The 117500-nt window shown below is 47.7% G+C and overlaps 6 protein-coding genes and 1 non-coding gene across 13 annotated transcripts in view; 4 read left to right on the forward strand and 3 right to left on the reverse strand.

Moving 5' to 3' along the window:
• Positions 1-1053, reverse strand: part of LOC139348481 (tubulin alpha-1B chain-like) — a 1467-nt gene extending 414 nt beyond the window's left edge. The window contains exons 1-3 of the mRNA XM_070988650.1: positions 926-1053; positions 665-813; positions 1-567 (exon numbers count right to left, since the gene is read on the reverse strand). The exon at positions 1-567 is cut by the window's left edge and continues 414 nt beyond it. Coding sequence (XP_070844751.1) covers positions 1-567; positions 665-700 — 603 coding nt within the window. The 5' untranslated portion in view covers positions 701-813; positions 926-1053. The remainder of the gene's footprint in view (positions 568-664; positions 814-925) is intronic.
• Positions 1054-3098: 2045 nt separating this feature from the next.
• xrcc4 (X-ray repair complementing defective repair in Chinese hamster cells 4) lies at positions 3099-24357 on the forward strand. 2 transcript variants are annotated; one of them, XM_070988763.1, is made up of 8 exons: positions 3099-3219; positions 6120-6263; positions 6737-6927; positions 11787-11953; positions 13212-13343; positions 13689-13816; positions 16306-16438; positions 23452-24357. In XM_070988763.1, the coding sequence occupies exons 2-8, from the start codon at positions 6122-6124 to the stop codon at positions 23552-23554; spliced, it is 996 nt and encodes a 331-aa protein (XP_070844864.1). In that variant the 5' UTR covers positions 3099-3219; positions 6120-6121; the 3' UTR covers positions 23555-24357. The 2 variants fall into 2 exon arrangements, with proteins under 2 accessions (XP_070844864.1, XP_070844863.1); XM_070988762.1 differs by lacking the exon at positions 23452-24357 and having other exon boundaries at positions 3123-3219; positions 16306-16719.
• Positions 24358-25408: 1051 nt separating this feature from the next.
• Positions 25409-48941, forward strand: vcanb (versican b). The gene is made up of 14 exons (XM_070989360.1): positions 25409-25523; positions 26816-26893; positions 27645-28085; positions 30003-30177; positions 30474-30601; positions 30935-31231; positions 36893-36900; positions 41443-41548; positions 41672-41785; positions 44008-44166; positions 45142-45224; positions 46171-46315; positions 46559-46741; positions 46835-48941. The coding sequence occupies exons 2-14, from the start codon at positions 26827-26829 to the stop codon at positions 47059-47061; spliced, it is 2133 nt and encodes a 710-aa protein (XP_070845461.1). The 5' UTR covers positions 25409-25523; positions 26816-26826; the 3' UTR covers positions 47062-48941.
• A 3753-nt stretch (positions 48942-52694) lies between these two features.
• Positions 52695-70278, reverse strand: hapln1b (hyaluronan and proteoglycan link protein 1b). Of its 2 annotated transcripts, none has more exons than XM_070988905.1 (6): positions 57783-57870; positions 57200-57333; positions 56281-56444; positions 55507-55705; positions 54818-55120; positions 52695-53847 (listed from the first exon to the last, which is right to left on the reverse strand). In XM_070988905.1, the coding sequence occupies exons 2-6, from the start codon at positions 57309-57311 to the stop codon at positions 53558-53560; spliced, it is 1068 nt and encodes a 355-aa protein (XP_070845006.1). In that variant the 5' UTR covers positions 57312-57333; positions 57783-57870; the 3' UTR covers positions 52695-53557. The 2 variants fall into 2 exon arrangements, with proteins under 2 accessions (XP_070845006.1, XP_070845007.1); XM_070988906.1 differs by lacking the exon at positions 57783-57870 and adding an exon at positions 70236-70278 and having other exon boundaries at positions 53477-53847.
• A 7591-nt stretch (positions 70279-77869) lies between these two features.
• On the forward strand, positions 77870-80657 carry cetn3 (centrin 3). The gene is made up of 5 exons (XM_070988891.1): positions 77870-77960; positions 78740-78878; positions 79559-79673; positions 79819-80010; positions 80165-80657. The coding sequence occupies exons 1-5, from the start codon at positions 77944-77946 to the stop codon at positions 80206-80208; spliced, it is 507 nt and encodes a 168-aa protein (XP_070844992.1). The 5' UTR covers positions 77870-77943; the 3' UTR covers positions 80209-80657.
• Positions 80658-89184: 8527 nt separating this feature from the next.
• mef2ca (myocyte enhancer factor 2ca) lies at positions 89185-111877 on the forward strand. Of its 5 annotated transcripts, none has more exons than XM_070988755.1 (12): positions 89185-89349; positions 91942-92088; positions 98506-98660; positions 100603-100806; positions 107267-107410; positions 107496-107679; positions 107753-107797; positions 109080-109246; positions 109342-109365; positions 110396-110525; positions 110610-110733; positions 111449-111877. In XM_070988755.1, the coding sequence occupies exons 3-12, from the start codon at positions 98607-98609 to the stop codon at positions 111795-111797; spliced, it is 1425 nt and encodes a 474-aa protein (XP_070844856.1). In that variant the 5' UTR covers positions 89185-89349; positions 91942-92088; positions 98506-98606; the 3' UTR covers positions 111798-111877. The 5 variants fall into 5 exon arrangements, with proteins under 5 accessions (XP_070844856.1, XP_070844855.1, XP_070844857.1 ...); XM_070988754.1 differs by having other exon boundaries at positions 91942-92074; positions 98502-98660; XM_070988756.1 differs by having other exon boundaries at positions 91942-92074; positions 98502-98660; positions 107499-107679.
• trnag-ucc (transfer RNA glycine (anticodon UCC)) lies at positions 94633-94704 on the reverse strand. The gene has a single exon. It is a non-coding gene; the product is annotated as a tRNA-Gly (tRNA).
• Positions 111878-117500: the final 5623 nt, after the last annotated feature.

Consider the following 117500-nt stretch of genomic DNA (forward strand, 5'->3'; position numbering starts at 1 on the left):
AGCCATGTACTTGCCGTGGCGAGGGTCGCATTTCACCATCTGATTGGTTAGCTCGAAGCAGGCACTTGTGATTTGAGCCACAGAGAGCTGCTCGTGGTAAACCTTCTCGGCAGCGATCATAGGGGCGTAGCTGGCCACAGGGAAGTGGATACGGGGATATGGCACCAAGTTGGTCTGGAACTCTGTCAGATCCACATTGAGGGCACCTTCGAAGCGCAGAGAAGCGGTTACAGACGACACAACCTGAGCGACCAGCCTGTTCAGGTTGGTGTAAGTGGGACGCTCGACGTCGAGGTTCTTGCAGCAGATATCATAGATGGCTTCGTTGTCCACCATGAAGGAGCAGTCACAGTGCTCCAGGGTGGTGTGGGTGGTAAGAACGGAGTTATAGGGCTCCACCACTGCGGTGGACACCTGTGGAGCTGGGTAGATGGAGAACTGCAGCTTGGACTTCTTGCCATACTCCGCAGACAAGCGCTCCATCAGCAGGGAGGTGAAACCAGAGCCGGTGCCACCTCCGAAGCTGTGGTAAATCAGGAAGCCCTGAAGGCCAGTGCACTGGTCAGCCTGAGGACAGAGAGGAAGAGACAACGATCACATGTCAGATACAGCTCTGTCTTTTCATCTCATACTCTGGAGCAAAATCTGCTCTGACTGTACGCACCAGTTTGCAGATCCTGTCCATCACCAGGTCGATCATCTCTCTGCCGATGGTGTAGTGTCCACGGGCGTAGTTGTTGGCAGCATCCTCCTTCCCAGTGATCAGCTGGTCAGGGGGGAACAGCTTGCGGTAGGTCCCTGTGCGCACCTCATCTAAGGAAATGACCATAAATTATATGAGGGTTTAAATAACTGAGGGAACAATAAAACATAACAAAAGAGCAACAATGATATTTTTTCTACAATTTATTTCATTTCATTTTACCGATAACAGTGGGCTCCAGGTCCAAAAAAATCGCTCTGGGATTGTGTTTTCCAGTTTCAGTCTCACTGAAGAAGGTGTTGAAAGAAACATCTCCTACTCCGAGAGTCTTGTTACTGGGTATCTGTCCCTCTGGCGTGATCCCGTGTTCCTGACAAAAAAGCTCCCAGCAGGCATTGCCAATCTGGACACCAGCCTGACCTACATGGATGGAGATACACTCACGCTGGAGGAAAACAAAGACAATTTGTAACAGTCAGCATTCATTTTCAACAGACATTTACATACGTTTCAACCATTTCTAATTACATGCTTCAGATTATACATCATATGTTTAAGATAGCTCAAAATCTAAGATCATCATCATGACAAAGTCAGCTGACACATGCTGCACATTTAATCTTATTTTGAGATATAATTAATGAAGATATGTTTAAGGCAGAAAAAAATCTCATGTTGAGAAAATCCTTAAACAAGATCTCTGGAGGAACATAATTTCAATTACACATCAAGTGTACAAACATCTGGTTGCAGTCAGGCGCTTTAAATAGGAGGTAAGACAGAGGAATATGACAAGGCTACTGATGTAACCCAACTGGGTATGTCAGTGTGTGCAGAAAAGCCTACAAGTGTGACTAAAATTTAATTTATGGTCAAACCTTTTCCATTAGAAAGAACACAACAAGAAATTAAATAAATGCCACTTTAACAGCAGAATAAAGCAGAATCAAAGCAGTGTTGTGTCAGCGGACAAAACGAGCAGAGCCGCTTTTTTTATTTTTTGCTGAACTTTCTTTCTGTTCAAGCTGCATGTGATTGGTCAATAACATGACACGTGTGGCTTCTGTTTGTATGTACTGAGGGGGGGCAGGTTTACAGACACAGCACACGCACGCACCTGCACTAAGAAATACCAGATTACATATTTTTTATTTTGTACGAATTTATGTGTTATTTATCAGATCAGACTCCCATCCCCACCCCAACCCCGCCGCCGCCAAAATCTCACTCTGAAATCAGTTCAAAACTTGAGAGGCCTGATTTTAGCGTTTAGAAATGCTTACGCAACCAACAATGCTAACCGTTACACCGGCCGTTGTTCCAACTGCAAGTGAAACGTCTGTGTTGTTGAAGTAAAGTCACCTGCGCAGACTTCACCACTTCTTTATCATAAAACATGAACCTCTGTTAACAGCTCTTCACCATAACACTTGCAGGCGAAGGTTAGCAGAAGCTAGACGTTCAGCTATTAGCTAGCTAATAGCCGAACGTTAGAAAAGCTAAACGTTCAGCTGTTAGCTAGCTAGCTAACACCGAAAAAGACGTTAACTTAAACTGATAACTGACACGGGCTGTTAGCTTGTTCAAACCTGATTAAATCAAAAATAAACTTTGCATTATTCCCTACTCACCATGTTTCCTGACACCTACTCAGGAAACAACTCGAGTTGAAAAGCGAATTGACAAAGACACACTTTCCGCTCTCCGGACTTTCTATGAGAGACTTGACTGAGATATGAGTGTTATATAGTTGGATATTTTTAGTCCCTTGCGCGGAAAACAACAGTGGAATCTGATTGGTTGAAAGTGACTGTCAAGGGGGGGGGGGGGGGTTATAGACACAGAGCGCACGCGCGCGCGCACACACCTACACTAAGACATTGTGAATTAAATTAATATTTTTATTTGTACGAATGTGTAATTTATCAGATCAGACCCCCATCCCCACCCCAACCCCCACCACCGCAGCCAAAATCTCAGTCTGAACTCAGTTCAAAACTTGAGAGCCTGAATTTAAGTAAAAATACAATATTGTAAAAGTACTGGAGTAGCCTAAGTTAAAGTCCTGTTGTACACAAGCGACCCAGCAGTATAAATACACATGAGCTCCACTTTTATCAGCTGCCACATCAAAGTGATGAAAACATTAATGCATCAATAATATAATATTTTACTCATGTACAAAGTAAAGTACACATGCATCATGTGTACTTCAACCTGAGCAAAAATGTGAATGCAGGACTTTTACTTGAAACATAGTATTTCTCAACTACTGAGTACGTCCTCCACAGCTGGTTACAGGTATTGATCTCCTGTGACTTAAGAATTGATCACAGACTGGATGAAGAATTTCATGGAAAACAAATCCTGTGGTATCGTCCAACTTTGATTGGATGAGCTGTGTCGCTTGGTGATGACGTAAGAAGCATCTTTACCGGTTCAGCTCTGAGTTGTTAAACCAAAGAGCAGATTTACTCCATGAAACAAAGCGTCGGACGGACACGGTGAAGCTGTCGGTAAGAGAAACCCAACATGTCATTGACGGAGGAGAAAACGAGTTTTTCTTCGCTGGTTTTATCACGTGTTCAAGCTTCAGTCTGTCTACAAACAGCGTCTCACGGCGTTCAGGCTAACGTTAGCTAGCTAGCTAACTCCCGGCTATCATTCATTCAGTCAGTCTGCACGAGAGGGACACTTCCGTGTTTGTGTTGTCTTCTGGGGTTTAACTGGACTCACCTGTCCGGAAAGAGAGACAGCCAAATATAGTGTCCATCATTACAAAATGTTCCCTCCGTGGACACCAGTGTATCAGATGATTTACTAAAGTAAAAGTACTAATACCACACAGCACAAATACTCTGTACAAGTAAAAGTCCTGCGTACAAAAGGACAGCCATATCAGTGATATGTACTTAAAGTACACAAAGTAAAAGTAGTCAGTGCAGTGAAATGCCCCGTCACTGTTCTGTTATTATAAATGACATCATTAGATTTTTCTGACTCATGTATTCATGTAAAAGCAGGATTTAATGCCAAACTGTCTGGTTGCGTCTCCGCTGTGAGGGTTTTTGTTTTCCTCTGTATCATATAACTCATGTCAGAAAAATGCTCATCACGGTTTCTTAAAGGTCAAAGTGATGTGGTCATGCTGTTTCTTTTCACCAAATCCTCACAAGAGACAGTCTGGACATGGAGACGTTTGCCAGTTTTTAGCATGTTTGAACATGCTGGGATCAGCCCGTTGAATAATCACCACTTGTAGATTTAATTCATAGAGCTGAAGCTCCCACGGGTCGTTTGAGGTCGTCCTGACTGTCTGTGGTGCAGAGACAGAAGAACGGCATCTTTAAATGCTGGAAATGACACTTTCCAGTATCTCCGTCCAAATGAGACCTTCCTCCAGCGGTGCATGTGTTCAGCGCTGAAGCAGGTGTTAAAGGGATGTTGTTAAAGACGAGGCTGCTGTTGTGCTCTGCTGAAACGTGTCTGGCTGATCATTAGCATCCAACTAACTGAGGCGTGAGTTTCCCTGCTTGACTCTGAGCCTGTACTTAGGCCTAATGAGAGGTTGTGTTTGGGTGCATTACAGTTCTTACAGAGCGGTGATGACATGCTTGCATGAAGCTGGACTAATCATTTTCACTTTGGTCATTACACGGCCAAACAGCACCGAGGAAAACCAGTGTTTAACAATTACATAACCCTCGTTCCAGCATGATGTCCGGGCACATTTCATCGAGCAGACACTGAAGACCCAATCTGTTTTCTATTTTTGTTATTTCTTCAAGTTTCATATAATAAACATGAAATGAATCCAGTTAATTATTGGGCAAATAGGAAAAATATAACAAAATCAGCATCAATTTCTTATTAAGATCAAGACATTTGGTTTAAAAGGAATCAAGTGAACTTTCAGGCTGAACATGTTGTATTTGGGATGCTCCGGTCGTCTATGAGCCATATTGGCCAAAACAAAACATGCCCGTACTGATCTTATTTGTCTTGTTTTGTTGGCAGCTGGTGTAGCCGAGTTTTCATCAGTCTGACTGCTTTGTAGTGTCGTGGGATCTCCACCAGGTAGCAGCGTAACCTTGATATAAACGCTGCACGGCGCAGTTTGAAGTTAAGAAACACAAAAAGTCAATCTTCCTGATTTCTTAATCTGTCAACGTGCTTTTACGTAGTCCGTCCAGTCCATCAGTGAGTTTGGCAAAGTCAAAATCCAGATCATTAGAGAGCAGGGGAAACCCATCCGATAGATGCTAATCAGTCGTTAACGAGCCTTGTTCGAACACCTTCTGTTAACCCACAAAATAACCTTGTTAGCTCATTTTGAGCAAACTCTTGACTTTGGAAGTAATGCTTGATTACTACTGTAGTTAACTGGCTTGTTAGCCTACGTCTAGCTAGTCAGTTAGCCAGGCATGCTAAAGTTAGTGGCTACAAGTTACAGGTGCAAAGTTTTATTTGTTTTACTGTTGAGAGGAGGTCAGTTACCTGAATGTGATGCTTAAGTGGCCAAATTGTCAAATCAGAGTCTTTGGAAGGGTTTGATGATAATAATAATAATAATAATAATAATAATAATAATAATAATAATAATAATAATAATAATAATAATGAGTCTGTGTGTGAATCACCTTTCAAGAACAGAAAAAACTAATGTGCGCTAATGCAGGGCTTCCCCGTATTGCTGACCGTCTGTTAGCAGCCATGAAGCAGCTAACAACAAACAGGCCTTGTGTGTTTTCTCCGGTGGGGGCTTCGAGGTTTGTGCTGGCCAAGCCTTATGTGGTCTCTGATGGTTTACAGAACCATTTTCCCTTCGGATCTGAAAATATGTCTTGTGTTTTCTCTGTGAAACAATGGCCCAACCTCCTGCGTGTGATGCAGCGCAGATAAATTCACAGCATGTCGGAGCAGCTGCTGTTAAACCAGACTCACAGTCAGGAGGGTCTTCCTTCTGTTGGAGGCTGTTTTGCTGGATGGTTGGAGTAGGAACAGCTGTGGGAGGTGTGACAGATCTCCACCAGGTCTGACAGACCTCAGCAGTCAGGACTGTTCGCTTCCACTGCCGCTCAGGAGGGTTTCAGCAAAACAGCTCCATCACACTGACTCAACACATGCATTTATATACACACATGATAGCCTGTACACTGGGGACGCGAGCCGCTGGTACGACAGGGAGGCAAAGCACAGAGCCGCGTATTAGCATCATAGACATACCTGTGTGTGTGTGTGTGTGTGTGTGTGTGTGTGTGTGTGTGTGTGTGTGTGTGTGTGTGTGTGTGTGTGTGTGTGTGTGTGGTGACTGATGGTTAGTGTGTTTGTGTCACATGGTGCAGACCCTCAAAGAGACACTGAATTTAGGAGCTTTAAGTTACATCAGCATCATCTCTGCATCTGGTCTCTGCAGGGATGCACACGTCGGTGCGTGAAGTCCACATCTCGTCTGAGCCTGACTCCTCCTACGTCCTGCGGGTGGACTGGAAGGGGCGGGGTTTAGGGTCAGGCTTCCAGTTGCTGCTGACTGATGGACAGGACGCTTGGAGAGGAGACGGTAAAGACCTCACCCAGCGTGACCTCACAACGTGTCTCGCTGTTAACACGTCTGACCTGGCGGGTTTATGCTCACCTGACACCTCACCTGTTTGACCACACACACACACACACACACACACACACACACACACACACACACACACGCACACACACACACACACACACTCCTCTCTCACCTGGGAGCCTTGTAGAATGGGCCGTCGTTGACCTTTTCAGGTGTTTGCAGAGTTACATTCAGATGAAGATTTACTGTTTTCTCTCAGGTCAGGATCCATCAAGGTGCTGAAAACACAACTGTAGATCCTAAACTGTTATTGTGATCAGCAGGTACAGGTGTGTAAGGATTTTATTGAGAGCAGTACTTATTAGTACTATTCAGTGGTGGACTATAACTGAAGTACAGTACTTCAGTACAGACGATGGCTGACACCATAAACCCTCCTCTGATGAAGACTTGTTGTGCCGTTGTAGTGAGTGAGGCCGCCGTGCGTGGTGAGGCGGAGGAGCTGGAGATGCAGCTGGAGAGGTACGTCCAGGACCTCCATCAGGCGCTGACCGGCACAGAAAGCTCCACCACCTACAGCTTCAGCCTGACGCCGTCTCCGCCCGACCACGGCTCCACCGTCACGCTGGCGTACGAGAAGGTTCAGAGGGACATCTCTGTGAGTGAAGCTCCAGTCGTTCGTCCTCGCGGTGTGTGAGTGTGGTGCACGGCTCGCTGATGGAGCTGATGGAGCTGATGGATGGACTCGTGTTTCTGGCGTTAAAAGAAGTGTATTTACTTAAACTCCTCGCCCCGCCCCCCCCACACAGACGAGTCAGGAGGTTAATTTCAGAAAGTGCTGCTGTGTTTTGACATGGCAGCGTTATCAGTGGAGTGAACGTTGACTGTTGACGTTAAAGCCGTTGATGTTTCACATGACGTCGGCGCCCCGTCGATAACGGCGTCACCTGGCGTCCGTTAATCTCCCCTCATGTTTAAAACTCCAGAGAAACGTGCTGAAGGGAGGAAGTGATGGATAGAGTGTGAGACTTTCATGTTATTCCAGAAACTTGAGTACAGCGTTACCTCACCTGTAGTAAAAGTATTTGACCTGATACAATAACAAGAAGAAACCACACGAGGAAGAACACGCTCACGCCTCAGATCGGAGCTCGCCGGCCTTTTAACGCCTCGCTGCTCGTCTCGTTTGTTCTGATGTGATTTTCATGTCACATTCACAGCAAACCGGTCACAGATTTAGGTCTTCATTGATTCATCAAGTAATATATCGATAACACTTTCTACTACGGTCGACAGGAAGTAGTTCCTTATTGATTAGGGACTCAATTAAACAAATAACTGCTCCCAAAGAACAAACTCAAAACAAACAGGTTAAAAATACAACTGTAATGTATCTGTACTGGTGTGGATTAATGCAACTAAGTACATTTACTCAAAGGTACGTGTACTTTGAGTCTTTTCTTTTCAAGATACTTTATACAGTACTCAGAGGCAAGTATTGTACTTTTTCCTCGACTGCATTTATCAAACAGCTTTAGTCACAAGTTACTGTACAGATGAAGATTTTTGTTTACGTAATGCAGGACTTTTACTTGTGGTATTAGTACTTCAGGACAGACTTCCTCCGCCTCTGGACGGAGGGAAATGAGCAGTGACATGCTGACTGAATAATCCCTGTTCATGGGTCAGCCGAGTGAACACATTCGCTCATGGTGTCGACACAAACTCAGTTGCTGTGGTGATTATGACAGAATGGAAACGTTGGAGCGTCTGTTGCAGCAGAGAGGAAATGAATCGATGCGTCTGTTTTTAAAACCGAGAGTTCGAAGCAGCGGATTTACAGAAGTGTGCTCGGTGCGTCATCGGAGGTGTGCGAGGCTCCTCGTGCTCGACGAGAAATAAGAAGCTGCAATTCATCTGTCATAAAGTTATGAGTCATAATGAAAGGCCTCGGTCTAATTCCTGGCCATTCCCTCTAATGTTCAACTGTGAGGTGACTCCCGCACACGCACAGGTGTTACCTGAGGTGGTTAGCATACCAAACGTGTGTGTTCTGTCAGCGTGTTCGGCTGATTTCCAGCAGCGGTACAGACGGAAACACGTGACTTCAACAGATTCAAAGGCTCGCTGTCACCGCTGATGCTGCGTGCTGTCAGATGGTCAGAGTGACGTAGAAACTGTTATTACTCTGCTTTTTCCTTTATTTGAAGAGAACAACTTTATTATCCACGAGAGAGCGAACAACACGACCTGTAGAACAAATCAAAGAGAAACATGAAACTTTACTGAACTGAAACACAAAGTGAAGCCGGGAAAGTGTTAAAATGAAAGAACTGATTGTTTTCACCTTTTAATTCAGTTCAAGTGGACCTTTAGTTTCAGTCTGTGCTGCTGAATGATGAATGGACCCTGAACAGGAAACATAAAGTTAACGCAGGTTATCCTTTCCTAAAAACTTTGTCTGTTACTCAGATTTATGGGAAAGTCGGACTGAAATGGAAAATGAATCAAAACAAAACTCAAGTGCTCATTTTCTGAAAACTGAAAGTGGAAATGTCCTGAAGAAGCATGAAAACTGAAAAATACAATCTGCCTTTAATGTCCGCTGGTCTGTCCCATTCTTCCCGTCCTCTGTGTCTCTGGGCGGGTCGGCGTCCCCCCCGTCTGTCACAGTATCCATTGTACTCTGCAGTCTGTGTTTTTATGCATGAAGTACTTCTGTTCAGCTCACGTTTCCATCAAATCCTGTGCAGACATTCGTGGTTCCAAGACGGTGAATCCTCTGACATTTCAGGGCGTAGTGTTTACTGCTCATTAGCAAATGTGCTCAAGCTCATCCTGTAACAAAGCTAACAAGGTGAACACGGTAAACACAGAGCCGTTCAGTTTATACTGTGCTTTGTTCATAGGTTGTGTGTCCCTGTGTTGTTTCCATGTTTGTTGACGAGCTAGCAGAGTCATGGTATAGAACAGTATTCTGCTCTGCTCAGGTAGATGGATGTGTTGACAGCTCTGGGTGGATACAGTCTGATTGTGATTATACTGCACAGCACAGCGTCAGCCTGATAATGAGCCTTTAAATCTGTTGAAGTCAGTGGATTCAATCATAGAAAACATTTGTTCAACTCAAACCAAATGTCCGTCATCACAGAAGGACAAGTCTCACACATTTCTCAGCCCTCAGCCCCAGCTGGTGTGTTAGCATGCTAAGATGCTAAGCTAAGGTGAGTTAACTCATCTGCGAACAAGAGCTGCCTCTGTGGGCGTTCGCTCCTCACACACCTCACCAAACTCTACTTTATATAGAAAATAAAGTGCTTTCCTAGTCTGACCGACAGCTCAAACCGCTTTACACCAGGAGCCATCATCATCATCATCACCCCCCCTTTACACACAGCTGGCAGCAGCTGCCATGCACAGTGCCACCTGCTCATCAGGTGCTCCACACACCGTCCAGCTGAGCCATCGTCCCTTTTGTCCTTTGTCCTCCTGCTCTGTGGACACCTGAGTTCGACCTGACGAGCTCCTCTGTGTGCTGACAAAGCTCCGTTCTTTACAAACATGCTGTTGTATTAATGACTTTAACATTCACGAGCTTTGGCAGTAAATTCAGAAAAGGTGGGGTTGCACTCGCAGGTCTCTCCCCGTATAAAAGTGTCCTGCGGTTAATAAGTGTGAATCAGGGAGTCAGAAACAGCTTTTGAAACAGTAGCGTCTCTATGACGGCACGAGGAACCTTCGCCCACATCAACAGCGTTCGGGCCAACCCACCGCCGTCCAGACCGGGCAACAACATGGAGCTCTGAGCAGCAGCTCACAGCTCAGGCCCCTAACCAGAGCCGTCAGCTGACAGCTGAACTTCTTCTCTCTGCTGAAGTGCTAACCATCGAGAGCTTAACGCTGCCTGAGTGCGTACGATGAGGCAACAACTGGAAGAGTTTGCCAGAAGAGCTTAGGAGAGGTATTTCCACTGCGAGCCGTATTTTACTCTCATGTTATTTGCTTAACGTTTCTAAGAGGCGCTGAAGTAATAGCTGGCAAATATTAGACACTTGTAAATAACCCAAAACACAGAGGGTGAGGGAACATGGGAGAGCGGGCGGAGGAAAGACGAGCGTAATGAGACGTAGACGGTTCGTTCATCGTGACGCGTCATCAGTGCAGTGATTGGGTTTCTCTGTCGCTGACGTGAACAATGGTGCCATCTGTCTGTCATTCTGTTGTTGGATCGGCACAAAGTTGTGTTCAAACATTCGTGGTCCCCAGATGATGAACCCCTCAGACGTTGCTGATGCTCTGACGTTCCCCTCCAGGTTGACTCTCATGGTTTTGAGTGTCCCAGCAGCTGAAATGTGCTTCGGACGTTCATTGTCCCCTCAGGATGAATTACAGTAACTCTGTTGATCCTTTGACTTTACGTTTAGCGCCATCATCAGGTCAACATTTCACTTTGTTTAACACTCTGCTTTCAAACCAAATTCATAAAAACAGCTAATGACATTCCCATCAGCCTCAGCTGTACTTAGCATCGGATGCTAATTAGCACAAGTTAGCAAAGTACAGCCTCACGAGCAGCTAGCATGAGGCTTGTTTTAAAACACAAAACCACAACCACACACACGTCACTGATGATAAGATATCAACTTTTACATGATTTAAATGAAACCTTTTAAAGAAGTAACAGTCCATTAGCCCAAATTTATCCTCCTGTCACACTGAATGAGCACACACCAGCTATTCTGACCATCACAGTCTGCTGTGTGACCAGTTTAGTCTGTTAGTGTTTAGCTGCCTGTTTGTGTTTCTGTCAATAAACTGAAACAACAGTTTCATCTCCTCATCCAGCCTGTGCAGACACACACTCCTGCAGACACACACTCCTGCAGACACACACTCCTGCAGACACACAGCTGTGTCTCCCCACCTAAAGGTCAGTTATTTAGGGGCTGGTGGTCCGAGGGGTCAGCGTGAGGGTCGCCGCTCTGCCTCTTATCTGTGTGTAAACATGGCAGCGTGTTTGAGGGAAAGCTTTGTTTCCACGGGGACAGCAGACCCTCAGAGGTCAGAGGTCACAAAGATAAAACGCTGGTGGCCTCTGAAAGCTGAATGTACCTTAAAACTGTGCGTATCAATATATTCTATATTTCACATTAATAATGGATCAGATGACTGAGTAACACGAGTCCGCAGCTCCTCTCAGCTCTGTCGTCTCTTTTCATCTATTTTACATCTTTTTCAGTTTGCGGCTCACATCTCTGTTCTGTTTAACCTCATTTCCTGCAGCGTCAGGCAGCTGTTTGCAAGAAAAAAGCTCCAAGTTAACGCTAACGTGACACTGTGTAAACAGGCAAGTTCACCACAGCAGCTTCATGTGGTGACGATTCGGCAGCGTTGTGTTTCCAGCTTGTTCTGCTGCAAGCGGCCCGAAAAAGCAGCTTGAACAAAAAAGCCAGATATTAATTAATGCAGAAACAGAAAGCTGCTCACCTCTGATGTTTCTGTGTTCTGACTTTTCAGTTCAGGTTGGGGTCTGTTTGTCTGGAGGCCGTCGCAGAGCCGGCGGAGGCAGTGAGACAGGTGCTGATCCACAGTCTGCAGACGGGAAATAAACTGGAGATCCACAACCAGAGGCTGGAGGAGGAGAACCAAAGACTGAGACAAGAGCAGCAGCGCATCACTGCAGAGTAAACACACACACACACACACACACACACACACACACACACACACACACACACACACACACACACACACACACACACACACACACACACACACACACACTGTAACATGTCATTGAGAAAAGACTGAACAGGCCACACTGCAAAAAAGTGATTTTACTTTCCATACTCTACAAACGTAATGCCTTTGTACTTTTACTTTTGAGTATTTTTATGTTGTGGTTTTACTGCTTTTACTTAAAAGAAGGAAGTCAGGAAAATCAGGAAGTACGTGATCGTAGAATGAGTCCGTACTCGGTGGGTAAAGTTTGGTTAGCAGTGAAAAGAGCTGCGTGAAGACGTGCACAGCAAGGTTAGAAGATTTAGTTCCCTGAAATCAGTCTCACTGATTTATTGCCTAACTCATGTAACGCGGTGTCGGGGGGGGGGGCGTCTTCCTGCCGCCGTGCGTCACTTTGAGCTATGAACTGATGCCACGGCGGCGTTAATGTGAGTTCATCAGACAGGCCTCTGTGATTCACACAGCTCAACACACACTTCACAGTTCATCATGTGTTTAAACAGAAAGGTTAAGGTGTTGGTGTGGTGCGTTTTCTCAAAAAAGCTCAAGAAAAGACCCGAAATCAACAATGTCTAATACACCATGTTCATCTCTGAGTCAGTGCATGTACTGCGGTGTGTCTGTGGTGCGTTCATGTGTCTCAGTATTGTGGTGTGTCTGTGGTGCGTTCATGTGTCCCTGTACTGTGGTTCATTTGTGTGTCTGTGGTGCAGTCGCGTGTGTGTGTGTGTGTGTGTGTGTGTGTGTGTGTGTGTGTGTGTGTGTGTGTGTGTGTGTGTGTGTGTGTGTGTGTGTGTGTGTGTGTGTGTGTGTGTGTGTGTGTGTGTGTGTGTGTGTGGCGCTGAGTCAGAATAAAGGACAGTGTGTGTGTCCACAGTGATGAAGGGACAGCAGTGAGGCTCATGATGTGTTTTTGTTAACAATAAGAAAAAGTTAAACCAGACGTACATTTAAGTCACCAGAATCAAACGATGATGTGACGATCATGTTTTCGTGTTTTTAAACATCTTTTTATTAAAGACAAGAACTGCTGTGTAGTGTGTGTCTGTGTCTCCTCTGTGTGATTCACCGACCGTCACTGATTAGCAGTCGTGCTGTCGTGTCGTGAGCTTCTCAGGAGGTGATTTAGGTTGAAGAGTCGCTGAAGAAGAACGTGTGACCTCCACATTTCAAGACTTTTTCTTCTTCTGTGTGTTTTAGTCTGGAGCGATACGCAGGTGGCAAAGAGACCCTGGAGGCAGAGCTGTACTCTCGCTTCGTCCTGGTCCTGAATGAGAAGAAAGCCAAAATCCGCAGTCTGCAAGAAACCGTCACACACCTGCAGGAGGCCAGGTACGCCTCACCTGCAGTCCTGACGCCTCAGCTGCTTTCAGTTTCACTCTGAGCTGCGTTCGTCTCCTCCTCTTTAACCGACTGTTCGACTGCTTTCATCTATTACACTTCAGCTTCTTTCAGTGCGTGAATTTAAAACTGACGCTTCAACTTCTCACGTCCTCCAGCTTCAGCTACAACTTGTTTATGTTTCAAAAGCAAATAACAGCATTTAAAAAAGGTTTAGCGTTTTGATAAATGTTTCAGTAAATTTACTGCTGACAACTTTTCTAGCTGCTCATCAAACTGCTGAAGAGATTTCCTTTGACTTCCTTCCTTTCCTTCACATCTCTTCTCTGCATTCAGACAGAAGAAGGAGGATTCGGGGAAATCAGACCAAACAGCAGATCAGGAGGAGGATGAGTATGGAGGAAGCACTGATGAAGAGCCAGAGGAGGAGCGGCCGGCTCCAGCCTCCACGTTGCCGTCTCTTGGTGAGCCGTCACAGCCTCTCGTTGATTCTTCAAGTGTCTCTGCCTCAGAGTGATTTGACTTTTCCAGCACTTGATTTAATTTTCAAGCAGCTCTTCGCTGATTGGTTCGTCCTCTGAAGTGCTGCTAATCAGTAGCATCAGCTGCTCCACAGCATAAACAAAGTACAAACTCCCCAAATTAGCACACAGTTTCCAGCACAGCTTGTCCAGGAAGATGACATTGTCCTTTCAGTGTGTCCACATATGACAGTAACAGTAATGGAACGAGTTGTCAGGAAGGAACTTGAACGCATCGTCGACAGAACGTAGGGAATTCTGGCGTCTGAGCGTTTGAGTCAGCATTAACTCACATGGCAGCAAACGGCTGTTGCAGGTGTTGGAAAACACCTGGAGAGGACAAATATTAGACATGCTTGAAGAGCACAGTGACTTACTTCACAGCACCTTGATAATTAAAGCAACACAGTCGTTCAAAATGCAGAATTTGGGCGTTTTGTAAAATATTTTTGCCTCATGTAAAATGTGACCATGAAGGCGATATTTTTGGGAACTGTTGTCATGTGAGCTGAGTGTGTTTGCAGCCTCTGGGAGACTTTCTGTGTTTCCTCGTGGCCAGAAACTAACCATGACATCACTGAGGAGTTATGTAATGCAGAGTCCTGGGCCTCCCTGGACTGACATCCCAAAACACCTTTAAATGCATGCAGCTTGTAGCGTTGACGTTACACTCCATCAACCTCTGCGCTCGCTCCCAGATGGTCTGGATGTGATTAATGTGCCGGCGGCGGCGGCGGCGGTGTAGATGTATGGCGTGTAGGTGTGTGTTCCACTAAGATGGATTTGGGCAAAACATGAGTTACCTATCATGAGCTGTGAGGGGGTTTTTGGGGGAGTTTTCATCCTCCTCTCAGCTCTTTAGGTCCCTGATTTTTCCACTTTCTCACACATGTTGGACCGTCCAGAGTCAGGTTGGGTTGGTTTGAGACGTCAGGGCTGTCTCTGAGATGTAGGTGTCCCTGTTCTCTGGGCCTTCCCCTCCGTCTAATGAGGACAAGCTTGCAGGATTTGTGTTGTTTCTGTTGCCACGACAGTGACTCAGACGGCAGCGTGTTCCCAGTCATCAGATGGAGGGACGTTTGAGGAAGTGTGTGGTTTGGGTTTGTGCGTGCACGGCTGTGTTTTGTGTGGTACGGACAGACTGCCGCTCCTGAAAGGTCACACAACAAAACAATCTGCTGTTGATGTCAGATGGTCCTCCAGCCCACGCCGGTGAAGTAAGCGTGTGTGTAAAAGCCTTCAAGTGGCCCCGCCCAGTGAAAAGTCATGAAGATTAACATCGTTGTTCCTTTGTGAGCTAACAGCAAAGAATAATTGTTGAGTTTTCACCTAACTTTACTTAATTATGAGGCTCGACTAACATTTAAGACTGACAGCAAACAGTCTGCGCGGATTTGTCTCCATTAAAGTGAAAAATAAGAATTACAGGTGAAATCAAACTGAAACGAATTAATTAAAACAACAAACCCCACAGCAGTGCTGTGTTTGTAGAACCAGGTCAGACTGAGCCCAGTCTTCATTTAGACTGGACCAGCAGCCTCTGCAGAGCTGCAGAGTCCACCATGTTTAATCACCCACACGTATTTCAGCAAGAAGTCACACATTAGAAATGTGCTCGACCAATCAGAGAGAGCCCTGAAAGGGACGAGGCAGAGACGCACCTGACACCTGTCGACGCGGTGCTTTTACTGGCCTCTGCTGCTTTGTGATCACTGGGGTCGTGGAGTTTAACAGGCAGCTTTACAGACTGTTTCACACTCAGTATATTCACAGAGTCACTGAGGAGCACGGGAAAATTTCACCTGCGGGGAAAGTAAGAAAAGACCAACGTGGAACTTTGAGGATGTTTCCGTCATCGTCCTCCGGCCGCCTGTCACGCCGTTACTCCTCACCTCTCTGATCCCTGGAACGCTGCTGATGTGCGAGCGAGGAACCATCTGCCTCGCCTGCTAACATTTAGCATGCTAACATTACGCTGCTAAACATCAGCTTGTTAGCATTTTGATGTTAGCATTTAGCTTAAAGCACAGCTAAAGCCTCACTGAGACTCTTCATCTCATCACCGTTTTGACAGAACATAACAATAAAAATAACAATTATTATTGTTTTCAAATGTATGTTGTTGTTCAAACTTTTCATTTAGATTTTAGCTCCAAATTATTAATTTATTTGTTAACTGTAACTCTGATTGTATTATGAGTACTTTTACTTCATATACTTTAGGCACATTTTGCTGCTAATACTTAATGTAGTACTTAAATTTGAGAAAGAAAATGTACTTTAGGACAGCATGAAGTCTTTCCCGTCTCTGTCCTCAGGGACAGACGGCGGTTCTGTGTTTTGTGACGTGAGCACATGATCTCAGTCACGCTGTATTTAAAATATCTGTCTCACTTTGAGGACACTATCATCCTGACTCATGTCCTCCTCAGAGTCCTCTACCTCGAGCCCATTGGACGACAGCCTGAAGGACACCATGGACGTGGCCCCTTGTCGCAAGCGGCGCTTCCGTCACCTCGAGGCCCCGGGCCCCGCGGTCAACCCTCAGAGCTCGCAGAGAAGAAGGTACGTCAGGGCGCTGCAGCTGAAACACGTGCGATGTGACTTCCAGCTGTCACGTGCGGCGACGGTGCCGCTGAGGTTTGTTTGGACGCTGTGTGAGGAGGAGTCCCTCCTACGTAACCGTCTCCTGCTTTGTGGTTTCACTTAACGTCTCTCTGGAGCAGTTTACTGGCTCTGGTGCTGCTAAACTGTTGACACAGTCGTCAGATCTGTTCATTTAGCCGGGGTGTGACACCTCCAGCTAAAAATAGTTCACAAAAACACTCTTTATCTATTTAAATGGACTTTATTGTCTCAAATTAAAACAGGCCTCCTTTCTTTACTGTAGAGTAAGACGAGACGTAGAGACGGTGTTGACCCTCAGCTGCTTTGTTGATCGTTCTTCTTTTCTGTCAATCAGCTGTTTCGTCTTTCCTGTTGGTTTTCCTTCATTTCGCCCCCCTCTCCTCTGCTCTCACCCCCCGAATGGGAAAATCAAACATCATAAAAGTTCCCTGTCAGGGATCTTCTTTATGTCGGGTAATTACAGCCAGTCTGCAGCGCCTTTCTGCATGTGAACGTCCACACCGGTGGAGTCGTGTCCCCACCCCCACCCCCCCAGCTGAGCGTGGAGCGCACACTAAAGCTGCTTCAAGCAGCAGCAGGTGGCTGTAAACCGCCGACTGACCGAACACAATCAGGGAAGATGTGAAGAGCAAAGTGTGACTTTCAGAGGAAACAACAGAACGCCACGGCCTGATCCTGAGTCCTAACTTCAACCCTGAACCGGTCACCTCCGAGGAGCCAGGCTGTCAGATCGTTTGTCTTCTGACGTTCAGTTTGAGGTTTACCTGTGGAACGGTCCAAACAGGTGTTTTTGGAGCGTTCCACAACTTGAAATTGACTTTGTGCTGCATTCAAGAGAGTTTAAGGTTCACATTCTGCTTTATTTAGGTTTCAGGCTTCGTCCCAGCTCTTTTGAATTATATGTATGTAAGACACATTCTGTCCAGTCATAGACATGATGTCCAGCTGATCCCAGTGCTGCTGAACTGCTCCTTTCTGCTCCTTGTGTTTCATAATGTCGTGCTCTATATTCTAAACCTGGTCAAATATTTGATGAAACATAGGCATGTGGTTGTCACCAGCAGCAGGTTTTGACCCACATGATTAAAAACGTCCTCACACTCGGTGTCTCTGTGTAGTTCAAAGGTAAAATGTCTCTGGAGCGCTTCCTACAGCGGATACAGGACAAATTAAAATGTCCTAATGACCTCTGAGCCCTGATTGGAAACAGTAGGAGGATGCTCGGTGATGCTCAGAGAGGACGCTGCATCTAAAGAGATCAGCAGCAGCGTGACCTCGTTCCAGCGTCCGAGCTCCTGGAGCAGCAGTTTCCGTCCCGTCCCCCTTCAGTTAGGTCCGCAGAGACCGGCCAGCTGTGCACCTTCAGGGCGTGATCACATTTACAGCATTCCTCTGACAGAGAATATCAAATTCAGCTCTCAGCAGTTTATTGGTGCTAAAAGAGCACCGTTGTCCTGCAGGTTTACGACGTCGCTGCTGGTCTTCTCTATCTGTTTTATCTCTTTAAGCACATGAACACATGCTGCGAGGCTTCAGGCGCAGCAGCTGTGATGAGCAGGCTGCTGGAGTCAGCCTCAGGAGGAAGGACCTTTTCCACTGTGGACTTTATGTGAAGACACAGCTCCACTAATGAGTGTGTGGAAAACATCAGGAGGCTGCATCAGCTCCCGACCTCGTGTTGAACATCAACCCATTTGTTCATGTTAGCAGCTTTGTGTTTGACATCAGGGCTTCGATCTGTGACGTTAAAGTGCCGTCGATCAGCACGGGTGTGAGCTGTGTGTCGATTCAGTCCTCTTCATCCCGCCTGGAGAAACCTCGCACACTGAAATCTAACATGTCAGCAGTTAAGTGAGAAAGTGAAGCGGCCCTTTAGTTTGTTGGATTTCGGTGAATGCCGTTATTCTCAGGTCTGAACAGTGCAGCGGGGGGATTTCTAAGGGAGGTCCAGGACATGAACTGGGCAGCCAAAGTCAGCCGCTGGCCTCAAAGACACAATTATGCAACGTTCCTCTTTTCTGCCCTTCTTTCTCCTCCTCACTCCTCCTCTCTGCTGTGTCTGTGGTCTCTGTATCTACACTGGGAGTCGGACCATCGCACGGCTCTGAATCCCGCTGCCGCACATCCAAAACCTCACAATACTGCGGCTCTTGTTTCCCGATCGCCGTGTGCCAGTTCCTCTTTGGATGAAGCCATTTAGAAAATATTCCAAAGACATGTCTCAATCTGACGTCGTTTCTGTAGCCTCCCGACAGAGGCCGAATATACTGCGTCCAAGCCTCTGTGAGTGCCAGCTACTGTAAGCTGTGCGCCGTGCAGATGGCTGTAAGTGCTGCCATCCATCCCCAGCTGCTGTCACTGGTTGGTAGTGGTGCCCATTACGAGCCTTATTACCGTCTCTCGCCGCTCCAACAAGAAGCACCAGTGGGCCGACGAGCAGCTGTGGTTGGCTGGATGTCTGATCGCCGCAGTGGCTCGCTGCTGAAGCCGCCCCCCACCGAGCTGGCAGACGGCGGCCGCAGAAGAGAGGCCTTTGTCCAAGAGGGTGGGGGGTTCAGAGCCGCTGGCAGCCCCACACCCGGCCATTGTTTTTTCCATTTCCATCACGACTCAGCCCATCCACCTCCTCTGTTACCGCCATGTTTTTCTGCATGCAGGTCATCCACAGAGACGATGAAGAGGAGGAGGAGGAGCAGGAAATGAAGGGAGTGAAAGAGCCTGAGGAGAGTTAAACGAAGGCCACGTGAACTGATGACGAGGACGGCTGATCAAGGAATTGTTCAACATTTTGGGAAATTAGTGAGCGACATTAGAAGGTTGTGTGTGAAGCATGGAACTGTTAGCCTAGCTTAGCATAAAGAGTGGAAGCGGGGGGAACAGCTAGCATGCCTGTCTGGACTTCATATCTATCTGTGTGTCCTCAGGAGTCGCATTTCTTTCGAGCACCAGTCGATGGTCTGACTGTGTGCAGCCTCGTCTCGTCATCTCGTCAGCGAGGTTGCCAGGTTTGATGCCATCCTACCTGTTAAGAGACCAAAACTTTCTGTTTTTGCCAATTCTGCATTTCTTTAAAGGTGTTTGGACAGAGCCAGGCTAGCTGTTACCTCCCGTTTCCAGTCTTTGTGCTAAGCTAAGCTAACCGCGTCTTGACCGGTTAATGTCCATATCCATGTTCTGTCCCCAGACGTTGAACCGTTCCTCTAACAGAAGTCTTTGTGTTCCTCCGGGTTTGTTCTAACTTCTGTTCTCTGAGCTCCACAGTCTCATTTCGGACTCACTGTGCTTCCTGTTAACGTCTCCTTGAGATGTAAGTGTTTGTGTACTCAAACGACTGTTTTCCCATGGAAAGACACTGAAGTGAAGCACGCTTGCACGCGCTCTGTAAGCTATCAAACTTCGCTTCTGGCCATCACAGATAATCACTGCAAGACGTGGGACTGCTGCGTCTTACGCTGAGAGGTTTTCTGGTCTCTCGTTTGACCCGTGTCCCTCTGACTTGATCCTAGCTCACATTTAAAGTCTTTAAGGTTCGTTTAAGTTTCTGAGTGTTTCTGTTTGAGTGTGTTGCTGTCAGAGGAAAGAGTCCATTAAAGCAGCGTTTCCCAACCTGAAGACAAGAAAGGTCACCAAATAAATCCAAGAGGCAAATTATGGATTTTATGATGTTTGTCTTTTTTATTGTGAAATCCTGGAGGATTTTGTCTCTTCAGGAGGCAGAAAAACTATGAGCTGATTGAAAGTGAAAAGGCTGATTTAAAGGCTCATAAAGCAGAAATGTCAGGAGCGACTGCATCAAAGCGTCAGTTCACCGAATTACAAAGAACAGAACAAACCGAGCAAACACACTCCCTGACTTCATCACACACACCTATTTATCTGATGGAAAGCAGCAAGAAGTTAAAAGTTAAGAGGAGCTTAAATGAAGCTGCACGGTGACACAGCTAATAACCTCAGCCGGCCTCTCACAGCGAGTGCACAGACGTTAGCTGTAGCTTGATAGCATCGTGTGAACGGACCCGTGTTAGCTTAATGTTTGTGCGTCAACATTTGGCTGATCTCAGCTCACCAGGAGCTCCAGTTTTCGGCTAATTTCTCCCAGTATATTCTTTTCTTTTTTCTCTTGTCTCTGCTTTGATGAAGTGAGGTCATCCCGCCTCAGGTTCAGCACAGATTTTCCATCTTTGCCTCATTTGTGCAGCCTCGGAGAGTTTGCGACCGCTGGTGTCTTTGCTCTGAATTAGCTCTGTGTTCACGTTGAACTCACCTGAACAGGAGCTCTGCAGCTGGAGGTGTTGGTTTTATTCAGGTGAAAGTCTGCTCGGCTCTGCTGTGCTGAGCTGGAGCAGAACCAGATTATCTTCAGAGCTGGTCAGCGCGGCCTGCACTTACATGCCACCGTAGTCAAATGAAAACATGTTTTTCTTTGTTGTCGTTTGGTGCATTGAACCTCGAAGTCACTCGGCTTTGGGTATAATTTCTATCGTTTAGACCAAACTAAAGTGAACCTCTGTTTAGTTTCTTCAGCTACAAACGAGCACATAATTGGTGTGCACGCTGCAGCTCTGGTATGTCCCTGGACATACCGGCTCCGTGTGGGGGCTCCTGTGCGCCCGATGCCTGAGCTTAACCTCACCTCTCAGGGTCGAAACCGCTCTCGTCACGTCCCCCTCCGCCATGTGTTGGAGTCTCCGGTGGTCCTCCGTGGCGGCGTGGAACAGCTCTGCCTCTGCATTGAGCACGGCTCTTGTTTCGTCTTAACTGGTTCCAGCAGCAGAGTCTGTGGTACAGTTGGTAATGATTTAAACAAGCTGAGGGCCTCCTCTCCTCTGCTTCCTCACACCGGCCTTTTCTTCTCCTTCCCATTGGCCAATCATCAGGAAAGACTCGCAGTCTTGTGTTCACGTCTCCTGAATGTCTTTAAGTTCTTCAAAAGCGTCTCCTGGCGTAAAGCGTCTCAGTTGTCGGTGGTCCTCAGCTCACCTGCCCCCATCAGGCGCTCACACCTGCAGTAAGGCTGGAGGTGACGGTGCTCCCTCTCTGGAGAGGTCGTATTTATTCAGCGTATGCAGCCTGCTCATTTTTCATCCGTCCCAGACCTGCTTTTGTCTCTGAACTTAATACAGTAAGGACAAGACAAACACGTCAAACGTCCTGATTGGTGCACGTCGTCCAGTGTGTTCTTTGGCAAATCAAATCTCTGGCTGTAAAGTTACCTCAGGCTTTGTGAGTGTTGCAGCAGTAACTCAATGAAAAGCGTGCGGACGCTTAAACCGGCCTTAAAGCTGCAAACAGTTTTCGGTTTGTTCATCCAGCAGATGGACCAGCGTGATCCCTGATGCAGAGTCTGATGAATACGATCGACTGCAGTGAAATTAATTAGAAGATCTGTTCCTGTAACATACGGACGGTTCACATCCGAGGTCAGAACCCAACGTAGTGTCTAAGTGAGGCGTTCCACCAGGAGCCTCCAGGACTGCTTCACTTCTCCTCGTTGTAGAAGTCTGCTGGAGGGGTGCTGTTCCCAAAGGTGTTCAGCCACCAGAAGGATCCTTACAATCATGAGACCTAGAACCACATCGAGGAACCCTGGATCCTCCTAAATGATTCCAACACCACCAATGTTCTCCCTCTTTTAGCTCTGTTTTGGTCTCCACCAGCTCCTGAGGGAAGTATCTGTGTTTTCAGATGCTAAACGCTCAACTCTGCTCACCAGCTCGTCTCAAACTGCGTCTGTCAGCTGTTTGCTGCCGAGCAGCTCGTCTTCAGAGGCTTCATCAGCTTTTCCTTTGAGAGCAGCCGCCTGCTGCCAGCGAGGTTAACGAGAGCAGTGTGAGTGAAGCGTACAGCGGCGCTCAGGTCATAAAGTCACATTAATGAGTCAAAAGATGGTAAAAGGCTCTTTGGAGCTGCGGGGAGCTGCAGAGTGGGTGATAATTCACCCATGAGGCCTTTCACATCCACGCAGTTTGAGCCGTTAATGCAAAGATCTTCTGCTTTATTGCTGTTGGGTCTAAATGTTCAAATGTTAGCTAAAGTGCAGACTAGCATCAGATGCTAAGCTACAGTGTGAGACGTAGCAGCGGTTTGCTTACATGTTGCTGGAGGACAAAAGCTCAAATTATGCTTTGCAAAGAGGCGCCTGGGAACCAACGCCATACCTAAGGATTGTGGGTAATCGAAGGTTCCAGAGACTCAAAGAAACCACAAGCTCCTCTTATGCTTTCTAAGTAACGTCTTGTTGAATCCGCACGAAACCTGAAGCTAAAATGAAAAATGTCTGTTTTCTGAGTGCTCTGTGTCAGACTATTTCTTGGCCGGGGCTGTTTACTTCCTGGAGCTCATAACGCCTGTAAAATGGTGATTTATTTCCCCAAATCTTCCTTTCGGACTGAAATGGAGCCTTTTAAAGCAGCAGCCTCTGAGGATGAAGCGCTCCTCACCCGTCTGCCTTTATTTGTTTTCCTTCTCCATTTCTCTGCCTTGATCCCGTCTTGCCCTCTTTTCTCTGCTCCCCACTGCGCATCCTTGATCCTTCCTTCATCTCCTTTATGTCTGAGCTTTCTCTCCTGACCCCTGAACGTCACACGGTGTTACATTCAGTGAAGGCAGAATATATGAGCGTCTGTGGAGCTGAGGCAGGAGGAGAAAACGAGCCTCTGCGTGGTAAAACACACAGGTAGCCAAGTCCAGCATTTGATGTAGACCACTTAAGGTGGGGGAGCTGCTGCAATTACACACTCGCACACACACACACACACACACACACACACACACACACACACCTACTTATCTGCACACAGGTATAAAAGCTGCCATGTGTTTCTAGTCTTGCTCCTTATGGGCCACATGATACACTTCCCGTCTCAACAGGAAAACCCTCCTGTAAACCAGCTTCATTAGCCCACTGACCTGTTCTGTCTTTCTGTGTGTGTGTGTGTGTGTGTGTACAGGACCGACCCCCCTGCAGGATCCAGTAAGCAGCAGACCCCCCAGCGCTCTGCAGCTGCTGCAGCAGCAACTTCAGCCGTGGAGGACCTGTTTGATGACTTCTGAGGCTTCGCCTTCAGACGGGCTGAACTGACCTGAAACACTAATTTTTATTGATAAAGGATTTTTATTTTTCTACCAAATTTATGTCTGAAAGTTTGTGGATTGCAGAGAAGTTATTTTTACGAGCTGCTGCTGTGACGTGCAGATGGGTGACAAATGAAGGGAGAACCAACAGAAAGTGTCTCACAGAGACGTTCTTCCACCAGGAGCCTCCAGAACCGCTTCAGCTCTCCGTGCTGTAGGTTCTCTGAGTCGGTAGAACTCTGCTGGAGGGAACAGAGTCATTGGTGGTGTTCCCATAGGATCCTTAAAATCATGAGAGCCACTGAAGGGAACTCCAAACGTCCTTTATGAAAGAACCCCGTTAAGGAACCCTAGGATCTCATAAGTGTCCCCTGAAAGACCTTAAATGATTGTTAGCACCTTAAGGAACACTGGATCCTCCTAAATGATCACTAGAACGCCTTAAAGATCCTCAATGATTGCAACGAGGAACCCTAGAACCTCCTAGAGAAACCAGATCTGAAACGGTCTCTAGAACCAGCTAAAAACTAACTTGAGATCCTGATAAATGATCGCAGAACCACCTAAAGAGCCTAGAACCTGCTGTGGTGTGGCGGCTGTGAAGGCCACAGTGAGCCGTGATGCTCTGTTTGAAGGTTCTCCAGGTGTTCCCCTTCATTGCTCACCTGGCTCGTCCTGCAGAGTGATGCTGTTTTTAAACACTGGGAAGAATTCATGAACTGGTTTTTACACATTTTATCATTTGTCATTTTAATATTCGTACCAATAAACAGTGTGTTGTTATTTTGTTTGTTATTTCTGTGTTTTTGTTATCTTGAAAGGGGAACGGGGGGTTCTGCTGTGGAACGACGGCACAGAACGTCTCCTGTAGCTCCTGAGCAGCTCTGTCAAACATCACCTGAATAATCGGTTTGGTTTGAAGAGTCTGGAAAGAGAAGTGTGAGCGACGTGAATCCTGCTCTGCAGCTGTTCATGGTGGCCAACTGGTCTGTCACTGTGGTTCTACTGGTTCTGTCTGAAGGCAGCGGTGAGCTTGAAGCTAGCTCGGTCATGTGACCTGTCGTCCAGTGACTTCTGCAGGTCAGAGGTGTTCGTCCACACACAGGATCAGTGTTCAGAGTCATGATGTCACTTCCTGTCGGCACTCTGTTCTACAGCTATCGTGTTTAGAAGAGTCACTTTGGAATGAGGAGGGGGCTTCAGGCGCTGTCAGACCACCAGGCTCACTCTACTGCCTTAACTAATGCCCCCCAGGTTCAAGTCCGCTCTCTGCTGCTTTATTCTGGATCAGGGTCCATGATTCTGGACTGGCAGAGTCTTCTATCTAAAGGCTGAGTCTGATGAAAAGATGCTATGGAGTTGCATTATGGGAAATGTAGGAGCCGGTGTTTTTGGAGGATGACTGAGCTCAGGATGAAGAGTCTCAGGAGATTCTGTCTTCATGGAGGAGTCCTGACAAATGTGTGGACTTCCCTTTAATGTCTTTGTCTCCTCTTGTCTCAGTGTCTCAGTCTTTCACTCATTCGCTTCTTTCTCCTTCAGTCTCTCTGCCAATCAGGCTCTCCCCAGTCTCACCTCCTCCTGCACCCCCCCTCCCTCCCTCCCTCTCTCTCTCTCTCTCTCTCTCTCTCTCTCTCTCTCTCTCTCTCTCTCTCTCTCTCCCTCTCCCTCCCTCTCTCAGGGCGGTGTATTGTCGGGGGGTGTGCGGACATGTGCGCCCCTCCTCCTCTTCCTCATGTGGGATAATAGCGGGTGTAAAGTGGATTTGAACTTGCAGCCTGCGCTGGGAGCTGGACGCGGTCGGACCCGCAGACCTCAGCCGCGCCGCGGACGCACGCACGCGCCTTCAGCCGCAGCTTTCCGGGACTTTGTGTTGGAAAAGTTGAAAGTGACAAACTGAAGCAGGACAGCTGGATTTCTGCTCTTCTTCTTTTTTAGGATTTCAGAGGTAAGATGCTGAATTTTAGCGCTTTCTGTTGAGTTTAATGATGGATGCACGTGCGTGAGATTCGCTGTTTCTGCGCAGTTTGATGCTGATTTGAGTCCGTTTGACCACCGGAGCAGCTGGTTTTTATGAGGGGGGGCAGGACTGTTCCCACACTGATAAACTCAGTGATAAGAGCCCGTTGATAGAGAGACACTGGGGACCAATTAGGTCCGTTTACTCCACTGACAGCTTTTAACCTCCTGATAAGCTTTATCAGCTGAGCTGCTCTGATCCGCTGCTGCTCCAGATGTGACCACATCTGTCTCTGAAGCCTTTTTAAACTCACTGACATCTTAGAAATTAGATTAGAGAAATTAGATCATTCAGAAATGATTCTGAACATAGAGCTCCTTCGTGGAAAGACATTAAAAACACGAAATATATTAATTAGAATAAATGATCATTAGCCAGCTTTCAGCTTTACTGTGAGCTGTTTCCAGGCTTACGGAGTGTGTGTGTGTGTGTGTGTGTGTGTGTGTGTGTGTGTGTGTGTGTGTGTGCAGGACCTCTAGCTGTAACTTTCAGCAACAGGAAATTAAGCAGCAGCAGCCAATCGTGAATCATTTCAGTCATTTTCTGCTTCCAGCTCCTCGAACATGAACACTTTCACTGATTCTTCACTGCTCACAGTTTGTTTCCACCTTCATCTGCTGAAGGAGGAAAGTTTCTCTACCTCACCTTAAATCTCAGTTTAACACCTGCGTGTACCTGCAGGGTTTATGACATCACAACTCGCCCGGAGCCAATCAGGATCCGGTATGAAACTCAGACAAGCCTCCAGGTCCCAAACACTGAGATTTACCAATGAGAGAGAAGCACTCAGTTTGAACAGGATAAACTTTCCTGTGGGAACAAAATCTCACAAATTCTTATCAAAAGCAAAGTATTTTTATGTTTTAAGGATTTAAGATTTTAAGGTTGTGACATTATCATATGTTATAAACCTGTATTATTTTCTCTGAGGCGTTCATCTTTAATTTCACTCACTTCATAAGACAGGTAGAGAATCTGAAGCTGTCAGCTGCAGTTTAATGATCTGATCCTCATTTTCTCGACTCTTCGTTGAGTTCTTCTGTAGCTTAATGTCAGATAATGAAAAACGAGTGGTAGAAGTTTCCACATCACATGGAAATACATTAAAACTGCTTGTTTTATTTATTTCTGTTGCAGCTTTAAGTCAGACGAGTGAAGTACCTGAAATCTGTCGTGAAGGACAGGACTCGCAGTGACTTTCTCTTTATCTTCTTCTACAGATTGTGTTGAGATGATTCCACACATCCTCACGCACCTGCTCTGCCTGGTGTGTGTGTGTTCTGCTCGTCCTCAGCCAGGTGAGTGTGACAGGAAATGATGCAATGAGACCGTCACCTTCTCTTCACTTCCTCATTCTTTCTCTCTGAGGAAGACGTAGCAACACACGAGCAGAGTGCAGGTCCAAGGCTGACAAAGTGGAAAATGATTTTCACTCCAACGCACACACACACACACACACACACACGCACACACACACGCACACACAGCTTCCTGCAGGGACGCCAGCCTCTGCTCTGCTGCCAGTCCCTCCTCTGAGGCCTGATTCTGCTCCTGGACGCTTTCAGAAGCGAAAGCTGCTTCGTGCATTACGTCAGCTGCTCGTCGTGTTTTGCAGCAGTTTGGAGAAACTGCTTTTATTCCAGGTGGAAGAAGTCCTGGGTTAAAAAGATCACGGCTCATTCTGCTTCTTCTGTCACATATGTTCATATTTCATCATGAAAACGACGAAATGATCATGAATTAATCTTCAGTTGCAGCTCTTCTCAGATTTTAAGCTGAAGCAAATGAAGCAACAAGTAAAACTCCTGCATTCAGAGCTCACTCAGATCAACAACCATAAATCATCTTTATCTGTTTCCATTCTCCACCATCTGATCTCAGACCAGCTGACCTGCGATCAGCAGGCGAGCCGCTCTTCCTCCTGAGCCACAGCCGCCCCAATGATGAATGATTATGTTATACACTCACTCACTCACTCACTCACTCACTCACTCACTCACTCACTCACTCACTCACTCACTCACTCACTCACTCACTCCTGTCTTCCAGCTTCACCTCCCTCCATGAGGATGGAGCAGAACCCTCCCTCCACCGGCTCGCTGGCAGGCAGGGTGGTGCTGCCGTGCCACTTCTCCATAACGCCGGTTTCTCCCAGCAGCTCCACACACACTCCCTCACACACCACTCCAGCTGCCACACCTGGACTCCTCCTCCCCGGGGACGCCACCGCCACTCCGGACGGCGAGCTGAGGATCAAGTGGACCAAGCTGGAGGGGCAGGGGGAGAAGGTGGTGCTGGTGGCGCAGGGAGGGGTGGTCAAGGTGGGGCAGGAGTACAAGAGCAGGGTGTCGGTGCCCAGCCACCCGCTGTCAGTCGGGGACGCCTCTCTGGTGATGGTGCAGCTCAGGGCGAGTGATGCGGGGCTGTACCGCTGTGAGGTCATGCACGGGATGGAGGACAGCCAGGACACCGTCAGCCTCAACGTCAGCGGTGAGTAAAACAAACGCACCCTGCCAGCTCTGCGTTTTATGGGTCAGATGAACAGTTAAACACGGAGAGTCCTCAGTGACTGAATCCAGATGTGTGAAGCTGGCAGACGGATTATCACATGACCTCACACACTGCGTCCTTTAAAGCCGCACTAATCAATAACTGATCAACAAGTTCATGTTGACTATGGATCAGAAGGTGTAGCGCGGAGAGCTCTGCAGCTCTGCAGGATGTTTTAGCATCTTTCAGCTCTTTGTTTTGGCTTCACAGCCCACAGGAGCAACAAGCTGAGATAAAGCCTCATTCTCCGCCTGCTGAGCAGCAAACAGCAAAGAGAGAGCCAGATGTTCCCCTGAGGAGCAGGTGGAGACCAAAAACAGAGCAAAAAGAGAGAATACTGGAGTCCACAGGTCTGATCATGTCGCTCCGTGTCTGCTGTAGAAACTGAAAACATGGTCGCCTCAAACATCTGTATAAGGTGGTGATACGTCAGTGTTGTGCTGCCCCCTAGTGGCCAAAAAATCAGGTTTAAAGTGAGACTGTAAGTATGAAAGAACTGCGAAGCCCTCTGAGGATGTGAAGTTAAATCCATCAGCAGTAAATCTCGTTTTTCCTGCTGCTGCAGCTTCACTCACTGATGTTTCTGAGCGACGCTGCTGATTTAAACCTGCTGTCGTTTATTTTTTGGTCAGTTTGGGGCGAGTTGCTGTGAACACACTCTGGTGTATTATCACCTTGTAAAGTTTTTATGTTGAACGTGTCAGCAAACATTTTTTTGTCTGCACATCCAGCAGTCACAGAGCATCAGGGTCGTCCATGTGGACAGCTCTGTCTTTGGTCTCCACCCGCTCCTCGTCTGTCTGTCTGTCTGTCTGTCTGCTGTTTGCAGGCGTATAGAGGCTTTTTACAGCCGCCTCAACCAAAACAGTAAAACTGAAACGATGAGCTAAAGATGCTAAAAAGCTCTGTGAAGCTGAGGGACGCTGCACATCTTGAATGATCTTTCACATCACATGCAGTCAAATGAAGCCCAAAACCTTCAGCGTGGTGAACAACCAGCAGCCCTGAAGCCAAAGATCATAGTTTACTGTGAAAAATATTTGTATATATATTCACAGCTGGGAAGCTAAACTCGATCGGCTCGTCGCTAACTGATGGCTTCAGCTCAGGTTTTCAGGTTTTAAAGCATGAAAACTCGAATGTGATTCATCCTGCAGCATAAATAGATGTTTGTATGAAAGTCACAGTTACGTCTTGTGTTAAAGAGTCGTGAATATTAAAGATTTCTGGGCTTCGGCCATCAGAGTTCATCGAGCAGGATCCGCAGAGAGCCATATGGGGCTGGGGGCCAGCGCTCGCTCCCAGCATTTCCACAGATTCCACATTAATACTGAACAGGACTCGTTGTTGAGCAGCTCCACACAAAGACGCTCCCTATGAGTGACACACAACTCTCCATTTAACCGCTCAGTCATCTATTCACGTCGTCCTGCAGCGCTGCCAGGACGTCCTCGCGGAGGAGAAATAATCCTCCCATCCAGCTGAAGATAAAGAGCTAATGACCCACACAACAGCTTCATATAGAGCCCGGATGACAGCTGAAAGGGCCCGGCGGCTTGAGTTTCTGCACGCTGTCCCACAGCGAGCCGGGGTCTTCAGTTTCTCGTAGCGTGTTAATGTAATCCAGGTAGAGCAGGTGAACAGGTGACTTCATTTCCTCGGCGTCCATCGTGTGAAAGCAGCCAAAAGACGTTAGCTTCCTCTTCACTGGAAAATAAGAAGTATTAATACCACTGTGAAAATACTCCATCATCATATTCTAGAAGATCATCACGTGTTCGCGGCGTCCTGTGAGAACCCACGAAGTCATGTGATCGTTCCGTCACCTGTGTGCTTACCTGCTGGATCTCTCTTCAGGTGTGGTGTTCCACTACAGAGCGCCGACCAGCCGCTACACTCTGGATTTTCCTGAAGCTGTGGAGGCGTGTCGCGCTGCCGGCGCCGCCATCGCCACGCCTGAACAGCTGACGGCCGCTTTTGAGGACGGCCTGGACCAATGTGACGCAGGCTGGCTGTCCGACCAGTCGGTCAGGTGTGTCCGAACGCACCTCACACACAGTTTGTGCAGACATCTCTGTCAGCGTCTGAATGTTTACAGCTTGATTTTAAGAAGAAGAAAACCTCGACGTGTTTTCAGTGTAAATCCACTTCAGGTTGAACTTTTCTTGGTTCCTGCAGTGAACACCTGCCTTCTTCAAACAGGTAGATTTTTGTTGGAAGCAGGTGGAAATGTGCAGATTTGATCACTTTTAGGGCTCGAGTATCGACAGAAACGACTGAATTAGCTTGAAAACTTAGTTCTCTGTCCTGCTTTTATTGTTTTTTCAGATATCCAATCACAGTGCCCCGTGCTGGCTGTGCAGGTGATCTGATGAACAGACCAGGTGTGAGGACGTACGGCATCCGCGACCCCACCGAGAGATTCGACGTGTACTGCTATGTAGACAAACTCCACGGTAAATCACAAACACACACGTTTAGAGGAAGGAAGTGTTAGCTTAGCTTAGCATAATGAGTGGAGGCAGGAGGAAACAGCTAGCGTAGCTGTCTAAAAATAGACCTTCCAGCAGCTTAAATATAACAATAATAAACCATTTTCGCTTTGGACAGAAGAGGAATATAATGTAAAGACAGTGAAATGAAATCTGACAAGAGGCCAGCAGTTAAACCATCATGCAGCACTGACAGTCACCTGAGCTGCACCAGGATCTGCTCAGCTCTGCAGCTGACTGGTCGATCAAAGCCTTTAACATGACTTCACCTTGTCCCTCTGTGTCCTCTGTCCACAGGCAAGGTCTTCTATCCGTCCTCTGTCAGCGATAAACTCACCCTGCAGCAGGCGAGGGATGAGTGCGAGAAGCACGACGCCGTCATGGCGTCACCCGGTCAGCTGTTCGCCGCCTGGAGGGCGGGGCTGAACCGCTGCGACTACGGCTGGCTGTCCGACGGCAGCGTCCGCTACCCCATCACCATGCCCAAGCCTCAGTGCGGGGGAGGGCTGCTGGGGGTCCGCACGCTCTACAAGTACGAAAACCAGACCGGCTTCCCCGACCCCGCTGACAGGCACGGAGTGTTCTGCTTCAAGGGTGAGGCTGAAGCACACACACACACACACACACACACACACACACACACACACACACACACACACACACACACACACACACACACACACACACACACACACACTTAAAACTGGCCAGTGTGTCACAACCCCTTCAGGACGTCACAGCAACATCTCAGTGAGGGAAACTATCAGGTAAAATTGTCTCTTCAGTCACTTTATGTGGCTGAGTGTCTTCAGACTCGCCGGTTTCCTCCTTCTCTCTCGGCGTCGGCTCAAATGTCGGTCAGCGCTGCACCTTCAGAGCTTCAGACACGAAGCACGGAGAGCTGCAGCTCGAACACGAACGACCTGCAGCCGTTTGAACGCGTGCGGACGAGAACAAAGAGCATGAAACCCAAACAAGGGAAGGATCAACTCTCGCTGCCCTGGTTGTGGTGGGGCAACACTTTATGAGGGGAAAACCCAGCTCACGCACTCCAACATGGATCCAGCAGAAAGGGGACAGGTCCCTAATGCTTCACAGCTGGACCCTGCCCAAACACAGGGAGGGGAGGGTGGAGGAGAGGGGGAGCAGATCTACGTCAGTGAAAAGGCTTCAGAGAGAGAGAGAGCGGAGGTCAGTGTGCAAAGCGAGGAAGGCAAGCAGCCGATGAAGAGCTCCCAGTCTGCAGCGCTGCAGGTGATCACACTGCAAACAGCCAGATGTTTGGCAGTGCACCTGAGAGCTGTGTAATGTGGTCTGCCAAGCCTTCGGTGAGGTGGCAGAGCAGCAGGAGAGACGGCACGAGGACAGACCCCAGACCAGCCGGACCCCTCGCCAAAAACATGACATCATATCTGGGCAGGGCCGAGCCTGCGGCCGGACTCTGCTCGTGGTGCGAAAGAGCAGAACAGACCGCAGCCAATCCCCCGAGACGGCGGCCAATAAACACCTTCGCTGTGAGCAGAGCTGGAACAAGTACTCACATCCTCGACTGCAGTACACGAGTACTATCAGAAACTGTACTGCAGGTATCAGAAGTACTGCATGAAGAAGCCTCCTGTGACTGATTCACTGCTGCAAACGACTCTTTGGGTTCACTGCAGATCAATCGATAAGGAAAATAATAATCAGCTGCAGTTAAAGAGTTTAGTCCAGTGGTTCCCAACCCGGGGGTCGGGCCCCTCCAAAGGGCCCCAGATAAGTCTGAGGGGTCTGAGATGAATCATGGGAGGAAATATTGCCAGAAGGTTTCTCCTCTTGGCTGAGGCGGAAAACTTGATGTAATGATAAAATAATGGAAGAAAGTGAAAGGAAACAGACTGAGCGATGACGTCCACGAGTCATGTGACCAAACGCTCGTCTCTTCAGCGAAGAGCTGAAAGCATCAGATCTGTGTGGAGGAGGATGAGGAGGCTGTGAGCTTCCTCACGTGAGCACATGAAGCGAACAGAAGTCTGATTTCCATCATGTTTTCCATCATCTGAGCTTGGGCTGCAGCTCTCATAGCGACAACATTATGTTGTTTCTTCTTCTTCTGTGGTGGTTTAATGGCTCGCCTGCAGAATCAGCTCCACCTGCTGTTTGTCTCCATGATAAAAGCTAAAACAGATCAGGCTGGTTTTCTGAAATGCAGTTAAAATTCATGCAGCAGAAGTTTTACTTTTGCTTTTCTTGCTTCACTGATTTCATCTTCAACAACTCAACAAGTATTTTATAAGCTCATCAAAATGTTCTTTTTAAGTAAAATCCTGATCTGAAAAGTAGCTGAAGCTGTCAAATAGATGCAGTGAGTAAAAAAATCCAGTGTTCCCTCTGAAATGTTGTGGAACAGAAGTATAAAGTAGCATCAACTGGAAATACTCCTGTAAAGTACCTCGAACTTGCATTTAATACTTCAGTAAATGTTCTTACAGTTTACTGCTGCATATGTGCATGAGGAAGACCACCCCACCCACCTTTCCCATCCATCCATACGTGGCCCCGACAGCCGGCAGGGAGGGGTGGAGGGTGGAGGGTGGAGGGTGGAGGGTGGAGGGTGGAGGGTGGAGGGTGGAGGGGAGTCCATTACGCAGCGTTTATTAAAACATTATGTCAGTGACGTTCAAAGCCCGCTGCTTACTCCCAAAACGCTCACTCCATGAACTCAGCGCTCGGGCCGACACAAAGGCTGCATTGTGTGTGTTTAGAGTCCGAGTCGTGGCTCATGTGGTATGTATTCCATCATAATGAGATATAAATCTCTGCGAGCATCACGGCCTATTTTGAAGAGCTCTTTACAACAAAAGCTTTACGGTCCGAGTGGAGCCGTAAATACTGCCCGTTTAGAGGGAACGAAGTCTGACTTCAGGCTTCGGCGGGACACGCCGGCTCACATCGCGTCCCTGAAACACGGCTCGGGCGACCGTTACGGCAGCCGCTTTATTTCTGACAGGTGACTTCATGTTTCAAAAATCAAAGCTGCTTCATGTCCTTTTATAGCCGGCTGCGAGCTCACGGCAGTTTGACAGCAGCTGATTAGCTTTTTCCAGATAGTCTGCTTTTATTTTTTCAATGAGTCACGACAATACTGATTCATTCTGTAAACATTTCTCTGGGAAATAACTGATGTTAGTTTGACTTGACTGAACCCAGACTCGTTTTAACCCACCGATGACTAATGGTGTAGCTATATTTGCTTTGCTGTGGAGCATTTTAAAGCTTTTAGGCTGATTTTCTGCCTCTTTAGGCAGCTATTATCCACTATTTTTAACATGATTTATCATGTAGGTTTGTGTAGAGCTCGTTTGAGCTCTTGGACGTGGTTTCAGACACCAGGTCAGACTCTGAGGACTCGACCTGACACCGAATCCAGAGGTCATCTCAGAGAGAAGTCTGACATTTCAGTCATTTATCATCAAATACAGCAGAGATGTCGTTATGTCCGTTAAATCCAGCTGTTCTCACATCAAAGTTTGCTTTTCACGATATCATCCTCCATGTCTTTAGACTGTAGTTTATGTTATGGACATCATATTTTCAGAGGTCCTGTTCTACCATCAGGGTGGCTTTAAACACTACAGTACCCATGAGTCTTAGCTGCTGAAGTCATTCAGATGCACAAATCAGAGCTGCAGCAGTTTTAAGGACCTGCGTCGACTGAAGCGTCAGCTGGTCGATGGATTGTCATCTCGCGCAGACGTTCATGGTCCCCAGCGGATAAAAGATTTTTGTGATCCCACTGACTTTATCTCTAGCGCCACCATGAGGTTTTTTAGTAAAATGTCTCAACATCTGTCATCTGTCTGTAACCGGGCAAACACTCCAGGTTTGGAGTGAAAGCGCTCATCGAGCTCTTCTCTGGCTGACTTCCTGCTGCCTCCCTACAAACATGAATCATGTGACAATGATTCGATGATCCAGATTGTGAGGTCTGGATTAAACCACGTGAAGCGAAGGACTCCCCTCAGCAGCAGACCTGAGGGCGAGCTGACGCCGTACGTTTGTCCGGAAAACAAACCCAGAAGACAAACAGAGAGCGAGCGTCAACATCGCGTCAGAATCTGATGACTTTGATCATTTGTTGCATGAACAAGGATCCTGTGCTGAGGTTTTAAACCCTCTTTCTTCTTCTCTGTTTCCCTCTCTTACAGCCAAACCACCAGAGACCACGAGTCCACCGATGACCCCCGCTGAGTATAAACCTGACAGCCCCACATACGCTCCGCAGACTTCAACACCTGGGCTGCTTTTAGGTCCTGAAAGAGCTGAAATCCAAGCAAGAACCTCAAATCCTGTACAGAGACCACACACAGCCTCACCAGACCAACACGGAGCCCCCCACGCAGACCACACCGCAGCCCCTGTGACCCCCACTCCAATGGTAGAAGACTATGACGTTCAAGACTTTAATGACTCACACAAGGTGGAGTCGGTACCAGTTAGAGGAGACGCGTTGCTCCCCATGCAGCTCCCTCCGCTGCCCACCACCCGGTCGCAGCCCGCCCACCTCGACATCCCCCACGGGGGAGAGGAGGGAGGCCAGGCGGGGTCAGGCCGAGGTGAGAGCAGCGGCAGCGGGGAGGGGGACAGCAGCGATGGCAGCTCGAGCGGGGCGGAGGTGGGAGCAGTGGTGAGCCCGACGCAGGTGTGGGTGGAACCCACATCGAGACCAAGCTGGCTTCTAGAGACCAGGACAGGGTCAGAACAGGGCGTAGAACCCACATCGAGACCATCACAGCTTCTAGAGACCAGGACAGGGTTAGGACAGGGCGTAGAACCCACATCGAGACCATCACAGCTTCTAGAGACCAGGACAGGGTCAGAACAGGGGGTAGAACCCACATCGAGACCATCACAGCTTCTAGAGACCAGGACAGGGTCAGAACAGGGCGTAGAACCCACATCGAGACCATCACAGCTTCTAGAGACCAGGACAGGGTCAGAACAGGGGGTAGAACCCACATCGAGACCATCACAGCTTCTAGAGACCAGGACAGGGTCAGGACAGGGCGTAGAACCCACATCGAGACCGAGCTGGCTTCTAGAGACCAGGACAGGGTCAGGACAGGGGGTAGAACCCACATCGAGACCATCACAGCTTCTACAGATCTCTCCAGAGGTGGTCATCCCTGAAATTCACACCCCAGAACCAGGTGTCCCAGCCAAAACCCCAGAGGCGGGGCAGCAACCCGCAGTCGTGTTTAAAGAGGACGTCACCCCTGGAACTGCGCTGACGTCTGATCTGGACCAATCAGCGACCGTACCTGTAGATGGAGAGTCATCAGCCAAACCCCCTTTCCATCTCATCATCGTCAATGTGCACGACCAGAATCAGTCAGGTGAGTTAAGGCGGGGACGTGCATCAAGACTGTTTCTCTGATAGTGAATCTGATGTGGGTGTGACGACTGGTGGGGCCAGGTGGGCCAGGTGGGCCAGGTGGGCCAGGTGGGACCAGGTGGGACCAGGTGGGACCAGGTCTGTTCCAGTCTGGGTCCGTGAGTGTCGGCTGAAATCAGACAGTGAGTGATATGTAAAGAGTCCTCAGTCCTCACCTGTAAATAAGCTTTAGCTGAAGTTAGCTTCATCTGATATAGTTCCTCTGTAGACTCTTTGTAGAATCTCTGCAGCCTTTTTTGTCCTTTTCAGCAAGCTGCTGGCTGGCGTCCATGTTTGTTTTGGGACATGTAACATTTGGCGTTCTCTGGATCTGCAGGGTTCTCCCTCCAGACGCTTACTGAGCTGTGGTTCAGTGTGCTGTCTGAGTCGTGAGGTTCATCCTCCGTCCTGACTGACAAACACTAAAACGTGTTGGTGGAAACCATCTTCGTGTTGCTTTGTCAGGCTCTGACTGCAGACAGACCAGTATGACCAGCACCTCTGACCAGCCTTCTGTTGAACATCTCAGACCTCGACTGAACTCCAACTCGTATTTCCTCTTTCCTTTGCTCTCATGGATTTCCCTCGGCAGCTTTTCGGAGCCTTTTGTGCTTTGGGACCCGACAGACTCACATTTCACTCGAAACACTTCGTCCTTTCAGCGAGGACATCCGTCTGTCAGAAGGACCTCGTGCTCTTTACGTGGGGAACTTTACCGTAATCTGCTGCGGCTGATTTAGTGCTGTTGGTCGTCTGCGTAGGAAACAGCTAATGGAGTTTTTTACCTTCGTGTTTGCATGCTGACAGATTCCCACACACAGGCGCACACACACTGTTTGCAGATCCAGATGTGGAAAGTTATGAAGTCAGTCGTCTCTGCTCGGCCAGTTTTGTTGCTAAACGCACTGTAAACACATCACAGTGTCTCCGGTGGGAAAGCAGAGCCTCTGAATGCTCATCAGAGCAGCGACTCTTTCCCTTCACCTCTCTTTCTCCTCCACACTCGCAGACTCGCCGGAGGCCCGACCGAGTGATTAACCTCCGTTCCCTTCAGCAGGCGGCTGCGTTCAGCTTCCAGGCTGATTATCTGCTCAAACCACAAATTGTGGACCTTTATAGTCTTTCCTCTGGGGAGGGGCCGGACTGCCGTAACTAACAATCCCCAACAATCTCCTTCTTTCTAGTCAGAGTTAGTCGTGTTTCCACCGTGGATGAATTACTGAACAGGCTCACCGGGCACAGGCCCAGGGGCCCGGGGGGCTCAGGGGGCCCCACAGCCCGAGCCTCAGCTTAAAGTGACAGTGAAACTACTGCAGGGATGTTTTCTCGGTTCCTGATGTTTCAGCAGTTTTCACGGCTCCATCATATCGTTGCTTCAGCTGCATGTAGCTAAACATGCACGACAGGCTTCCTCTACGGTTTGACGGCAGGTCCTGGATCAGTTTTCAACCACGAGCTAAATTTAAGTCGTCACTGACGTGGAAACGTCGGCGAGGACGCGATAAAGCTCACGGTTCATTCAGTCACAGTCTTGGTTTTGCCAAATGTCAAAGACAAACAGAATTTCAATTTAAAAAAGTATTGAAAAGCTTTTGTTTTGGATTATTTCTGTATGAGAGAAGATAATCATTTACTTAAACTAAATTAAACTAAGCTGCCTGGAGCCTCCAGCTGGCACGAAAACCAGTTGGCTTCCTGGAGTCTTTCCATCACTGCGAGGGTAAAAACTCTGTTTATGTGCTCAGTTTCTAACACCATCCTCAGGTTTTAGGCTCTGTTTTAGGTGGGGGGGGGGCAGTTGTCAGTACTTGAGTAAATTTACTTGTGCTGCAGAGCTCATCTGTGGTCGCGTGAAGCCGCTCTGGATCTGTGAGGCCTCACTCACCGTTTCCACGTCTTGAGGAAATCAGGAGAATTGAAGTGTTGAGTGTTTTAATGAAACCTCTTCCTGTTTCATGCGGCTCGTTCTGAGTCACACGCAGGCTTTTTTGACTTTGGGCGACATGTTGCGGTTAACTGGATTTGTCCCGTTCAAAGAGAAGCTTCCAGTCGGTCCCAGCGTGCGTCTCAGGCCGGCGTTCGCGGCACGTTTTGCAGTTTTTACTCCACTTCCTGCGATATGGCTTCCATGTGTACGATGAGGCCTTAATGAAGAGACACAGGCGTGCTGTGTTCGAGAGCAGCCCCCGGCAGCGGCTGACCTTCATCCTGAGCTGACTGTTAACATCCAGAGATGCACTTTGGCTCTTTGTCATAAACATCAGAAATGAGCTGATCTGAGATCCTGAAGTACGACAGCTGAGCCATCGAGTGGTTTCAACACTCGGCTTCAAACCTGAAACCGTCCAACCAAAGCAAACCGCTCATATCTGCCTTTAAGAGTGGCTGAACACTAAATCCACACTCTGACGTCATAAATTACACGTTTACTCACTTTAATACACAAAGTCCAGTATTTCAGACCAGAACACTGGTGCAGTGTCAAGGTTCAAGATGACCTCATTTATCCCTTCTCTGGATATTTTTGGGATATTTAATGATTAAAATCATAGTTTTGGTCGATTGATTTTCAGACTTAACATTCGATAAGTTTAGGCTGCGACTAACGATTATTCTTTGTGCGTTTTTTTGTTTTTTGTGCACATTTATGACTTCGTGCTCAAAGAGCTCTTGTGTTTTCACAGAGCTGTTTCACTGACTGCGTCATGCTGACGGCTGTGTTAAGATCTGTGGACTGAAGAACGTCAAAGTACAGAAAACAATGTAATGAAACAGCTCGTTTTTCACTACAGACACAGAAATACACGGTTTCCACATCAACCCGTCGTCACGGTGCAGCAGTGGAGGAATAACTGTCGTCTTTATTGTCTCTGTTTTACTTTTGAACTCTGCCGTCTTATTTGTCCCTTCTTGTGTGTCTCTAGTCGACCGTATCCTGGACATCTTGAACCAGCCCGGCGTCGTCGGCTCCCATCCGAGCTTCCCTCAGATCACCGACCTTTCACATGTGACCAGTGAGGCTGTGCAGGGCAGCGGAGACGTCGACCCTCTGGAGCCAGTTCCCATCAACCTGCCCGTGACGGTCAGCTTCGTCAACGGAAAGCACGAGGTAGCGTCCATCCGAGGGACGACTGAGACAACAGAGATTAAACTTTGAACTGAGTCCTTCATTTTCTCCTCTTCTGATCTGTTCAGGTGACGTTTAAGCCAGAGCTGCCACAGGAAGCCAGAGGAGATCAGTTTGAGACGGCCACTCCTGTCCAGGAAGGTGAGGTGGAAAAAGAAAAAGAGGAAGAGGAGGAGGAGGAGGAGGAGGAGGAGGAGGAGGAGGAGGAGGAGGAGGAGAGCGTGACTCCCTTTGACTACAGTGCCATACACATCCACACTGAGGAGACGCCCACAGAGGACACCGGTGATGCAGTCTCTCGTCCTACAGACTCGTACCCGGATGCAGTTTCAGCCTCAGAAATGGTCCCTGATGCCTTTATTGACTCAGACGGACTCAAAACTCAAGAACCAGGCGATCACACAGCAACAAGAACCACCACCATGACCCCGTACAGACCCCCCGTCTCATCAGCAGCACCCAGCTCGCCATCAGGCCCAGCCGTCCCTGCTGTCTCCCAGCCTGTCCCCGATGGGGTCTCCACCTACGAGGACATGGAGGGCTCAGCGAGCCGCGGCACTGACGACGAGGCCGGAGCCACGCAGGAGGAGGGCTCAGCAGACGACGCTCTGCCCACGCCGGCCGCCGGCAGCCAGTCCGCCGTGATGACCGACGAGACGGAAATCGGAGGGACGGAGCTTCCTACTCTCGTCCCAGAGACACAGTCACAGGAAACCACCACGCAGGCCCAGACGGAAGACTTGGAAGGGTCTGCGTCTGGAGAGGACGAGGGTTCAGGACAGGACGTGGACCCGCCAGAGACCCCCAGATTAAGCAGTACGCTACCGCCGACGTATTCCACCCGTCACACCCAGCAGCCTCGACCTGCAGCAGGCACCGGAGGCACAGCGGAGCCGGTGGCTCCACCAGACGTTGACCCAGACGCAGGCTCAGGTGCAGAGCAGCTGTCCGGAGAGGGGGAGGTGTCTGGGGAGCAGGGTGGTCTGGTTGACCTTCATCCAGAGGTCACTGTTACTGTTTTCCCAGATGTGGCAGCTGTGACTTTTGGAGACCAAACCTCACTCACCACAGACACTAAGGACATCACCTCACAGCCGAGCTCTCCACAACACTCCACACACTCCTCCCTTTCTGCCACACATGATGAGAAACATCCCTCTGTTACCGCCGAGCCCGAACCCACAACCCCCGAGGACCACACCCAGCACCCCAGCGAGCGTCACGGGCTGCAGACCGAGCAGTCCACCACGACCTCCACGCAGTCGTCAAGCCAGACGATGCTCTCCAGCACTTCACCTCTGTACACGTTCGACCACAGCCCCCACTCCGTCCCCCAGTGGGCTCTGATCCCTGACCCTGCCGCCACCCCTCTATCAGAGGATGATTCTGCGAACTATGACAAAGAGTTAGTCCCACCTCTGCTGGAGTCACGGCCTCAGATGCCAGAAGTGACCACAGAGCGGCCGGAGAGCGGCACCGACTCGGCGTTTTCTGTGGAGGCCAGCACGGTGAACGTCAGAGGTACATGAACGTCACTGCAGTGCTTTGACCTCACAGCGTTAGAAACATCAGCAGCTTATTTACAGCATCGTCTCTCTGGCTGAAAGCGTGCCAGGAAGTGAAATCTGAAGCCTCCTTTAGCTAACGTCGCTACATCCGTCAGGCTAACACTGGACACACGGCTACAAGTGTTAATGTGGCAGATAGTTGTTGTAGTTCTTCTTTCAAAATAATAATAATAATAATAATAATAATAATAATAATAATAAGTAAACAAAAGAAGCTTCTCTTTTCTTTACAGCAGACATTGAGTTTGTTATTAGCAGCTAGCAGCAGCTACGTTTCAGTCCTGAATGAGGCTTTTCTGATGTTACCTGTACCTCTGCTAATGTAGTTGGCTAATGATACGCTCCTTGGCTTTGGAGGAAGTGCCAGGTGTGCAGGTGTTCAGCTAATAGCCTGACATGCTAACGCACACAAACAGTTTAATCCGCTCCTTATTCTTTTCCTCTTTGGTTTTGTGAAGCTGAAACAACAGACAGACTCCTTTTAGTGCTTCTTTCAGTACATGTGCACCACGTCAACCAAAGTAACCAGTGAGCTGCTGTGATTGGCTGCTGTCGCTAAGCGAGCTCTGCTCAGGGTTTAATGAGCGGTCAGCTGTTGGGAACCACCGAGCCGCTCGTACATCAGAGCAGCGCGAATGCAGCAGCCGCTGGTTTGATTTTATGGATCTCCTTTTGCATCTTTTGTGCAGATCTCCAGCCGTGTTCAACCAGTGTGTGTCAGCATGGAGGCTCCTGCTACAAGAAAGGAGCAGAGAACATCTGTGTGTGCACACCTGGATACACTGGACAGCACTGTGAAACAGGTTCACACACACACACACACACACACACACACACACACACTCGAGCACACAGCCCTGTTTTTAACCTCAGGGACCCGCCGACAGACGGACGGACGGTGGAATAATACACGCTTGTGTCCGCAGATGTCGACGAGTGCCAGTCCAACCCATGTCTGAACGGCGCCACCTGCCTGGACGGGGTCAACTCCTTCACCTGCCTCTGCCTGCCCAGCTACGCCGGAGAGCTCTGCGAACAAGGTCAGCCACTCGACGAGCTGTTAGGCGTGAACGTGCAAAATCCAGACAAACACTGAGAGGACGATGACTGTATTAAAGCTTGTAAAAGGTAGCGTTGGTGTCAGAGCACACGCTGGCGCTCAGGTAGATCCAGGCTGCGGCCGTTAGTCGTGACAGCGCTCGCCGCTCAGCTGTCCTCCGGCGCTGGGCGTCGCCTCTGCAGAAGATTAGTTCCAGCTCCTCGTCCAATGTTTCTGCCATTACTCAGCAGCTAATCGAGGCTCTGCAGCCTCCAGGGATTAATACTTTCCATGAAAATCTACCAGCTTTCATAGACTTTGAGATGTCTCTCCGCGTGTTCTTTGAGCAGCAGTACGATGTTTTTAGACTCAAACGTGAGGCGATAAGGCCGTGTGCTCTTTGCAGCCGGCTTTGGTTGTTATTGTAAGTCATAACTCTGGGAGAGTCCTGACCATCACCGTGTTACAGTCGGCCTGTTATTTCTCAAGCAGCAAAAAATGAATTGTTAAAGTTTTGTTGGTGTTTTTTCAGTGAATTTCTCTGCAGCTTTCTGCCTTTAAGACGTTCAGTTAACGTTCAGATGATTCGATGGTGAGAGTTCAGAAATATGAAGCTCGCTGAGGAGAGGACAGTAAATCTGTGATCGTTTACTGCTCATCATCATCAATTACAGCTGCTGGAAGTACTTTTTTCTAATTTCTACTTTACTGAAGTATTAACAGCAAGATTTCATGAAAGTATAAAACTGGAAAACATAATTATTCCAGATGCAATGATTTTAGATTTTAGGTTCTCGTTTGAGGTTTTTAAAATCGTCATCTGCAGACGAGGAGTAAAAAGTATTTACCTTTAACATTTACCTCCTAAATGTACAAAGTAATATAAAAGAGAAATACTCGAGTAGAGTACAAGTACTTCATGTACTTGAAGCTGCGCTGTTGGTCTTTGACATATAAATGAACGTTAAATTCAAGCTCTTCTCGCTGAGTTCACACGATGCGGATTAACGTCACTGGCAGGTAAATATTCGTGTTTTCAGTTTTTTAGTGAAGTCGCTGCAGCGGTGACAAGCGTTTGTGTAATTACACTCACTGCCAGAAGGGGGAGACAAACGTCCTGCGCTGCAGCTTTAAGTGCATCCTGGAGAGTGAAAGGAAACCAGTTTGGACCAGTTTTTCTCATTTCCACAGACGAACATTTAGAAACTCATTATGGATTCTTGGTAGAAGGTGGAGAGAAGAGAAAGTGGAAATCCCCCAAAGCAGATGACTCGTCTGCAGTGTGTGTGTGTGTGTGTGTGTGTGTGTGTGTGTGTGTGTGTGTGTGTGTGTGTGTGTGTGTGTGTGCGCAGTGTGGAGGACATAATGTAGAAACTCAGATGTGATTTACTGTCTGGACTGAGTGTGTTTCCGGGTTTGTGCGGTAGAAGACAGAAGACAGAGGACCTGAGACGCAGCTGTCCTCTCATAACTTTCTGTCAGTGGAAAAAAAAAAAGGGAAAAAACTTTTTCTTTCATTTCCCAGAAAACTTTGCAGCTGTGTTGCATCGAATTAGCGGTAAACAGTGTGAAATTCTGCCTCAGACTGAGTCGAGCTCTCCTCGTCCTGAAGCCGAGTTCAGGCCTTCTGTTCTCACCTGAGCGCTTTGCACCGATGACGCCTCACCTGAGCGTCCAGGTGGCTGCTCTCCGTCACAGCTGCACTGAAGCCTCTGACACAAAACATTCACTGTTGACTGAATCTGACAGAGCAGAGAGCTGATCCTACGGCCGACAGTCGCTCTGTGTGTGTGTGAGTGTGTGTGTGTGTGTGCGTGCGTGCGTGCGTGCGTGCGTGCGTGCGTGCGTGCGTGCGTGCATGCGTGCGTGTGTGTGTGCGTGTGTGCGTGTGTGTGTGTGTGTGTGTTTGACCTGCAGACAGCTGGACAGCTGTAAGGGTTAATGAAGTCAATGAAGTCTGACTGTGTGCTCCTTAGCTCATTGAGTGAGCCCCCCCCGTCCCCCCCATGAACAAACAAACAAACAAACAAACAAACAAACAAACAGACGTGTTGTTGTTGTGCAGCTGCAGCTTGTTGATTGTCAGACAGGCTGTGGGCGACGTGTGTGTGTAATCAAGTTAAAGCTGCGCAGTATGAAGTCTCTGCTAACTGTGAGCCACCAGCCAGCGTCCGTCTTCAGGACGTCCTTTAACTCTTTGTCTCTCCCTCCTTGTCCTTGCAGACACTGAGGTTTGTGGATTTGGTTGGCAGAAGTTTCAGTCTCACTGCTATAAGTACTTCACGCACCGCCGGACCTGGGACGCCGCGGAGAGGGAGTGTCGGCTGCACGGCGCCCACCTGGCCAGCATCCTGTCGCACGAGGAGCAGCTGTTTGTCAATCGTAAGTCCAGGACGTGACTCTGTCTCCGCGTCCTCAGCAGTCGGCTCACAGCTATGAGATGGACTGTTGAGCATCGACCCTCTGAGACCGTATTTTCCACAAAGGTGACACGTTTGGCTTTTAGTGAGATGTCTGGATGACTGTGCCGTTCATTCTCCCCTCAGATGAACCGTAGTCATTAAACAAGATAAAGACGATGTCTGCAAAAGATCGGAATGTTAGCATTGCCATTTTTAGCATGTTAGCATGCTAACGTCATCATACTTTACTGGTTTACTGCACAAACTGAGTTACTGATGTGTCTGCACTGATCAGATCGACCAGTTAAATTTGAGCAGGTGTTGGGGGTACGCAGGTAAACAGTCCATGTGGAGAGAAAGGAAGTGAACCATTGGCTGAACCTCAGAGCCAATCAGCTGTCATCTGATGACCATTAGCTGTTTGTTAGCTTTTTTAAATGTGTTTAAATTCATATGCACACGTCTGTTTACAGAGATCAGCCAGAATGTCGAGCTGTTGTCAAGTTTGAAAGTTCAGTTGCTCATCGGGCTGTAAACAATGACCGATGAAGATGAAGATGAAGGCCCGGCACATTGCCTCAGGCGACAGCTGATGAATTTTGAGAGCACTTCCTTGTTTATCTCTGACTCAGTGTTTATCCTAAAACACACGTCGTGTTCGTTCAGACTGTTCGTGTGTTTTCCACCTTTACAGCCTCTTTGTTTTCGGTGAGTGTTTTAAAGTCGAGCGCTTTCAGAAGGCAGCGCGTTGGCAGGAGGCCAGCCGCTGATGAGTGTTAACAGGACAAACGGAGCCTTTGATCCGAGTTTCACAGACGGTTCACAGCTCTCTGTTTACTGGCCGACGGACTCGAGCCTGAACGCCTCCTCTGCTCCTGCTCTCTCGTTTGTTCACACTCAGCCTCCTCTGCAGACCCGGGTCAGCACTGATCCTGGTCTCTGCTCTGCTCTGCAGGTCTGGGCAGTGACTACCAGTGGCTCGGCCTCAACGACAAGATGTTTGAGAGGGACTTCAGATGGACCGACGGAAAGCCGATGGTGAGACAAACGCGTCTGTGGATGAACCACGAACGTCTCATGAACACGTGTCCTCTGTAAATTGAGTGTTGTGTTCTGCTTGTTTGGTCCACACTGAAATGTCTCAGCAGCAGCTGGACAGCTGCCTGTTGAACCTGAGGACGGGAGCGTCCTCACAGTGGACTCACGTCAACCTTCTGCTGTTCAGTAGAATTAACCCAGAAACACAGAACACTACCTCACTTCCTGTGTGCAGCGGCGGCGCAGCTCCCGCTCTGCAGACCCTCCGCCGCTCTCATCTGTGTTTCATGATGACACTTTCTCACACTCTCTCTCTCTCTCACACACACACACACACACACACACACACACACACACACACACACACACTCGGTCTGCTGGGAACCATCAGCTGTTGAAACATGTGAGCTGAGTTATGCGGTGAAGACCTGAGCACAGCCTGAAATCTGATCCTGGGGTCTCTGCTGTTGTAATGTGTTATCGTTGAGATGGAGGCACACCCTGATCTCTCATGGGGCTGCGCCGTAGCATGTAGCATGTAGCACGTAGCATGTGCACGTAGCACGTCGTCCATGTGTTCGTCGTCTTGCGGTCTTGTTCTCAAACAGGCAGATTGTTTGTGGGTTTCCTCTGGAAGCTGCAGAAAGCTTGAGGCTGGTTTCGGGCTGAGCTGTTGGACGTCCCAGCAGCTCCACTGTCTGCTCCTTCTGTGAATTACAACCAGTCACACATGTCGAATCAGCACCACCTCGTCATGAGGGAGGTGGTGGTTTCACAGCCCTGAGACACACAAACAGCGAGCAGCCTGACAGTGGAGGAAAATACGACGCAGAGCTTTAATCCGGAATCTCCCCCCGCAGGGATGAAGTCATGCGTCCACGTTTATTGGGGCGTTTATTGGGTGTTTCTCAATAAAGTCAAATAATAAAAACGTGTGTTCTGACAGCAATACGACTACTGGAGGCCGAACCAGCCCGACAGCTTCTTCCAGTCCGGAGAGGACTGCGTGGTGATGATCTGGCACGAGGGAGGACAGTGGAACGACGTGCCCTGCAACTATCACCTGACTTTCACCTGCAAAAAGGGGACAGGTACGCACGCACACACACACACACATACACGCACACACACACGCTTCAAAGAGAGTCAACTCAATGATACACATGATCAACCGAGTGTTTTCACCACATCTCAAGGTGCACAGAGGAGGAGAAACGTCTGATCATAAAGGGATAATATGTCAGTGCTGTGTTGAGGCTTGTTCCACTGCCCCCCGGTGGCCAACAAGTGTTACTGCAGCATCAAAGTGAAGCCTGTCTGTGCTCTGTCGTCAGTGTCGTGTGGGCAGCCTCCTGTGGTGAAGGACGCTCGCGTGTTTGGCGCCATGAAGCCTCGTTACGAGATCAATTCCCTGCTCCGCTACCACTGTAAGCAGGGCTTCATCCAGAGACACACCCCCACCATACGCTGCCGGGCCAATGGCCAATGGGACGTCCCGAGGGTCACCTGCACAAGCCGTGAGTCGCCATGTTTGAGCTTTGCTTCAGAGTCACACGGCCGTGTTTTGAAATGTTTGCTCTTCTAACACTCTTTCCCGTCTGCGCCCTCAGCCGCCACCTACCACAGGTCATTTAGTCTGCGGCGCCGCAACAACCAGAACAACGAGCAGCAGGACCGCCACCACAGCCACCACATCCATCACAGCAAGAGCCAGAAACACAAGCAAAACCACGAGCAGCAGCAAAGCTACGACGCGCTGCAGAACATCTGGAAGCCTCTGCTGCTGCAGAGGGAGAAGAGACATCAGATGCACAGCGAGGGACAGATGAGACACTGATCGGGTCCGTGGGTTCGTGAATCAGCGACGCGATGGCAGCCAAACGGTCCGGAGCCATCGACAGACAGAGAGACGCACCGAACTGTCTGTCAGTGGCTCTCAGCAGGACGAGGGACAAGTCTCACCACTACACTGTCCTCACGCAGTCCAGGACCTGAACCGTAACACCAGTGAGAGTCCAGTTTCATTGTAGTTAGCAAGTTAGCGCTCTAAACAGGAAGACTGGAGCCTTCACGGCTTCTTTAAAGCACCCGCCGTGTCCCGTCCTCCACGTCCAACAGAGGACCTGAACACCAACCGTCAATTTAAAGGTCCCCTGTGGAGTTCACGCTCTCTGTGTCTCACCGTGTTTTTCCCTCCAGGCTCAATTAGTTTGTTCAAAGATCATTTCTGCAAGAATTTGAGACTTTGATGTAGGAGTTTGTTTGGTTTGGGGTGTAATTGTAATAGTAATTGTTTTTTCACGTCAGCTGTTATCGGCCATGTTTTCAGGAACATCCGGAAAGACACACACCTGCTTCTTCTTCTTTCTTCTTCTTCTTCTTCGTCTTCGTCGTCTTCTTCTTCTTCTTCTTCTTCGGGTTTTGTAGCACCAGTTATTTGAGTTCACTCCGTCAGAACTTATTCAAACGTGTTTCCGTCTCCCATTTAACGCATTAACACAAAAAAGCGAGCAGAAAAACTGCTGAAAAAACTCTGCAAAATTTAGGATTTTTAAAAAAAAATTGCTGTTTGCATCAAACTTTTTAAGTGCGATATTTTGAAAATGTGCGTAAAAACACCCTGATGGAAAGCAGCTAAAGTTTTTTACATTTTTTACAGTTTTCTGCACTTTTCACGGACAGTTGAGTCATTTTCTTCTTCTCTTCTCGCGTCAGCATCCAGCTGATTGGTCAGTCCGTCGGTCATGTGACCTTCACCTTGCAGGTCGTCGCAGTCCCTCCAGTCGTTTTCGACGTTGCTGATGCTCCACAGCGAGGACGAGCGGCCGTGAACTCCACAGAGCGCCTTTAACACACCAACACATCGTTCACTGAAGGTTTCTGCCTCTTTTTATTTTCGCCCGCTGGTTTTAAGACGATGTCACTCACAGAGCACGACGAGCACGAACTCATCGCTGTAACTTATTTTCAGAGCGTCGGCCCGGTTTGGTTGTTCTGACCCGTTTTCACCGACTTCACATGTAGATTTTTGTACAAATGTTTTAGCGCAGAAAAGGTTTTTAAAGGGAGATTTAAAGAGCGGCACACACACACACGGCTGAAGAGGAGTTTATGATGAATGTGTGTGTGTGTGTGTGTGTGTGCTGGGGATGTTATCATAGGGTTTATAATATAGATACTATATGAAGCCATATGAGTTTAACTTATTGTATACTTTAAACTATGAACGGACTGTGATTTTAATAAAGCTCATTGAACCGCAGTGATTCTGCTGATGAGGACTTCCTCACTGTTTACAGACTCTGATGAAGACGTCGGGTCATGTGATCCACGCTGCCGTCGTACTCGTCCTCTGCGGGGGCTTTTGATCGCGACTCAGCAGAATCGGCCAATCATTGATCACCAGAACGCTCCTGATTGTTCAAAATGATTTTTCCTGCAGATCTGGAATCTGTTTTCAGTCCGATGAACGAGGGAATGTGAAAACTTCTACACACAAGGTTCTTCTTCATGTTCTTCATACAGTTTCTTTCTTATATCTTGTTTGTGGGTGTATATGCATATTTTAATGTTTTTCTACTCCGTGTGGTTGGTGGGGTTCACTGTATCTGAGGCACATGAGCTTTTCTGTATGTAATCATTGTTTCTTCCTCTGTAAAATCGTCCATCATCAGTTTCAGTGTCAGCTGCGTGCAATAATAGGAACTATTATAACACAGCCTGTCGTTTGTGTGCTTTATTTCACCCGTCACTCCGCCTCTCACTTCCTGTCTGCGGCTCTCAGCTCATTGGTTCCTGCTGAGGAGGCACTAATCAATATTTTTATATGAACTATGGATATTTGTAGTGTAAAAGGTGTCACTTACTGTAATGAACCCACAGATAATTATTTCCATTTCTGCTCTTCCCCTCAGCTCCACAGAGTGTTTTAGCGTCTTTCAGCTCATTATTTTGGTTTTTATTTAAAATATTACGCACTGGGAATAGTCTATCATAAGTACAGGAATATTTCAACCTGATGCAGAACAATAAAAGGTAAAATAAGATAAAGTGTTGCAATAAAAAACTTCTTAATGGAGAATTAAACTGCCGCTCATGAAAAGTCACATAAATGTCAGCCATGAAGGGAAATGTGTCACAGAGGACACACGTCACATAAATACTCCATATGTTGGCTAGTTTGACAAACACGTGAATTTCCTGCAGCATTTCTTCATATTATTGAATTGCTTGATTAAAACTGCGGTACAATCAGCAGCAGCTGGTGTGGCTGCTGTTATTCCTGCAAACCACCAGATGTCGCTGTGCTGCTGATGTTAAAAGCCCCGAAGCTTCATTTCTGAAGCACAAAGAAGAACACAGCCCAAAAGCTTCGTAAGGCTTCGTCCAGGTGCTCGTCTGGGTTGTTGGTTGATGATGATGATGATGATGGACACAGAAGAGCCTTCAGCAGCTAAAGAGCCAGAAGTTTCTCTCAGGAGATGATGGCGGAGACCAAAAACAGAGCTGAAAACAAGACGTTCAGAGGGAAATCGAACATTCATCGGGGACTATTTTCAGAGGCGGATGAATCCACAGTTGGTGCTGTGGTGAGTGTTTGTGGCAGCAGGACTGTGTGTGTGTGTGTGTGTGTGTGTGTGTGTGTGTGTGTGTGTGTGTGTGTGTGTGTGTGTGTGTGTGTGTGTGTGTGTGTGTGTGTGTGTGTGTGTGTGTGTGTGTTCGTGGAGAGGGAGGAACGTGTCAGTCAGAGCAGCAGTGAGGCTCATTGTGTCCCTGAACGCAGCACAGACTTTACAGTCATGTTTTACATTCACACCTGTGACCCCGCCTCTCCACGTTCCAACTAACAGCCTCCTGGAAACCAGAGTGAGAACATGAATCAAACATTCACTGCGTCACCAGCATGCCGTCACTCGGTTCCTAAAGCAGCTTGGAAACAAAACAGCATTTCAGCTACAAAATCAACTGAAAGCAGCACCATGAATGGCCTCGGTGTGTGTGCGGGGAAAACATTTGTCCAGGCGGTGCCCCTCCCTTTAGAAACACACTGAGCACATTACTGCATTACCCAGGAACTCCACCTGGCACCAGCAGCCCCCCTAAAGCCAATTACTGCCCGCTGCAGCCGACGTGAGCTCTGCTGACTTTCATTCTCGTTCGCAGAGCGACTGCTCGAAAGTTGTCGTGATGCATTCGGGATGGCAGGTGAACTCGGCGAGGCCTGTGCAAAGAGACGGAGGCAGAGTCGTGGTTCATACTCTTTTATTGTCCTTTTGTCTTCGGGTCCCTAAGGTTTCCTCGTATGCTGCAGTTATTAACAAAGATTATACACAAAATAAAAGGCAACAGATTTGGAGGTTCTTTAAATCTTTAAAGGAATAGTTTGACATGTTGGGAATTACTCTTAATGGCTTTGTGAGTTAGATGAGAAGCTCCACACCTCTCACGTCTGCAGGCTGAATATGAAGCTCGAGTCGGCAGGCGATTAGCTCGGGTTAGCATGGAAACAGTTAGTCTGGCTTCAGTTAAAAAATCAGCCGAGCAGCACCTCGCAAGCTCAAGACTTAATGTCTTCCCGTTTGTTTAATCGGCACCACAACGGATAATTAGTGAGCTTTAAAGCTGCTGATGTGGATTTTAGGCTAGCTGTTTCCATGTTTCCAGTCTGTGCTAAGCTAAGCTAAGCTAAGCTAACTGGCTGCTGGGTGAAGCTTTACATTCAATGGAGTGGTATCAATCTGCACCATCAACACGTCACAAACAGAACAAGCTGTGGTTTGATGAGGGCTTAATGACGACTCTGAACTCCCAAAAATGTCAAACTATTCCTTTTACAAAGTCACACTTGTTTGCAGTTTGTTCACAATAACTGAGAAGGAGAAAGTCTCTTAGTTTTGCAGCACTGCAGAAGACTCTTCAGCCAAGTTCTGTAAAGTCACCACATCTTTTCCCACGTCGTCGATGACTAATCGTTACAGAAAGCTATTTTTACGAGTCTGTCCAGCAGGTCTTCGGTGATAAGTGTAGCAGGAGACTGACTGTTCAGTGGCTTGTCAAAGGTGGAGCCAAGCAAAGCGAACCCCGCAGGCCCAAGTGGATGACTGAAAGCAGAGTCCGGGCCAGCTGGGACTGTGCAGGGTGAGCTTACACTCGATCAATGTGCGCCGTTCGCTCTCTGATACCCTTACATGGAAGAAGCCCTTAGTGCCTCATGCAGGAATTATTGGTGTTTTGAATGTATTGAGTTTCTGTCTCATCCAGCAGGCTGGTGCCGGTTGGCTGCAGGCCCGCCGGGTCCGGCCGGTGCCTCAGAGGCACGGCGGCCGGCGCAGAGCTCAAATAGTGATCAGGAAGCCGGTCGCTGCCAGGAAAACGACGCTCACTCAGGCCTGTTTGTGACCTCAGCGCTCTGCATGTTAAGTGTCCCTGCGGAAACCTTAGCACCTAAATCCGTACCTAACTTTGTATGTGTTCGTCTTTAAAGGCCTTTTCATCATCCCGCAGACGTCAGACTGAGCTCAAAGCCAATTTTAGAGTCGCCACCTTTGACATGCAGCGGTAGCATCATGTCTCACATACACATGCTAACAGACTCAGTCTACGAGTCACTCGCTGGCTAGCTTACAGCTAACGTCCGCACAGTTAGCACAGTTAGCAAACGTTAGCACATTATCCTTTCTGTCTTAACGTACAGTGAGGTCGCCATGTTTGATATGTAGTGGTAGCACTGCAGATTGTTTATAGCACGCATGACGCCAACGGACTCACTATTGGAAAACAGCTTTCATTCTTCAGCTCTGGCTGTTTGAACGGAGGCGCTCATCTCATGTCTTAGACGAGCTGAATACTTTAGTTTTTTGTTGAATTTAAACCAACTTTTAAAACCAAAATTTCCACGTGTTGCGCCGACCACAGTGGCGGATTGTTAGCATAGCCTGCATCAGCTAGCACAGCTAACGGAGTTCAAGAGTCGAGCGGAACGAGGAAGTCTGTGGAAATATTGGAGGGTTACAGTTTATTTGGACCCTGGCTAAGATTTAATCAGCCTGAGGGGTTCGTCACATCTGCGGGATCAATAAAATACCTTTGAAAAGGAGACTTAACGCAAAGGGAAGGCATCACACAGATTTCAGTACACACAGAGCAGCTGAGGCCACGGACGGGCCGAGCGTCGGCTCTGCTCTTTCACAATAAGAAACTACAGTATTTGTATCAAAAATAGCAGTTTGTCAAGGCGCGAGATACATAGAGGGTGTAGATCTACACCGACGGCGGCTTGTAGAAGCGAAGTCATGCTCTGAAGTCTAAGATGAAGCCAAACAGAGAGAACAGCCACGAAGCTTTACTTCACCTCTGCAGCACACGGCTGTTTAATTCATGCCAGGCATTTTCTATCACTGCACAGGACCAACGACCGCCTCCTCCTTTAGGCGTCTTCTACATGTTCAGTGCAAAGTTCATCTTTTTTTTACTTTACTATCGTGGAGGTTTGTATTTTTTCCACTGTTGTCATGTCATGTTTTATGTAAACCAAAGAGACTCGAATAGTTTGGCCTAAAAGACAGAAAATAATAATGTAAATATTTCTACAGTATATCAAAAAATAGCCAAAAACAGAAATATATTTCTAGTTAATAACACTCTACATACTTATAAAACAGAAACAATGCTAACAGTTGGATTATTCAGTTTGGTGATGCGACTGATGTTTGGTCCAACACATTTGTACAAAAACGTAAAATACTGGACGGTATGATGGAGTACAAAGTACCAGTCGTAGCACCTTGTGAAGTGTGGACAGCAAAGATCGGTTTAGTTGTGCGAGGCTTGTGTTCCTACCTGGCGAGTATCGCAGGATTTGAGCTTTCCTTCTCGTGTGGTTTCAGTTTCGTGGCTGCGTTTTCGTTCCAGGTCTAAAACAGAATAAGTGCCCAAAGTGTCCGTCCAGCCACGAGTCGCTTCGCTCCTCTCAGACTTAGCTCTGCTCTCGAATGACAGTATGGCTGTAGCTGTGACATCCTCCGACCCTCACCCCCCCACAACAGCCCACCCGCCCCCTTCAAAGGCATTGATTAAATTATATGAACCTTAAATATGTGTAAACTATCCCTCGGAGAACATCAGGTCCCAGATTACAACATGACTCTTCTCTGACAACAACGTCTTCATGAAAGAAAGCATCACAGTTTGAATGTGTGTGTTCATCCTCTGTCTCTGTTTCACTCTGCTAGTGTGTGTGTGTGTGTGTGTGTGTGCGTGTGTGTGTGTGTGTGTGTGTGTGTGTGTGTGTGTGTGTGTGTGTGTGCGTGTGCATGCTGATGTGTGTTTGCAGCTCAGTTGTGGCCCTTGAAGCAGTACACTCCGTACAGCTTGTGCTTCTTGTCGGGGAAGCCGCTGAACCTCACGGCGGCCTCTGTGGGGCTGCAGCGCCGGCGGGGGCGGGAGATGGGATAACGGACGCTGCCGTCGGCCAACCAGCCGGCATCACAGCGGTCGTAGCCCAGCAGCTTCCAGGCGGCGAACATCTGGCCGACCTTGGCGATTTGGGCGCCGTCTTTTTGACACGCGCTGACCGCCTCGTCGTAGGTTAGCTTGGACGGGTGGATCAGGTAATAGAAGCGACCTGGAAGACAAAAGGAGACGCTCAGATTAATGCAAGGACATAAAGATATGAACATGGATGGATGGACACGTTCCCCTCGAGATGAACTGAAATAACTTTATTGAACCTCTGACTTTCCATCTAGCGCCATCATCAGGCCAACATTTGAACGTGTACGAAGCTTTATGACCAAACACCTGCAGGACGAATGACGTTCCCATCAGCCTCAGCTGGACTTAGCTAATGTTAGCATGCTAACACGATAAGCTAAGAAGGTGAACATGGTAAACATGGAGCCTCCTGCCTCCTCCCTTTCCTTGTGTTGCTCCTCAATCATGGCTCACCTACACCTGCTCCCTGAGCCAATCAGCCTCTGCAGCTGCAGCCAATCCGCCCTCGTCAGTCAGAGGATAAAACCTGGATCTCCTCACCGGCCTTTGGACTCACTGGCCTCGTCACACTTTGCTCTGCTTCTGCTTTGTTTTGAGCTAACTGTAACTGAGTCTCCTCTCCTCAAACCCGCCTCCAGTCCAACACCTGAACGACCTGCTGACTCAGCTCACCTGCCCGGATCAGCACAGAGCATCTCCCAGAGATCATTATCAACATTTATGACAATAAATCAGTTTATTACTCAGATCTTCAGCCCTGAACACACTGAGCTGTTAGCATGACTGCAGACTCTCAGGATTGTCAGTGTACTCTGAAAAAACTACTACATTTACCTGACAGGTATACTTACTTTCATTTTACATACAGAGTTAACGTATAAAACACAGTCAAAAGCCACAGTCTGAAACAGGCCGTCCTGTTTAATGAGTACTGTTACTCAAGAAGTACTTGAGGTGTTGATGTTTCCTTAAGGATCTGACTACTTCCTGCAGCACTGCTGATCAAACACACAGAGATCCTCATGGCCATCAGGTCTGACCCCGCTCTAATCACACACACACACACACACACACACACACACACACACACACACACACACCTTTGTAGTGGGAGGTGAAGCAGAACACGTCGTAGTGGTTCTTGTCCTTGTCTCGCAGGCCGTAGTTGCGGACGCCTGGCACCGTGTTCTTGCCCCCGCAGGGCTCTCTGGGGGTGGTGATGGGATACTGGACCGTGCCGTCGCTCAGCCAGCCGGCGTTGCACCAGTCCAGCTTGTCTCGCCACGCCTCGTACAGCTGGTCAAAGGACGCCACGATGGCATCCTGGTCGCGACACGCCCGCTCTGCGTCGTAGAAGTTGAGGTTGTAGCGACCCAGACGGGGGAAGTAGGGGAAGACAACACCTGCACGGAGAGGTGGAAAACTACAGTTAGCAGACAAAACTGGGATCGGTCCTCTGGGCTTTGAGTGTGGACCTGTTGTTGGACCTGACGAGGGAAAGCGAAAGCGCGTCTCGCTGTGTAAGCACAGCTGTTCCCCCGTCAGCCGGCTGCCAGCGCTCCTGGCTTCAGCCAGTAATGGCTGACATCTCCGGCCACTCTCGGACGTAATGAAGCTGCTCTGACACTGATGCACACTATGCTTACGCTCGCTCCTGACTTTCCCCCGAGCAGTCGCTGCTCATGCTGCTAAATTTAGTCTGACTGCAGCCTGTGACAGCAGGACACCGAGCAGAGCCTTGTCTGCGGACTGAAAGCCTCGTTCTTTCCCGTCCATCCATCTGTCATACCTTCCAGGTTGAGGGACACCACCGCCGTTCCATCTTCCAGCCCGTCAATGACTTCACATTTATATCTCCCATAATCCTCCAGGGTGATCTCTGTGATGACCAGAGAGGCGTCCATGGGGAAGGAGCCCTGCAGGTGGACACGTCCATGGAAACTGCCATAACTCCGTTTGTGATAATCCATGGCGACAAAAACATCCACCTGCAACACGACGAAGAGGAGTCAGTCTGTCATCCAGCACACCGTCCACATTTAAGACTGAAGAACAGATGAACCTTTAGCGGCTAAAGGGGTCGATGTTTTTTGAATAATGACAATTCATCATTTTTAAAATGTGATCTGATCTCAGGATGTTGCAGTGAAAGAGAGTCTAAACCAAACTTCTGGTGGAGAGTCAGAACTTATATCTGTCTGCTGAATATAAAGCTGCAGCTAGTTAGCTTAGCTTAGCTTAGCTTAGCATAGGGACTTCTGCAGCTGGCAGGAGTGTGCATGTGTACATATGGGCTTCGTCATGTGCACACTAATAGAGCACAAACAAGACGGAGACCCACTTATCGAACATTGCTCCTCAGCACCACTAGTGGTCAAAAACTCCACAGCGTACCTTTAAAGAGTGAAAGTGGATCAATGTACAAACCTTCACTGTTTAATGAACGCACAGTTCAAGCCTTCTTCTGTCAGTGTGTGACATTCACATAAAGATTTAAGATTATTCACATGTTGATTATAACAAACATCTAAAACAATCTGTAGAGTAGAAGAGAAAAGTTGACCTCCTTCAGGTAGTCTGAGGTGAGCTTGGTCCATTTGATCCTCATCTTACGATTCGGCGCCAGTGATTGGTCCCTTTGGATCTTGCATGGTAAGGTCGCGTTTCCGCCTCGCCTCGACAAAACCTTTGACTGCTCGGCCACCACCGAGAGCCGGGGGCCGTTCTCTGCAACACAATGACACCGTGAAGAGCGACGAGGTGAACGTGTGAACGACTGCTGTCTGTTGAGATGAAACACTGAACTATAACCAGAATAACCAGAAACTGATTGAAAATGAGAATTTATTTAAATCTATACAATTCAAATAAATGTGCAGAATTTAGTTTTGCAGATAAAAAATGATGCATGTTCTTTGAAACTGTGCCTCAGTGAGCTCACAACAGCCTCGTAACTGACAGGTCACATCAAACATGTCATGAATCTCTGCACCTTCAGGAGGTCAAAGGTCGATGGGTAGAATGTGAATAGCTCACTTTAAGCCTCATAATCAATAAATAATGGGTAACCATCTCTGTACAGCCTCATCAAACAAACGTTAGCGCTCACATGTTGCTTCACAGCCCGGCGTGACGGCTCACTGGGTCAATAAGGACCAGGGCTACCTGGAGGTTAACTGGTAATAAGAACAGATACCTGTCTGCAGCTGCGCTGTGTTTTCCTTACACTGCTTTAAATCCTGACACGTTCAGACAAAGTTTTCATCTGCACACACTGATAAGATAACTGCGTCTGAGCGAGCCGATGATCCCACAGAGCAGTGTTATCACCGAGCCACAGCGGAGGAACACGCTGATAAACGCAGGAAACGGATGACGCTGCACAGTGAGTGTGAACGAAACTCAGGGAAGGACGGCGGAGACGTCTCTGTGCAGAAAACACACACACACACACACACACACACACACACACGGAGACTCACCTGTGACATAGATGGTTCTGGAGTGCTCCAGCTCAGGATACAGAGTGTCCAAGTCGTTGTCTGCTAAGCTCAGTGAGATCAAAGCACAGATCAGCACAGGAATCATCTTCATCACCAAACTGGGGGTCTGATCACTGCAGAGAGACACAGAGGAGGGCGGCGGGGGGGGGGTTAAACATGCACAGTGAGGTGAGGCTGTAGCTGCATCACAGGAGAGCAACACATAGAGGAAAGTTCTTCATGTTCTGCATGCAGCTCAGCTCACTCCACAGTGTGATTCAGGTTTCTTCTGCAGTGCTACCCCCCCCACCCCCAAGGCTCAGCAATCAGTACGGGAGTGCAGAACGGTCTGCATCCTCGCTCTGAGCACATCTGCACACACACACACACACACACACACACACACACACACTCAAAGCCTCACATCCTCATCCAAAGTTGTTCAATGCTGCCAAAACAGAAAAACTCAGCACGATGCAAACGTCCCAAAAGCCGACGAAGCGTCGCACTACAGAGGACAACACGCAACACGGACGCAACACGCCGCCGATCAGACATACGTGTAAGCGTGTGCGGTACATACTGTGCAGCAAAGAGTCCCTGTCATCCAGCAGAGCCAGGCAGCAGCATGTCCCGGTGACACCGACAACTTCAGAGGGAGACTGCCACAGTGCAGCGCTCACACACACACACACACACACACACACACACACACACACACACACACACACACACACACACACACACACACACTCTGCAGCCCATCCTCTACACACTCATCCCAGCCAGAGAGGGATTCACCATTTCACTTCCACTCATGGGCTGTGATTTATGGAAGTCCAGAGCTGCCAAAACTGAAGCTGCTGAATCCTGTTGAAATGTTTGATGAAATCACAGTAAAAATCCTAAAATGACATTTTTCACTTTCTTGCTTTGAGATTCTCAAACTGTGAGACTCGCCTCCACAGACAGAGCGGCTCTACGATGTCCATCGAGAATAAACATCTAAAAATCAGCTTAGAAATCGTTGAAAAATCCTTCTTACTGCAGAACGTGAAAATCATTGTTTTTAAGTTTTCTCACGCGTCAAAGAATCCCCTTATCTGTACATTCAAACAGGAAGTGCTAACAGCTAATTCAGCTTATTTTTAATGGCGCTAAAGTGCTAAAATGTGAACAAATATATGCTAAAAATTAGCTGTCAAGTTGAAGCCGACAGCTAACTTACTGACTGCTTGACAACACTATACTTCCTGTTTACATCCAAATTTATTCAGCTCAACTTACATGGATTCATTTTGATTTTGGCATTCGCGGGCTTCCATAGAGAGTTTCATTTGAGGCTTGTGTGTGAGTTTAGGGTGTGTGTGTGTGTGTGTGTGTGTGTGTGTGTGTGTGTGGATTTGGATTGATCCCTCTCCACCCCCCCCACCCCACCCCCCCGCTTCTTATCTTCATTCACTCCGTCCCAAATTGCTGATGTGCCGGCCCCCTCTGCCAGGTGGAGCTCCTGCAGTCAGCAGAATAACTCTGCAGCACGCGCACACATACACACACACACACACACACACACACGCACACACACACTTATTCCCCCTCCCTGCCTGAGAATAGTCATTACACATAGCGGGACAGGACGGGGGGGTTGCAGCGATAAGTAGGTGGAGTGTGAGGGGAAAGCTGTGACACGTCCTCTTTAAAAAGGGTAAAAAGGAGTCAGACTGTTCTCTGCAGGACACGAGGACAGAGGACAGAGGACAGAGGACAGCAGGTGATGTGTGAAATGAGAATAGAGGAGACGGACGAGATGAAGACAGTGAGATACAGCAGGAAAAAAGCTGAAGCAGGCGGAGGGAGGTGGAGGAGGCTGAGAGGACTCTGCAGCAGCAGAAATGATGCAGGAGGCTGCAGCTTCAAGCTCCATTAGCTCCACTGCTGGAGTTTAACTAAAGCCGTTTACTCAGCTGCTGTACTTAAATACACACTACAAGTATCAGTACTTCACTTGAGTCGTCCCACTACACGACACGGATACTTCTACTCCACTTCTCCAAATCTGAGCTTTGGACCAAACAAACATGATGAAGGCGTCACTTTGGGCTCATCATGAACACATTTCTCACTGTTTTCACAAAGTTTCCAAAGCAGATCAATCGATCGATCGATGGAGAAACTGATCAGCTGATTGATCCAGAATGAAAAGAATCATTAGTTTCAGTTAAAATGAGCTCAACCTCAACCAACTCCAACAGGAACGTCCTGACATAAACGAGGAGACATCATGATCTACAGAGACCAGAGACAAGAGGACAACAGACACAGGAGACACAATGATCTAAAGAGACCAGAGACAAGAGGACAACAGACACAGGAGACAAAATGATCTAAAGAGACCAGAGACAAGAGGACAACAGACACAGGAGACAAAATGATCTAAAGAGACCAGAGACAAGAGGACAACAGACACAGGAGACAAAATGATCTAAAGAGACCAGAGACAAGAGGACAACAGACACAGGAGACACAGTATTATCAGATCTGACACCAGCAGGCGTCATCTGCAGACTCACTCAGCTGTTTATGACGGGAATTCACACATGGCTACGACATCATCAGACACACACACACACACACACACACACACACACACACACACACACACACACACACACACACACACATGTCCTCGGCACTGAAAACATTCCTCAGCATCCATCTGTGTGGAGGGTAAACAAGGCCCCGTCTCTACAGACCAGGTGTGAGCGTGCGTCACCTGTTTGCGCTCGCACGGCGTGCTGATGGCGTGCTGATGGCGTGCTGATGGCGTGCTGATGGCGTGCTGATGGTTCCTCTCAGCGTGCAGCGAGCGGAACGTGAGCGAGCTTTAATTCTGGGTTTCCTCTCTGAGTGTTGGCGCTCGGCCGCTCATGACCACAGAAATGAGTTATAAAGCTCCCGTCTTGTTTTATTTTCAGGTCAGTTCAGTGATGGAAGACGCTCCCACACCTTTACTGGAGCAAACACAACAATACCACAGCGTAAAAATACTCTGTCATCCTGCATTAGATGTCCTATCAAAGTAAAAGCACATCGGTATTATCAGGAAAATGCTTGAAAACACTGAAAACAGTTTGCATGAACGCTGCAGGTTAACTGCAGTTCGTCACTTTCAGCCTCACTCGCTTCAAAAAGGAAAACAGATGAAAAACTAAAAGAAAACATGGAGATGAGATCAGAGCCAGTGATCGGTTCACACAGATTTCTTGCAGTTGGAGCTGAAGTGGTCTCTGGTCTCAGAGGGACTCCTCCCAGTCCCTGATTGTTCCTGCAGGACGCCAACAAAAACACATGCAGTCACTCACACACACACACACACACACACACACACACACACACACACACACACACACAGAGCGATACTGTGCTTTACTCTGAAAGGTCGCCAGTGTGTGTGAGTGTGTGTGTGTGTGTGTGTGTGTACCTGTGTACCGTGTGTGTGGTAATTGTACTGCAAACTCTACTTTTACTTTCGAGTCGACTCGCTGGTTCAACGTCAGTCGCTCGTTCGCTCAAATGTCTCAACAGCTATCGGACGGTTCAGCGTGAAACCTGGTCCAGACATTCGTGGTCCCCAGAGGATGAAACTTACTCACCGTAACCAAACTCCTGCAGCACTAACGCCATTCCCATCAGCTGTTCATATTAGCCACTGTTAGCATGCTAACACACTAAACATGCTAAACGTTAGACCTGCTAAACATCAACCTGCTAGCATTGCCGTTGTGAACATGTTAGCATGCTAACATTAGCATTTAGCTCAGGCTCCACTGCGCAGTGAAAGCTGGCAGAGCTGCTGGCTGAAGGATTTATGTTTTAAACCTTCTGCTGATGATATTTCTGAGCTTCCATCAAGATTTAATGTGCATTTAAAATGCAGCGTCACATCGACGTGAGGCTTTGTCGAATGGTTAAAAGGTCCACAGATTTTGGCAAACCCAGACATATCAAGTCACTTTTTGGCAGGAAACAGGAATAATAAATAAATATGAATGTGTTTTCGCAGCAGCCGCGAGGGTCAAACTAAACAAAACGGCTTCAGCACTGAGGGAAGATAAACTGGAAGAGGAGCGCTAATGTTACTCACTGGACGTCAACACTGAGGTCCAGTCCTCAAACACACCTCCTGTGTCCTAAAACACACACACACACACACACACGCACATGCGCACGCGCACGCGCACACGCACACACACACACACACACACACACACACACACACACTTGGAGTTTCCATTCCTTTTTTGGTTATTCTTTTTTATTTCGCAGCTCTTCACAGCAACACGATCCATTAGAAGTTTATATGACCTTTGACCTCTTCTCCAAATGCTAAACACTTTCAGCAAGTGCTAACATAACTGCGGCTCTGGAGGAGCAGCAGCATTACCTCCAGAGGCCGCTGAGAAGCCGCCGTTGAGTTGCATTATGGGAGGTTTTTAGCTTCCCTGGGACGAATCAAAAGTAAGATGATATCTTCATCCTTTAGCCACGCTCATGATTACAGGGTTCATTCCAAATGGAGCATTTTCTGATTAAGACATGAGGGATGTGCCAACACCTTTCAGGCCTCAGGAGCCTTTCATTCGTCTCAGTCGCTGCAGTTTGTGACACACGGCCTCGTCTCTGTTTACAGTCAGCTCACCAACAGCTGGCAGGGCTGCATACGTGGAAGAAAACACACATTTCTGCTGCTAAACGGTTTTATGGCTTTGTGAACGAATGAAACAGGGAGGCTGTGTTTGTTAATGTGAGCATGCACGGCTGCATGTGAACCTATTGACTGTGTTAGCATGCTGCCGTTAGCATTTAGCTCGAAGCCCACTGTGTGTCAGCGCAGCCTCAGAGCTGCTAGCATGGCAGCAGACTCTCAGTCCTGTTTAAGTGAAGTTGGGATCTTTGCAGACCAGTTTGTGTTTGCGTCCTCATGCAGGACCTGCTGACTGCTGCAGCTGCACATCTGTCTTTTCCAGCGTACCTACGAGCTGTTCTGTCATGTCGAAGGCGCCGTCACGGCTCCTCGGAAATCATCTGAACGTAATCAGTGTTTGTGATGAGACATTCTGAAAACACGTCATCTGTTCCAGTGAAGGGACACACCTGCTCTGCTGTGAGTCATCGTGTGTGCCAGGTGTCATGTTTTCTGTTCTAATCTGAATCTGCAGAGTAACTAAAGCCTGGAAATCAGGGATATTTGTCATTGAAGTTATTTAGTATGAAGCGGCAGAAAATTCCTCTAAACTGCATCAGCGTGTTCATCACTTTGCTGATGCAGCTGGTAAAGGTGGAGCTTATTTTAATGACTATAATTTAATGCCAGTTTAGCTTCATCCATAATAATACATCATTATTTATTAGTTTATTTATGTTTAAGTAACTAACGCTGTCAGAATAAACTGAGTAAAAAGTCCAATATTTCCCTCTGACATGTAGTGCAGTCAAAGTATAAAGTAACAAGTAAAAGTACTTCAGAAGTGCAGTACTGGAGTAAACATCCCACCATCAGCCGGCAGCGATTCGAGCCCAGTTTGTCCACAAACGATAGTTTGATTTATTCGTCTGTTTATTTTCCACTGACTCATTTTTTCCAGCTTCTTATTTTTCATTTTTTTTGTTCTTAACTGAAAACACAACAAATCTTTTCTTCATTATATTTTGCATCCAGCTGAAGCTTGTTAGCCCGCAAGCTAACGCTGTCACAGTGACCTCACCTGGCCTAAAGTCACTGAATGAGTGAGTGGATGAGGTTATAGTGCACATCTGTACAAACACGTTTGATACTTCAGCGTCACACCTCATGTGTCCCCTGAGACGTCGGGTCCTTCGCCTCCGGAGACGTCCCGCTGCTCTGAGGCCGCTGCTGACAGATATTTATGATGAAGCTGCAAAGGGAGCGAGTCGCCGCTCGACCCTCACAAACCTCCTTCAGAGGGAGGAATAAACGAAGTGTGAAACAGCGAAAGCTTTAAAGTCAGAGAGACCCGAGGGGAGGCTTGAGACGGAGACGGCTGCAGACAGACGAGACTCACAGCGAGAGGACGTGTGTGATAAAGGTCTCCACAGGTCAAACGAGGACAGTCAGACGTTATTACGACTCCATGACGAACGTGGAGTCAGAAGAAGTTTCTGTCTGTCAATCAAAAACCAAAACGCTGTTGTAGCTGCAGAAATCCACGATGATCATGACAAACTGCACGATCAGTCATCTTCATCAGGCTGTGTGTGTGTGTGTGTGTGTGTGTGTGTGTGTGTGTGTGTGTGTGTGTGTGTGTGTGTGTGTCTGTGTGTGTCTGTGTGTGTCCATAAATCTGTTCATGAGCACTTTGACTGAGTGAAACTTTATCTGAGACTAGAAGAAACCAGATGGAGAAAACATCCACCTTCTTTACACACACACACACACACGCACGTACGTACGCATGCACACACACGCGTGTGCGCACGCACACACACACGCACAAACGTGTTCTTTTGGTGCATAATTCCACTTTTCCAGTGACTCGAATGTGATAGTTTGCTGCTTTTTCCTGTTTTACATCATCAGACAAACAAAACTGTGATTGGCCGTTTCACTGTTTTCTGACATCATCAATCAACCAATAGGTGATCAAAGCAGCCCTGCTGTCATTTCATAAAGAAGATACACACTAAACAGGAAACGGTATTTTCCTCTTAACGAGATTTTGCCTCGTTATCGTCCCTGACAAAGTTTCATTGAGGCGATGCATCAGTCTGACTGCTGCAGAGTGGAAACCCGGCGGGGCCCCTCCAGTGTGTTTACGTGACGAAGGGGCCACAGCGGCTCTCGGGGCCAAGCAGGCGGTCGGATCAACGTATGGATTCCATTACACGCTGACGTTAACGCTGATTTATGTTGAAAGAGACAGAAAGAACATGATGTCAAGCTGTGGATTATGTTTCTGTCAGAGAGGAGCTCTGCATTTCCTCGAAAGGGGAAGTGTGGCGACCTCCAGGTGCATGATGGGAGAATTACTGCATGAACAAGTTACATAAAGTCTCGGCGTCTCAGAGGAAGCTGAGTGAAGAAACGTCCTCGAGTGATGTCACTCGAGTCAGCATTGGTTGAAGAAGTGTGAGGCTGAATCAAGCTGATCAGACGTCTGCAGCTACATTAACCGCTGCTAGCATAGCATGCTCCAATGTAGCACCCAGCTGTCAGCAGTTGCATTGTGGGTACTGAACACAGATGTTTTCGACTATGAAGAAGGATGTGTGGAATAAGAAAACTAAATGCTAACGTCAGTATGCTAATATGCTCACAGTGACAATGCTAACATGCTGATATTAAGTGGGTCTGTTTATACCATGTTTGTTTAGCACGTTAGCATGCTAAGCTTCGCTGATTAGCACTAAACACAAAGTCCAGCTGAGGTAGATGGGTTAAAATGTTGACCTGATGATGGCGCTAGATGGAAAATCAGAAGATCAACAAAGATATTACAGCTTGTCCTGAAAAAACGTCAAATCCATCCGACAGACTGACTGACGGCTTAAAATAAAATCTCTGTGAAAAGATGCCCTGATTTAAGATAAGATATAACTTTACTGATCCCACACAGGGGAAATTATGTTGTTACACTGTAAATAATTACAGATAAACAGAAGGAGGTGATAACAGCAGTCCAAAGCAGGCCGCTCTGATTGGTCGGCTTCATGGTGTAGGGACGGCGGTGGACTCTTTAACGTGCTGCTATCTCGGTGATGTCCGAGGCTGCTGCTGCTCAGAGCTCTGGAGAACATTTCAGGTCACCCAGCTGTGACGCTGATAGTCCCGTTGGACAGATAAGACGTCGCACCCGGAGTCCCTGCAGACATTCAACCTCTCACCACTTTCCAGGCCAGAAAAGTCACATTTAAACTCTGTTTGTAGGTAAAAGAAAGTTAAAAATAGCAAAAACAAATTCGGCACATTCTTCCAGTAAAGCCGCCCTCTGACAGGCACGGAAACCTCGTCCCTCCAACCACACACAGGCTTTGTTTTTAGACGAACCTAAACTGCAGCGGAGTGTGTGTGACGGTGTTTCCTCCCCTCGCCGAGCGTTTCCACGGTGAGCTGCTCTCACACTGACGTGAAGTGATGCTTCGTTCAGCATGTAGAGCAGGAGCAGCCTGACGTAACAGGCCTCAGCAGCCTGAGACGAACAGTCCACCTCGCATGTGAGAGCTCGTATGTGTTTGCATGTGGGTGGGGTAGGAAGTGACGGGTGGGGTATTTACTGTACACACAGCCGGCTGCTCACAAATAGCTCAGTCAGGCTCCTTGTTGCACAGAACATGTATTTTCCTCAGCGGTCGAAGCGGCGGGTTCAAACCGGTCCACTACCGACCGACACGTCACCGTCACACCACCGCGGCCGCCACAAAGAGTCCTCAGTGTGGAGCACAGTGGGTCTGTGAAGGCAGGTTTGGTGGCCTGCGAGGCGGCGCGAGGGGAGCGAGAACCCTGACGTCCAATCAGGAAGCTCCGTGTGAATCTCTGAGAAACTAATCGGATGCAGCGTTGGCCTCGGCCCGCAGAGATCCTGTCACACAGCGTCAAAGTGTTCGTTCATCCGGCGGCAGGTCGTATCGCTCACGGCTGTCAGCTTCCTGCTGAACGATCAAATGTTTGCCCACAAAGAAACCAACGTTTCAACCTGATGTTCCCCAGAAAGAGTCCAGAAAAGACGCTCCCTCACCTGCTGATGGACAGCTGGACGTAAAGGGACAGTGGTATCGTTTATTACACTAAAACGTCTGATCTCTGCTTCTATGACTCTACTGGACTGTTCACACTGAAGCCAGTGGGGCCAAACGTTGGCGTCGGGCCCCTCTAAAGGGTCACCATAGAAACCTGAGGGGTCGTCTGATTGATGGAAAAGAAGAAAAACAAAGTTCAGATACTCAAGTCTGTTTTCACGTTCTGGATTTTTCTCTGATTGTTGCTGTTTTTCGTTACATTTTGAGCCTCGAACGTTTATTTAAAGACGACCGATCGCTTTCTGTCGTCCTCAGAGCTGCGAGGTCGACCAGCGCAGGACGCACGGCAGCAGTTTCCACGAGGAAACCACCAAACGTCAGTTTGGAAGAGAGAAAGAAGAACGAAGCGTTTTCACTGATGAGGAGAAACAGTTTGAGTTCATTCGATCTTTGAATCCATGATGGACACGAGAGCTGCACGCTGACAGCGAGGCTTCTTCATCCTGCCTCCTCTTCTTCACGTCCTCCCTGCGCTCGCTGTCATGTTCACGTTCAAACCTTTGAACTCCTCCGTCATCACCGCGGAGCCCAGCAGCAGCGGTCGACCTCTCCACGATATATGACTCTTTAAGGGGCAGATTGTCTCCACCGTCACCCCTCGCCCCCCTCCCACCTCTCACCTCCCCCCTCACCCCGTCCTCCCCCCCTCATCCAGTCCTCCCCCGCTGTGAGAGGCTAATTCACGACTCTCCGCTCTGTTAACTCGACCCTGAAGAAAACATCCAGTGACTCAGTCAGTCAGGTTTTGTATGCGGGCTTGTAATCTCTCTTTATGCCGCCTTCCAGTGGAGCCAGGAGTAAAAGCTAGAGGTCAAAGGTCAGCGCGGGTCTCAGCCGAGTGTTATTAAACAGATATGAGTGATATTGAACAGGTTGCCAGTTTGAGCTTCAGGTTTTAACTCATGTCTTCTCTGGTACCTGGTTTCTGCTTCATAAACAAAACTCAGTCATTCACAAAAGAAAAATAAGAAATTCATAATATCAGGACACAACAGAGGCATTAGCTTAGCTTAGCTTAGCTTAGCTTAGCATAAAGTTCAAAGCTGCATCTCGTTTGTTTAACTCTTACAGAACCTGAAACGTAAAAGCAACACAGGGAGTCACATGTCGGAAATACTTCCTGTTTCCTGCTGAAGAGCTGCTGGAGCGACCAAAACCAAAAGCAGCGCTCATCACCTGTATCTGCTCACCTGTGGAGAAGGTCTGGGCGGACGGATACGCTGATGTTTGTGATCAGATGAAACAAACGTGAGCTGCTGAGGTGTTGGCAGACAGAGACACACCAGCTGCTTCCTCCTGTTTCCAGTCCTCATGCTAAGCTAAGCTAAGCTAAGCTAAGCTAAGCTAACTGCGTCCCGGCTCTCGTTTCTTGTTTACCACAGAGACCTGAAGGTGCTGTCGACCTTCTCATCTAAGGCCTGGTTCACATTTAGACGAAGCTCTCTGTGTGCTTTGTTCCTTCGTCCACACACTAACACAGTGTTAGGTCACTGAAAATGAAGCTTTCGGAAAACTATTAAAAAACTGTTCTGACACTGAGGAAACTTGGAGACCTGCGCTCCTATTGGTCATCTTCACCAACATGGCGTGGAATTGTCAAGCTTGGGAGAGAAGACAAAAAGATTTGGACCTGTTTGGTCCAGATGAGTCTTCGGTTGTCATCCACTTTGATATCATGTAATCTGAACCCAGCGTTACATCCATTTGGACGAGTCACTGCGTCTTAACTCTCTGAGCTGCTGCCTTTGAGCGAGGAGCAATAAGCTTCGTCCTGATTGGACGACACGCCTCACGAACATGTTGAGCAAACCACGACCTTAACGGAGAGACGAGGAGGCTGGAAGTGAACACGACCGCAGCCCTGCTTCACCTCTGACGCCTTTGACAGTCACATGTTCAGACGAGGTGCGTCCGCGCTCACCTGCACACACCTGAGTCTGTCACTTTCCACCTTCAGTGAATGTTTCCGCTTCATTTACACTGCGGGAAAGTTCAGAAAATGTCCTCGAGAGGGTGTCTGCTACACAAATAATGCTGAAGTATTCACACACACACACACACACACACACACACACACACACACACACACACACACACACACACACAGATTATTTCGGGGAACATTTGCTTTCAAGCTGCAGCCAGAAGACGGCAAACACATCAGTCAACACGACAGAAACGTCTATTCATACGGCAAATAAAGAGACCTCTTAATTAACATCTGAGCCCCACAGAAACACACACACACACACACACACACACACACACACACACTCGTTTAACCTGTTGTTTCCTGAACAAATTGAAGTTGACTGTGTGTGTGTGTGTCACTGCAGAGAATACACCCCCCTTTTCATTTGGGGGGTTGACGCTGCAGGCTCAGTCTGTGTGTGTCTGTGTGTGTGCGTGCGTGTGTGTGTGTGTGTCTTGGGTGGGTGCAGGGTAATGGGTGGGGGTCAGGGTGGAGCCACCAAGTCTAAGCCAGCACACAGAGAGGGGTTGTTGGGCTGGAGGCTCGCAGCCCCTCGACGTCCTCGGCTCTAAATCACTCGCTGCACAACATGTTCGACCACAACTATGACAACTCCAACAAATATGGTGGAGGCCGCTCACAGATGGCGAGCCGGTCGCGAGCACAGCTACAAACCTCAGTTTATTGAGCTCTGCGGAGACAATTTCACACTCCAGTTATTCCAGTGACTGAAAACTTCGTGCAAATTGCAACAGACCGAGAAGTCAATCACTCAAATCCAAAAACGTCAGAATGGAAATGTCAAAAATCCACAGTGGAAGATTGACTGGAGGAGATGTTTACACACACAAGACACGAAGGTTTTCATTAGAGGAAGACTCTTCCTGAGAGATTATTCACAGTCACTACAGCCAGCGGGCAGTTAGCTTAGCTTAGCATAAAGACTGGGAGCAGGTGGAAACAGCTAGCCCAGCTCTGCCAAAGGTAAGAAAAGCAGCTTTCAGCACCTCTGAAGCTCATTTTTTCTTGGCCGGGAGCTTCGACGTTAAGAAATCTGTGCACGGAGCCAAGAAAGAGTCTCAACTCGCCACAAAACCAGAACTCGTTTTTCCCTCTTTAACAACAAAAACACCCATTCAGTCACATTTTCATCAGCATTCTCCATCAGGAAAAAGGTGAGAATACTGCATCCACCTCCAGGCGAAGGTGGAGGAAACATCCAACGTGTGGATGTTCGTCTGACTGTGGACTCAAAGACAAGCTGCTCTGTCCAGGACTGAAGCTGAACATGCACCAGAGAGCCAGCAGACCTGTCTGAGGACCTGTCTGAGGACAGTCCCCAGACCTGAAGTCCACCAGGGAGCAGGACACCAACAGTCCAGCAGCACACACACTCAGTCCAGCAGCACACACACTCAGTCCTGCAGCACACACACTCAGTCCAGCAGCACACACACTCAGTCCTGCAGCACACACACTCAGTCCAGCAGCACACACACTCAGTCCTGCAGCACACACACTCAGTCCTGCAGCACACACACTCAGTCCAGCAGCACACACACTCTGAACTGAAACCTCCACAAACAGGTTTTAAGGTGTGATGATCACAGTCAGCTCAGAATGAAGACATGATGCTCATTTCAGCCAAAAGAATCCACTCAAACGTCATTTAAGTTAAAGAGTCATCAGCAGACACCAACAAACCGTTTAACACCAGAGACGTTCAGGTTTACCTTAAACTTACGTGTGTTTTCTTCTGCAGTTTCATGTTTTAACGCTCGTGCTGAAGCAGCTTTTTCTGTAAAAACTCACCTCTGACTGATTTTAATGTTGAATCATTTCATCTTAACTTCTCTTTCTGTTTGTTAAATGACTTTCCATTGAAGTGGCCTCATAAACAAAGTTTGTCATGTCATTTGTTATGATTCTCTGTCGTGTCCTCAGACGTTTGGACTCCATCACATGTGACTAATTCCAACAAACAGCCTCCAGTAATTCATCATATGACGCTCTGAAAGGCGTCCTGATGCGAAACACTGAACTATTCAAACTGGTCTCACTGGTTCTGATCATATTCCAGCTTCCTGTCTGTCTTTGTGTGTTTGTCCTCATCCAATAAAGGCAATAAAGTGCCAAAACAGCGCGCGCGCTCATCAGTCCACCAAGCAGCCGCGTGTCAGAGAAGATGGCAGAGAGTGAAATGAGCCTTGAATCACCCTGACAGATGTTAACAGCAGGCTCGGAGCTTACCTTTGTCGGAGCTCTGCGAGCTGTGCTGCGGTCCAAGCCTCCAGATGCGGAATGAAGCGCACAGCGTTTACGCACGTGAAGGTACGACCAAACAGGCGCGTGGACGCTCTCAGTGTCTCCTGCTGGGTCCGAGAGGAGCAGCGACCAGCCGCGCTCCTCCTCGTGTGTGTGTGTGTGTGTGTGTGTGTGTGTGTGTGTGTGTGTGTGTGTGTGTGTGTGTGTGTGTGTGTGCGCGCGCGTGCTGCTCTCACACGCACGGATGATGAGAGGAGTCCGCGCTCTGACGCATGCAGGTGAAATATGCGCAGAAGTGCGGGAAACTCCGGTGAGGCTGCAGCTGTGTTTCCAGGTCTGCGGCTCAAACGGAGGAGAAAGATCAGCTTCACTGAGCAGAGGGATCAAACTGCGCCGGGGGGGCTGGCCGCTGGCCCCTCATCACTGCAGGGGATCCTCGGGACCTGAGCTGGATCTGGTCTTTGGTTGTTGTTCTCAGCCTCTGACAGGACGTACCCAGCCCCTGTTGCTCAATGCGCGATGACAAACTTGATTTAGAGTCGTTGCTCCTCCTGTCTCACAGCTCTCAGGCGTATAAAACGTCAAGTTTAAAGTCCATCTGTTGCAGTAAAACCTTTTCTTTCACACTGAAGTGTCCACACCTGTGGAGCTGCTTCACTGTCCCTCAGTCCACGTGTCTCAGTCTCACACTGGACATTCAGATAAAATGACTGTCAGGAAATCTCTTCCTTTATTTCCAACACTCCACGTCCTGAAACTAAACTCTCTGAGCAGCTTCAGCTTCACGTTGGCCCCCGGGGACCCCCACCAGTCCACAAGAGTCCCTGAACAAGAGACTTAAGCTGCTCCTGATGGAGGGACATGTGCACCTCCTCCTCCACCTTCATCAGTGTCTATAAACCTTTTTTAAATATATTTCATTGTTAACAGTTAATGGAGAAACTGATCAGCTGATTGATCCGTGATGAAGTCATAATCTAACACCAGCTCCACCTCCATCAGCTACGACAGTCAAACCAGTCACCATATTTGCAGCCTCCACCAAAGTCCGGCTAATCCAAAAAAGGGTAAGGAGGTGGAGTGTGGGTGGAGCTGAGGCGGCTGGATGAAGCCTGGTTGATGAAACCCAGATGTCACTCAAAGAGGCCACGCCCATAATTATGCATAACTTTAAGCCTTATTAAATTGAAACTAGTGAGTTATTGAACTGTTTTAGTACCAGGCAGTAAACATAGAGGTCTATGGGGACTGGCTCACTTTTGGAACCAGCCTCTAGTGGCCATTTGAGGAACTGCAGTTTTTGGTACGTCAGTGTTTAGACCTGCAGGTTGCTGCCTGGCTCTTACGTTAATGATTGACCGACTCTGATGATCAGAAACCTGGTTCTGAACCGTGTAAACTGGGACAACAGTAACTGGTTTCACTTGGATGGACGGACGGTTCAGTCTGTGAGAGACTGAGCTGAATGGGACGCGGCCCACAGGAAGCGTAATGAGGAACAGTTCCTGCTGTTGAGCTGCGGCAACGTTTCACAACACGCTCACCCGAGGAGTCATTACTCTCCAATTATCACATTCCCGCTCCATCCACGTCCCTCCACCCACCTCCCTCCAGCCACCTCCCTCCATCCATCCCCCTCCACCCACCTCCCTCCACCCATCTCTCTTCCATCCATCTCTCTTCCATCCATCTCCCTCCACCCATTTCTCCTCCCTCCATCTCCCTCCATCCACCTCCCTCCATCCATCTCCCTCCACCCGCCTCTCTCTACCCACCTCCCTCTATCCATCTCTCCTCCCTCCATCTCCCTCCACCCATCTCTCCTCCATCCACCCACCTCCCTCCACCCACCTCCCTCCACCCATTTCTCCTCCATCCACCTCCCTCCATCCATCCCCCTCCCTCCATCTCTCCTCCATCCACCCACCTCCCTCCACCCATCTCTCCATCCACCTCCCTCCATCCAGCTCTCCGACATCCATCTCCCTCATCCACCTCCCTCTATCCACCTCCCTCTATCCACCTCCCTCCCTCCATCCCCCTTCCTCCACCCAGCTCCGCCTCACCGTCACCTGCCTTATGACATCACATTCACACCTGCCTTTCTTTCTCTCTGGCCTTCATCTGTTGTTCAGCCATTCAAAAGCTCGTTAGAGTAATGGAGGCTTTACGAGCGCGGGCTCAGAGCCAGACGTCAAACAGTTTATTCTCTCAGCTGATCGAGAACATCGCTGAAAGGACTCGTAAAGGATTCAGAAGATCCAGATGAAAGTGCTGGTCTCCCTCTGGAGCCGTCCTCAGAGTTGCATAATGATCTTGTCGCGGTGGAGGAAGGTGGAGGAAGGTGGAGGAAGACATCTTCAGATCCTTCCTGAAACTTCCTCCTCCACTGGTTTTATGAGCGGCCTGTTTTCTCTCAGCTTGTGTCAGTAAACAGAAGAAAAGTGAAGACGAGTTGCTTTGAGAGATGTTTAATGACGTAAAGCAAACGCTGCTCAATAAGGAGAAGTGAGATTTATGCTGCAAACCTGCAAGACTCAGGCTTCTGGGCCGTAAACCGAATGAGTTTCATGCATTAGTCCCTCGCTCGGCTAAAAGCGCGCCATTAACTGCTCCGCCGTCGCGGTCAGCGAGCTTTACAGCGAAAGGTTGAAGTAATAAAGAGTTGAAAAGGTCGGCAATCAGGCCGTCAGCTGAACAAGAGCCTCGTCCCAGAGATCAATCTGAGCGTGGACTTAATGAGCTGTGAGTGTCCAATAGCAGACCAGGCGTTTCTGTGGTGGCCAAAAGTATGTGGACACTCAGCATGTTGGACTGCAGACGTTTGAACTTTTGATTTTATTGTGAAACACTTGATTCATTGTCAGGAGCCAAACATTTTTCATCCAGGCTTCAGCTTTGATTCATTAAATTGTGCTTTTCCAAACAAGCGTCTCAGCAGAGTTCATGTGGAGGAAAGTCTCAGAGATTTCGAGCTTCGTTCCTCTTTAATGAAGACGGATCACAAACAGCTCAGAGTCTGACTCATCTCTGACCGTAAGCTCTCAGAGAGGAACAGATACCCACAATAATGTCTGCAGACATCCAGGGATGGACTGTAACTGAGCACATTTACTGAGTACTGTACTTACAAACTCAAGGTACTTGTACTTTACTTGAGTATTTATGTTTTCTGCCACTTTGTACTTGTACTTTGCAAGTGTACTTTTAACTCCACCACATTTATCTGACAGCTTCATTTACGAGTTACTCTCCTTCCTGTCCAGTGAAAAGCTCGTATCTCCAGCAGTGTTGAATGTTTTTGCTGAACTGAAGGATGAAGAGTTCCTTCATGTCTTCTTCAGCTCAATAAAAGTCTTTTAAAAGCCTCTTGGATCAGCTGAAAAAGCTCCATCACAAAGCTGAAAACAGCCTGTTTCTCTGAGCTCGTCACACTTTTTGGAGATACGTAGTTCTCACAGGACGGCCGTGCTTTTACTTGTTGTGGTAAAAGTACTTTTACTTAAAGATCTGAGTACTTCTTCCCCCGCTGGTCCCTGACTTGTGAGCATGTTAGCTCTTGCTGCTCGTCAGACCTGTCAGACAGGCCTTCATCAGCTCCTCATCTTCAGAAAGTGACTCTTCAAACCAGCTGCTGCTCTGCTTTTCTCAACAAAGGCTTTTTGAGGAAACTGAGGCAGCGCTGCTGCTGCTGGGCGCAGCGTCTACGCCCTCCCAGCGTGTGGACAGGGGGTCTTTGTCCTCGTCCAGGGTGGAGTTCAGGGGAATTATGTTTAATGGCATGAACGCACACACATGCCAAACACTGAGACTTTAACACGCTGCAGCCCCTCCTCAGCTTCCTCCACCCGCAGTGACCGTTCACAGTTCACGGTGTGAAGCAACGTGACGGGAATTAAGTATTTCTGTGTATTTTAGTATTTACACTGTGTATTTGTACTTTACATCCTGAGAAAATTAACCTTTTAAAGCCTTTTTTTCTTGTACAGTCACCTGAAAATAAAAACCGTGTTTTCGTCAGCTTAGAATGAGCTCTTTGTGTCCACAGAGGGAGCAGGGCCTCTTCAGCGGAGTCCGCCATGTCTACGGAAGCTCAGAAAGGACAAACCAGACACTGACTCTGGACAGCGCATTTTGTATTTTTCGTGAGTATCGCCGCCATCGTAGCTTCTTCGACACGTTTGGAAAAGGAGGGTGAGGTAAGAGGTATTCAGTCAGATGCAATCTGCAACGTCACCACTAGATGTCACTAAATGCTGCACGCTGGTCCTTTAAGCTTTAACTGTCTGACAGTTAGAGGAGGAACTGAAGCATCTGACTCTGTTTTTATGATGTAAATATTGTTTATGTTATATTTAGCACTTTTTATCTTATTCTTCACTCTTCTTCCTCTGTGAATTTATTGACTGCGGTGTTTAAATTGCTCCTATGTGCACACATATTTAGCCAATGAAGCCGATTCTGATTCTTATCTCTCACCTGACGTCGTCGTCTCTGTATGAAAAGATTAATATCTGAGAGTTATTTAATGTTGGATGTTCGCTGTGTAAACTGTGTGCAGCTGTGGGGAAACTCTGGATTTTGCAGCTTTGGCCTTAAAAAAGCTTGATGATAATTTTTTTTTATCTGAAAAATCCAAGTTTGTGTCAATCATTTATTCACGCAGCAGAACTTCGCTGAGTTAAACTTCAGAGAAGACTGAATCAAACCCTGTCAGAGTCCAAACAGAAGCTGCTTTCTGGGACCAGGTCTTCCTCCACCCGCCTCCTCCGCCTCCCGCCGCCCGGCCCAGCGCACGTCCTCTCTGCGGCACGCTCACATGTGGCCTCCTCAAAAAGCCGCCTGTGTGCCGCCTGCTGATCCTGGATAAGGTAAATACATCACGCCCCCTCCTCAGGTTCACCTCAGCAACAAGGACCGAGTTCAAGGTTAGTCCGTCAGGAGGGAGGAGGCGTGGGTCTGTGTGGGGGGTCAGTGGGGTTCAAACACAGGACAGCAGCGCTGAGGCTGATGGGTAATTCACTGACCTCACATGTACTTTCAGTATCCATGTTTAAGCAGACACTCGCTGGTGACAGAAGGACCAGATTTTCAAAGGCTGAAAGGAGTTTTGACCACGTTAGTGTCCAAACGAGACTCTGCTGCTCTGTTTGTCCAACACTTTGACGTCTGTCAGACGGATTGACGGGAAAGACGCTGAACATTGGAAACATTGCGTGTGCTTAACATGAGTATGTTAGCGTCATCATTGTTAGCATTTAGCTGTGCCTGAGAAAGCTTCACGGAGCTGCTGGCATGGATGTAGACTCGCTCCACCTTCAACACGTTACTTTACTTTCAGCAGAAGAAATCGTCCACGTGAGGACAGTTGATTGGTTGGTCTGTGCTGAGACGGAGACACTGTTTTAAAGTAAGCTAAATTCCTCTCACCTCCGTTGTTTTGGGAAGAAATCTGTGACCGACATCTCAAACTCTGACGAAATCACCCACATTAAGGGTTTCATCATTTGGGTGAACTGACCTTCGTGTGTGACGTTTAATCTCATCTTGGGCTCAACGAGTAGAGCATGTTTGTGTAAATCAGTCACACCCAGCTCCAAGTTTTAGCACACTTGAGGGAGATAATCTTCCTCAGTTGGGTGTGACTCAGTATTGTGCTGAGTTTTTAACAAACGGCTTTTTGGCCTTTTCACGGCTTCATGTTAGGCCATCAGGTCGACACCACAGCTGAGTGTGTTGTTGTTATTTTCTCACCCTCTGATGTCACGTCAGAGGAAGAGGAGTCACGGTGAAGGAGAGACTGAAGGGATGACGAGCGAGTCGACTCCTTCCTGTGAGGAGATACGACTCCTCTATGAGCGTCTATCTGAGCACACACATGTGAAACAGGAGACGCGCTGTGAGATAAGAGGAGACCCGGCGGCACCTCCTTTACGGGAGCGTCGCTGCTGACGAGACGTCTCTGTGGGAAAGACGTGATAGTGCTGGAAAGGACGTCAGGGGTCAAAGACTTTGAAGAGACTGGATTTATGTGGACGGGCGGGTTAGCAAAGCTTTCAGAAACGTCCTCTGTCTTCTACTGAGGACAGATTATTGAAAGACTTATACTTAAGAATTTAAAAAAATCTAAAATATTCATTGTGAATGTCTACCCTGATATTTAAAGAACAGATCCAAAATGTATTTTGTAGTTGCAACTAATAATTATCTCAATTATTGGCAGTTATTTTTGAAATCTATATGCAATAAATTCATTGTTTGGTCTTTAGCATTTGAGCTAAATGCTAACATTAGCATGCTCACATTAACAATGCTAACACGCTTTGGAATTTCCCCTTGTGGGACTAATAAAGGTATACTGAATTGAATTGAATTGAGGTTTAGCATGTGCAATGTTTACCATGTTAGCGTGCTAGCATTTGCAAATTAGCAACCACAGTCCAGCTGAGGCTGATGGGACGCTGGCTGTTCTGCAGGTAGTTGGACATAAGTCAAAGGATTGGACTGAACTGTGTTTCCTCACTGAGACGAGCTGCAGATTTCTCTCACTCTTTCATTCATCATGTCCTGACACATGAACATGTTGCTGCTGGTTTGACTGACAGCAAAAAGCTCATCCAGAGCCTCCAACGCTGCCAATCATCTTCAGAGGGCTCCATGTTTTCTGGTTCGGATTAGAGAAGGTTTTTGTCCTCCCAGCATATTTCTGCGTGGAATCATAATTGTTTAGTCTCCAGTGAGATATTATGTTCTGTGCTTTGTTGCAGCTATGCCTGCATCTACACAGTAAGAGCCATTATTGGGTTTGTCATGTGGTGAGGGGAAGAAATGTGGCCCCTCAGAGCCTCCTTGTTGTGTTCTGTGGCTAAATATGAGTGCAAGTAGAAAAACAAAGCATTCAGAAGACTCATATCTAACCAAGGATCTGCCTCATGGAGGCACAGAGGAAAGTCAGGGGATCACTGAAGTCAGTGGAAGTCATGCTCTGAGAGCTTTTACCAAATTTCATGTCAATCCATTAAATAGATGTTGAGATAATTCAGTCTGGACCAAAGTGGACCGACCAACAAACAGCTGCTAGCAAAAAGTGGACAAAGACAAACATTCAGTGATACGTGGTGAAGAAAACAGAGGAACTTTTGAGGGGGGAAGCAAAAAAAGGCGAACATGCAGGCTTTCAATGAGGAAGTGAATGGAGGAACATTCACAGGATGAGTCCTCATGAATAATCCAGGAGGTGTCTGAGTGTGTGTCTGGGGTCTTTATGTCTGCAGACTGACTGAACATCATCCTGTCAGAGTAACAAGAGCTGGGCCAGGAGGTCAGGAGGTCAGGACGACCCGTTCAGCGTTTGTTTAATCAGACATAAGAGTGCAGTCCTCCACTGTGGCCAGCAGGTGTCAGTGACTCTACAGCCGTAAGAACAAACTGTAGGAGTTCACTCCCTCCAGCAGATGGTAGTAATGCGACACTATTGCTGTGAAACCTTACAGAAGAAGTAGAAGAAGAAGGAAGAGCCGGCAGATTGAATAGCTGTGACATAAACCAATCAGAGAACACCTCACTGCTGCCTGGTGACCAGCGACCAATAGGAAGCCTCCTTACGAGCGCGAATAAACGGATTTGTTGTGTTCCGTTGCAGTGAAATCTGAGTGTTTAGCAGCAGAAACGTTTCGTGTAACATCAGCTGAGGATGAGTTTCTCTCTGCGGTGAGTCGCCCTGTGTCTCCCGCTGCTCTTCGTGTCTTCAGTCTTCAGCTTCGTGTCTTCAGCTCAGAGAAAACGTGGAACCGCGCAGACAAATGTAGTTCATTCGCGTCAGCTAGCGTTAGCATGTTTAGCTATTAGCATCAGTGTTTGGTGGCATTTGCTAACCGAATTATCCGCAAAACTACGACTAACTTGTAAGACTACATTTTTTTTACAAGTTGACGAAGGAGAAACGGCTAACTAGCTAACCGCCTCTGTGACTTGTCTTATTCTTATTCTCTCGTAATTTATAGCCCGCAGTAAAGCACACGGTGAGCCGTTAGCTAGCGCTTCACGGTTAGCTTAACGTTAAGGGGACGTTGATGATGACGTCTTCATGCAGGACTGCGCGTTGATTGATGCAACAAACTAAGTATTTCTACTTCATAGTTAAAGTATGAGCGGTCTCATCAGTGCACAGATATTCTGCTGAACTGCTGTAATCCTGATTCATTTGCTAAACAATATCTTCGTTGTTGCATTAATTATTATTATGATAACACTTACCATGAAACGTTACCAGAAGCACTTTTTAAAGTAGTTTACTGCATTCTTTTTGATAGCTGTTGTCATAAATAGTGTCTCCACGGTATCAGACATTGTGAAAATGTGATCATGATGTCCTCTGTCAGATTCTGTGACTTGACCTTACTTACTTTACTCAGTACGTGAGCGGCCGTAGAGCTAACAGTCTTGTGCTGTGTGTGTGAATGTGTTGTCTTTGGCATCTGTCTCTTCAGAGCTGAACTTGCAGCGACAGACAAAAACAAGCGAAAGAAGAGGAGGGAGCTCACAGAGGATCAGAAACATGAAATCAAAGAAGCTTTTGAGCTGTTTGACACTGACAAAGATAAAGAGATCGACTACCACGAGCTGAAGGTGAGCAGCGAAGGACGCTTATGTTGAAGGAAAAGAGGTTTTTCAGTCAGCAGTTCGCACAGTTTGATTGATTCATTGATTGATTGACTCACTCACTTTACATGTACACCAGTGTCCTGGTTCTGAGTCCCATCGTGGTTCTGATCATATTTGGGATGTGACCTGGAACATTTATATCCCTTCATCCACGACCATAACGCTCCAGGTTTCTGATCATCTGATTGTTCAGGTGTGTTCGACATCGATCAGATCAGTTCCACCTGGACTGAGTTACCTGAACTGTTGAGGATGAGCTCAGTTTGAGTGCATCCAAACTTCAGTGACTGAAATCAGTGGCAGTAAACTTTATCCTCTGCATTATGATGGACTTCTGCTTTTATTGAGGCATGCAGAGCTTTTATTTTGGTGTTTGTTGCCTCTCTTGTTGTCCATTAATGGTGATCAGGTGGAGAAAGTAAACCCAGCAGAGTTCAGACAGAAAGAAATCAGTTAACTGTGAAATGCTGAGATGAAGAGGAATCCTTGACATTGCTGCACGTAGATGATCAGAAAGCTGGATGCTGTTAGGATCGTGACTGCAGGGATATAAACAACCTGGTTTCTCTACGTCTCACGTCATTTCCTGACAAAGATCAAAACCACGACTCGACTCCGTTCAAACATACTGAACATCCCAACAGGTGGCGATGCGAGCGCTCGGCTTTGAGGTGAAGAAAGTGGATGTTTTGAAGATTCTTAAAGACTATGACAGAGAGGGAAATGGCAAAATAACATTTGAGGATTTCAATGAAGTTGGTAAGTTTGCCCTCAGCTCAGTTGAATCTCTCTGCAGAGATCTTGTCGTGCATGTGAGCGTCAGAGTGATGATGGGAGGCGGAGACGCGCAGAGCGAGTAAATCTGCTGTTAGACAAATCCTTAATGTGTTCACGTCTTTCACAGTGACCGATCGCATCCTGGAGCGAGACCCGAAGGAGGAGATCATGAAGGCCTTCAAGCTGTTTGACGATGACGAGTCGGGAAAGATCAGTCTGAGGAACCTGAGACGAGTAGCTCGAGAGCTCGGGGAGAACATCAGCGACGAGGAGCTGCGCAGTATGATCGACGAGTTTGACGCTGACGGAGACGGTGAAAGTAAGTGATGGTTACCACATTACCGAGTATAATGTCCTTTTGTAGTCTCTGCCGTAAAGTACCTGCTCAGGTATGTGTTGTCTGTTTTTGTGGCATCAGATGAGCATTAACGTGCAAAGTTTCTCTCTGACAAACTTGTTTTTCTGTCTTCCAGTAAATCAGGACGAGTTCCTGTCCATCATGACGGGAGACTCCTGATGAAGAGCTCTGGGCTGATCGAGAAGCTGAGTGACTGAACGCCTGTCAGCGTGTGAATGAAGGTGAGCGTACGAGCGAGCGGTGTCTGCTTCCTCCAGACGGTCTGAGGTGGACCTGAAGCTCTCGTTGTCCTTGTGCTTTGTACTTGATGGGTGACGTGAGCCGATCGGACTGTCTGAAAAGACTTCCTGACGATGCAGCTGCTGGTGTCATGCAGCTCTTTTGTTCGTGTGTTGTGGACGTTTCCGTGTTTCTGTCTGAATAAAACGTGCTGCAGAGTCTCAGAGGACATTTCAGACTGATGTTAGTCTAGTTGATCATAATTCAGACCTGATGTTCAGCTTGTTGTCAGCTGCTGGAGGCAAAGGCTGAAGAGACTCTTTGATTCTGTTTTATATTCTGTAGTTTGAATGTGTATTTATTTTGTACAAAATAAATCGGTTTGCCGGAAAACTCTTTTCCAACTTTATTTCTGATTTTTAGTTTCCACCCGTCCCCGTTGAAAACCCCAGACACGTCCTGTCGCTTCACACTGGAGCAAATAAAAAATCAGTTTAATAAACGGTGAATAAATCTGAAAGTACGTCGAAAAGAGATGGAAAACATGGACAGTCACATCGTTCAGTGTCCCACACAAACATCCCACACTGATCATATTTCAGACACTGAAGTTATCACCGCGACGGAGACGGCAGAGTTTGTCTGTCCACCCCGACAGCTGTGAGACAATGCCCATGAAATCTTATACAGACGGATCCTAATCATTTTGGTGACCCCAGACTCCTCCTCCAGCGCCACCACAAGGTTCATATTTAGGTTTTTAGTGAAATGTTTTGACAGTTTTTTCCTGTTTTGCGTCTCTTTTTATTCAGTTTTTGTCTCTTTTTAGTTGGTTTACGTCTCGTTTTGAATCTCTGGTTATTTTCGTCTCCTTGTGGTCATTTCATTGACTTTTCTGCAGAGGCTCTGGTCAAGGGCCCCGGGGCCCGTACCCATTAGTCCTAACACCCTCTGACTGTGGTGGTCTGCGGCATTAACACTGGATATTTGTCATCAGTGTGTCTCAGAGAGACGCGAGTCAGTTTTACTACATTTGGTTTTAGAAATTGTCCTCTTTCCTGCTGTACCTCAGCTCTCCAGCAGGGGGAGTCACTCAGTCAGGAGTCCCCTCAGAGCCTGAACGTGTGGCGGCACCGCTCAGCTGCTCAGGCTCTGAACATGCTTCTGTTCTTTGAAGACACTGACATGAAGTTTCCCTCCACACGAGTCGGAGCAGATTTTAGTTTGTTGGTTAAAGTCCAGGTTCACTCCGTCGTCATCAGGATTTTAGATCAAATGCTTGAAACGATTCACAGAATGTTTATTTACACAGTGAACAGCAGCTGTGGTGTAGCAGAATGATGTAACTGTATGAAACGATGAGGTCAGGTGATCGTGATGAGGTCAGGTGATCGTGATGAGGTCAGGTGATCGTGATGAGGTCAGGTGAGGAGGGGTGGTTTTCACCTGTGTCGCTCTGATTTAAAGCCACGAGTGAGTCAAACGCAGACAAACAGAGAAATCCCACATGATGACGACATGCTGAAACAACGAAGGCCGTCGTTCTGTCACGCTGAGCTCATAACAGACGCAGGAAACCGACCACAGGACCCTCAGGCGGCTCCTCCTCGGCTCCCTGTCATTTGGCCCCCTCAGACCTCCACACACTGATGCAGATGAAGGTCTCTGGGCTGGAGTTGGTTAGATGAAACACGGCCGGCTTTGCTTTCCGTCTCTCAGCCCCCGTCTGCAGCTCGGATGATGAAGAGGTCTGTGGTCAGCTAACCCAATTTGCTTTGGTAATAGCTCGAGCCAATCACACAATGACAGAGTAGAGGACTCGTGGTTTTCTCCTGAGGGAGACAAATGAAAGTGATGCAGTAATAAAAGGCCGACACACACGCGCGCACACACACACACACACACACACACACACACACACACACACACACACACACACACACACACACACACACACACACACACACACACACTCACTCTGCAGGGTTTGTGTTGCAGTGTGTGTGTGTGTGTGTGTGTGTGTGTGTGTGTGTGTGTGTGTGTGTGTGTGTGTGTGTGTGTGTGTGTGTGTGTGTGTGTGTGTGTGTGTGTGTGTGTGTTGCTGAAGGTCAGCATCGATGTCGATTATCAGGACCTGCATCTGGTCTCACGGCGGGGACAGACACCACGACTTGCCCTTGCACCGGCACATGCTCAGCTGTTGGTCCCTGGACCAGAGCAACACACCATCCAGAAATAAACCCACCCAGTTCCTCCCCAGTTACAACCTCAGCGTCGCCCCCCTGTGGTTTTCACTGCATGACACCCCCCCCCCCCACACACACACACACACACACACACACACACACACACACACACACACAGAGTCCTTTGTATTACTGGTAATCATCTGTGTTGATGAGACTTCTATAAATACATCAGTGTGGGGGGGGGTAATAGCATAGCTTAGCTTTAGCTTAGCTTAGCTTTAGCGTAGCTTTCAAGTCACATTTGGATGGACTGATGGGACGAAGCCTCATTCTGTTTACCATTCTGTGTATGCGTACTTTTACTTCACTTGGAGTATTTCCATCTTACTCTGCTTTCTACTTGTACTCCACTTCACCTCAGAGGTACTTTGCAGATTCAGATGAAGAATACAATCAATACATGAATTACAGTGTATTATTTTGTTCCTTGGGGTAAATTCAGGAGCTGCCCAGCATCACCTTTAAGAGCTGCGACATTAAACTGATGAACACATTAATGCATGAGTAATAAACTTTATTCTGAAACGATCATTCTGCTCAGCGAATACTTTTACTTTTGGTACATAAAGGATATGTAAATGCTGATACTTTTGTTCTTAAGTAAACTTCTTTCAACAGTGGAAACGACATGAATGACTATCCAGAGAGAAACATGCTAATAAGATCAATAACAAACAGCTTTACAGTTTATCCAGTAAACCACAGTACTGCACAGTACTGCATAGTTACTGCACAGTACTGCACAGCTACAATCTGACTTTTTGACATCTGTTTATGGAAATATATATAAACTCCATGAAAGCAACCTGTAAAATCAGCAGCAAACTGAGCTAAAAGCTAAGCTAAGGCTAACGAGAGGTTAGCTAAAGCTGTGCAGAGATTCCTGCAGCAGAGCAGCTGTTAGAGTCGAGGAGCTGCTCCCAGTTCCAGCTCTGTCACAGGTCTGTGGGTTTGGGTGTTTTTTTTTTTTTGGGGGGGGGGGGGGGTGCATAAAACAATGCACACAAAGCCTTTAAAAGCTTCATATCTGCTGCACGTCGGCCTCTACTCGACTCCTTTCAGCTCTGCGTCTGTGGGACTGTGGAGTTTAAATAACTGCAGTTAAAAGAAAGAAGACGGAGGAACAAAAGTCTTTCTGTCGGCTGTCCTGTTAATGAGCATCGACCCCCCCCCCCCCCCCCCAACAAATAAACGGCTGTACAGACTGTTGTTTTGACTCATTTACAGGGGGATGATGGAGGCCGTGAAATTAACAAACTGCAGTTACATCACAGTCGTTAGTTTGTGAAGCAGTTCTGAATATTAACGGAGTAACGAGTACTGCGTTTGTTCCCCAGCCAGCAGCGCCTTCACTTCACTTACAAAGCATACAGTAATAATACAGCAGAACTGATGTAGTGATTATGTTTTGTGTCATTAATCTGAAGTTATCAAACAGAGTGAAGTACAAAGAGCAGTATTTCCCTCGGACATGTCGTGGAGTAGAAGTATAAAGTACCTCACAGCTGTACTTCAGTACTGTACTGGAGTAAATGCACTTACTGTCAGAGCTGAAACCTCTGAAGCGGATTTCTGTTTTCTGTCCTTCTGATTGGTCAGCAGAGGTCAGCGCCCGTGTCCACCTGTCAGTCATTAGGCGAGCTATGCCGACCATGTGACAACACTTACCCTCTGACCTTCCCTGAGGCGAGCGCACAGATCTGTGACGGCATGTTGGCGTGAACGCCTCGCATTCAGCCGCTGGGTGGAAACAGTCAGCGTGTCGCGATTCTCGTTTCTCCATCGACCGAGAAACAACGAGCGAGCACGACGGCGGCGTTCAGGATGAATCTGAGTGTTTGACGAGCGTCAGCTGGGAGTGTGACATCGGCGTCCAGGTGGAGGCCGTGACCTTTGACTCCTCTCGTAGGAATGACCTCGACCTGCACCGACAGCGACCGAGCAGCGGTGAAATGATCGGCATCCGAAGCAGCTGGTCGAGTTTCATCTGAGAAAATTCAAACTCTGTTTAGTTTTTCTTTACTGATTCTTTAACATGTTTGAAAAAATAAAAAATGAATGAACTTTTTTTATTCTGAAAATCATCTTCCAATAACAAACAATCAGTCAACATTGAAAAAATCATTAAAGTCACAACACAAAAACACGGAGGACGCAGTTCTTTGTTGTCCTTTACTTTAGTCTGTTCAGCAGTACAAATACATAAAATAATAAAGTCAATTAAAGAAACGTGCCAAACATTTACAGTTTCCAGCTTCTCAACAATGAGGATTTGCTGCTTTTCTAAAATAAAAAATATTAAGGATAAAAAAAACATGAAAGCAAAATGCCAACATGAATATTGACCCAGTGCCTACAATAAATACACAGTATCATGAAAATATGCACTCATAACACATTTATTCAGGTTTCTCTGTGTACTGACACGTTTCAGACCAAAGGATTAAAGAAGATATTGATGAGCAGATGAATCAATAATCAGTGGAGGAGGAGGAACCCATAAAGGAAAATATTCAGCATCAACACATCTGAAGATACGAGCTTTTCACTGGACAGGAAGGAACAACTGTAGTGGAGTAAAAAGTACAATATTTGTGTATTTCTTTAGAGTCAGTACAGTACTGGAGTAAATGTACTCTGCTCCAGTCTAACATGGCCGCTCCACCTCACCTCAGCGTTAAAGCTGCTCGGGATGAATTTTTCCTCAGACTGTGACAGAAGTGGTAAACTCTTAACTTCCTTCACAGAGGAGGTGTGTGGGGGGGGGGCACAGACATGAGGAGGGATGCCTGGAGACGGGCTGCGGATCGCGGGCTGCGGATCGCGGGCTGCGGATCGCGGGCTATGCCTGGCAGCTGGCTGAGGATGGATTCGTTTACACTCGCTCATGGCTTTCACAGTAACTCTATCTGAGCCTCGGCCCAAACCGACAGACTGCAGCTCCGCCTCTGACAAAACGTCACGTTTCATCAGCTCCTCCAGCGTTTTCAGCGAAATCTCTTTGTGACGTCACGCTGGATAAATGTGCTGAAGTGAACAGACCCACAGAAAAAAGTGGCATGAGAGGACAGGAGTAGGGAAAGTACCTCAAATTTGTACTTGAATGTAGTAAATGTACTTAGTTACATTCCACTGCTGCCGTCAGGTACGATGTATTATGAAGTATTTCCTCTGCTCACACCTGGTCCTCTTCACCCCGAGCTCACGGCTTCTGTCATTGGCTGTTTATGATTCTCCATCGACTTCATCCAACTCCTGCAGGCGGTGAGCCTGGAGACACCCAGGAAGTACAAGCACTGAGGTATACATGACACACACACACACTGCACGCACTGCACGCACTGCACGCATACACTGTACACACTACATACACACTGTACATACACACTGTACACGCTGCACGCACTGCACGCATACACCGTACACACTGCACATACACACAAACACTGTACGCAGTGCATGTACACACTGTACACACTGCACGTATACACTGTACGTGACACACACATACACACTGCACGCACTGCACGTATACACTGTACACACTACATACACACTGTACATACACACTGTACACACTGCACACACTGCACGTATACACTGTACACACTGTACATACACACTGTACACACTGCACACACTGCACGTATACACTGTACACACTGTACATACACACTGTACACACTGCACGCACTGCATGTACACACTGTACTGTAGGTCTGATGAGGTAATAAACAATATACCGTGTGTATATTTTGACTTGTATAGAGCACAAAGGTCCAGATTTACACTTTTTATTTAAAAACATCACGATGGGACATTTTGGACGTCGTCATTTGACAGCTGTCATTTTCTTTGCTGTGGAATTTGTTTGCACATTTGTTTGATAGTTAACAGAAAGTCGTGCACGTCATGAATATAAGTAGAGCTTTGAGCTAAATGCTAACATTAGCATGCTAATGTTCACACAGTTTATAATTTCATAAAAATCTGAAACATGAAATGAAAGCAGAGGAATTTAGACCAGTGTGGTGAAAAGACGTTTGACCAAACCGCTGCAGTGTTTTTACTAACAGTGTTTCAGACGTAGTTTATCGACCATATTGACCCAAAAATACGCGTCTGCATTAAAATGACCTCCGGGCTCAGTTGTTACGACTTTTGTCTGTCGGAGCAGAGGAGGAAGCCTCGAGCTGGACGGGCAGGAGGTCAACAAAACATGGAGCGTTAAGGTGGGAGACCACCGCTCGTTTCCTGTTTCCTGTCAGCGTTGGTTTCTTTTAACCGTGACCGCCATCGTTCTGAACCTTAACAACGTCGATGCCAAAGCACACAATCTGCCCAGTTTGGCTTTTCCACCTGGTAAATATTTCGGTCAGTTAATGTTGGTGTGTAACCGCAGGTCAGTTGTATTAAAAGTCTGCAGAAAAAGAAGAAAATGTGCCTTAATTTCTAACATTTTATATTAGCAGAGATGGTGGTGTCCCTCCGTCCTCGGTCCTCTTCGGTTTGACGTTCAGGTAGGACGTCCTCGATGCTTCACAGTCTGGATTGTAATTCTCAGTTCCAGGAAAATCTTCCCGTTCATTGGCTGTCGTGTACTTTGGGGATTACTCCTCCCTGTACTGCACTTGTCAGCACGTTGAAGTAAAAATGGATCTTGTGTGAGGGATCATTTGAACTGTGACAGCAGAAGAAGTTTGTTTCAGCCTCTAAACGGAGCAGGACGGGAACGACTTCCCTGACAGCTTCAGTCGGCCATAATTCAATTTCAGCCGCGTGTTTCGCCGTCTTCCCGAAGACGGGATGAAGTAAAACAAACACTCAGTGTTAGCCTTTCCCCTCCTTCCCACCTCCTTTCATTTCCTCCCTTCCTCAGGTCTAACGGGTGCAGACAGGAGTCTAAACAGCTTGCTGGGGGGGGCGTTAAATGAACAGCACATTTCTTTTTCAGGAGGAGGTGAAGGATGGACGCAAACCAGTGGTGGAGAAATGAAAACAGGTAAGTTTAACACAGCAGAACGTTTTTCAAGCCTGAACGCTAACAATGTGCCTTCGTCTGCGTCTGTGTGCTGAAGAGGAGAAACCACGCTCAGAATTTATTTTCAGGTGAACTATCATTTACGCTTCAACTGCTTCCTTTCCATCAGCAGGTCGCTCGGCCGAACCTCGCTGACCTGCAGCGGCGCTGGAGGAGAATCCACTGCGAACCATCACAGACGCCATGAGCCGACGTTTGAACACCACATGTTTAAAGCTCATCGTTGAACTCTGATTCAGATGACTGTGATGTGGAGGAACAGAGAGGTCATCAACTCTGCAGCTTGTTTGACCTTTTTAGCTTCTTTCACCTCATCGTTAGCATACGGTTCAGTCTCAGGTGAAATGGTTCTGCCGTCGTATTGATGTGACAGATGACACACTTCATCACGATGTTCTCATTAATGTCTGCTAACACCAGAAATTTCACAGCATAATTGGCTAAAAGCTTCAGGATGACTGGCAGAGCTAGCTGGCGAAGTATTGTAGATACCAAGCTAACCGCTAACACGCTGAGAACATGCTAGTTCTGGTCAGTTTAGTTTACTTTCTCTGCTGTTTATTGATATTTTAGTCAGATAAAAGATAAATCAGTCTTTTAAATTGAGCTGCATGAACTTGTTTAGTGATCAAGCTAAGTAGCATGCTAACTGACAGCTAGCTAACCCCTAGCTGGAAAAAAACACTTTTTGTTGCTCCTCAAGAAAATGTGCAAACTTTTATTACAGCGAATTGATGTAAAATCCTGAGATCAAAATGTCAACTAGCAGAAAACAGGGAAAATAAAAGAGGCTCAGAATTAGCTTGACCGGCTAGCACTAGCATGTTCCTGGCTGGCTAGCATGCTAGCAGCTAGCTCATCCTCTGCAGTACTTAACATGTAGCCCTGTGTGTCAGCTCTGCTGCCTGTTCTTAGTCTCAGCGAGTCGGCCATGTTTCTGCGCCGACACTCGATGAATTCGTAGATCATGGGAGTCAAAGGAGCCTGCTGGGCTCCTCTTCCTCCCTCTGACAGGAGTAGACAGCTGAGGGTAATCCTCCGCCCAGCAGATGCTCGTATGTAGGACATGCTCGCAGGTTTGATCTCTCTCTCTCAATGTAATGTGTAGAGCCGCCGCTCTCTGGACCAGTAATCCTGGGCTCTTACACCACAGCCCACGGAGGTCCTGAGTGTCAGCAGCACATTTTTCTCTCCCACCCACACACACACACACACACACACACACACACACACACACACACACACACACACACACACACACACACACACACTCACACACACACACACACTCACACACACACACACACACACACACACACACACTCACACACACACACACTCACACACACACTCACAGGCAGCATCACTGACACCTCAGAGCTAAATATACCACGAGTGACAACGACAGGTGACCAAGCTCCTCCACAGACCGGCCAGCTCGGACACAGGGGGGTCACAGGGTGTGAGTGTGTGTGTGTGTGTGTGTGTGTGTGTGTGTGTGTGTGTGTGTGCGTGTGTGTGTGGATTGGACGGAGGGGGTGGCGTTCGAGCGTCAGGGGCTGCTGGGTGTAGACTACCTCTGCTCAGTGCAGACTGAGCTCAGATCCAAGCGCAGCCCAGTTCTGGGTCCCCTCTTCTCTAAGCCAGCTGGTCTGGCTTAAAATCACTCCTTCGTTCTTTCTTTCTTTCTTTTTTTAATCCTTTCTTGTTTGATACAAGGGATCGACCGAGCAAACCCACAGCTGGAGCTGCTGGGGAACCTTCCAGGTGAAGACAGAACACAGAGCAGCGGTGAGTGGAGGTGGTTAAATGGGAATATTGTTGGGGGGACACATGAGGTCTGAGAAGGAAACTTCTGAATTAGATTAAAGCAGGAAAATGTGTCTTTTTCCTTTTTTGACCACTGGGGGCAGTAGAACAGGCTGTAAACACAAAATGTTAGAGCGGGCATGGCTAACGTGCTAGCAAACAGCGTTAGCATTCATTTGGAGCCATTTTTGTGGTCATGTATTAACAAAAACGTCCAGTTTTCTTTGTCTTTTTGCTCTGTTTTTGGTCTCCTCCAGCTCCTGAGGGACATGTCTGGCTCTTTAGCTGCTAATCGCTAACTGTCTGCTGTTTGCTGCTCAGCAGGTAGTGAACTGTGGCTTCATCAATAGAGCCTGATCAATACTGATATTGATATTTAATAGTTGATAAACTCATAGGAAAAAATTTGTGATTTGACAAACTTTTAACAACATTTCTCGTCACGTATAGCCACCGCTTTATCTGTGATAAGCTAATATCAGCCGACTTATTGATCTGTTTCTGTTAATCGAAGTTTTATGTTACATTGCTACTGATGAGACTGTCGAGAGTCAATCTAAACACTGAAGTCATGGAACCTAAAAACAAGCAATGAGCTGAAAGACGCTAAAACGCTGCTGGATTTGTCTCATAGCTCAAAGTCTTTTGATCCATTGATAGTATAGAATCATTGATCAGTGCAGCCTGAAGGCAGCAGCTGCGATACGATGGACTCGTGACAGACGTTTCCTTCTGACGGTTGTTTGTTGTAGTCGGTGATGTGAAGTAGATTTGGGTGAATAACATGGCTGTAAAAGTTTGTGCTGCCACTTAAATTCATTTAAAATGTGTTTTGTGAATTTGGGTTTGAAGTCTGTGGCCTGATTGTGGAGCTGAATGCTGTGATTTTTATGAGTTTTACAAAATGTGCTTATTTGAAGAAGCAAAGATAAAAAGAATTCAAACAAACTTGAGATTTATTGAGCTTTTACATCAGAGTCGTCATCGTTTTGTGCTTTAAAGCTGTTTTATGAACACTGCGTGAATTCTCTGTCTCTGTGCTTTCATATCATTGAATCTGTTGGTAAATAAAACACTGATCAGATCTGATTTTTACTTCTCCAGAAATCAAATATCTGACCCTTAACGTGAGCCTGCTGCTCCATGTCTGCGTCTGTCTGTTTGTCTTCGTGTCTTCAGTGAAAACTGATGCCGTCGTGTTTGTTAAAGGGTCCACTTACTGACTCTTCACAGGTTTTTACTGCACTTCAGGGTCTTCGTCACTTTGTGACTGAACTTCATTCTTAATTAAACTCATCAAATCCAAATAAAACAATAGATAAATTTCAAGATGATGAATCGAGTAAATAGTTTGGGAAATGATCACCTCACTGTGTGAACAGAGGAGTCAAAGGATTCATGTTTAATACTGAAATAATCGAATGGAAATTACAAACTAGAGAATAATCTTCACTGTAAGAACTTTGTTTGAAACATGTGAAATCAGATTTTTGGAGTTATATATATATATAGTTATATTCTATAAACTATTTCCATAAAACCTGGAACTAAAAGTTTGTTTTTATCTGTAATTTTTGAATTTTACATCATGAATGAATGATTTCTGCTGGCTGAGTTAATAGTCTGACTGGTGATTTCTGGTATCTAAACAATGTGAGATCAGTTTCACTGTAAGCTGATCGACCTTAATGCTGCAAATGAAACTCGATTCCAGGAGTTTGACTCAGTTGTCTTTTATTCTGAAATGCGGTGACAAACCTTTGTCTCATGTTCAGGGTTTCATAAAGACCTTAAAACTACCAGAAACTTTGTTCAGGCGTCCTGATAACCACACAGGTGCAGGTGTTTACCTGCACAGGTAAGGCCTCAGACTCTTCTGTCCCACAGACTTTGAAGTAATCGATTATGAGTTTGTCGTGTTTAAAGCTAAAGGTTCAGTGGCTGCTCCCTCAGCTTTAGTTCCACGTGTGAATGTTTGCTGGTTTTCTTTGTTTTTCTGCAGGAACAAACTGATTTTTTTTGGTTTGGACCATCAGACAAAAACAGACCTTTGACTTTTAGACTAAATGATCAATTAATTCATTAATTTATAGGCAGAAATTCAGCAGCTACAGCTTCAGGTTTGTGAATATTTGAACTTGTTTTACACGAACGGTGAATCGATCAGTCGGGATGATACTGGGCACATTGACTGATAATGAAAATAATGGTTCAATGCGGATCTACTGGAAACGTCACTGGATGAACAGATCAGTGATCAATACAGCTGCACTTTGATCAGTGTCCGCTGGGAGGCAGTGTTGGACCTGATCAAACATGTCGGCTTTAAAGTAAATGAAGTGTTTTCTCTGAGTTTGGAGACCAAAAACCTGTTGAATTCAACATTAATTAAAATGAAGATAATCAACATTCACCGATAAAACACGTCATTCGTCCCTTCACGTGGATTCAGCTTCAGGCTTCATCATTCAGATCAATTCTCTGTTCTCATCTTCTGTTTGTTTCCTGTGATTGTGCGCGTGGGTGTGCGTGTGCACGCGTGTGCCTGTGATGCCGCCGCCTCCTGACGTCCAGGTGCTCGCCGACAGGAAGCGCGTGCTCCAGGAGGCTCGCCGATGGACTGAACCGCTGGACGGAGACACGCAGAGGAGTGACGACAGACATGCGGAGCTGAGCGGAGCGCAGAGCAGCAGAGCGGAGCGCAGAGGTACAGTGAGCTGAGTGCGGGACGGTGTGTGTGATGCGGGCCGTGCGTGACGCGCTTTAGCCGCAGAGTCTCTGCCCAAACATCTCACCTCCGGTCTGTGCGGAAAACTTTCCTCCGGCGGCGGCGTTCGGCGCGCGGGGTGTAGTTTAGAGGCCGGAGCAGCTGCTCGGTGAACGGGCTTGGTGCGGAGCCGCGGAGCCGGGTCGACTACACCGGGTTCGGAACTTTTCTGTCAGCCCGTCGAGCCATGTGAGGAGCTGAAGAGTTACTTTACGCAGCAGCGGCGTCAGCAGCGGGTAAGAGAGTGAAGTGGAGCTGATGTAGACAAAGTTTGTCTCTGATGGACATCAGGAGACGCGCTCAGGTTTGTCTCTGTGAGGAAACTTAGAGTCACTGTTCAGTTCAGAGTGTTTTAGCTGCTTCTCTCTGTTTTTACGCGCAAATAACGCGCAGAGTTTGGCGCAGAGTCTGTGCGCGCGGAGCTGTGAGCTGCTCACGGCCTGATGCAGTGATTGGGGGGTCCGGGGCAAACACAGGAGCAGCTCCCCCTTCTGTTTTTCAGACTAGATTTTGGGAGGTGGAGGGGTTTTAATCTCGTTCAGAGCGTGTTGGTAATTATTCAGATGTGGCTCAGTTTTCTCCTCCACCTCAGTAATCAGTGTGTGTGTGTGTGTGTGGGGGGGGGGGGGGGGGTTGCTAATTGGATGATGGACATACTAACGCCAGCAGACTGACATGAAATCCATCAGGAGAGTAAAACTCTGTGAAGGCTCATTTCAGCTACAGGTAGGTCCTGATGTCCTCTGCTGACCTGTTTTTATTTTTCTCCTGTTTTCTGAATGAAAGTCAGCAGCTCCTGTTTGTGCACTCATGGCTGAACAGACACTGGGTTATTTAAATGCTGGATGAACATCAGAGATGATGATATTTTCAGGAAGCGTAAGTCACGCTGAATCATCTTAACGTGTGTTTCATGTCTGTGTGTTGACATTTGACTGAGTTATGAGGAGCAGACTGTCATCCAATTTTCATTTAAAAAAAGGCCAAATTTCACACTGAACTCTCAAAAAAAGCAGTGAAGAAGAAGAAGCAGCTTTTTACGCAGAAGAAACTCAATGATCCACTTTAAGAAACAAGGACGTCGCTCTGGAGGGAATTTAAATTACAGGCCGACTGAGGAGTTTGCTGAATTGTGGCAGTAATTATTCGTGGCATGAAGGTGAAGAATGACAACGAAACAAAACCAAGCTAAACAAAAACACAAACGGCTGCCAGAGAACCAGATAATGGTCCATTTCTGCCCAGATCTGCTGCGTCACCAGCGTCCACACAGCTCAAACTGTCCTGGACAAACATGGGAGTGGAACCAATCCTCCTTCTGATGCCGACAAGAAACCAAATCATGTTTTCCGTTATGTCAAACTGTTCCCTCAAAGCGCTCTCGCTCAGTCTGGAGCTGATCAGACGTCAGCTTGGCCCGTAAAGACGCTGCAGATGTCGGCGTGCTATCGTTCGCGTATGCTGAGCATGTGGCGTGTTGTCTGCCACAGCGTGACTCACCCCCTGCTTATGGAGGGGTATCCCTAACCAAACCACATGCATTAGATCACATTACCTGCCTCCACAGCCGACACCTAAAAAGGGATTTCGACCGCTAATTTAGCCTCTGTTTGTTTTTGAAAGTTGACGAGACACTTTGAACTCTGTTGACAGCCTCGAATCACTCGTCCAGACATGAACAGCAGATTTAGTGAAGATATCTGTCAACGCGCAGGTGATCAGTTCAGCTCTTAGCCTGCTTCAAGCACTCGTGCTCACCTGAGAAACCATGACTGTCATGTGATTTGATACGCAGCATAAGGAGGAAGTTCAGTGACGTCTTTAAATAACTGAATTATTACTCTTTGGCAGTGAATCGTCATTTTCAGACAGAAGCAGTCGAACACAGCTTCTCATTTCTCTCTGGTCACCAGTTTCTTTCCAGCTGAAGTCATAGCTGTCAGTAGCAGATTGGATTAGCTGTTGCTAGCTAATTAAGCTAACTTTAGCTTCATGAGTTGGTTGAAAACAGTGTCTCTGTTTGACTTTTTAATGTTTTCTGCTGATTTGCTTTAAATCAGAACCTTGTAAAAGGGTCTTAAATACAAACTTGTTGGCCACACACACGGTATCATGCTAACACACCCAGGCTAGCTGACATGCTAACTCACCTACTGGCTAAAGGTCAGCGGTAAGAATGATAAGAAAAAAATCCAGCATAATCCTGTTTGGATGCTTCGTGTACATACTTAGCCGTTTCCCTTAGCTTCCAGTCTTTGTGCTAAGCTAAGTTAGCCAGCTGTTGGTGCTAGCTTGTCAATCTTCTCTGCTAACTCTCGGCAGGAAAGTGAATAATCATGTTTTCCAAAACGCTGAGCTTTTCCTTTTGATTTTTCCGCCCTTTTATTACTTGAAAACTTTCAGTAGCTGCGTTCAGTTTGACAGAAGCTGGTTTTACTTCCTGTTTCAGGATAAAAGAACTTTATTAATCGCTGCTGGAAAAAGTGTGTAATCATGTCTGCGTTGGCCGGGAATCGAACCCGGGTCAACTGCTTGGAAGGCAGCTATGCTAACCACTATACCACCAACGCCACAGTGGTCAGAGCGCCTTCGGTCGCCTCAGAGTTCAGCTCCAGATGCAGTCGCTCTAAAACACTCATCAGGCTGAACGACGCGCCGCTCACAGCCGTCCATCCACCTCCTGTTCGTCAGCCCCCAGCCTGGCACCGCCACCCCCGCCCCGTCACCCCTCACCCTCCGGCGACCACCCACCCACCCTGCCTGTGTGACCGTGAAGGCACACCAGGGCGCTGCCACATGTCTCCCATCAGCCACTGCTCTGCGCAGACTGTGCAGCACGTATGCAAACAGGCCTTCACGCAGTCCGACTCTGAGGTTTCAGCGTGTTGGAAAATAATTGGCACGGCGGCGAGAAAGCGAGGGAGCAGCTGAGGACTGCGTGAGATGGCTGATTTCCATCTCTTCCTCTGCTCAACAGTCGCTCTCTGTCTGTGAACCAGAAAGCAGTCGTATTGTTGTTTGGGGTAAAAAGTTCATTCTTTTATTTTTGGAGTCCTTCTGCTTTACACTGAGGCTATAAATAGCGCGGAGGTTTGTGCGTGTTGGCGTGCGGAGGGCGAGCTGGGTGGAGGTTTGCTGTCATCCTGGAGGAGATCAAACTCTGCATTAAATCACACCTACAGATAGCAGCGCACACACACACACACACACACACACACACACACACACACACACACACACACGCTGATCCTCATTGCTTTGTGCAACGCTCCCTCAACGTCTGGCGTCTCGCTTTGGCCTAAAATTCCTGTTCACGACGACATGCTGAGTGTGCTCGTCTGCGAGCGCTCTAAATTTAAACCGTGTTGATCCTTGTGCTGTTTTCCTGAAGCGAGGTGGGCTCGCAGGCAGCGTGACTCAGACTCCAGATATTCGTGTAACGCTCTCCGGCTGGCGTGTCGCTGCTCGCTGCAGACGATTCGATAGTATCGCGGCGCTTCATCACAGTGTTTGTTTTGTTGTGGCAAAACACATCAATTATGAGTCCATGACAGAAGCTGTCAGTTCATATTCATCCAGGCCTGCTGAAGGCAGAGGAGGTGGAGATCACACGGAGCAGCTGAGCAGCTCTGAGACCTCTGATTATCGCTCTTATTGATCTGCTGCTTGTTTTCTGGATTAATCGATTGGTTCTTCAGATCAGCACAAGTTTCCAAAGCCCAAAGTGACGCCTTCAGACAGCGAGAAAGCATCCGTTTCTGATCAGAAAACAGAGCTGGACAGAGAATTAACCCAGAACTGTTGATCGTTTCACAAACCAGTTAATCGATTAATCAATTAAACACCTACGATATGCAGACAGACGGCTGTGAAAGTGTCCACAAACAGCGTCGTGAATGTGGTTTGATGTCGAGCCGAAAGAGCCGATTTCCAAACAGACGCAGCAGAAATCAGCGATTTCAGTTTCTCACACGAGGATTTTCACAGCAAAGTGAAAATTTTGGGGTTTTGGACAAACAAACGTTTGTAAAACTTCAGGCTGTGGGAAACTGTGACGGATGTTTTCTGCTGTTTTCAGACGTTTTATCGACCAAATAGCGTCAGATCATCTGTGATGAAACCGTTGTCTTCCATGTGACGATGAGGGCGATGAAGAGCGTCTGTAACCACACTCAGATTCTCCTCCTGCGTCACCTCCTCACATCTTCACGGCTCTGAGCTTCCTCCTCATTTCATCCCGTGAGCCTGAGCGCTGCCGCCGCCTTCTCTCGCTTCATCCCGCCGCGATGACGGCACGACGCCACCAGGAAAACACGGCGTGTGTTTGTGTTTGTGTGCGTCTGCCTCAGCGTGTGTGAACATCCAGTTAACTCTGTGACCCGAGCTCTTAAGCTCCACTTCAGGAGGAAGACACGGGTCACATGGCGCGCGCACACACACACACACACACACACACACACTGATGGTCGCCTTTAATCGCTCTAACGCTCATCTCTGCGCGCTCTTTTAAACCCTCCCCTGTGTTTCACGCTCCGCGGCGCTCCTCAGATTAGCAGCAGATTTGTTGACAGCCGAGCGCTGATGGAGAATTTCCCATCACTCCTGGCAGGAAGGAGGCCGTCCTCTCTCAAACTGCTCCTCCTCACGGTAAGAAGAGGGAGAATGTCTTAACATGACGGCTCAGAGGAGGTGGAGGTCAAAGGTCAGCTGGAGGGAGCAGCTTCCACATGGTCCAACATTCATCATTAGTCACACAGGATGTCTGAGCAGAGGCACCTGAAGCCGGCGTGGAGAGGCCTGAAAGGAAAGTCTGGATGTTTTCGTGGTTTTCAGAGTCGTTTCTGTCGGCTGGGATAACGTTGCACCTAAGCACGCGTGAAGAAACACGAGCAGACCGGCTGGAAGCAACCAGCTCGTCCAGATTATCGCTTCATCTGGAAGGAAAACCGAGACATCGAGGCAGGAAGTTGGTTCATACCTTCATGTTCTCTGAAGATACACGCTAACATCTTAGAGAAGCTATGCGCAGAAAGGCCTGATGGGTAACCGGGGGTCGCAGGAGCTCACCTGGTCGCTGATGATTCCCTTCAGACTGTCCTGCTCCCTGAGCTGGGCTCCACCCAACGTCAGCCTGAACCAAACATCATCGAGATGTTTCCCACAAACGCTCAAAGTTTCTCCAGAAACGTCCCTGCGGTCGGTTCCTGTCCAGCTGTGCTTTGTGTTTACTGCTAACGTTAGCACACAGAAACAATAAGTGAGGATGGGCACAGTAAAGCGTGTTAGCATGCTGCTGCTAGCCTTTAGCTCAAAGCATCGCAGAGCGTGTTAGCGTGTTAGCGTGCTGCACTCTCTGCGCTTAATTACTGAACTTTTCTTAGATTTTAATCAGTTTTGAATCCTTTTCTTTTGTAATCAACTCCTGTTGATGTCCGAGTGTTTCATAATGTTTAAAAGTGGGTTTGTTTCTCCGCAGAGCTGCCAGTGTGTCACAAACTGCTGTGAAAACGTCAGATGAGCCGCTGAACGCGCCGTGTACTCGTCCAGAGATAATATCAGCAGATCGCTCGCCTTCAGCGGAAACTGTTTCGGCCTCATTCACAAACTCCAGCTGTAATATTCAGCTCAGATGATCCGGATCTGACTCTGAACGTTGTCACGTTCAGCATGTTTGTGGAGTGTCATTGAAGTCGGCGTTCAGCTTGTGTCATCTCTCGTAAAGCACGTGTTTCCTCTTTTTGTCTGGAAAAGCTTTATTGTCATGACCGACCTGAGCCTCTGACGCTCGGCTCGAGTGTTTTCCCGCTGGCTCGTCCCGACTCAGCTCCACCCAGACAGGAAGTTTTGTGTCAAGCACAAAATCCTGTCTTCAAATGTGGTTTCTCTGAACCTCCAGATGTGCTTTTATTCGCCGTGTGGTCGAGCCGTCCTCTTTATCGTTTGCATTTGACGTGCCGCTTGTTTCGCTTCCTCCTGAGGGTGCAGTAACCCCCTGAGGAGGCTGGTTTCTGGGTGTGTCGGGGGATCCCGCCGCACTGAATGGACGTGCATGCAAACAGATAATAAGGTTGCCTGCCTGTGCGTGCATGGCGGTTACACTCTGCATTATAGCTTGACATGATACCCGCACGCAACCCGGTCCTGGTAATTAAACGCGGTGTTCATACATGTTCCTGTTCCTCTCTTGTTTTGCAAGCTTTTGTCGATTTCTCTGCCGCGTGGATGTCGACTCGCCACCTGTTCCAGCGTGACACCGAATCCTAAAACCAGTTTCTCCTCTTCCTGCCGTCCATGTGCGGGCATGTGTGTGCTGGAGCGTGTGGCTGATTATGTCTTAACCCCAATGATTGTGTCTCGTTCTGTGCAGGAAGCGGCAGTTTGGGATTGAAAAGTGAGAAACTGTGAGGGCCTGGAAGTCAATCAGAGGAGGCGAAGAAGACGACGTTTGTGACGAAGAGATCAAATATCCAAGATGGGGAGGAAAAAGATTCAGATAGCGAGGATCATGGATGAGCGGAACAGACACGTGAGTGCACAGAGGAATGAAAGAGCCTCAGACACCAGATTAACATAAAACATGATGAAGAAAGGTTTGAGCTTCATGCGTCTGCTGGACCTGAACAGCCGAACTGTACGTACGTTAGCTGGAAGCCAGCGAGCAGCTCGTCCTGCCCGAGCTCAGAAAGTCCAGCTCTCTCTGTTGTTCCCCTCAGTCTCTCCTTTTCCCTCGTGTCTCTGTTCATTTATAAATCAGACTCATGAAGCCCAGAATAAGCACAAAGTTTGAGCTCGAGTTGAAAGACTTTAAACTCGACGGACGCGTCTTCGTGTCAATTACGCCGCCTCTAAAACTCGCTTTGAGTTCTTCTAACGTCAGATCAGTCTGGAAAAATCATCTTTCTCCTCGTGACGCAGAGCAGAAGAAGTTTAAAAAAACCACCAAAATAATAATGTTCAACTTTCTTCCAGGACAGCTGCATGGATGCATAAATTAACATCCAGCAAACCCTTTTAATCTGAGCACAAACGCCTCAAACCCAATGAGCAGCCGCCATCTCTGCCTGTCAGCAGTCAGAGGCGGCGTCGCTCACGTCAGTCATTGATGAACTCTTATAACCCGTCAGCGTTGCAGCCTGCGAGAGAGCAGAAAACACCTCCTCCATTCATTTCATCCTTCAAAACCAGTTCCTCAAACTGGTGATATCAAGTCATGTGACCCTCACGAGCCGAGACTGTGTGAGAGCTGCGTCCACGCAAAACACCCGACAAGTGAGCAATGAAAGGTTGTTGTCAATGAGGCTGCATGCACACACACGCACGCACACGCACGCACACACACACACACACACACACACACACACACACACACACACACACTCCGTCATACAGTCCAGGGAAGGATCGTGACGCGGTCAGTCCTGCCCTGGTACGAGGGTCAGGAAGCATATGTGCCTGCATTTCCTGTCATAACAGGAAGAGAGGAACCGCTCCCCAATACAAGACTCGAGTGTGTGTGTGTGTGTGTGTGTGTGTGTGTGTGTGTGTGTGTGTGCTTTATCTTTAAAGGAACACACCAGTTTGTTTAGAAGTTTTCGCTCCTTTGTTGTGTTCTTAAAGGAAAACTACATTTTACTCCAGCTCGAGTTTTATTTTGAAAGGTTCGGTTAAAATGACATTAAATTTAGCAGTGTGGCTAAAAATAGCTCCAACAAACAGTGTGTGACACGTCGGAAACAAATCACATTCACCCAGAGGAGAAAATAAGGGTGACCAGTGAAATTATTACCCAAACTGTGGGCTGTAAACATCCGCCACAGACCGACTTCCTGCGTAAGAGAGCGACTGTGTTTACCGCCACGTGCTCGCAGTTTTCCTGTCGACGAGGGAGCGTTCCAAACATCTCAGCTCCAGCTCCATAAAACCTGATTGCTCCTGTTTGTTGAACGTTTGAGGTGGCCTGACGCCAAAATAAAACCGTGTAATTCACAGAAGCTGCGGGACGTTTTCTGTCTTTCCGCCACTTTCGGGCAGCCATTGATTTGCGTTCGAATCGATGAGCTCGAGTTGAGTTGTGGAATCCTTCACGGGGAACATTAAGTCTGCTTTTACATTATTCATGTGTGGTAATGCCGTTTAAGTGCAGATTGATTTTAACGGCCCGCGCTGCATCACTTCATCCAGTACTGAAATGAACGGAGACACGTCAGTCAGCAGCCATGCTAGCTGGCTAACGTTCGCTAATCAGCTCTGAACACAAAGTGCAGCTGAGTTCTTCATAAACCAGCATTGATGATGATGATGATGATGAGGATGATGATGATGACGACGATGATGATGATGGTGCCGGTGCTAAAAGTCAGAGGACCGCCAAAGGTCGTCGGGGTCATCCTGAGGACCATGAACGTCTGAAGTGTAAATGTTATATTTGAGCTTCTGTTCATTTCTTCTTTGCTGCCTCTTCTCTCCAGGTGACGTTCACCAAGCGTAAGTTTGGCCTGATGAAGAAGGCGTACGAGCTGAGCGTGCTGTGCGACTGCGAGATCGCCCTCATCATCTTCAACAGCACCAACAAGCTGTTTCAGTATGCCAGCACCGACATGGACAAAGTCCTGCTCAAATACACCGAGTACAACGAGCCGCACGAGAGCCGGACCAACTCCGACATCGTGGATGTGAGGCACACGCGCACGCACGCACGCACGCACGCACGCACGCACGCACGCACGCACGCACGCACGCACGCACGCACGCACACACACACACAGGCACACGCATGCACACACACGCCGGCATCAGAGCTGAAATGATTAGTTCATTAATTGATTAGTCAGTTAATGGAAAAGCAGTTGGTTACAAATTTGATCAGAAATGAATCGTTCAGGTCATTTTTTAAAGCAAAATGGCCAAAAATGTCCTTATTGAAGCTTCGTTGTAGTTGAACTGAATGTCTTCAGGTTTTGTACTCTCTGAATAAAACGAGACATTTGAAGACATTTCTAGATTTAATGACTCATCAATTTGCCTGTGAATATTCTCATTTATCCAGGTCATTGTAAGCTTCAGGGCATTCAATCGATCGAATGTCCTGAAGCCCGACTCATCAATTTATCGAAAAGTGACTCGGCAGATTAATCCATAATGAAAAGTATCTGATATGTACCGTGTGTGTGTGTGTGTGTGTGTGTGTGTGTGTGTGTGTGTGTGTGTGTGTGTGTGCGTGTGGCAGCGTGTTACAGCACCCGCACAGAGTAACACAGTCTGTACTAGACTGAGTGCTGTTCTCACTGACTTATGTAATCGTGTTAGGACACAATAGTTCGTGTATGTCTCTGTGGACACACACACACACACACACACACACACACACACACACACACACACACACACACACACACACACACACTCACACACACACACCTTTGCTAAGCACACCGTGTCACCAAGGTCAGACTTAAGCCGTCAGAAGTCAAAGAGCAGGCAGCGCTCAGTTTTTACTTCCTGTATCTCCTCCTGGATTCATTCAAATACTCTAAAGAACATTTTCTCTCGTTTCAAACATTTTTATTCAGCTGATTCCAGAAGACAACGAGATCATTAATATTGATGAGTTGAACTCCTACAAAATAAAAGACAGCGTGTGTGTGCGCACATGTGCTCAGGTGTGTGTTTGTTCCTGAGCTTTTCCTCCACGGGGCCCTTCACATGGCCCCTTGGCCGGCCCCGTCAGAACCAGGCTTAATGCTCTGTAATCCTGTGTAATCTGCCACAATCCAGTTTAGCTCGTTAGTGTAATCCGTGCAGGCAGCCTCTTCATCTCTGCAGCGCATCCTCTCGCACCCTGAACCGGCCACTTCTGCCTCCATGTGACATTTCCTGTCTCGCCACCCTCCAGCTTCCTTTTCCTGTCAGACCAACAGTCCAGAAAGCCGACATTGCGCTCGTATGTGACAAAGCACGTGAAAAATCAGTGAAACAATGAATCGATGATCGATACGCTGACAGAGAAACGCACAGCGTGCTCCTGCTGCCTCTTTAAACATGCAGGCACAGAACAAAACCAGCAGCTGAGCTGGTGGGGCTAGCTGTGGCTACGTGTTAGCGCTGCACCGCTAGCTTATGGAATGAGTTTTAGCAGTAATGCTAGCTGTGTGCTAACGGGCCTGATGTCAAAATCTGATGTTCGTTTAGTGTAAGAAGTGGTTAATATTTTGAAAGGACGGTTGTGATTGAGCGTTCCAGGCGGTTTATTCTTTGGAAACAGTAAAAAAAAACCACTTGCTTGGTTTTTTGCAGAGCTTTCAATCAACAGCGATGAAGGTTATGATCTCCCACATGTGACCACCTGCCACTGTGAACAGAAAACAGCTTTCCAACCCGCCTGATGAAGGCAAGATGGCTGCAGCATATTAAAGACGAGCCGTGCCTTTCATTCAGTTTTCACGGACCCTAAAGGACTTTGCTGCTCCTGCACGTGGTTCCTGTGTGGTTCCTGTGTTAGCTGATGGCATTTGGTGCCAGCACACACACTTAATCTCACCCCTCTCTGATTGGATGATGAGAGGAACAGAAGTCTTTGCGAGGCATGTGTAACCTCTCGGGATAAGACAACAACACATGGCACGGCGTGGTGCCCGGGCGGCCGTGCCAAGGGCATGCTCGCCGGGCGGCAGCCAGCGCTGCGACTCCTCTCGGCTCAATTTAAAGCAATGCTTCAGCATTTTCTTAGGAAGTGGTTAGCTTAGCTTAGCATAAAGACTGGAAGCAGGGGGAAACGGCTAGCCTGGCTCTGTCCAAAGTTCAGAAACACGCCCACCAGCAGCTCAGCGATTAGCATGTCATATCTTGTTTGTTTGATCTGTAGACAAACAGAAAGGTGCGACACTTTGTGGATTTAGGGGGAGTTGTTGTGTTGGAACAGCAGCCGGACGCAGTGAGTGTGCAGGCGCTGCTCAGGAGCGCTCGGCGGATGGATACGCTGTTCTTCACCAGGAAATAGTTCCACACTGTGACCTCGTGAAGTAGATGCTACTAAAAGCTTGAGACTCACAGGACTAGCTTGTGAGCTACTTTAGCTGGTGAGCTAACTGCTAGCATGCTTGCACATCAGGAAAATGCTAACGCTAGCTTCACGGCTGACATGTTGTTCTCAGGATTCTTCTTCATTTTATCCAGCAAAGAATGAAAAGCTAAGCTAGCTGGTTGGCTAAACTGTAGCTCGCTGTCACTTAGACCAACAAAATCCAAAGATATTCAGTTTATTATCACATAAACAAGGAAAAAGGAGAAATTCACGATAACGGAGTAGCTTGAACTGATGGATGCTGCTCTTATTTTAGCACATTTTTTTTCATACGCTTCAGATTTTGGCTGATTCGTTGAAAGTTTCTCTGCATGTTTTGCCTCCATCATCTTCTAAAATGGCAAAGTGACGTCTTCAGATTACTCGTTTACAACTCAAATATCACATCCTGTCACACCAGACAAAGAAAGGCAGCGAAATCACAGTGGAGGAAGCTTAACGAGGAAATGTTTGATGCTTCTGCCCAAACATGACTTAGAGGAGTAGTTATCAAACTGACTTCATCGATCAGTGGAGAAGTTGTTGTTGATTTGTGGCCACCGTGGGGGACGGCTGGGGGGGCGGCTGTGTGATTGAGTCCACCGAGCTGTGAAAAGGACCAATGAAACATCCACCAGACGGGAATTCAGTAGAAGAGAGGCTCCTTTGTTTTGGTCATCGTTTTTTCCCTCATGTGGCAGGTTGGCATGTTGCCTCCGTGTGTGTGTGTGTGTGTGTGTGTGTGTGTGTGTGTTGGGCTACATGCTGGATAATTATCAGCTCGGTGCATTGTGCTCGTTTAGCCTGGGAACCTTGCTGCTATTTATACATCTGAAGAGTTCGACATTCCTCACTTTTACTCTGTTAACCTTGTTTTGCTTTGGCCTCTTCTGTTGTGTGTGTGTGTGTGTGTGTGTGTGTGTGTGTGTGTGTGTGTGTGTGTGTGTGTGTGTGTGTGTGTGTGTGTGTGTGTGCGTGTGTGTGTGTGCAGATTAGAAACAGATGAAGCTTTCAGTAAAGTCACACACACACACGCACACACGCGCTCGCGGGCTCACATATGCTCTCAGAGTAAGTCCAGTTCCTTTGTGTTGGCTGCGATCCCTCCCAGCTAAATGGCTGGAAACCGGTAGTGGTCTAAAAATAGAGCGGTACACAGCTAAGAATAGCCATGACGGCTGCGAGTGTGTGTGACTGTGGTTTGCCTATGGATGAGCGAGTGTGTGCGTAAAACTGTGTGAGCCAGGGGAGGAAAATAAAGAGGAGGAAGAGGAGAAGCGGCCTCAGGCTGAGTAACCAAGTTCCCCACAACCTCCTCCTCCTCCTCCTCCTCATCTTCTTCTTCTTCTTCTTCTTCTCTCCTTCCTTTTTTTCCCTCCGGAGCGGGCCGGCGTGAATCTCGTCACGGCGGAGGAGTGGATGTGTTTAAAGACACGTTTGATTTCTTTTATTTTTAGAAAGTCTTCATGTACAGCATCAGAATGTTTCCCTCGTTTTAAAGTATTTGTACTGAAGTATTTCTTGGTCCTGAACAGTAAAACTTTATTTGTCACAGCTCAGAGGACAGATCTTTCCTATGGCTCTGCTCGGTGGTGCTTTCAGGGTCAGCGTGGATAATAAAACTTTTGCACCTCAGCACAGGGCGGTGTTGAGCTAAATGTTAGCAATGCTAACATGCTAACAATGGCAGAGCTAACAGCTGAGGTTTGTTTACCATGTTCATCATCTCAGTTTAGCGTGTTAGCATGCTAACATTAGCTAATGTCATTGGTCCTGCAGGTTTTGGACATAAATCAAAATTGACCTGATGATGATGATGATGATGATGATGATGATGATGATGATGATGATGATGAAGAAGAAGAGAATGATAGTTTTACATTAAGTTTACTGAAGTTATTTTCATTTCATTTGATCACATTTAAGCTGAAACTCAGATGAAGGCGTCAGAGTCGATCTGTGGCTGCATCTCATTTCCTTTGACACATTTATTCAAGTACTGTACTTAAGTAGAAATTAGAGGTACTTGTACTTCACTGGAGTATTTCAATTTTATGCTGTTTTACTCCATTACATTTGTCTGACAGCTTTAGTTGCTTTTCAGATTACAGTGAAAAGCTCGTATCTCCAGCTGTTGAATGTTTGTGCTGAACTGAAGGATGAAGTTTTCCTTCATGTCTTGAGAAAATTCTCCTTCTTCAGCTCAATAAGCTCACAAACAGCAGGTAGAAAAACACCACAGGAGTACTTTAAGTACACATGTACTCAAAGCACCGTCTGATGTGCTGGAGGAAGAGCTCTCCCACGAAAAGAGAGCCGCAGAAGGAAAAAACAGATCGATGGAAGAGAAGAGCAGCGAGGGTGGAGGTGGAGATGCATTTGGGTGAGGAGGGGGCTGCTATGATGTTATGGCATCCTCCCTCCCCCCTCTGCGTCCTCAGCTGTCTCGGCTACCTCCAGGAAGCTGCTCAAACCACCTGCCACCACACACACACCCTGACACACACATTCCAGTAGCTACAAGCATGTAGTCAAGTACTTAACTTCAAGGTACTTTACTCGAGTATTTCCACTGTACGCTGCTTTTCCACCACGTTTCAGACTTGATCTGACAGCTGGAGGAAAATGTCTGAGTGCTGACCAGTTTTTAAACCCTATGCCTGTATTAATGGCCCGCATCAGCGGTTCCCAACGTAGGGGTTGTGACCCCTTCAGTGGGCCACACGATGGACCTTAAAGACTTCTCGAAAAGGAGCTGCAGGAGACCAGAGACAGAGCTAACAGAGAAACACTGGGTGTGGAAACTGTTTGCTAAAAGACTTGAAGGTCCAGTGTGTTCGTCGCTCGATGCTTCTGCACGCCGCTCCTTTAAACGATGAAGACGTCTGAGCGTCCTCCTCATAGCGTGTTTCCTTTAATGAATGCTCCGTCCAGCTCTGCTCGTGGCGGAGGTGACCCAGAGCGGCTCTTTTTATTGACAGAGGAAGGCGTGGGCGTGTGGCGGCGGTGTGGAGCACAGCGAGGGGAAAGCAGGCCGCCGCAGCCGCCGCCGTGGTTTTATGTTTTAATAGACGAGCCAGATTGACAGATTGTGAGGGAGGGATGGGTGTGACGAGGAGCGCCGCCGAGCACAGGAGCAAAAAATAGCCTTCTACGGCCATCCCTCCACAAGCTACGCTAGCATTGGTGGTAGCTGCCTCCCCCCACCCTCACCCGGACCCTCCCCCTCCCCCCTCTAAAGCCAAACAGGTGGACATGACTGGGATGAGTGGGATAGCTGTGTGTGTGTGTGTGTGTGTGTGTGTGTGTGTGTGTGTGTGTGTGTGTGTGTGTGTGTGTGTGTGTGTGTGTTGCAACTGTCCAATGACACACTGGACTAATGGGCTGTGAAATGCTGAAGCAGGACACTGAGAGCCAAACCACATACTGTACAACACACACACACACACACACACACACACACACACGCACGCTGCTCAAGTCTTGTCTTCAAAAAATTCAATATTTCCTTCTAAATCGTAGCTGAGAAGAAAATGGAGACCGTTAAGTGAAGTACAAGTACCTCAGAATAGAATTTTACTGCAGAAGGTGCAGTACTTGAATACATGTACACGCTGTCTTCATCAGCTGATTGACTGAGACGAAGCTTGGACAAGCTTGTCCCACTCGTCCACACTTTGATGTTCAGTTTGCGCTCCTTAAAGTGATTCTTCTGTCTGATTGTTGTCTGAAGTCTCTGCTGGTGTTCTGCTCAGGTGGCGCCCCCTTGTGTCAGACATCAGCACTGCTTCTGTTTGCGACGTTTCCTCTGTTATTCCAGTGTTGGAAGTACTAACAACACACTGTGAAAGTACTCCACTACAAGTAAAAGTCCTGCATTCAAAACCTTACTTAAGTATAAGTATTATCAGCAGAATGTATTTGAAGTAAAAGTACTCTGACTGACTGTTTCAGCTCTGCAGCCGTTCAGACGTGTGACCACATGAATGATGCGTTAAATGCAGATATAAATAAAAACCTGTCGTTTGACCTGGTTGTCCCCACGTGTTGGCGTGTCTCTTTGCTTCCTTCAGACGCTGCGTAAGAAAGGTTTAAACGGCTGCGACAGCCCCGACATCGAGGCCGACGACTCTGCAGGCCAGAGCCCAGAGTCGGACGACAAGTACCGCAAAATCAACGAGGACATCGACCTGATGATCAACAGACAGCGGATCTGCGTAAGTCCACCTCCACTATTTGCTCCTGTGCACTTTGACGTGTCCTTGGGGACGCTAACCGGCCATCATCTCCTGAATTGTCCAGCAGGGTCTGCCTCCCTCCAACTACGACATGGGGGTGTCCGTCCCCGGCGGCACCCCCGGCGGCCTGCTGTACTCCCACCCCGGCATCGGAGGCCTCAGCAACCACAACCTGCTGCCCATCTCACACACACACCTGCAGAGGAACAGCATGTCGCCCCCGCGGCCCCCCAGCACCGGAAGTGCAGGTCTGTACTCTTCAGATGGACCCCTTAAAGCCGGTCCTCTCTGGAGTCTGACCGTTCCTCTGTGTGTCTGCAGGTCTGATGGCTTCAGAGTTGCCCGGCGCCGTCGTCTCCACCGTCGGTACGACCTCCTCCTCCTCCTGCTCCTCTGCTCCTCCTCCTCCTCCTCCTCCTCCTCCTGCTCCTCCTCCTCCTGCTCCTGCTCCTGCTCCTCCTCCTTCTGCTCCTCCTGCTCCTCCTCCTCCTCCTCCTGCTCCTGCTCCTGCTCCTCCTCCTCCTTCTGCTCCTCCTGCTCCTCCTCCTGCTCCTCCTGCTCCTGCTCCTGCTCCTGCTCCTGCTCCTGCTCCTCCTCCTCCTCCTCCTTCTCCTTCTGCTCCTCCTTCTCCTCCTGCTCCTGCTCCTGCTCCTGCTCCTGCTCCTGCTCCTGCTCCTGCTCCTCCTCCTCCTCCTCCTTCTGCTCCTCCTGCTCCTCCTCCTCCTCCTTCTGCTCCTCCTGCTCCTCCTCCTGCTCCTCCTGCTCCTGCTCCTTCTCCTCCTCCTCCTTCTGCTCCTCCTGCTCCTCCTTCTCCTCCTCCTCCTGCTCCTCCTCCTCCTGCTCCTGCTCCTGCTCCTGCTCCTCCTTCTCCTCCTCCTCCTGCTCCTCCTCCTCCTGCTCCTGCTCCTGCTCCTCCTTCTGCTCCTCCTGCTCCTCCTTCTCCTCCTCCTCCTGCTCCTCCTCCTCCTGCTCCTGCTCCTGCTCTTCCTCCTCCTCCTGCTCCTCCTCCTGCTCCTGCTCCTGCTCTTCCTCCTCCTGCTCCTGCTCCTGCTCCTCCTCCTCCTCCTGCTCCTGCTCCTGCTCCTGCTCCTCCTCCTTCTGCTCCTCCTCCTGCTCCTGCTCCTCCTCCAGCTCCTGCTCCTCCTCCTCCAGCTCCTCCTGCTCCTGCTCCTGCTCCTGCTCCTGCTCCTGCTCCTCCTCCTCCTCCTCCTCCTCCTGCTCCTGCTCCTGCTCTTCCTCCTCCTGCTCCTGCTCCTCCTCCTCCTCCTCCTCCTCCTCCTCCTCCTCCTCTTCCACAGAGCCACTTGAACACATCATAACGCTCCCTCCTCTGTTGCTCCTCATGACGTTTCCTCCTTTTCTCCCTGTTAAATCTTTCTGGGGAGTTTTCGTGTCGTGTGTTGTGCACATTGTGAAACTCCTTCAGGCTAGTTGGAGATTTTTGAAGCCAAAGATAGAAACACATGTGCAGTCCTGTTTGAGAAATAAAATGGAAGACTGAGACCAAGCAAAGAGCTGAAGGAAGTGCTGCAGTCAGGTCGAGCCTGTCAGCGGCTGCAGGAAGTAGACCGTCTGAAGCGCCGCCTGTTTGTTTGGAGGAGGATCAGATCAGTCACAGATGAATGAAACTCCTCCTGTGTGTCTCCAGGAAATGGCAGCTACAGTAACCACTGCACCTCCCCCGGCCTGCTGTCTCCTGGAGGAGTTTCCAAGAACATGCAGGACAAGAGTCCTCCTCCAATGAGCATGAGCCGCAAGCCCGACCTGCGGACGCTGATGCCGCCCTCCAACAAGTGCAGCAACATGCCGACCATCGTGAGTGCGCCGCCGTCTGCGCCGTCACTTTGTGCTTGTGTTGATTCCCTGAAAGCTCCACACTCACTGCAGTCTGTGCTTTAATGCTGCTCCAGTGTGAGGATTTTGATCTGATGCTGGTGAGTAATCCTGAAAGCACACGACGATGAGCAGAGCAGCAAACGGGCCAGAATGAGACTAATCAATAAGAATCGATCAATGATAACGGACAGCGCTGATCATCAAGTATCAGCTGTAAAGTAATGGTGATTTGAAGTAGTACTGCCTGTGGATGGAAGTAGCAGTACCACTCTGTCAGAGTACTCCTTTACGAGTAAAAGTCCTGCATTTAAAACTGCAAAAGTATTATCAACATGTACTTGAAGAATAGAAGTACCTACTGATCAGACATACGGATCTCATTTTCTGGTTGATTAGAACTGATTTACATGTGAAGGACGTTTTAAAGTTTTAGTCGGTGGAGCTGAAGCTAACGCTAAAGCTAATTCACATACTGATGGTTTCATTTACTGCAAGTGTGAAGTAACTAAAGCTGGCAGAGCCTTTACTGCAGTAGAAAGTGAAGTATTTCCCTCTGAGGTGCAGCACAGTGGAAGAACAAAGCCGAACAAAACTTAAAATAAACCAAATTTCAGGGGTTTTTTTCTGAACTTCACCTCAGAATGAGTTTCCTGTCCGTCCTCGTCTGTTTGGAGCTGAAACTGGAGGAATCTGATGAATGTAAACAGCTGATTAGACCTGAGGAGGGAGCGGGTTTCAGCCAATCACAGGACAGAGCTGCAGCTAAACCTTCCTCCACTTTAAACTGTGTACAGTTACTCAAGTACTGCACATCACTACAAGTACAACATGTCAGAGGCAGATGTACTTTTTACTCCATTACATCTGTTTGACGGCTTTAGTTACTCCTCAGATTCCTTTCTGTCCAGTGAAAAGCTCGTATCTCCACATGTGTTGATTGTCTGTGTTGAACTGAAAGATTAAGTTTTCCTTCTGTCCTTCAGCTCAGTAAACTAGAATACAATAGAATCTGATGCATCGATGAAGATTAAAGCAGCAACAGGATATAAAGGAGTTCAGTGAGCTCCAGCTGAAACATCTACAGCAGGAACATGAATAAATAATAACAAATGTCTCTGTCCTCTGCAGAACCAGAGAATAAATCACTCTCAGAGCGCTCAGACGCTGTCCACTCCTGCCGTGTCCATCTCTGCTCAGACTCTACCTGGACAGGGGATGGGCGGATATCCGTCCACGCTGTCCTCCTCGTACGGCACAGGTGATCACAGCAGAGCAGCTGCAGCAGACGAGGCGCTCGGACCTGGCGTAGGATCGGTGATAACGATGTGTGTCTGTCCCTCAGAGTTCTCCCTCGGCGGCGACCTGTCCTCCATCTCTGGCTTTGGAGCTTCTGGTCTTGGATCGGTAACAAACTGGCAGCAGCAGCAGATCCAGAACCTGCAGCACTCAGCTCTGGGACACATGGGGTGAGCCGCATGTGGGAGACATGTTCGCGTCCTCGGAGCCTAAAACAGGATGCAGAGGGAGCGAGTCAATGGGACAGATCGATGTCCAATGAGAGCGCGAGGAGGCGCAGGAGAGAGGCAGCACTCAGTTACTGAAGTGAAAGCAGTAATACCACAGTGTAGAAATACTCCGTCACACGTACAAGTCTTGCATCAAACTGTACTCGAGTAAAAGGATCAGCATCAAAATATTTTTAAAGTACCAAAAGTAGAAGTACTCGTTATGCAGAGTGGCCCACTTCAGAATCACATATAGATTTAATTTAATTAATTATATTACTGATGCATTGATCACTTGCTGAAGGTGGAGCTCGTTTTATTGGCTTTACATGCTGCTGAATCTCCCTCTGACGGTCAATAAGGTTTTATCTTAATCTGTGACAACACACCTTCATTTATTTAACTGAAGTTTTCAAATAAATTCAGTGAGACTGTTTAAGTTTAGCAGAGAAGAAGAAGAAAGGAGCAGGAAATACAGTTAATTACACGTAAAAACACTTGATGAGTCGTTAAATTCATATCTGGAGTTTAAAGGGGATGAAAAAGGAGAAAATATCTCATATCTGGGGTAGTATATCTGCGTCCTCATTGGTCAGAAATCAGATTTTTTGTGAGAAATGTGAGATTTGAAAAGTCTCTTCTTATTGGCTGACGTCGCCTCCGTCTCGTCCTCCAGGAACTTGTGTCAGAACTCGAACCTGAACCTCCCCTCCAGCCATCAGCACCTCCACATCAAGTCGGAGCCGGCCTCCCCCCCCAGAGACCGGAGCGTCGGGATGATGGGGGTGGGGCTCGGAGGAGGCGCGACCACGGCCGGGTACGCCGCCGCCGGCCGGGGTCCCGGCGAGCCGGGCCGCTCCCCCGGCGACAGCGCGTCCAGCTGCGGCAGCTCGTACGAAGGCAGCGAGGAGCGCGAGGATCACCACGGGAACGACGGCTTCCTGCTCCGGCCTCTGTCCAATCAGGAGGAGCATCACAGCCCGTCAGTCAAACGGATGAGGCTATCAGAGGGCTGGGCGACATGATGGGAGCCGGGCTGCAGCCAGAGGGCGCTAGTCGAGTTACCTTATAGTGTTATTATTCTATTATCATATTCTCCTGTACTGAGTGGGTGTGCTCGTTGTGTAATGGTAACATGTACGTGGGGGGGTGGGGGTGGGGGGGTCCTGCAGCCTGAGGCGAGACATCAGGACGCGTTTATCAAACTTCTGACAGTGACGAGAAAACATCTTCCTCTGACTCGCAGCAGCGTTTAACTGGCTCATCACAGGTGTGCTCAGAGCGGGATCAGCCAATCAGAGTCGAGGATTTACTCGACGGCCCGCCCCCCGCAAAAATCTGCATGATTTGTGTGTGAAATCTGTAGTTATGATCCACACATGAGAACATTTACTAAATATTTCTAATATTTAACTGAATTTAACAGAAACCGGCTGAAGTGAATCAGAGAAATCTTCCAAACAGGAGACCCTGAAGACGAATTTGAAGGTGATTACAGTCAAAATCACTGCAGCTGTTTCCTTATTGCACCTTTAAATGTCCAAATCTGTCCCTGCACCATCAGGCTGAACCGTCCCTCATGTCCTCGGAGGACGAGCTGCTCGTCTTGAGTCTCTGTAGAAGTGAAGCGTTTTCCTCCGTCAGCGGTTTGATAAACGGCCGTCGTGTCAGACGAACATGTACTGAAGCAGCTGGAGAGCCTGTGGGGGTACATGCAGTGCTTGTTTTGTGTGTGTGTTGGGGAGGGGTGGGGGCTAAGAGTAGATAACAAATATGTCACATGCACATGGTCGTATTTGCGCATGTATGCAAACTAACAGAGCTAGAAGTGAAGTCTGGTACTCCGAGCGTGAGTTTGATAACGTGGGTCAGTGGAGCCGCGAGCGGCGTGCTGAGCTGCACGCAGCCCACGCCGTGTTGCAGGGTCAACATATTAAAACTTCTAGCACATTTAAATATGATTGTATGGAAGGTAAAGTGTGGCAAAGGAAGCAGGTGGAGAGAGAGGAAGTACGGGAAGAGGAAGAGGAAGAGGACGTGGCTCTGGTGAGACAGACGAGGACAGAGCAGGTTTTAGTGCCAGTGAGAGGAAAGTTATTTGCAACAGGTTGCATAGAAAAGACGCTTTGGACGATTTTCACTTGATGTGAAGACGCTTTTCAGAGTTAGTGGATAATTTTCAGAGCTGTGTTAGAAAAAATGTGATTTTCGATTTTCAAATTCAATCCAGATACACAAAACTATGGAAGCAAAGAAAGGCTGAAATCTCCCCACAGCCGAGTACTTTTACCTTTTCTCTAAATGTGTTTATGTGCAGCTGCGAGCAGCAGGTTTCTTCACACAGGAGGCGTCTCAAAGCTCCAGGTGTGCAGTCATTTCCAGTTCACCTGCGTCATCACGCTTTACTCCACAGAACTTCATTTCTGACTTCCTTGTTTTGATTTCTTTGTCTTATTATTATTTTGGTTTATTACTGATGTCTGTTGAAAATTCATGTCAATAACCTCATTAGAAAAAAGTTCTATACTTATTTTCCCTGCTGGAGAAATACTGGATATAAACAGACTACAGTCACTATGAATAATGAGGTTCAACGTGTAATATTTCAATATTTCACTTTGAGAAGAATTGATCTGAATTAAGCTTTATTTAGTTTTTTGTCTGTAAAGGTTCAAAAGTCAGAACAAAAAAAAAGTAAAAACGTGAAAAGACCTTCAGGAAAGTTCAGAGGGGAGATCAAACCACGTCGGTGTGGTGTTGTTTAACATTTTTGGCCTTTGTTTGCTTCCATACTCAAATGACCTGCGTTATTTTCCGATCAAACAAACGAAGCTTTTGTGGTTTTTAGTATCAAACGACGGAAAAGTCTCGTTCAGTGAACAAACGTTAGCGTGTGCTAACAGATTAGCAGGATTTAGCTCTCCTAAAAGCCATATCCGACGGGACGAGTTTGTCGTGCGACCTTTTTGAATTCTTCTTGTATCAGATTGATTTTGTCGGACGTCTGCGGCTCGATTTGATACGTAAACAGAGACGCAGACGTTTTCTATTCAGCATTCAGGGAGATTTTCAGTTCAAAACCATGTTAAAGATTCTCCTTTAAAGTTCACTCGGTGTCAGATTCAACATTATATCACAGCGACAATCAACTCCGGCACAACGTGCACGATTACTGAAATGTACTGCAGTATTTACAGTGGTGGACGAAGTACTGGGATCATTTACTGAAGTAAAAGTGCAAATACAGCAAACGTAAAACACCCCAATACAAGGCCTTCACTCAAAATTAAAGTACAAGTACACAGGTATTATCAGCTTCATGTCCCTCAAGTGTCAGCAGTACAAGTACAGTAGTACCATGCAGTAAAAGTACTGTGTGTGCAGTAAAACGTCTCCTGTGTCTGATCTCTGATTGTATGACTTTATTAGTTTGTTCAAACTGAAGCTGCTGCAGGTGGAGCTACTTTAAATACCTCAAATACTTATATACTGTCAGCTCGTTCAGGCCAGTGAGGCTCAACGTGAGGGTCAGGCCCCTCCGGAGGGTCACCAGGTAAATCTGAGGGGTCGTCCTCACAAACTCTGATTTGTTTTTTGGACTTAAGTTTTTTGCCTTTTTGGTGAAGTTGTGGATAATTTTCCCTTTTTCAACCTCAAACAGTTTTTAGAAGGAACTATGAGAGAAAACTCATCTGAAACACGACGAGAGCCTTTGGTTTAATCTTTAATGTTGTGTTTTCTAAGCTTATAATATGATTTTAAAGTAAAACCTCAACCTAAAAACTCACCAGTAACTAAAGCTGTTACATACATGGAGTGAAGTACTGTACAGTATGAAGTAAGTACAGTATTTGTGGGTATATGTCGTGGAGTAGAAGTATAAAGTATCATAAATTGGAAGGACCCAGTGAAAGCAGACTTGTGTAAATGTACTCGGTTACTTCCCACCACTGTGTATTAGTGCTGTAAGTGCAGCGCATCGTGGACTTGGAGTACTTTGTGCCTTGTAGCTCAGAGTAGTGATGTCAGAGTATCTGCAGCTGGTTCACATCCACGCTTCACTGTCGGCGGAGCGGCGGCTGGGGGTGTTCACATTTGAATATTTTGGTTTAAAAACTGTATATTTGGAGCTCAGACCTTCAGCCGCCGTCCTCTGCGCCACTAAATTCGCTCCCTGAACGCCCGCCGCTTTGGGCAGCGCCCACGTGTTTTCCTCTTTGACGATTGGTCGGCTTCCGGCGCAGACCTCCTGCGGCGCCCTGGCTGAAGGAGGAGGGCCGGCAGCTCGTCCTCGGGCTCCAGGTGGAGTGTGAACTAACCAAAGTGTAAAATATCCTGTTTCTTTGTGTTTTTGGTTTGATTCTTTCATGAGTAACCGCCTGGACTTTGTCAAGTCTGTCATGTTGTACCTCGAACGCCCCGATGAAATTATTTGTATTTGGCGACATCAGCTGAATGTCCTCTGTGCTGTAGATGGACACTTTGGGCTTATTCCCCTCTTGACATGCACTAATGCTCCTAATGACACCAGTCACATATTCTAAGGGATTGTTAGCGGCATAAGCTGGCCTTTGTCGCCACTTGGAGACGCTGTTTCTCAGAAGAAGAACAAAGTGCACCTCTGTTGTCGCAGCCAGAGACGGTGTACAGCAGTTCCCTCACTCAGAATGTGGTAGTATTTGTATTTTGCAGAAAAATATATCAAAAATATACAGGCTCTGTTACAGACGTGTCCGTGTCTTTGTCCTCTTTCTGCATTTTTAAACGCTGTAATAATCTGCAGCTTCTGCAGGAAACCACAGAACTAAAATAAGTCTGAAATATTCCAACATGGCCGTCACTTTCCTCCTCACTCTTCATCCCTCACGTTCAGCTCCTCTTCCTCTCATCCCTCTTTGTCGTCTTTCAGGTCTAATCTGCTCTCCCTCCTCCCAGTTTAGTTCGTTTCATCTCAGCTTCGGAGGTTTCTGTGAAGTGATGCTGATGTTCAAAAGCATCTTTTAAAGAGACGAGACGACACATCCGTTCAGTCGCTTTCAGGCCGACTGGAGACAAAGCAGATTTTTACATTTCAAGAGCCAAAACAGACCAGAATAACAGCTGACAGTAAACTGTGGACAAACAGAGTCAATGAGAAGCAGAATCAGACTCTGAGCTGCCATAAAGTCAAACTGGGCTCAAGGACACTTTGTGGAGGAGGCAGGAATCAAACCCACCACCCTGACATCAGCAGACAGTGGCTGACAGACAGCAGCTCGCTCTAAGACACACTCACACATTCACTTCAAAATGTAGTGAAACAGGAAAAACCGATAAGCTTCTTGTTCCTTAAAAGGTTTGAGACTCTTTAAACAGCAAACAGGAGCTTTAAGGTCACACATGAGGATGCAGCTGCAGACCAACAGCAGGGGGCGCCACAGACTGCAGGACGTCCTGTGAGACGCTCTCATCCAACCTGCTGCAACCAACCGTCACATCAGGATCAATACATCCACCAGTGATTAACTGATCGACCATGCAGTCTGAAACATGTCAGAGAATGTGAGAAAAGCAAATAAAACATCACTTTAAACAATTATTCAATTATTAAAACCACGAGTTTCTCTTCCTCATCGACAGTCACTGTGTTCTAAAAAGAATCAATCGATCATTGATCAGGTTAAACTGAGCAGCAAAACATTACACCTGCTAAACATTAGCATGTTAGCACGCTGATGTTAGCAGTTAGCATGGCTGTAGACTGTTAGACGTATTAAACATGTCGACAGGTGACAAAAACAACACAATCAGTCGTTTCAGAGGCAGGAAATGAAAACTGGGATTGTTTTGAGGCAAAGCGGCTTTTTTCAGGACCGTGTACGAGCTGCCATCCGTCAGCGGCCGTTTATCGTCAGCGCGCGAAGATACGCCATCACAATACTGCGTGTCCATTATTATGATTTGCATTTATTATTAATGATCTAAATCTGCAACGTCACTAAAGCTCTGAGATGAACAGAGTGAAGTAAGAAGTATTAATATTTGTCTCTGAGAGGCAGTGTGGTAGAAGTACCACATAGCATAAAGTGGAAATACTACAAGTAAGGTACAAGTACCTGAAAATTGTACTAAGTGCAGTATTTAATGTACTCAGTTACATTCGCTTCTCCTTCCTGTTTGTTCTTCTAAACATGATTCATCCCTTCACTGTGAGCATGTGCTGATTATTGTAACCATGGTGATGCAGCTGTGATGAGATCATTATTTTAAGTGAAACAGATGTTTCCTCACAGCTGACAAACCTCCATCAGTCATCTGCACAGTTCACGTCAGAGCCAACAGGACATGCTGCTCGTCACCTCTGCCGCCTCGTCCCTGAGCTGGGATTTCATTGGCTGAGCGGAGCGACGAGCTGAAGTCCACACTTCTCCGAAATTGTGCCTCGCGGCGTCGCTGTGGATGCGGACAGCTCGTGTTTATTTCTGGGTAACGTCCACAGACTGCTGGCTGCCCTGCAGATCAACACGATGCAAAGTAAAGGGCGAAGGCTTCAGCCGTGTGTGCGTGTGTGTGTGTGTGTGTGTGTGTGCGTGTGTGTGTGTGTGTGTGTGTGTGTGTGTGCGTGCGTGCGTGTGTGTGTGTGTGTGTGTGTGTGTGTGTGTGTGTGTGTGCGTGCGTGTGTTTACGTGTCATCCACACATGATCGTGATTTGATACAAATGAAGCTGTTTTTTGGTTTGGAAACAGCT

This window comes from Chaetodon trifascialis, chromosome 20, assembly GCF_039877785.1.
Source record: "Chaetodon trifascialis isolate fChaTrf1 chromosome 20, fChaTrf1.hap1, whole genome shotgun sequence".
Classification (NCBI taxonomy): Eukaryota; Metazoa; Chordata; class Actinopteri; order Chaetodontiformes; family Chaetodontidae; genus Chaetodon; species Chaetodon trifascialis.

Coding starts and splice junctions, on each gene's coding strand:
- cetn3 (XM_070988891.1), top strand. Junction 78,879..79,558: donor TCGACTACCACGAGCTGAAG/GTGAGCAGCGAA, acceptor ACATCCCAACAG/GTGGCGATGCGAGCGCTCGG. Junction 80,011..80,164: donor CGCTGACGGAGACGGTGAAA/GTAAGTGATGGT, acceptor TCTGTCTTCCAG/TAAATCAGGACGAGTTCCTG.
- vcanb (XM_070989360.1), top strand. CDS start 26,827: ATGATTCCACACATCCTCACGCACCTGCTCTGCCTGGTGTGTGTGTGT. Junction 45,225..46,170: donor GGACCGACGGAAAGCCGATG/GTGAGACAAACG, acceptor GTGTTCTGACAG/CAATACGACTACTGGAGGCC. Junction 46,316..46,558: donor CACCTGCAAAAAGGGGACAG/GTACGCACGCAC, acceptor CTCTGTCGTCAG/TGTCGTGTGGGCAGCCTCCT.
- mef2ca (XM_070988755.1), top strand. CDS start 98,607: ATGGGGAGGAAAAAGATTCAGATAGCGAGGATCATGGATGAGCGGAAC. Junction 109,366..110,395: donor AGGATTTTGATCTGATGCTG/GTGAGTAATCCT, acceptor TGTCCTCTGCAG/AACCAGAGAATAAATCACTC. Junction 110,526..110,609: donor GTCCTCCTCGTACGGCACAG/GTGATCACAGCA, acceptor TCTGTCCCTCAG/AGTTCTCCCTCGGCGGCGAC.
- hapln1b (XM_070988905.1), bottom strand. CDS start 57,311: ATGAAGATGATTCCTGTGCTGATCTGTGCTTTGATCTCACTGAGCTTA. Junction 56,445..57,199: donor CAGAACCATCTATGTCACAG/GTGAGTCTCCGT, acceptor ATTGTGTTGCAG/AGAACGGCCCCCGGCTCTCG. Junction 55,706..56,280: donor CCTCAGACTACCTGAAGGAG/GTCAACTTTTCT, acceptor GTCGTGTTGCAG/GTGGATGTTTTTGTCGCCAT.
- xrcc4 (XM_070988762.1), top strand. CDS start 6,122: ATGCACACGTCGGTGCGTGAAGTCCACATCTCGTCTGAGCCTGACTCC. Junction 6,264..6,736: donor GGACGCTTGGAGAGGAGACG/GTAAAGACCTCA, acceptor GTGCCGTTGTAG/TGAGTGAGGCCGCCGTGCGT. Junction 6,928..11,786: donor AGGTTCAGAGGGACATCTCT/GTGAGTGAAGCT, acceptor CTGACTTTTCAG/TTCAGGTTGGGGTCTGTTTG.